Source organism: Manis javanica, chromosome 2, assembly GCF_040802235.1.
Source record: "Manis javanica isolate MJ-LG chromosome 2, MJ_LKY, whole genome shotgun sequence".
In the NCBI taxonomy this organism is placed as follows: Eukaryota; Metazoa; Chordata; class Mammalia; order Pholidota; family Manidae; genus Manis; species Manis javanica.
The window spans coordinates 160,776,503-160,920,681 of NC_133157.1; the positions used below are offsets into that span (position 1 = coordinate 160,776,503).

General features: G+C 40.5%; 3 protein-coding genes across 14 annotated transcripts; 1 reads left to right on the top strand and 2 right to left on the bottom strand.

Annotated features, from left to right (window-relative positions):
- Positions 1-39,553: 39,553 nt before the first annotated feature.
- Positions 39,554-81,161, bottom strand: C2H8orf89 (chromosome 2 C8orf89 homolog). Of its 12 annotated transcripts, XM_073229695.1 has the most exons (10): positions 75,857-76,100; positions 75,520-75,701; positions 63,725-63,743; positions 62,914-63,005; positions 60,017-60,183; positions 58,294-58,447; positions 55,041-55,096; positions 45,451-45,482; positions 43,680-43,841; positions 39,555-42,135 (listed from the first exon to the last, which is right to left on the bottom strand). In XM_073229695.1, exons 5-10 carry the CDS (start codon positions 60,141-60,143, stop codon positions 42,010-42,012), a joined length of 657 nt encoding a protein of 218 aa, XP_073085796.1. In that variant the 5' UTR covers positions 60,144-60,183; positions 62,914-63,005; positions 63,725-63,743; positions 75,520-75,701; positions 75,857-76,100; the 3' UTR covers positions 39,555-42,009. The 12 variants fall into 12 exon arrangements, 10 of the variants coding, with proteins under 10 accessions (XP_073085793.1, XP_073085794.1, XP_073085795.1 ...); XM_073229692.1 differs by lacking the exon at positions 75,520-75,701 and having other exon boundaries at positions 39,554-42,135; positions 62,914-62,992; positions 75,857-81,161; XM_073229693.1 differs by lacking the exon at positions 63,725-63,743 and having other exon boundaries at positions 39,554-42,135; positions 62,914-62,992; positions 75,857-81,161.
- Positions 81,162-81,398: 237 nt separating this feature from the next.
- RPL7 (ribosomal protein L7) lies at positions 81,399-84,588 on the bottom strand. Its single transcript, XM_036998025.2, has 7 exons — positions 84,475-84,588; positions 83,597-83,705; positions 83,147-83,313; positions 82,491-82,628; positions 82,230-82,339; positions 81,723-81,932; positions 81,399-81,458 (listed from the first exon to the last, which is right to left on the bottom strand). The coding sequence occupies exons 1-6, from the start codon at positions 84,525-84,527 to the stop codon at positions 81,724-81,726; spliced, it is 786 nt and encodes a 261-aa protein (XP_036853920.1). The 5' UTR covers positions 84,528-84,588; the 3' UTR covers positions 81,399-81,458; position 81,723.
- Positions 84,589-85,417: 829 nt separating this feature from the next.
- On the top strand, positions 85,418-112,389 carry RDH10 (retinol dehydrogenase 10). The gene is made up of 6 exons (XM_017649659.3): positions 85,418-86,454; positions 88,077-88,312; positions 107,770-107,868; positions 109,068-109,213; positions 110,781-110,912; positions 111,020-112,389. The coding sequence occupies exons 1-6, from the start codon at positions 86,166-86,168 to the stop codon at positions 111,141-111,143; spliced, it is 1,026 nt and encodes a 341-aa protein (XP_017505148.1). The 5' UTR covers positions 85,418-86,165; the 3' UTR covers positions 111,144-112,389.
- Positions 112,390-144,179: the final 31,790 nt, after the last annotated feature.

Below are 144,179 nucleotides of genomic sequence, written 5' to 3' on the forward strand. Positions count from 1 at the left end.
CCTACTCTGACGTAAAGATGTCTCCACATCCTGAGCCTCTGCTGAAGACATAGGATTACTTGGTCACGTTTGTACATGACCCCATCTCCAACATACACCTATCAGATAAGGAATGGATGCCTGGTCCACTGGCCAGCAGTGGGCTAATTCTCCCACAAAACTCTGAAGTTCAGTGCAGAGACCATGATCGGAAATAGGGAATATCCCTGTTTCCTAACAGTGCCCACACCTGTTCCCAGAAGGCTTGCTTACACTTTGGATCTCATGTCTAAGTTATGTTCTGTTATATGTGTATAAACTAGTTCGAGTGGAACTCTGCCTCTCAACCAAATGCTCCAAATGAGAGGAGGAGGCAAGTAGATGCACCGTAGGCAGGAGCTGCAAGATGACAGCCTGCAGGATGGACGCAGCATTTGCACTGGGCCCTGTGGTGTCCTTGTTTTGATTAGAATTTGGCTGCCTTTAGACTGAGCACATTCCCTTCAGTGTCCTGCCACCCTTCTGCTACCCAATGTAGGACCAGAGCACCTGCCCCTGCTCATTCATTTGGTATTGCCTGCTTCACCCCTATAGTTATGTGAGTCTGAAATCTTTGATCAAGACTTGATACGTGTGGTGTTACTGTGCATGTGTGTGTGTCATGGGCGTGAGTGTGTGTGTGTATGTGTGTATGGGTGTGTGTGGGTATGAAGGCACTGATCACTGCAGCAGAAAAGTAGAGCTAACACTGGCTAGGACCAGAGCAACTTTTCCTCTTTTCAGGAGTTCAAAAGCAAACATATATTCTGAGCAAAACTTTTGGAAACAGAGCGAAGTATAGCGTCATAATCAGATAAAAGGCGGAGACTCATTTCTCAACCGTTTGCGCAGGGGCCACTGTATACTTTGGTGAATGGGCTCAACTGCTGCGTTAGGTGGGGATGTTTTGGGTTGCAGGTGTCAGAAACCTTACCTGAGCTGGATTAAAGAACAGAGAGCTGGAATGTACCTCACAGTATTGAAGGAAGAGTCTGTGTAGGAGTGGACTTCAGGGGCAGATGACTGAGCACCACCAGGCCGCTCTCTGCTTCTCATCAGCACCTGCCTCCTCTGTCTCTGCTCTTGCCTTTATTCTGAAGAAAGATTTTTCTCTCTCTCTTTCTGTGGAAAGGAAAGTGATACTGGCCTCTCCAGACCTATACAGTCCAAACAGCTATTCCTTTGAAAGGAGAGCTTCTCTCCCCCACCATCTTGAGAACATGACTGATCCTCCCAGGAGGATTTGGGGCCAGGCTTCGGGAGACTGGAGCTCTCCAACCGGCTTGGTCCATGCTACGTGCCTACACTTTCAAGGGGGCCATGTTGCCAAAAGGAAGGTGATGGGAGAAAACTTTCCAGAAAACCAAAAATGGTAGCTATATAACCCTCTACAACTGACTAAACTTCCTTAGTTAAATGACTTTATTAAATATTACTTAGCTTCAGTGCAAGCACTTCTGCATTCAAATGGCGGCCTTTGGTCAAGTGGCTCCTTAGGCCCACTAAGGGCCCCGCGGATCTGTCAAGCAAGCAGATGTCTCCAGTCCTCAGGCAGAGGCTGCTAGGGGGTGAGTATTTCCAGAGAACAAAAACTTTCTTCCTCTCCTTTCTCTAGTCTCTGTCCCCAGATGACCAAGAGAAGGGAATGATTCACACTTGGGTGAGGGTTAATTAGTGAGAAAGCTTTTGCTGAGGGTGTGAAGTTATGAAGCAGGTTGGAAAAAAAGGGAATGAGAGACACTTTTGGAGTTTCTGAGGAAGGAGGGAGAAGTCACCTGTAGGTGGGAAGTGAGAAGGTGCCAAAGGTAAACTTCACCTTTTTGAAATTTTCCCTGAAGAGAAAGCCAAATGCTGGAGGTTCAGGGCTTCCCCGCACCTGGTGTGGGGACAGGGTGGTGTGGGGCCAGCCAACTTCAACAACACTCAGTGTGGAGAGGAGAGTCCAGGGCAACTTGCAGAGATGCCTGTGCAGCCAATACTTAGATGATTACCAGGAAGGGAGCCCAGAAAACAGAAATACAGTTTCCCTGTAAAAACAGAATGGGGAAGAATGAACACAAAACACCCATGACCAGCCAGCTGAGAAAATTGGGAGAGGTGCTCAGAGGTGACTTAGGAACACCTGGTCCACCTGGACTGAAAGCAGAACTTAAATTAACTGTATTGTATCCTGTCTGAAGAAAGAATGTGACCACAGGCAACAGCCCAGGAGGCCTGCCTGGAGTCCCAAGGGGAGGAGAAGAGGGACAGTGGGTCGGGTGTTGCCAGCTGATGGAGCAGGAGCAGGCCTGACCTCACCAGGGGGCATCAGGTGTGCAAACAGCCACACTCAGGATGCTCAACAAAGTTCACACACTGGCATGTTTTCTTCTTAGCTCTGAACCTCCGACTGCCCAAAGTATTTCATCACGTGTAAGATGCACCAGTACTTTACATACCACAAAGAAAAAACGATTATGCCAACTACACTGTAGCACAATGCTTTCTTATCACTTTGGCTTCTAGTCACTTAGAGGATTTTAGACTCACTTAGATGTAGACTTTTTATACATCAAGTCTTGTGCATACACGAAAAGTGTAAGGAAAAAAATAGCTAAAGTAATTCCTAAAACTTCTGCATCGCCTTTTGACTCAGTCTTTGATGTCTATTCTTTACCTACCTTTAATGATGTTAGTGATTGTAGCACTGCCTAAAAGAGCATAAAACTTATATAAATATATATGCATTCTACCAGAAATTTGAATATAGGCTGTATGTCAGATAATATTAGAATATCACTGTTAAGTTTCTTGGGTGTGATAATAGTATGTGGTTATCTGGAAGAATGTCCTGTTCTTAAAAGATATATGCTGAAGTATTCAGGAGTGAACTGTCACGTTATTTGCACATCACTTTCAAATGAAAGCTTTTGCAAAGGAATAAAGAAACAAAAACACCCCCAAAAAACACATCTGCAAGGCAAATATCTCAAGATGATACCAATAAGAAAATCTAGGTGAAAGAGATCTTGGTATTCACTGAACTATTATTTTAACTTTTCTGGATGTTTAAATTTTTTCAAAATAAAATATTAAGAGAAAAAAGAAGTGTTCTATTAAGAAAGCCACTCAGATTTTCTCCCAGGTTTTCTCAGGCTGCCACCACCATATCTGAGGGTTTTGATTCCGGTATTTTCTTGATCTTACCAGATGAATGTTAACAGCATTTACCAGAAAAGAATCATAACTCACGCTCCTGCCCCCAAGTGGTGCTCACTGTAGCATCAACGTTACAGTTTTCGGGCACATCACAAGAAATAACAACCAAATTCATCTCTTTGCGGGCTACAAATATGCCAGAGCGGCTGTCTGGCTGACAGAGGTTGAAAAATGAATCTCCATGTCAGGGATGTCAAAATGGGAGAAGAAGTGCATCTTAAAATTGGACAGTTGATATGCACATCTGTGCCACTTGGCATTTAATGGAGCCCGTGGTGAACTAACAAGTTGGAAATCTGGTTTACATGCAGACTCCATGAGTTTGGTGAGCAGAAGTTACTCCTCTTGGCCTGAACAGTTTCTGGACTTGCACATCTGGATCTCCTGGACCATGTGACCCCACAACACCACCAATCTGTCACTCCTCCTGAGTACCAGCTGCCTTCTCTCCCACGGACATCTGTCCACTGTCTCTGAGGACAGCAGCAATCAGTGCTGTTTAAAACAGAGAGACGGCAGGCTCACCCCGCATGCATCCCTTGTAATAGGATCATAACGAAGAACTCACCTGACTCCTGGTTACACTATTAACTTATCTGCTAGGCATAGTAATGGCTGTGTTACCTCCTCCCATCTCCAAATAATATTAAGTTCCTGCTATACTTTGTGTGATGATTGTGAACAAATGGAGAGCCCCCATCCCCGAGAAAGTATAAAGGTCTTTGAAAGAACAGATAAGAATAATGATCCCAAACATAGCTGAGGACACTATCTTCTTTAATGAAGTTACTTACTCTCATTCTTAGGAAAGATAATCTCAGTAGGTTGTTTTCCTAGCCTTTCCTTTTATTTGCCCCTTTGGATATAAATGCCTGTTCTGAATTACTCAAATATGCCTAGAACTCGAAAGCATGCTTGTGATTATGCCCTTTTACACATTTAATGTGGAAAAACTTCACTAACAAGAAAATAGCACTGCTCAGAAATAATGAGCTTCCTTCCTCCTGGGGTCTTGATGTACCTGTTGTCGCCCCGAGTTTGGCAGCACAGCTATTCCCCAGCCCCGGAGAGGTGCCCACCTTTGCAGCCAAGGGCTAGCCTGGTAGGGGTGGTCCTTCCCACACTGGCCAGCAGCCCCAGAAAGGCAACCCCTGGGTTTGTGGACCTTGACTCCACAACAGGAGGAAATGTAAGTAAACCGAGCAAATAGAAGTGACTCAACCAGCCCTAACAGCTTCTACTTTATGACTGGCCTACACAAACAGAAGACACAGGAGATGAAGCACTTTGCCCGAGGGTCCCAGCTCCTTGGACGGCCAGGCTCCCACCGAGGACACAGTACCCCACCCTGTTTTGATCGCCTCCTCTTCACCCAGTTGGTGGAGGAGGGAGACCCACCCTGGGCTCTGGGGGATGGCCAAGCAGTCCACAGCAGTGGGGACAGATGAGATGGGCAAAGCCTTTTAGTCACATGCACACACAACCCAAGGCAGGAGACCTCCTCACACCACCAGAGGCACACAGGCTGTGCACTCAGGAACAGAGAGACCAGCAGGGCCATGGAGGCAGCATCTGTGGTACCAAGAGGCTGGGGGTGCCTCGTCCCCAAGGGAGGATGTGTTTGGCTTGTTGAATAAATCCGTAGCCTGGCATGGGAGGAGCCTGCAGCCCGACACTCAGGGATAAGCAGCACTGTGCCTGGCCCTGTGCTGGGGAGGGTTGTGGGCTAAGGCGCCTCAGCCCCTGGAGCAGAGTGGGGAGGGCAACTCATGGTGAGACCATCCGAGGCCTTCTGGTTTCAGATGTCAAGCCCATAATACTGGGCTTACTTTTTACGTCTGTACCACACCACACACCCTTACCACATCTTCCTTTTCATCTGTGTGTTCAGCGTATAGATTTCTTTTCAGTCTCTTTCTACAGCCTATTGTCTTTGCTATGCCATTCTTCTTCAGTTGTATTTGTCACATTTGTACAAGGACTGTTTCCTCCCCGAATGGCGTGCTTCTGAAACCTTCAGTGCAGGGATATTTTCTGGGGGAAACTGAGACAGAGAGTACATGCAGAGAGAAATAAGTGTTTTAAGATGGAATTATGTAAGGGGGTGGCTTATAGGGGTTTTGCCATCTGACACAACAGAATCCTTACCAAATATCAGTTAGAGTCCTCTCAATCCAGAGCTACATTTAGCCTTACATGGAGGAATTGTGGACATGTTACAAAGATGCAAAACAATTGAGAATATTACTCCTACTCAATGATTAACTCTCATTCATTATGCTTTGTTAGTTACAATAAATTATACAGATACACATGTACCCAAAGACACTCACTATAATAGTAATGGTGATGATTTCTGAGGCATGGAATTACAGGATTTCTTTCTTCTTTCATTTTTGTTTGAAAATGAGTATCAACTCAGAGGAAGTTGCAAAGCAAGTACTGAGACATCCCATGTGGCCTTCACCCAGTCTCTCCCAATGGCATCCCTTTCTTTTTCTTAACTTTTCCTTCTCTTTTTCCTTTCTTCCTCCCTTCCTCCCTCCCTCCGTCTCTTCTTTTTCTCCTTCATAATCACTGTATATACTTGATAATATTATATATTGAATATATATGCACATATATGTGTGTGTGTATATATATATATGCATACATGTATTACTTGCATAAGAAGGAAAACAAATGATTAAGACCAAATTTAACAATGTAAGCTACACGCACATGGCCGGCCTTTAGCCTCCCCCACTGACATCAGTGTGGAGAGGGGCTGGCGCTGTCCACCTGGGCCCTCATGGTCTCAATCCACCCTTGGGCAGGAGGGTCCGCTACAGCTTGAGGGTAGCCGCAGCTGTCTTGGGTGCTGCTTGCACTTGGGCAGTCTCCTAAGTGCTGAGTTGAGGCTGTCTTAACCTACAAAGTGTTCTGCACTTCTCTGGCTGCATCTGCTCCTTGGTAGGATCTGCTGCTAACCAACTTCTAGAACCTGTGTGTCCAGGTCCCGAGCCCTGGGTAGTGAAGGGCTGTTCCCAGTTCCTTCCATGGGTTCACTCACTTCCAGCCTAGATACTTTCTGTGCAGCTCACTAAACAAACACTTCCTCTTGGCCTCCCAAGAGCTCAGGAGAAGCTGGGTAGCATTCCGGCTGAATCAGTGGGGGCCCCTCAGTGTATGGGTGATAAGAGACAGCAAGTGTAATTGCCATTTTCTTCCTGGATGTTACGGATATCATTTCCAGTCCCACTAGGGTTAGATTCAGGATGTTCTTCCTGTCATTCTCACATTGTTCTAAGCTTCCTGACTTTGATAGTTCTAAAGTGCTGGAATAACTTCTAAGGGTGTTGTCCAAGAATACGCTTCTAAAAGTCACTCAGAACCAGACAGATAACACATCAGAGCAGGTGGCAGTCTTGAAGAATGACACCTCAGCCTTTGCCATATAACAATGCCGTGATGACACCAACATTGGCTCCCACCGCTAAAGAATGAGCCAGAATTTTGTTCCATGAGGGCAGAGCCTTAAGAAGATGAGTCCCCCCAGGGCCTACCTCCTAGACACTAAAAATTGATTTGCAGGAAAGAATTGAGAAAAAGGGGTCCTTAATTTGTCGGTAAAATGCTATGAAGTAACTCAGTACATAATGTGATGGAATCGCTCATATTTTAGGAAGCCAACAGGTTTCGCTGTCTGAGGGTCCCACAGAGTGGCCGCACAGCCTGGTGCACTGGCATATTGGCTGAGAGAGTGCCTCCAGAAGTCTGGAGTCAGATAATCGGGGATGCAAATCCCAGCTTCGGGATTAAACAGATGTGCGGCCTTGTGAACAGCAGTCAAATCTCCACTTCCTCATGATTATAAACTGAATCTGATAAGAGGATCTAATGAGAGTGATTTATAAAAATCAGTGAGATTAAAGCATATATTGTACTTAACACAGGACCCTGGCACAGAGCACTCACTCAAAAACATCAGTTGTTATTGTCTTAATAAATACATGCTAATAATAACAGTAACAATAAAACTGTCGATAAAAAATTCTTAGTGTTTTTGGCCACTGTAGGGTTGGGAAAGAATGAGGTATTTTTAGCTGTGGGCATAAGGTAGAAACGACTCAAGGCAGAAGCAAAGTACAACATGGCATTTCAGCCTTCTAGGCTGCGTATTTTGAGCTCTTACTTGATAAAAGGCAAATTGTAATTATGCCTGCATTTTTGTTATCAATGTGTCCTGAGAGATTGCAGGGAAACCCAACTACATGCAATCATATTTCAAATGCACAAGGGAATTTTCCTTTTTAATAGACTCTTTCCAATTAGTCCTTTTAAATTATAAATTATTACAATTTTTTAAAATGCAAGTGATTGTTCAGTTTCTTTAAACAGAATATCCTGAAGGATGTTTTAAACTGCCACTACATTAAGAGCATTTTTATAAAGGTAACAGAGTGAGGAAAATGATTATCTTAATAGCTGGCCCCAGCAAGCTTAGGGAGGAAACTATTTTTGTTCAGGAAAACAAGTTCATAAGCCATTTTGGGACGGAAGAGGAGACCTTAAAGATTGAACTCAGTAAATGAAGTACCCAAACCTCACAGTGTTAGAAATAAGCAGGTGATGGGGGTGGGGGCAGGGAGACTGGGGTTGCTGAGCAACGCAGTGCCCCAGGAAGAGACTTTTGAATACTGGACAGATAGTTAATTTTTTGTGTTAACTTGGCCGGCCGTGGGTTCCCAGATATGCAGTCAAACATTACTCTGGATATTTCTGTGATGGGGTTTTGCATAGATGAACATTAAAATCAGTGGACTTTGAGTAAAGCAACATTCAGTCAGTTGAAGATCTCAATAGAGCAAAGGACCAACCTCCTCCCCACCCCGTCCCAGCAAGAGGGAATTTTGCCAGCAGGTGGCCTTTGTCTCTGAACTGCAGCAACAGCTCTTTTCTGGGTCACCAGTCTGACGCCACCAGACTTAAACTGCCAGCCTCCATAATTACATAAGCCAATCCCTCAAAATAAATCTTTCTTTCTTTATATAGATAGATAGATGCATATACATATTATATATATATATATACACATATATGCATCCTACTGGTTGTTTTCTCTGGAGAACCCTGACTAATACAACTTGGGTGTCTAATATTAAATGTGAAATTGTGTGGCTGTGAAGTGCATCTCCACTCCATTTGCTCCAGCACATTCACTCTGCAACCCACCCACAGGCCTTGTTCTAACTCCGGGGAGAGGAAATCCGAGGGCAAAATACCTCTAAAATTGAATTCAGTCAAAGGGAGAAATAAAGTTTAAAACCCCTTTGCTGCTCACAAACTGCCAGTCTGGGGCCGTTTCTCTGCTGCTCCGGCAGAAGCAAGCGAGACCTCCCCCCCGCCTCTCAGGTTCAGATAAGCCCTCGGCTGCCCAGGTAATTACCCACTGATATGGATACGAACTACTTCTCTCCACCCCTTAGGAATGCCTGTTAATATGAAAATGCACTAAAGCCAGGTGAGAGATTCTGGAAATCCTTCAATTTTACCCACACTTGTTCATGTGGTTTTATGCATATTTGTGCAGGTTTGTGTGTACGTGTGCATGTGTGTGAACCAAAGGAAGGGGCTAAGTTCCATGTCTGAGTTATCATAGCACAGAACAAAAATAACACCTGACAAATGGCAAGATGACCCTCAACCTGAACCAGTTCAGGAGAATCAGGAATGTGGAGTCAGAAGTTTCCATGAGAAAGAGCCTTTCTTCTGCCTCCCCAGGAGAATTTGCACACCTTTGGGGAGAGCATTAGGTTTCTACAGTGCTCAAGTTGCTGTTCAGGGATGGGGCAGGGAAATTACCCCTCCCCACCTCTCCCCAGCCCCAACAATTTGGAGATCTGTGTTCCATAAAAAACAAATCACTCTTTTCTTTTAAAATCATATTACCTTCATATTAATCATCTTCAGCTAACGTGCTAGAAGCAGAATCAGGTGATAATACCTTGCTAGTAATCACAGCTTGCTTCTAAATATTTATATTCTTCTCTGAGATTAAGGAAAAATAACAGAAAAGAACCCAAAAGAAATAAAATAAAACACTAAGAAAGGCAGTGCACAGAAAGAATGAGCATAGCATCTTGATTTTGTAGAAGAGGAAAAATGGAAAATGCCTCCCAGCATGGTCCCAGGACTCCACTGTGAATGCTGGGCTCCTGCGGGCCCATCAGTGGCTCCCCTTCCTGAGCAGGGAGCAGGGAGGGAAGTATGGGGTGGGCATAAGGGCCATTTTGGGATATTGCTGGTGTGGGGGCCACCAACCACGGGGTTGGCATGGTGGCCCAGTCTCTGGGGTTAGCAAAGAGAACCAAGGTTCTTAAGATGGCATGAGGTGACAGAGATCCTCAAACTAACTAAAAATAGTTATCTGAAAAAATGACATTCTAGGTGCCAAGGGGAGGGATACGATCAAGATAATTTCAAATGTACTTGTCTAAAAGGAGGACAAAAATGATCACTGAGGAACTGAGTAGTGCTTTGTAGTCCAACAGAACTCATTTCTAAAGCGCTTCTTCACAGGTGCTGGGATCAGACTGCAGTATGCTAGGTGTATGCTAAAACAGCGGCCTATTCTAGCTGCTAGGGCACAGAAGTAGAATTAATGGTGTTTGGTGCTCTCAGAAAAAACTCACCCTGCTCCATGTAGCTTGTCTCGTCATCCTGTCAGTCAGGCAGTTTGAGCGGGGCATAATATTGTTTTTAACTGCCCCAAAAAAAATCCGAAGTCACACTAATATTTTTCCCTTTCTAAACACTGTTGCATGGTGTAAGTCTGTATGTGATTCAGAGGCCAAATGAAAGAAATGTGAGATTTATGATTTATTTTTAAAACCCAAAACAGCACATTCTCAGGGTTAAGTAGAAAGGTCAAACCAATAAAAGCAGCTAATCAGTCTCATTAGTATGTTCCTTTCGCCACATTTCTGTTACTCAATAGAGCATGTCTCCTTTGAAGAACCAGAAGATTTCACAATAACACATGTAAAGAACAAAGAAGGAATCTGTGTAGTGCAGCCAGGACCCATTAGACCAGGGAGTGTCTGCCTCGCAGGGAGTGCAGGAGAGGCAAACGCTTAAAGAGAACAAGACTGCAGACCTTGATAAAGTTCCAGTAAGATACCCCTGTCTGTAACTGCAAGAAACTTTATTACTGAGTCCCCCATCCCCACCCCAGCAATGGCTGACTTTTGCTTGGCATCAGTGAAAGACCTTGGACCCAAAATTCCAGGAGCAATTAGCAGTTTTATTTATCTAAATCAAAAGAGTTAATAGAATTTTATTACCTCAAGCTTTTCTTCAATGAAATACAGTATTTTTGTGACTTGCAGATTCCTACCAAAACTAGATTAAAATCTTCCTTCTAGGGATCATTAAAATCTATCCGCTGTGTCCTTGCCCACTGTTTCTCTGTCTCCTTTAGGCTCTGTCCTCCTCCATCCTGTGTCAAATGGGTGACCTCTTCTATTTACATCCTCTTCTTAGGTAACCCTATCTAGTCCGAAGACCTTGGATGTCATTTGTACACTGTTAACTCTCACAGGTAAATTGTCAGGTCAGAATGCTCCTCTGAGCTTTGGACTTGAGTATCCAACTTCTGACTTGATACCTCCGCTTGACCTAGAACTTGAGTCTATGCTGATGTCCAACGTAGAACTTCTGACTTTGCCCCAGATTTGTTTTCCTATCACTAAGTGGCACCAACATTTATCCCCTTGTTAAACTAAGCCTAGGAGTCATCCTTGAGTCCCCCCTTTCCCTCATTCCCCTCCTCCAGTCCATCATCAAAACCTCCTAGTTAACTTCTAAAATATATTCCAAGTCTCCCTTCTCCTCTGGCACCACCCTAGTCCAGGCCACCATTACCTCCTGACTAAACTGCACAGCTAGTCTCCTCAACAGTCTACACTTCCACTCTTACACCCCTAAAATGCATCTCTGCAAAGCAGCCAAAGGGAACTTTCAAAAATGTAAATCAGATAATATCTCTCTGCTGCTTAAAACCCTCCAGGAGGTTTTTGCTTCCTCTTGGGAGGTAGAAAGCCACAGAGAACATAGCTCCCCCAACAGTGAGAAAATGGCAGATAATCTACAAAATCATAGCTTTTCTTGAATTTATCAAAGTGCTGAGGTCACAAAGCAACCAAGTAAACTAAATTTCAGAGTGACAGGCCGTGTGAGGAGAAATGGGATACAAATATTGTTTTACCTTTGATAGAGCAAGGAAGGAAGAAATGGCTATCATACAAGTGGGTGGAAAGAAATTATCTAAAATTTTGACACATTCTTAAAAGCCAATGTGGGCCAGCATGCCAGTCTGGAATAGGTAGGATCACCAGACACAAGGGAAGCTGTAGTCACTTGCAAGCTCTTTACCACTGGCTTCTAGCCAGTGCACATGAGAATGACTGGGGAATGAGCAATAGACCAGAGAGATCCTTTTAGTGATACATGTATAGCTGAAGTTAAACTAAAAGGCTCAGATTGTCAGATTGGATTAAAAAACAAGACCCAGTTATACACCATCTGTAGGAAACCCACTTTAAAAATAGAGGAACACAAACTGTTTAAAAGAGAAAGGATGGGGGAAAAAAGATATACCATGAAATTACTATTCAACGTAAAGCAGAAGTTGTTACATTAATATCAGACAAACTGGATTTCTAGAGGAAAAAAAGAGTACTACCAGGGACAAAGGGAGACATTACATAATGACCAAAGAAGGAATCTGTGTAGTGCAGCCAGGACCCATCAGACCAGGAGACCAGGAAGTGTCTGCCTCCCAGGGAGTGCAGGAGAGGCAAACGCTTAAAGAGGACAAGACTGCAGACCTTGATAAAGTTCCAGTAAGATACCCCTGTCTGTAACTGCAAGAAACTTTTCCCTATCCCCACCCCAGCAATGGCTGACTTCTGCTTGGCATCAGTGAAAGACCCTGAACCCAATTGCAAGTGGTCAATTCATCAAAAAGACATAAAGGTCCTACACATGCATGCCTCTAACAGAGCCTCAAAATACATGAAGCATAAATTGATTGAACAAAAATAAAAAGTTAAAGACAAATTACAATTGGAGATTTTGACACTCCTTTCTCAACAATTGACAGAACAAGTAGACAGAAAATCAGTAAGACTATAGTGACCAGTACATTAAACAAACTGACCTACATGACATTTACAGAGAACTTTAGCCAACAGCTGAATACAGTTGACATGCTTATGAAACATTTGCCAAAATAGACCATATTCTGAGTCATTAAAAGAAAACCTCAACAAGTTTTTAAAAATTAAAATCATATAAAAGTTTGTTCTCTGACCACAATAGATTAAAACTAGAGAAAACAATATCACAAACATATCTAGAAAAATCACTAAATACATTAAGCAATATCCCTCTAAATAATCCCTGGTTAAAAGAGGAATTCACGAGAGATATTAGAAAGTATTTTTAATTAGATGAAAAAGAAAACATACCAAAATTAGTGGATGCAGCTAAAGCAGTTCTTACAAGGAAATTTATAACATTAAATTCTTATATTAGAAAATAAAAATTTCAAATCAATAATGTAAGTTTCAACTTTAAGAAACTTGAGCAAGAAAAGCAAATGAAACTCAAGCAAGCAGAAGGAAAGAATCTAAGAATAAGAGCATATGGCAAGTAAACTAAAAACCAATAGAGATCATCAGTGCAACCAACAGCTGGCTTTCTGAGATCAATAAAATTGATAAACCTTGAGCAAGTCTGATAAAGAAAAAAAAAGAGGAGGCAGAAACTATCAATATCTGAAAGGAAAGAGGGAAGATCACTACAGATCTTCCAGATATTTAAAAGATGAAAATGGAGTATTATGAACTATGTATCAAAAGGTCTGATAACTTAAAATCCTTGAAATCACAAACTACAAAACTTACACAAGAATTAGAAAACTAGAATAGTCCTACATCTATGAAATAATTGGAAATTTTAATTAAAAGCCTGCACACAAAAGAAACAACAGAATAGGGACTTCATTAGTAAAATCCACCAAACATTTAAGAAAGAAATAATACCAACTATACACAAGCTCTTGTTGAAAATGGAAGTGGAAAGAATATTTCCCAAACCATTTTATGAAACCAGAATTACCGATACCAACTTAGTCATTACAAGAAAAGAAAACTACATATCAATATCCTTCATGATTTTTAAGCAAATCAAATCCAAAAATATGTAAAAAGGATAATATGTCGTGATCAACTAAGGTTTATTCTTAAAGGTTTATTACACTCACACACACACACTCACACACAAACACAAAATATGAAATTCAGAGCATTTGACAAAATCCAACACTCATTCCTGAGAAAAACTCTCAATAATCCAGGAGTTGAAGGGAACGTCCTCATTCTGATAAAGGGTATCAATGAAAGACAAACAGCTAACATCAAAATTAATGATGAAAAACTGAATTCTTTGCCCTAAAGTTAGGAACAAAGCAAGAATGTCCCCTCTCACCATTTCTTTTCACCATTGCACTGCACCTAGTGTGATAGGAGAAGCCATAAAAGGTATAAAGATTGATAAGTAAGAAGTAAAACTCCTCATTTGCAGACAACATGGATTTTACCAAAAAAAAAAAGCTGAGTTTAGCAATGTTGCAGAGGATCAACATGTAAAAATCAACTTTATTTCTACACTCAGCAATGAATTATCAGAAATTAGAATAGGTGGAGGGGATAAAGAGGCACAAAATCTCAATCACAATATAAATTAGTCATGGGGATGAACGTACAGCATAGAGAATGTAATCAATAATTCTGTAACATCTTTATGTTGACAGATAGTAATTACATTAGTTGGGGTGAGCATTCAATAATGTAGATAACAACAACAAACATTTACACTAGCATCCAAAAAAATAAAATATTTAATGATAAATATGACAAAATGTGTAGAACATGTAACTTTAAAACTAAAAAGTATTGCTGAAATATTAAAATACATAAACAAATGGAGAGGCATATATTTATGAATTGAAGTAAAAACGCTGAAATTTCAAAATTTCAAAATTTCAAAATTCCTACCAGCAGTGTAGAAGGGTTCCCCTTTCTCCACATCCTCACAAGCATTTGTTGTTCCTAGTCTTTTTGATGTTGGCCTTCCTAACTGGTATGAGGTGATATCTCATTGCAGTTTTAATTTGCATTTCCCTGATAATTAGCGATGTGGAGCATCTTTTCATGTGGCTGTTGGCCATCTGAATTTCTTTCTTCTTTGGAGAATTGTCTGTTCATCTCCTCCACCCATTTTTTAATTGGGTTATTTGTTTTTTGTGTGTTGAGGTGTGTGAGTTCTTTATATATTTTGGATGTTAACCCCTTGTCAGATATGTCATTTACGAATATATTTTCCCGTACTGTAGGATGCCTTTTTGTTCTCTTGATGGTGTCCTTTGCTATACAGAAGCTTTTTAGGTTGATATAGTCCCATTTGTTCATTTTTGCTTTTGTTTCCTTGCCCAAGGAGATGTATTCAGGAAAAAGTTGCTCATGTTTATATTCAAGAGATATTGCCTATGTTTTCTTCCAATAGTTTTGTAGTTTCATGACTTACATTCAGGTCTTTGAGCCATTTCAAGTTTACTTTTGTGTATGGAGTTAGACAATAATGCAGTTTCATTCTCTTACATGTAACTGTCCAGTTTTGCCAACACCAGCTGTTGAAGAGGCTGTCATTTCCCCATTGTATATCCATGGCCCCTTTATCATCTATTAATTGACCATATATGCTTGAGTATATATCTGGGCTCTCTAATCTGTTCCATTGATCTATGAGTCTACTCTTGTGCCAGTACCAAATTGTCTTGATTACTGTGGCTTTGTGGTAGAGCTTGAAGTCGGGGAGCATAATCCCCCTAGCTTTATTCTTCCTTCTCAGGATTGCTTTGGCTATTCAGGGTCTTTTATGGTTTCATATGAATTTTAGAACTATTTGCTCTAGTTTGTTGAAGAATGCCATTGGTATTTTGATAGGGATTGGATTGAATCTGTAGACTGTTTTAGGCAGGATGGCCATTTTGACAATATTAATCCTTCCTATCTATGAGCACAGGATATATTTCCATTTATTGATATCTTCTTTAATTTCTCTCATGAGTGTCTTGTAGTTTTCAGGGTATAGGTCTTTCACTTCCTTGGTTAGGTTTAATCCTAGGTATTTTATTCTTTTTAATGCAATTGTGAATGGAATTGTTTTCCTAACTTCTCTTTCTGCTAGTTCATCATTAGTGTATAGGAATGCAACAGATTTCTGTGTACTAATTTTGTATCCTGCAACTTTGCTGAATTCAGATATTAGTTCTAGTAGTTTTGGGGTGGATTCTTTAGGGTTTCATGTACAATATCATGTCATCTATAAACAAACAATGACAGTTTAACTTCTCCCTTACCAATCTGGATGCCTTTTATTTCTTTGTGTTGTCTGATTTCCATGGCTAGGACCTCCAGAACTATGTTGAATAAAAGCGGGGAGAGTGGGCATCCCTGTCTTGTTCCCGATCTTAAAGGAAAAGCTTTCAGCTTCTCATTGTTAAGTATGATGTTGCCTGTGGGTTTGTCATGTATGACCTTTATTACATTGAGGTACTCACCCTCTATACCCCTTTTGTTGAAAGTTTTTATCATGAATGGATGTTGAATTTTGTCAAATGCTTTTTCAGCATCTACGGAGATGATCATGTGGTTTTTGTCCTTCTTTTTGTTGATGTGGTGTATAATGCTGATGTATTTTCAAATATTGTACCATCCTTGCATCCCTGGAATAAATGCTACTTGGTCTTGATGGATGATCTTTTTGATGTATTTTTGAATTCGGTTTGCTAATATTTTGTCAAGTATTTTTGCATGTATGTTCATCAGGGGTATTGGTCTGTAATTTTCTTTTTTTGTGTGGTGTCTTTGCCTGGTTTTGGTATTAGAGTGATGCTGGCATCATACAATGAGTTTGGAGGTGTCCCTTCCTCTTCTACTTTTTGGAAAACTTTAATGAGGATGGGTATTAAGTCTTCACCAAATGTTTGATAAAATTCAGTGGTGAAGCCATCTGGTCCAGGCATTTTGTTCTTAGGTAGTTTTTTGATTACCAATTCGATTTCATTGCTGGTAATTGGTTTGTTCAGGTTTTCCGTTTCTTCCTGGGTCAGTCTTGGAAGGTTGTACTTTTCTAGAAAGTTGTCCTTTCTTCTAGGTTATCCAATTTGTTTGCATATGATTTTTCATAGTATTTTTCTCATAATTCTTGTATTTCTGTGGTGTCCATAGGGATTTTTCCTTTCTCATTTCTGATTTTGTTTATGTGTGTAGACTCTCTTTTTCTCATGATAACTCTGGCTAGAGGTTTGTCTATTTTGTTTATTTTCTTGAAGAACCAGTTCCTGCTTTCATTGTTTCTTTGTATTATTCCTCTCAATTTTATTTATTTCTGCTCTAATCTTTATTATGTCCCTCCTACTGACTTTGGGCCTCATTTGTTCTTCTTTTTCTAGTTTCATTAATTGTGAGTTTATGCTGTTCATATGGGATTGTTCTTCTTTCCTGAGGTAAGCCTATATTGCAATATACTTACCTCTTAGCACAGCCTTCACTGCATCCCACAGATTTTGTGGTGTTGAGTTATTGCTGTCATTTGTCTCCATATATTGCTTGATCTCTGTTTTTATTTGATCATTGATCCATTGATTATTTAGGAGCATATTACTAAGCCTCCATGTGTTCGTGGACTTTTGTGTTTTCTTTGCATAATTTATTTCTAGTTTCATACCTTTGTAGTCTGAGAGGCTCACTGGCACAATTTAAATGCTTTTGAATTTACTGAGACTGTTTTTGTGGCCTAGTATATGATCTATTCTTGAAAATGTTCCATGTGCACTTGAGAAGAATGTGTATCCTGCAGCTTTTGGGTGCAGAGTTCTATAGATGTCTATTAGGTCCATGTGTTCTATTGTGTTGTTCAGTGCCTCTGTGTCCTTACTTATTTTCTGTCTGGTGGATCTGTTCTTTGGAGTGAGTGGTGTGTTGAAGTCTCCTAAAATGAATGCTTTGCATTCTATTTCCCCCTTTAATTCTGTTAGTATTTGTTTCACATATTTAGGTGCTCCCATTTTGGGTGCATAGATATTTGTAATAGTTATATCCTTTTGTTGGACTGACCCCTTTATCATTATGTAATGTTCTTTGTCTCTTGTGAGTTTCTTTGTTTTGAAGTCTATTTTGTCTGATACAAGCACTGCAACTCTTGCTTTTTTCTCCCTATTGCATGAAATATCTTTTCCCATCCCTTCACTTTCAGTCTGTGTATGTCTTTGGGTTTGAAGTGAGTCTCTTGTGGGCAGCATATAGATGGGTCTTGTTTTTTTATCCATTCAGTGACTCTATGTCTTTTGATTGACGCATTCAGACCGTTTACATTTAGGGTGATTATTGATAGGTATGTACTTATTGCCATTGCAGGCCTTAGACTCATGGTTACCAAAGGTTCAAGTTTAACTTCCTTACTATCTAAGAGTCTAACTTAACTCACTTAGTATGCTATTACAAACACAACCTAAAGGTTCTTTTTTTTCCCCTCCTTTTTCTTCCTCCACCAAAATTATATATTAGGTATCATATTCTGTACTCTTTGTCTACCTCTTGATTGACTTTGGGGGTAGTTGATTTAATTTTGCATTTGCTTAGTAATTAAATAGTCTACTTTCTTTACTGTGGCTTTATTTTCTTTTTTTGACAGCTGGCGGGAGCCATGCTACTCAAGCTGTGTAGCAAAGCTCAGGCTGGAAGAAGACCCCCACAAAGCAGGGGCCTTCACAGCTGGCTCCCCCTATTACCCACCTTGATTTTGATATTCTCCATTATACTATTGGTTTTGCTTTTGCTTTCATTTTTGCCAAAGACTAAGCTAACCTTTGATAAGCAGCATGGACAGGAGGAGAACATAAACTTCCCAAAAGCTTTTCAGGATAGTGCTCCTGAAGAATAGAATATGCAGGGGCCAGATGGTGATCTTGGCATAGAATACCAAAATCTGCAGTCAGTTAGTCAAACATTGACCACCCCATCTCCACCTAAGTAGGAATGCTCCCCTTGTTTGTAATACTAGTGAAATTAGTGATGAAGAGTTTTATAGGAAAATTAGAGAAATAAAGCTATATGGAATACTGAATGGAATAACCCTGTCTGACACTTGATCAATCTTCTCATGTTCTCTTCCCTTTGCTACTTCTATAGCTTTTCTTCTTCCTTCCTAATTACAGCCCTTTACTAGAATTTGTACCTCATATGTGAAATTACCAAGTACCATAATTCTTCCAAGTGGTAAAGATACTTCAAGACAAGTGCTGGGCATAGAAGCTACAGAGCATAAATCTGCAAAGAAGTGAAAACTAACCTTTTCAAAGAATATTACTTCTCTTTTGCTTACCAACTTTACATTTCCCTGTATGGCCCCAGAAGATGGCTGGTTAGCCAGAGACGGGTAAGATTCCTCAAGGAAGGAACAACCTAAGACAGGCACAGTCGCAGGGGGGCCATCAGGTGAGAAAATGAGGGCCAACAGAGGTAAGGCTTAGAACCTCACCCCCCCCCGAGTTTTGAGAGAAATTGTCTACACCTGTGGATGTTTTGTTGCCCTTGTTTGGCTTGGATTAATACCTAGTCTATAGGCACAAACCTGATAATCTACACTTGCCTTCTTACAGTTCTAAATCATGCTTTCCATCTTTATCTTGCATCTACCTATGATAGAATAAATATTATAAGGGGATAAAATGTACCCATTGCATTAGAAATATAGATGATGATACCTGCCTAGCTAACTGTGGTAGTGAGTGACCTGTATTTCACCCTAAGCTGATAGACTCCATAGTTACTGCTACATGCTGCACGTTTCTGTGGTCACATGCATTACTTAGAAACCGCTTTGCATAGAAACAAGAAACACAATAGAGTACATGTTGCTAGGAAAAGTTTTGGTCAAGGAATAGAAAAAGATCACCTGTCTAACACTTGATCAACCATGATTAGATTAGAAAGAAAAAGAAAGAAAAAAGCTTGCCTATACCTATTAATCAACTGCCTATACCAATTAATCAACAGAACAATAAAAAATAATCATATCCTTGTGCAAAATGGTATAAATAAAGCTGTCATCGGCACTTTGTCAAGAGACCACCTCCATCTGACTCTGTCCTGTCTCTCTGTGCACTGACTCCATCTCATCCTTTTGGGCTTCACACCCTCCTGCTGGAACTGGACTCCAGCAGACAGCCAGTTAGTCTTAGGAACACTTCCATCTATTGCAGTCCCTCCAAAATACACTGTAGAGATGGTTTGTAGAAGGTTAATTCTTTCAACTTTTGCTTATCTGGAAATTGTTTAATCCTTCCTTCAAATTTAAATGATAATCTTGCTGGGTATAGTGTTCTTCATTCGATGCCCTTCTGTTTCATTGCATTAAATATATCATGCCACTCCCTTCTGGCCTGTAAGGTTTCTGTTGAGAAGCTTGAGGATAGCCTGATGGGTTTTCCTTTGTATGTGATCTTTTTTCTCTCTTGGGATGCTTTTAGTACTCTGTCCTTATCCTTGTTCTTTGCCATTTTAATAACTATACATCTTGGTGTTGTCTTCCTTGGGTCCCTTGTGTTAGGAGATCTGCTCACCTCCATGACCTGAGAGATGATCTCCTTCCCCAGACTGGAGACGTTCTCAGCAATTACCTCTTCAAAGACACTTTCTACCCCTTTTTCTCTCTCTTCTTCTTCTGGTACCCCTATAATGTGAATATTGTTCCATTTGGATTGGTCACACAGTTCTTAATATTCTTTCATTCCTATTGATCCTTTTTTCTCTCTGTGCCTCAGATTCCTTGTATTCCTGTCCTCTAAATTCTATTTCATTTACCGTGTCCTCTACTTCATCTAATCTGCTTTTAAATCCCTCCACTGTATGTTTCATTTTGGTTACTGTATTTTTCAAAGTTTGTATCTCATTCTTGAATTCCTCCTTGAGTTCTTGAATATTTTTCTGTAGATCCATGAGCATGTTTACGATTTTTATTTTGTAATCTCTTTCATGAAGATTGATGAGTTCAGTTTTGTGGGATTTTGGTTTGAACCAGGTTCCTTTGATGTTTCATATTTGTGGGTGGCACCCTCTAGTGCCCAGAAGCTCTACTCTCTGGAGCTGCTTGGCCCCTGGAGCAATGGCAGGAGTCCCAGGTGAGTGGTGCTGGTTCCTGTCAGGAGAAAAGAGCTCTTTCCTGCTTCCTGGCTGCAGTGCCTGCCTCCACTGCCAGGACCAGTGGGCCGAGCACACAGGGAGAAGCCTCTATGCTATGCACTTGTCGATGCTGTAGACGTGGCTGCCCTCTGGCTGGCCTAGCAGAATGGCCAGGGCAGCTGGTTTGTGAGCTGGTGCCAGCTGGGAGGAAGGAGCAAAAGGCCATGTATTGCGGTGGGGGGCCTTGGAGCTGCTTTGCCAGTTATGGGGATGGAGCACCTAAGCTCCTGAAAGTTCTCAACCTGCTGGGCAGAGTGTGCCCAGACAATTTTGTACACCTGGGTCACTCATTCACTCCCAATGTTTCTGTCCTTTCTCCTGAGGAGGAAGCTCTGTGCAATCCTTGCCCCTTTAGCAGCCCTCTCACTGTTAGGAAGTCTCTCAGACTGCCCACCTTTCTTTTTTCCTAGAGTGGCCAGTTATGGGTACTTGTTTTCCACAAGTGGCTGGATCTCAGTCTCTCCAAGTATTCCACCTGTCTTATTTTCCCAACCCCACTAATCTCTAGAGCACCATGTATGTAGGCTCATGCTCCAGGGCAGATCTCAAGGGCTGGGTGTTCAGAAGTCCTAAGCCTCCACCCACCCCCAGCTCTGTTTCTCTTCCTCCCGCTGGTAAGCTGGGGTGGGGGAAGAGCTTGCATTGCATCCCTCTGGATCACAGCTTTGGTACTTTAGCCTTTTCCTTGAGGTCTGCTTTTTTCCCCAGGTGTAGGCAGTCTGCCACAGCCTTCTTCCCTCTTGCTCTTTCAGGATTAGTTCTATATTTTCATATTATATGCGGTTTTGGGAGGAGGTTTCTATGTCATCTCTCACACCGCCATCTTTAAGCCTCTCAAAGTTAAAACATTCTTATAGTGTACATAGGTAATCCCAGTACTATTTATCCAAGACAAATGAGACCATAAGTTCACACAAAAACGTGTTATGGTAGCTTTAGTCATACATAATAAACAAGACTTGAAAACAACCCAAATGTCCAATAATTGGTGAATAACAAACTCTGTCCTATCCACACAATACCACTCAGCCACCAAAATGAGCAAATATGCAAGCATATGGATGAAAAACATTATGCTAGGTGGAAAAAACTAGACACAAAGGGTGACAGACTGTAGGATTCCATTTATATGACTTTCTGGAAAAGGTAAAACTAAGAAATCAGATCACAATGGTGGCCAAGGTGAGTTTGGAAAAGGTGACTACAAAAGGTCACAGGGGAACTTCTGTAGCAATGGAAATACATATCTTGGTTGTGGTGATATATTACATGACATATGTACATTTGTTAAACTCATCAAAGTATTCACCACAAAAACAGACAATTAGAAAAGCCCCCCAGGGAATTTCCACTGTTCTTAGGATACACATTTAAGCTCCTTACCATTGTAGGCCTACCAGAATCTATTCTCTATACATTCTCTAACTTCATGTTATTGAAGAACATATAATGACATGATATAAAATTCTCATAATAGAGTATCAAGTAGAAAACAATATATGGAAGTCAGTTTTACAGCATGGTACCAAATTGTCTTAGATATACATACATGTATGGGGAAAACACTACTGATGGAAACATATAAAAACATTAACAGTTTTCTCTGAGAAGGAAACAGTGATTTCTGTTATCCTCTGGGCTCTTGCTATTGTGTATTTTTCACATTCTACAAGGGATAGATATTAATTTTGTTTATTCATGTATTATTTTTATTACAACTCCTGTTAGTATTCATTTTTGGTCATGGCCTTGCCTTTTAATAAAAAAGGTCCATAATTTTTGGCTCATTCACTCCTGATGTTTCTGTTTCTTCTCCTTCTCTCTAGTCCTTCCCCACCATCCCCTGATCCTTACCTTCATATCCCAGTCAAAAGCTTCTGTAACCTCAGGGCAGAGTCTGCTCCCTCAAGGCTCTCCTATGAGATATCTTTGTGTTTCAGCTGATATGCTTTTGGGGTCAAGATTTCTAATATCTGCATGGGAGGCAGGCAGAGAGTAGGCACGGATATGGTTCTGGCCTGGCAGAGGCAACTGCAATCTCCATCTCTGAAATAATAGTTTGTGGAATAACTGGGCTGAAGTCCTAATCAGACTGGTATCTCGGAAGCTTTGTTTCTGTGTTTCCATGAACTCACCTGCAAACTCAAAGATATCTCAGACCAAAGGAGGGAGGATTGTCCAGTGATGGTGAGAATCACATTACTTCCCCTTGGTTTTTGGTTCATCACAGTTAAATTTAATCCCAATGCTTCAATAATATTGCTTACAAATATGCTGCTGTCCTATTGTCAAATATGAAGATAATACATCTGAACTTCACTTCTTGATGTACTGACAAGACAATGGGGCAGCAGTGAATCAATGTTACTTATAATAAGCATTTGTTAGCTCTAAGTATAAAGGATGAGATGATCTGAAAAATACCTCATCATAGCTTATGAAGTTATTAATGTCTAAAAGACTACTTCTTAAAATGAATAACAACTGAGAGATGGTTTGGTGTAAAAAGAAAACAGCATTAAGAATCAGACAACTTGGGTATTAGATTCAGTTCTATAATTAACAGGTTGCATGACCTGAACTAACTCCCTGATGTACAGAGCAAAAGGATCAGGCAAGATGCTGGTTAAAATTCCTTCCAATATTATACATTTATACTTTTGAGGATTTGTAACAAATTTCAGGCCCATCTTAGTACATGACTTTAACAAGCACTTCATAAATGGTATTGAGTTCAAATTGAAGTGAACATTACAAAACCAAGCAGAAAACATAGTTATCCTTGAAAGAAGTCATGGGTCACACCTGTGTGCACATGTGGTGCTGCGGATTATCTCAGACAGAGGTCATCACTAGACTCAGTCTCATTCTCTGCCCTTCCTCTAGTGAAGACCTCTCTTTACAGGCCTGCAAACTGATTAAGTCAGGCCACCCAGAATAATCTCTCTTCTAACTGCTTATGTCAGATGTACCCAAGATTCTCTAACTTAAAGTCAGATGATTAGGCACTTTAATTACATCTTCAAAATCCCTTCATAGTAGCTTCCAGATTAGGTTTCACTGAACAATTGGGAGAATGTGTGTGTGTGTGTGTGTGTGTGTGTGTGTGTGTTACAAGAGGCTACTGGTTCCCTTCTGTTCTCCAACTCTCAATGAGAATATCTCGTGTAGCCCACTCTGTCTAGAAACAAACTAGAAAAGGAATTTTGGATATGACTGTACTTTAGCCTAGTCAGTTTCACACACCACAGAACCACTGCAATGGCAAAAAAAAATTATGGAAGGAAAGCAAAAAGATAGAGAACTAGTATTTATAGACACACACACACACAGCAACCCAAAAAATGCAGCATAGTGTAGTTGTTAAGATACTAGCACTTGATACCAAATGATTTCACTCATTTGTGGAGTATAACAAGGCAAAAACTGAAGGAACAAAACAGCGGTTTTGGGGGACTAGCAGTTATCAAAAGGAAAGGAAGTGGGGGGGAGTGGGGAGGGAAGGAGAATGGGATTAAGGGGTATTATGATTAGCACACATAATGTAGGGCGGGGCACCAGGAAGGAAGTATAGCACAGAGAAGACAAATAGTGACTCTATAGCATCTTACTATGCTGATGGACAGTGACTGCAATGGGGTATGTGGGGGGGACTTGATAATATGGGTGAATGTAGTAACCACAATGTTGCTCATGTGAAACCTTCATAAGATCGTATATCAATGATACCTTAATAATAATAAAAAAGATACTAGCACTTGAAACCAGGTTGCCTGGGTTCAAAGCTCAGCTTGCTGATAATTATTACTCTTGGCAAATTATATAAACTCTTTTTGTCTCAGTTTCTTCTTCAGTAAAATGTAGGTGATAAATTAGCACCTTAACTCGAGTTGCTGGGAGAATTAGAAAGATTGTGTGGATTAGGATTAAATTGTATGCCTGGTATAAAATAAGCAGCCACTATTGTTACTGTGTGCTAGATATTTTGCATATTTTTCCTCACTTAAACAGTTCACTTCATCATTCAACAAATATTAATCAAACATCTGTGCAGCCGCTGGGAACAGAACAAAGGACAACAGCCGTGGGCCCTGGGCCACTTAGTTCACAGTGAACAGGAAGTGGAGAACAAATAAGGAGTCCCTCAAACACAGTGGGATAAGCACCTTTCATCTCTCCATGACCCAGAGGGGTGGGTAGGAGTATCCGCCTACAGATGAGTGAGCCAAAACTTACTGAAATGAAGCAACTACCTCAGAATCATATAATGTATTAGTTTGCTGGGCGGCTGTGACAAAGCACCACAAACTAGGTGGTGGAAACAAAAGCAATTTATTGTCTCACACTTTGGGAAGCTAGAAGCCCAAGTCAAGGTGTCAGGAGGGGGTTCCTTCTGAGGGCTGTGAGGGGCGCCTATTCCATATCTTTCTCTGAGCTTCTGGTTTGCTGAACCTTGGCTTATAGAAGCATCACCCGGATGTTTGCCGTCATCTTTCCCTGGTGTTCTCCCTGTATACATTTCTATGTCGAAACTTCCTCCCTTTTAGAAGGACACCAGTTGTATTGGATTAGGGGCCCACTCTGCCAGTATGGCCTCATCTTACATAATTATACCTGCAATGACCCTATTTCCAAATAAGAGCACATTCTTATGGGGTATGGGGGTTAGGTCTTTAACCCATGAATTTGGTGGGGGTCACAATTCAGCCATATCAAATAGACACTAGATGACAAAGTCAGGAGTCAAACCCAAGTCTGTCTGGATCAGAGACCATGAATTGTACCTTCCATTCTGGGAAACAGATGTATAATGGGTTATTGAAAGAAAAGTAGGGATTTGGGGGGATCCTTCCTTGACCTATGACAAAGCCTTCTGAACAGCAGCCTATCCAGTTTCCCAAGCACATCATTTGCTGCATGTGTGCCAGACTGAATAGCACGCCCCTTGTAGTTTTAACTTGTACTTTAATTTGTGAAGCAAAATGTCATTTCTCATTTGGTGAAACACTGAAGACCACGTCCACTAGAAATTTAAAAGACCCATAAACATATCAGTGCCTACAATTTTAAATGTAAAGCATCAGGCTTTGTTCAGTAACTTCTTGCCCAGATAAAATTAACCTGCTCCTTTGCAAGAAAGGTTGGTCAGTTAGGACGTGGAGGAAATCTAATCTTCAGTTTAGACAAATCCAAAGGTGTTAGCTGAGGTTACTTGAATGAAATTTCAAGTACACTATTGGTGTTTGAATTGGGCCATGGCTTCTCTCTTGAAAGTGCTTCATGATTTTATTATTACTCTTCAACTGCTTGTAGCAAATATTGGTGTGTTAGTGCTTAGGCCAATGAGACGTAATGTTCATAACCATCATCTTAAACCTCAACTTTAGGCTCATTGCATGCATGTATGCCTGACTTGCTACCTATGACTCCCTAAAGAAAAGTGTCTCCAAAAAATCTAACTCAGAGAATGGCATATGTAGGTTATCAATAAATATGGGAGAACAGAATTAAATTTCCAGTATCTTTATATATGGAATGTACCTGAAGACTAAAGAATGGATTAAAATCTATTAAAATCCATTTACCAGGATCTGCCATCTGAAACCTTTTTCAGAAAGTTTAGATTCTTTTACTTTGAAAGTACTGAAGTGTACATCTTTAAAAATGAATCAATAAGATGTTTGCACTTTTGTTTTCAACATTAAATGCCATTTTAATTAAAGTCTTTTGACTAATGAACAACTAACTGCTAAGTCTTTTGGTCAGTATTTCACAGCCCAAAAAAAGCAAGCAGTATCTGGAGTTTTGTTTGATGTAAGAATACCAAAATCAGATTCATGAACTTGTTAGCAAGTCTTTCTTGTTGTAGATAGTACCTTTTGTTTTGCCTTTAACCTTGACTCTTCACTCATTCTAAAATGTCCATGAGGGCAGGGCAAGTGTTTGCTAAATGACTACATGGAGGCCAAGCCTTGAAGGGCATAGACATGGCCAGTAAAAATCCTACCCACTCAGACACATGGGAGATGAGTCTAATCATGCCATCAATGCAGGACATTATAGTGGTTACAAGTCCTGGGTTTGGAACAAGAGGATTTGAGTGTGAACCCCAGCTCTGCCACACACTTGCTGAGTGAGATGGGGGCAGGTTACTTGATCTCTCTGAATCTCATCTGTAATATTAATATCATATTTACACTGATCTCATAGGGCTGGTGAAAAATAAGATAATGAAAATAAACATTTAGCATCCTAATAAAATAAAGGTCTAATAAATTATAGCTAATTAAATACTTAATGAAGTGAAAAGTTTGAATTGTAGAATTTTTATTAATGGTTTATTACTTTAATATACATTTAGTAACTAAAGTATATTTGATGGCTAATTATCATTAATTTTCAACACAATTATCAACAGATATTTCTGGAATCTATTTAATTAAGGGCACTCAATACTATAGGCTAGGGAAAAGAAGGTGGTAAATAATTAGCTGAAGAAACAGATCTTAATATAATTTGTTCCCAGTAAAGGTTTTGAAGGGACCTCCTTAAATGGCTGGGTAAAAATGACTTGAATTAGCATTTCTGTTGTTTGTATGTCAGCTAGAGCTTGTAAGTACTCGGAAATAATGTTTTCCTGAGTATTTTACTTACAATCTCCTTTACACTACTAAAGGTCTATGAAAACTAATTTTATTATAGATAGTACAACATTAAATTCAGACTAGTAACTGCATGAGTGGCACAAAACTTAAAACTAGCAGAGTCTGACTTGATGTGGGTATTCTCCTACATGTGTTTGTAGGTGTACAGCATGACATTTGTATGTAGCACATGAACACACATGAACAGAATACTCATAAGAGAGCCAACCATCCTGGGGTCAGTCATTTTTAATCAGATTAGTGTAAATTTAACACAGCTAAACCTCCACTAGGTCAAAGTATGTGCTCAAGGCTGGTGGGCCTGTGGGCTACTTGGATTAAAAACATCCTTTTTAATCCATTTTACAACTGGCAACTTCTAAATTCTTTGTTACTTAGTGTTTAGAAGTATAGAACTATGTTTTTGTTCCCCTCCTGACAATTCTTGTCATACCTCTGGCAAAGGAGATGATTCTCACATAGTGTTTTCTGGTTGACAGGTTGGAGCAGAGCCCTCGAGACACATCTCTTATTTAGGGTTCAAGACACGGATCTTCAAAATCTGGGTTATCATTGACTGTGGACTGCCCAGGGGTGAATAATGTACTGCTGGGCATGATGTGGTTTATTTTATCAATCCCCTGACCTGATGCTTTCCTTTGGGTGTAGTCAGTAATTAGGAATCCAAGTCAGTGAAGAATCTGGTATTCATGAGGATTTGAGCAGGCCATGGTAGGGAGGGGATTCCAACATATTCTCACGACTAAGATACTTTGAGGGAGGCTGGCTGACTAATAGAGAACAGCCTTGACCTTTCAACCCTACAAATTCAAATGCAATTTGTCATCCAATGTAAAATGAATTTAGCTATGTGTAATCCTGCACGATGGAGAGACCTTGTCCCAGAAAACCTCCACAACATGAAAGAGGGGCATTGAAAAATAAAATACACAAAATGGTTGAGAACATACATCGATATGCTAATAACAAATTCCTTTTTCAAAATAATGAGAAGCCCTGTGATTTCTTGGACAGTATAGAGCCCATTAACATACAAGGGGTCAGAGTGGGAAATTGTTGCTAATTTTCTTCTCTCCATAGAAATTGAATTACATGTTTATGTTTATTTTTCACTATTTCTTTTCATAATTTAAAATTAAGCCATCCTGTCATGATTATTGTGCTCTACCTTTCTTTGTGATCACTGAAGAAGAAAGGTTGAATTGCAAGTCTTTTTCTTGTTCCAGAAACTTCTTTGTCTGAGGATGTCTCTGAAAGATCAGGAGCTAGGACTGCACGTAACCCATCCTCTGGGAGAGGTTCAGAGAACCACACCTGAAATTAAAGCACCAAATTGTTCTGTGAGGAGGTGTCTTGGGGTTCCCAGAACCTCCATTGTTTTTTCCAGCCAGGGAGTTTTCAACTGCCTTAGTGTTATCCCAAAGAGCATTCTCAGAGTAAATCTCCTTTTTCACCATAGTTTCTCACTTGCTTAAACGTGAGATAACATTAATTGGGTAGCAGGTAGAAAGATCGGAATGTCCTGGAAACTTTATGAATTATGACATACATTAAGTTGTTTTATTTAACATTGGAAGTTTCCAATTATGAAATAGAGCAACCTTATAAATAGCTACAAATAATTCTCCAGCGGACTGCTGGCATAGCACACACTTATTCATGGAAGTTACTCGGATGATCAGAGCAAGGAAACAAAAAGTCTATGGATTAATCTTTGTCTTATCTATTTTATATTGAGTTTTTATATTTCGTACCTTGCAATATCAAGAAAATATTCAAAAGCCCCACCCCAGTCTGTAGAGACATCTCTTAGGTCACAATAAAGTTATCACCAGTCTTGTCTTCTCCAGTCATAAAGGAGTAGCTCTCCTTTCTGGAGTTCTTATGGGGAACTCAGTGGCTCAAAACTCACTGTGACTGAAGGAACTGTTATGCTCTTAAATATTTGGAAATGTGAACCTTTCTCAAAAAACAGTGGTTGTGAAAATCATACTGCAGTACTCTCCTTCCCACTTTGGGATTAAGTTTGGTTTAGAATATAACAGGAAGATATTTGCACCGTATCTTTGCTAAAAGCTCTATTTATGGGGACTCCACCTTCCTCAGTTCCCCACACTTATCTTATGCTCCAGTCACCAATTTCTCTCTATCGTGCATTAACAATGTACATGTTCATACCTCCAAGCCACTGAACATACTGTTCTCTTGACTTGAAATTACCTTCTTTTCTCTTCCCCGCCTAGCAAAACCTCCTTCAAATGATGCGAATCTGCTGTCAGTGTCCCAAGCAGAATGAGTCCCTCTGACTTCTGTGCTCACACAGACCCTCACACATGCTTCCAATTCTCCACTTGGACCCCAATAGTAGAACCTGTGCCTTGTGGGTCTGTCTTTGCCTCAAGGAAGAACCAAAGAGACAAATCATCTTTGCATTCCTAATTTCTAGCACAGTGTCCCTGTTCCTTCCATTACACTGCTACTGGTAAATCCCCAAGGCAACTAATTAGCAGTAATTAGGAGAGCCCATCCTTCTGTCATGCTAAGGGACCTGCAACTCTGCTACTGCGGGAGAAAACTGGACTCGTCATTCAATAAAAACATGGGAATTTGTTGGCAACATCTCACAAGCCAAATCATTCCCTCATACTCAGCCCACCCTATCATCTCCAGGCCTCCTCAGTGAGTAGTACAGGGCTGAAATTGTCATTTGTGTTTACTGGGTAAATACTCACGTCTCCATATAGTTGCCTTTGGGGAAAGTGAGTCTAAATCATGCACTGGGATGTGAATCTACCAGTAGGACTCTTCCTTCACCTGGCAAAATCAGATGCTACGTATGTTCTTTTGGTAAAGAAATACTGAAGATAAGGTACAGCATCAAGATACAATGACATACATTCCAGTTCATTCTAGCCTATAAACTGCTCGAGGAAAGCAGCCTCTCTTTTCTATAATCCCACAAAGGGTCCATGTCCATGCAGCACAGTGGCTAAAGGTGTGGCCTTTGGTGTAAGATAGACACGTTCAAATCTCAGTTCTTCCATTAACTAGATGTGGGACCTCAAGAAAGTTCCCTAAATCTTTCTGAGCCTCACCAAAGAATGGGGATAGTAATGATAACAATAACACCTGGCTCACTGGGCTGGTGTGAGGAATAAATGAAATAATATGAATAAATACTTAGTACAGTGTCTGACATAGATTGGGTGGACAATGATGGTAGTTACTGATCTGCACATCCTCTAAATATTAACTGCTTTGGCTCTATCCATATCTCATAGGTCTCTATGGAGATGTCACTTCCCTTCTTAGCCATCTAACAACTCCTACGGTTTAGTTTCTCAGGCTTTTAGTATGACTGCAAGGCAGGTTTGGGGAGGGGAGAAGACAATGAAAGTTGCTGTTTCCAAGACAGAGGCAGAATATATAAAAGTCACCCACTGATTGATAATTTAAAGTCTACTATATGTCTTCCTGCATCAGTGTAAAGTATTGGGCAATAGGACTGTGAATAAAGAAAAAAAAAACATGAGCAGGGAGAAGAAAACCATTACAGGGCTCGCAGGGGTGGGGCACTGTGTGAGGGAGGGAATCCTAGATTCTGTGCTGTTTCCTTGAGCCAAGTAAGTACAAGAGCTTGATATTGTTGTCTCTTACTTCCAAAGTTAAGGGGAAGAGAAGGGGCCAGTGCAAAAGTTTATTTAAAAGAATATGTATCAACATTTAAACGCCCATATGAGTGTTTACATATTATCTTTCAAAAACATACTCGTTCTCCCCTGAGTCAAAATCATAAACTGTCACCAAGTAATTTGAGAGATCAGAGCAGCTGCCCTGGCAGGACAGACAGGAATGATTATAAAAGTCTTTTTAAATACGCTTGCACCCTCACCCCATCTTAACATCAGCAATTATTGAAAGAGAACTTGAATTGGGTTCCTCTCCTGCCCCATGCCCCCCAGAGCGAGAGTCAGATCTCAGGGGAGTGCATTAGCATCACCCATCTGCACTGCAGGCTCCTTAATCTGATGCCTTGGCATGAGGCAAAGTGGGGACACACAGCGGTGGCCTGTGATTATCTTTGTTGTCAGGAGCCTGCAAGCCTTCTTTCATCTTATGAAAATTATACCTTTTCTGCTAAGATTGAAAAGAAAACCAGGAACTGGTAATTGTATCCCACTCAACCCCTTCCATAGGGGAGATAGGCGGTGGAGGCGGGCGGCTGATCAATTCTTCTTGCATTACAGTCCTATTCACATAGTGCTTCTCTTTCCCACACCACCCATGACACTTATGAGTGGTCTGCCCAACCCTGGAGAAGTGGGAACCATCCTGAAGGATTAAAATAACATAATGAAACACCATGTGACAGACACTGTGTTAAAAGCTTTACATACTTAACTCATACATAAAAGCTTTAATTTTCTTACCTCTCCCAATACCCGTAAGAAAAAGTGGTATTATTATTTTAGTTTTTTTACAGATAATACTTGGGGAGGCAAAGAAACCTGACTAGAGTTAAACAGCTAACAAGTTTCAGAGTGGGAATCTGACCCCAGGCAGCCTGGCATCAGAGCCCTTGTGGTTAACCTGTATTCTAATATGTATCTCAAACTCCATCCTGCTGGTTAAAAACTGTGATACACTTGCAGTGAAATAGGAAGATTCTGATTAGTTCAACTGTAGGGTTGGCAAATGTTCCCAGGCCACTTAGAAAATCACAGCTTTACCTGTTCCATCTTTGAGAGGTAGCTGCAAGCTTCAGCCACAGCAGAGCCACCAGTGAGACACCTGGCAGCTACGTGCCCAGACTCTTGGGGGATCATCTTTCTTTCTCTGCCCTTCCTTGCACTTTCCTTCCTTCCCCTCCCACCTGCTTCCCTCTCCTGCCTGCCCCCAACCCCCACCCCACCCCCACCCACCTGCAGGACTGTGCCTTTCACTCCTCCACTGACTTCAGTGAGCAGGGTGCTCCTGTCCCAGTGGTCCTGAGAAATCCCACCCAAGAAAGGGGTGCAGAGCTGCAAGGATCCGATGCCGCTACTCATGTTGTGTTGTGGTGGCCATCAGTTTCCCTTTCCTGTCCTGATATCAGGCCCTCCAGAACAGTGAACTGTGCTCATTTTCCTCTGGATTTCCAGTGATGAGTCTAGGGCCTGGTGTCTGTGACATCTACATATATTGAAATAAATTAACTAGTAATTTTCCATACAGATTTCCTTAAAACTGCATTTTACTTACTGGCTTTGTATACCCTCCACAGCAGAAGTAATTCAGTGCTGTGCATTTACATTAGCTTACAATATTTATGCCATCCTGTCATACACGCCACCCATCCACACTAGTGTGAAAATTGCTGAAGGCAAAAACTGTATCCTACTCACCACTAAATGTCCCCTGCCAGGCCTTCATGTGGTTGGCCCAGTGGTGGCTGTTGAGTTCCTCTGAATAATCTCACTATAAGCAGAAACTGTATGCTTAGATGGCAATGCTCACCCAAGGCCATCTACAACTTCTACTAATGAATTTGGAAGTAGATTTCTTTCTTATATTGCCAAATTATAAGAAAGTTTCCATGAGCTACCATAGCTTTCCCAGGAATTCATGGGTTCAAACTATACTGTACTAGGAGTCTCCTTTGTTCTCCATTGGGGGGGCTCAAGTCACATAGGCTTGCCACACCTTGCCACTGCATGTTGAGTTTTTGCATCAGTACATGACTAGGAGTCTGTTTGCCTTCAGTCCTTCCCAGTCTATGTAAGCCGTGCCAGAGTCCTTACATTTCCCCGAGAGCTGCAACTCCTCTAAAACTACTTCCATCATTGTTGAAGTCTTGATAACTACTCTTTCCTTGAGCTCCAGGGCTGGATCTTCTGGTACGACCACACTTTCTAGGCACTGGCACGAGCATTCATGAGCCCCAAATGTCTCGGGCTCTGTGCTGACTCTCAGACTGGTGTCATGTTGGGACTCAGCTGATCCTCAGGACACAGAGACCACTCTTTACTCCCTTCCCACCTCTTTGGATCAGGGTCCTCCAACCCAAAAGAGCTTGTTTCTTTCCTTTTCTGTCATTGTAGAAACTGACGCCCATCAGTTAGAGTTTGGAAGGGTCCTGATGCATGAACTATTCTGTCTGGCCTCCCTAGGGTTAAAGAAGACCTGACCTTGGAAACAGAAAAGCCTTCTACTGTGTCCTGGAAGTTACTATCTTCCCTCCTCCCTACTGCCAGCCATTCATGCACACCCCAGCCCAGAAGCCCTCTTGGCTCTGCAAAAGGAAACACAAGGAAGGCCCCCACAGCCCACGCCTTAGAAGTGTGTGATCAGAGATCCTGCCACAGATTCCAAGTGGATCATTTTTTCCCCCTTTTGTACAAAACTTCAGAATATTTTGCCTATGTTGGGATGGCAGTGGTCAAGCTAGAAAAGTAAAATAGGAAAGAAGAAACAAAGCCAGCCCTAAACAAAGCACCAAGGGAACTCAAGATCATTGATGCGAATGTCCTTAAGGCCAGGGGATTATACACTTACAAATGGTTAAGATGGTAAATTTTATGTTATGTGTATTTGAACACATACATAAAAAGACTATATAAATAAGACTTTGTTTTGAGGGGGGGAGATAGTTGTCAGAAACGGTTACAAGTATATGTGCCAAATCTTCTAATGGGTAAACCAATTTCTGAATATATTTAATCTGCTAAAATACATTTACACTAAATGAAATTGAGTTGTCATAAGACAGTGGTGTCTTTTCTTCCATCCTTTTTATTGTTTTTGCCAAAACAACACACTATAAGAAGAGATTTTAAGCTTGTCAGCTACTTCAGAAATCATCAATTTTAGGATAAGGTCCCTGATGGCATCATTTCACCAGACCCAGTTTTTGGAAGATGGGTTTTTGGTCTCTCTTCCTGTACACATTACCTCAGATTATATTCAGGTTGTAGAACAGTTACAGACATGATATCTCTTAAGTTACAGATAAAAACATAACACAAGTAAAACACTCTCAGTGACTTAAGTGCATTCTTCTCCTCACGTGTCCATTTTGTGTGGATATCAACTTGCATTCCCAGGAAAGTAAATCATGCTCGTAACTGTGAACTCATACATCTTCTGTGTTTAGTTGAACATTTTAGTGGAATTACCAGGCACTGGTGGCCATTTCTATACTTCTTTAAACATAGGCATCCATCAGGGTACAGATCGTAAGCATTTTGAAAAAGCCATACATTAAGAGGCAAGAACTGCTTGAGGAATCACAAATATTTATTCTAAAGGTCTTCAGCTTTCCTCTGACTTGGGCTGTCTGCTGATATTTGTCATTTATTCAACACCTCAAACTCATTCAAATAGGATCCAGACCTTCATAATTCCACTTGGATGACCCCTTTATTTTGAATGAGAAAAATTCAGATAGAAAAATCAAATAAATGTTAAGCACTTGAAATTATATGGCTGATTATATCAGTCTATGATGGAACTAAAGGAGGTTTATAAAGTGTCCCTGATGACAGGGTGCTGTGGCCAGCTGCTTCAGATTATTTGGCACTTGGTGGCACTGAGAGAGCCACTTGACTTGGAGACCCTCTGCCATGTCACGCATGACATCTCCACATGTAACGTTCCAGTGTAACCTCATCTTCCAAGCCTCTAATAAAGCCAAGTAAGTGAAAGGACTTTGTAATCTACAAATCACTGTACCAATGCCAGTAATTACTAAAATTTTAAGTTATTACTTAGGGTTCTACAATAAATCTGTTAATTTTCTGAGATGGGGGAGCCAGACTTCCCTTCCTCTGAAGCATCAAGCCCTAAATGGGGTGAGGAAGGAGGCATTAGTGACAATCAACTTTGTATCCACAGCTCTAATCTAGTGGCCAACACAGATGACCCATGGATTAAATGCTGTTGATGGATGAGTCTGAGTGGAGGCTGCAGGGACCTGCCCACAAGCCAGGAACACCGGAGAGCACCTTTTGAACCAGAAGGACATTAGAGACACTATTCCAAGAGGATTGTGCTGGGGTGGAGTGGGCAGGGACTCAGGATTTAGGTAAAGCCAGGTGCAAACCTTGGCCCTGCAACTTAGGAGCTGTGGGAACTTGAGTAAGTTATTAAATCACAATTTCTTTGTCTACAAAATGGGCAAATAAATTCACCTTGCCAGTCTGAGTAGGGATTAGAAATAATGCAAGGAAAGCATTTGTTTAGATTCCTAGGGCCAAGGAAGCAAATTATCACAAACTTGATGGCTTAAAACAGCAGGAATTTATTCCTTCACAGTTTCAGAGGCTATAAAAATGAAATCTAGGGGTGGGCAAGGCTTTCCCCAACTCCAGAGAGGCTCTAGGGGAGAATCACTCCTTGCCTTTTACACCCAGTGGCTCCAGGCCATCCTTGGCTTGTGGCTGCATAATTCCAATCTCTGCTCCTATCTTCACATGGTCTCCTCATCTTCTCCTGTGTCTCATGTATCTTTTATAAGGACACTTATTATTGGATTTTGGGTTCACCTGGATAAGCCAGGTTGATCTCATCTCCAAATCCTTAATAGCATCTGCAAAGACCGTTTTTCCAAATAAGGTCATATTCACAGGTTCCAGGGATTAGGACATGGGCACACCTTTGAGCAGGGTTGGGCTGGGAGTGGACACCATTTAACCCACCACAGCATCTAACATATACCCGGCATAGAGAATCCACTCAATATAGGAGCCACTGCTCAATATCTAGCCACTAGGATAATAGTTATTATTACTGTTTTCAGTGTGGAAGGACAGGGCTTCTTGTCTCCCTCACCCCTTCCTTCCTTCCCGGCCTCACTCTTGGTGGGAAGGGGGCTTTACCTGAGTAACACATCAAAGCAGTGCTCTGGAGAGGTCCCATCTCCCAAGAAGGACGTGTGTGTCCTGCAGGTGCTCCACTGTGAAAATCTAAAAGACCATGTTCACCTCTAAAAGGAGGACTGTTTACAAGCTGCCGCCTTCTCATCTTCTCAGGAAACATGTCTCCAGAGCTGTGACTTCCCACAACAAAGAGGGAGCCAAGACAGGGATGGGGAAGAGACAGGCTAGATGGGTTAAAAACAAAGGGAGAAGCTGCCCTGGATGTCTGATTCAAGCTGACTGTATGGGAAGAGGACACTATATCAGCCCCTCTCATTTGGACTCCATGTGTGTTCACTGGCAGATGCTGGCTTTTTTTTAGCGATGGACTACAGCTCACACCCCAGCACTGTCCCACCCAGACCGGCTCCCTCACTTGTGCTCTCACCTTCCCCCTTCTTGCAGCTCACAGGTTCTCCAGGCTGCACAGCATATTCAAGCTGCCCTCCTCAAGCGCACTCGTTCAGATGCCTCTGCAAGGGGAGCATCTGGTCCTCCGCCTGATCCCTGTGCTGGACACAGCCAGAATCAAACAAAACAGCGAGATCCATCTCAGATAGGTCAGTAAAAAGTCTGGAAGGAGGGACAGAGCAGCACCCCAACCTTTGCCCTTAGTTCCTATCCCTGGGCTGTTTCCAACTTGTGGACTTTGCTGGTTGTTTTCCATTTGCTTACCCCCAATCCACTCTCTGTTCACCGGCTCTGTGCTAAGATGCTCACTCTTGTGGAATGCCTCACCCAGGCTCCATTACCAACTGACTTTCAACTGGGGTTGGCCAATGGGAGGCTCTGGCAGGAGGCAGAGAATTGTGGTGAACACAGTCTGGGCCCTTCTCTGCCCCCGGCATACTTCTGGCAGCCCTAAGAATCACAGCTCCTACCACACAGTCTCTTCCCAGCTCCTGCTCCCACTGGGCTCAGGTGATTCTATTTTGCTCCTTCAGCCCTTCAGCTCCAAGGCAGTTAACACCTTCTGCGGTTGGTCATCTCTGGGCACCTCAGCATCTGCTGTGACCCTTCCTGTGAAGTCTCTTTATTTGAACAGTTTCCTAGAAGGATCCTTGCCGGTGCATGGTGGAACCATCTTCTTCCTCCACTCTGAGGTGCTTTGGAGGGCAGTGCCATGCAGACCTCTCTTTTAGGACTGCAGTACTCGTTTCCCACTTGCTTGGGTTGCTTAGCCCTCATTCAGGAGTCTCGCTCAGCAGAGAAGGGCCACTGTCCCAGGGTCACACTCTTCCCCAAATGCAGTGCATGTCTAGTGATCCAGTGACTGATCAGCAGGGAGAGGAAATGACCTCTCCACCTCATGCTGCTTAGCCTTTGAAGGCAGTACATGCCAGACTAGACCCAGTTTCCTTCTGTCAGGTCTTAACCAAAGTTTACTACTTACCTGTCTAGATCTCCTACCTGTTTCCCACTCCCTGCAATTCCATTAGTTGGTTCCGTATTCCTCTCATGACTACAGAGTCCAGTTTCTCTTGTCTGAACTGCCTCATTACTGGCTGACCTCTAACTGATATGCTTTCAAACAAAATAATAAAGATGCGTCTCAGTTCATGCTACGTGCTGGACACAGTGCAAGTTACTAGGATTATAGAAATGGGTAAGAAGTAATTCCTGTCTTTGAGTTTTCAAATCTCAGATTTACTCCCCTTATTAGCTGCATGACTTCGTTAAGGAGACTGAGAAGTGGCTAGAAAGGCAGGAGGAGAACCCAAAGAGAATGATGCTTTGCAAGCCTCCTCCGGCAGAAGGCAGACACCAACTGCGTCAAATGCAGCTTGGGAGGCTGTATAAGATAAGGACTCGGAATTTTCAATGGCTGTGGCCACATGGTGAAATTTAGTGGATTGGTAGGCACAGCAGCCTAACTGGGGAGGGTTCAAGAGAGAAAGAAGGTCAAGGATGTGGAGACTGACTGAAGATCACTCTTTAAAGGAGTTTTGCTGTAAGGGGAAACAAATGGAGTGGCAGATCATAAGAGGTTTATTTGTATTTTGTTTAAACATACAAATATTGGTATGTTAAACAGGAGATTTAAAAAAAAACAGCAAGTTTTTACTGATAGAATGATCAAGTCAGGAGGGAAAATTTGAATGATTTAGGGATGGGGTGAGAGGAGATAGAGATGGATCTGGTGCACAAAGGAGAAGCCTGCGCTAAGGAGCAGGGATAGTAAATAGAGGAGCTAGCAGATTCCTAGTGCAAGAATGGAAGTTCTCTTCTGATTGCTTCTATTTCTCCTGTCGAAATTCCTGAAAACATATGTTATTTTGCAAACATTCTAAAGTGATTTTTCTATTAAAAAAAGCTCTCTCATTTCATTAACTTAGCCAGGATGATCAGGATCTGTGTACCAGTTCATGCTAATAAAATTCATAGAGACTATGAATCAGAATTATAATACATAATCAACATCCCCTTCCCTAGATCTAAGACATGTCATCCGGAGAAGGCATCTGCTTTTTGGTCACTCTATTTTCTCAGGAATCTAAATTACATAGTAGAGGGTTGCTTGATGAGCATAGAATTGGAGAAAAGGCAGTAAATCTTTGGAAATTTCTTTGAAAATTGACTGTAGTTGACTAATGATTTGTCCTTCACTGAAGTAATTATTCTTTGTAGAGAACTGTTTTCTCATCCTAAAATCAAGCTCTCCTTCCCATCCTAAATATTTATCATAAGGTACAGTTTCCCAAGATCATGATTGATAATGCTTACATGAGAGGAATTTCCAAATCACAAATGCAAAAGTGCTATTTCTGGCAAGACTGTCTTCAATTCGAAACATAAATTTAACATTTATGGTAGCTACCGTATCAAAAGTTGGTATCTCACCCTTATCTCTAAATCTTGGCTTTTTCTTACTTGGGGGTGATTTGAGCTTTCTGTGTACTAAATACATGCTAGTTTTCCTAAAAAGTTCATGAGGAATAAAAGAATAAGTACAGTGTAAGGAAGTAGAGCCTGTGGATTTTTTAAAAAGATCTAATGCAAAACATAAATTAAATTCAATCCAAGGCTAAAAAGGTGATTAATTACAGCCATCATATCTCATTCATTAAGAAGAAATAAACATTCTACTCCTTCCTTGAATTGGTTTAACTTGAACTTTTTCACAGGGGACATGAGAGTAGGGGCCTTTCCACTCTGCTAGCATAAATGCTCCAAGATGTGTTAGTGTAATAACTTAGGAACTCAACTCAATTATTAGGAGATATTTTTTTCTATGCAAGTACTATCCTCCCCTAAACTTTAAGTAACAAAGCCATAACTTACTATCTAAAGCATAACTAAACCTAGTATCAAGTTTGAATTTTTAAATAATTATTATTACATTATATTTATGTACATGGGCTTTAAATCCTAGTAGGTTAGAATTCTAGTTGTCCTATTTTATAGGTAGAGATGCAGTGTAATATAAAGATCCTTCATTTATTTCATTTATAAAGCAGGAATAATATCACCTACCTATTTCTTAAGAGTTTTTGTAGGGTTTGCAAATGATAGTAAATGTTTACAGTACATTGTAGGAGCTTAATGAATGAAATCCACTTGACAGTCAAAGGTGTTTAGAAGGGCTCATGTAAAAAAGTTTGAATTTATGCTTGAGAATAACTTTTCTCCTGTTTCTCATTTCTTAAATCATTGACCACACTTGGACTGGGTGATCAGGAGATAGAAAATGTATGTTTTATCTATATCAATGTCAATTGAAATTCAGATGAAAGCACAAATATATCCATTTACATTTATTCATTTAGTTATTCCTCTAGGAAACAATGTATTGTGATTATGCATGCAAACACACACATATTAGTAGTATGTCTTACACACTGATAAAGTGGCAAGAACATAGAATATGCTCATTCTCCTACATCTGTGACCGTTTCATTTTTTCTTCTGTTTTTGTCTTCTCCCTACTTCCTCCCATCCCTTATGAATTTGGGCTCTCTTCTCTTTCTGCTTTTTTATCTTGGAAAACACAGCCTTTGCCATACATAGATGTTTCTCCGCGTTGTAACTCTAGTCAGTATCTTTTGCTGGAACTACGTATCTGCTTTCAGCTCCCTGTTTGGCATCTCTAGGTGGATGGCATGATGGCAACTTTAAATAAACATACCCAAAGTTGCCTACATCCTCTCACTCCCAAAACTAGCATCATCTCCTGAGAATCTTATGCCTAAAATTGGAAACATGCTGGTTTTGAGTCTTCCTCCCTTGCACACTGTATCTAATCAGTTGACCTAAGTCCTTTGCCTTGATGCCCTTATTACCAATTTCTCATTCCTGTTTCTACCTTTTACTGAGATTCTTATTCAATTTTTATAAAACCTTCTAACCAGTTTCCTTACCTCATCTCTTCTCATTACAATCTAGCCTATAAATTATATCTAGATAAATCTTCCTAAACTACAAAAGCAGTAATTTGCTTTCATTCTCAAAATCTGTTGCCAAAGAGAGGAAATAAAAACTCACGCTTGGTCCCTGAACTTTCCTACCAGATATTATTCAAGCTATCTTTTGAGTCCTATTCCCTTTTGTTCCTTTGACCTTGAGGTTGCATAAATAAGTGGCCCCACAAAGCCAGATCTATCTTGCACATGTAATTTTCATTGGCCTACACAATGACTTTATAAATTTGAATTAATTGCTTATTTCAAGTTAGTCACTAACATGAACTTTGGACCCACATTCCTACATGATACAAAGGGCTGAAGCTGGGCAGTGAGTGCCTTTTATATGGAGAAATATGACCCAGTTCATCACAGCCTTCGTTGATTGGTGTCAGTCTGCTACTGGCTTGGTGCCTGTAGTCATTGAATTTATGGTGGTTGTACTACACTTGCTGGTGCTCTGACCAACTGTATCATTCATAAATGTATGGTATGTCTTTGCTTATGTTATTCCATCTTTCTAGAAATGCCCTCTCCCTCCATCTTTCCTGTCTTTAATAAAGGCCCATTTCAAACACTGCATCTTCCATGAAGCTTTCCCTGACTCTGCCCCACTGGGTATTACTACCCTGTTTCTGAACCTCCATAATACTCTGTGGTTCCATGCCCTGCCCTGCTCTCCACTGGATCATAGTCGCTGGTATCCTCGATTCTGCCCTGTTTCTCAAGGAGGTGCATTGACAATACTTCTTCCCAACTCCTTGGGCTTTCTTTCCCCTTGACCTGGTGGACCTTCCTCCTCTTCTCCACAGAGATGGAGCAGTGAGTCTCTCCCCCCACCTCTGCCCTCAGATCTGCCTGTCCACACAGCAGATGCCATGTTCTACTGGTCAGGAAAAGCCCTGATTTGGCAGGGGAGCCTGAGGGTGTTGGCAATGCCTGAGTATGTACAGTCGCCCAATTCTGAAGCTCAGGGTGAAGAGGCTGACCGTTGCTACACATCCAAACCAGGATTTCCCTTCCAGGTTTTATTAGCAAACAAAGCTAGATTCTTCATCAGTTTGAATACCTATGTCACAACTGTTTTCAACCTCAAGCACAGAAAAAGAGGGGTTCTTACTGGCATCTTCTAACTCCAACCATAAGGACATACTCTTTCTAGAGTCTTCTGCAGCTCTTAGCAAAGTTCATTCATTGTATAGACAGGCACTTAAAAACATTATTGAATAAAAAGACATAATCAATGTTCATAAAATTTGTGGAATATAATTTTTCCTATACTTATGTCCTCAAAAACCACAACTTAAATGTCTCTTTTTAGATCAAAACAAATGCAAATCACTCCATCTATAACATATTTATTTCCTATTTACATTTCCATTTTTATGTAAATCATTGCACATCATATCACATATCAGGAAAAAAAAAAAGAAAAAGAAAGGAAAAAAATATAAACTTCCAACATCAACATCCTCTGGAAGAGTCATCCCAGAAGATGAACATCAAAAAACTTCAACAAAGATCCTGGCGCTGCTGCAGTTGTAGCGGCATTCGTCCCACTGGTTCCTGGACTTGCCATTGGAATGAAGAAGGAGATATCTAAGCTGGCCTGTGCATACAGTAAAACAACAAATTTGACTGGATCTATACTGTCGGAACTCAACCAAAAATTAGGAGAAGTGCAAGTTGCAGGGCTCCAAAATTGTGCGACTATAGACTATCTACTGTTAAAAGAACACATGGGATGTGAACAGTTCCCAGGAATGTGTTGTTTTAATTTGTCTGATTTTTCTCAAACTATTCAAATTTAGTTAGACAATATCCATCATATCATTGATAAGTTTCCACAAATGCCTAGGGTACCTAACTGGTTTTCTTGGTTTCACTGGATATGTCTGGTAATTGTAGGTCTGCTTTTGTTATGTAGCTGTATTCCTATTATGTTAATGTATGTGCATAATTCAATTAGTAGTTTAAAACCTATACATGCTTATGTTACTCTACAAGAAGATATGTCAAAGAAATAATCAATTTTTCCATGTTTTCTTCCGTCTGCTACTTCTATAGCTTTTCTTCTTCCTTCCTAATTACAACCCTTTAGTAGAATTAGTGCCTCATATTGAAAATTACCAAGTATCATAATTCTTCCAAGTGGTAAAGATACCTCAAGACAAATGCTGGGCATAGAAACCACAGGGCATAAATCTGCAAAGAAGTAAAAAGCTAACCTTTTCAAAGAATATTGCTTCTCTCTCACTTACCAACTTTACATTTCCCTGTATGGCCTCGGAAGATGACTGGTTAGCCAGAGACGGGTAAGATTCCTCAAGGGAGGAACAACCTAAGACAGGCACAGTCGCAGGGGGGCCATCAGGAGAGAAATTGGGGATCAACAGAGGTGAGGCTTAGAACCTCACCCCACCTGTTTTGAGAGAAATCTTCTGCATCCGTGGATGTTTTGTTGCCCTTGTCTAGCTTGGATTAATACTTAGTCTATAGGCACAGACCCGATCATCTACATTTGGCCTCTTACAGCACTAAATTATGTTTTCTACCTTTATCTTGCATCTACCTACCACTTCAGCATTTTATTAAAAAAATAATAATAATAATAATAAGGGAGAAATGTGGGATTCACATATAAATCAAGTATAAAAATCAAACAAATAATTATATCTGACTTGATTGTTTATACTTCATGATGCGTGATCAAAATCGAAAGTTTCTGTGATATGACTGCCCTTGCACTGTTCACCATGTAAGAACTTATTCACTATGTAAGACCTTGTTCACCATGTAAGAACTTGTTTGTTATGCTTCAGAAGATTGGAGACTGTTGAGATATAGGCTTGGGGTTGATTAATGACTGTGCATTGACTCCCCTATACAGAATTTTATTGTTGTTAACAACCATTTGATCAATAAATATGAGAGATGCCCTCTCAAAAAAGAAAAAAAAAAGTGCTCCAAAAGGTGTTAGCTATTTCTTGGTGAAGGGGGGACCCTAGTAAACATAGTGTTCTTCATGTAATTGTAGATTAATGATAACAAAATTTTTTTAAAAAAGGTGTTAGCTATTCTTATTAAAAAATACATATATATATATATATATGTATATATATATAAACCTTAAAAGTGAAGAAGGCATCCCACCATATGATGTTTATAAGCAGTCTTGTAGCTCTCGTTTCTTGCCCTTCTTTGATTTTCTGGTTGTTTCTTGACGAATGGTGTCATATTCCAGTATGGCCATTTTGGAAAGTCTCTGTAAATATTGAGATGATGCCCCAGCGAGAGAATTGCTGAAGCCAGAGCCTGTGAAGAAAATATCAGCTATTAAAGTTCAGTTGAGCACACTTAAATTATATATATTCTCTAAAATAGGATGCTGGCAAAATCTCTGTTCTTTAAATAGCCATTAAACATATAAATTCTTGATTTATCACCTTCTTGGAAATAAAAAGTATTTACTCTCTCAAGTGAAGGTGATGGCAAGCCATCTCAGAAAACATTTAATTAAAAAATCATGTAATGCTTGTATTTAATTAGGTAAAACTGAATCAAAGTCTGTAATGCACTCCTTAAAACATGGGATGGCTGTAGAATTTATTCCAAAGTAAAAGGTACAATCTCTATAAATAATTAATTTGTTTTATACCTGAGCACAGACCAAGATTTTTTTCTCCAAATGAACTGTTTCTCATAAATGCTAGGTGAAGTAAAATTATAAAACTGTAAAGTAAAATGAGCCATGTACTAGCTCAAACAGCATTCATTAAGATTCTATAATAGAGTGGTAGTGATGATAATAATGGATAACATTTACTGAATGATCTCTGTGCATCAAGAACTTTACATCTATTCTATCCATACAACATGATATAAAATAGGTATGTAGTACTATTTGGATTACAGATTAAAAAAGAAAACAAGACTTAGTGAGGCTAAAAAACATGCCTAAGGGCAACACCTAGTAACCATTAGCAGCAAGATTTGAACCCAGATACATCAAAGTTCCCATGTAATCACTACATATTGCCTTCAATATGTAAATATGTAAAAATACTTCCATTAAAAAAAAAAGGCTTTGAAAGTAATACCCTTAACCACATTGCTTTAAGATACTATCATTTGATTTCAAATAGTCAAGTGCCAAAAAGCTGTCTGCAATTTTCCAGTATGGTTGTTAGTTTTTGTTTGTTTTGTTATTTGAGCATGTAACATGAGTGGGAAGTTCAGAGACAGAGAGGAGAAGGGAAGAATATGATCAGGATTCCTGCTCTTAACAGTACAATGGACCTGACACTTAGAAAGACTGTCTGGCTACAAATTAAATAGATTCTAGGCATTAAGCAAACCTCGACAAACTTCAAAGACTTGGTATCCTACAGACCAATGCAATTAAGTTGAAAATTGTTAACAATTAGATTAAAAATTTATAAAAATATTCTCATTCACCAGTCAAAACAAGAAATCATAATATACATTAACTTATAACTAAATGATAAATAAAATATTATAAAACTTGTACAATGCAGCAAAAGTTGTACATAGAGAGGCTTATACCCTAAAATTCCAATGTTAGAAAAGGCTGAATATTAATAAGCTAGGTATAAGCTATACCTTAGGAAAAGAATAAACCCAAAGAACATAGAAGAAAAAAGATAATACAGGAAAGAGGGGAAATCAATGAACTAGAAACAAATTTATAAGAAAGATTTTTAAAAAGAGTTCTTCATTGAAGAGACTAATTAATAAAGAAAAGAAGCCTCTGCTGAAATTAATCAAGGAAAAAGACAGAGGGTACAAATAAATAATATTTGAAGGAGGACAGAAATACAGATAGAGCAAACCTAAACTTTTATGCCAATAAATTCAAAAATGTGGACAAAATGTAAACAATTCTAGAAAATATATAACTTACCAAACATGAAGAATTAGAATGCCTTAAGAATCCTAAAATTAAAGTGATGAATCAAGATTAAAAGATTCCTCCAAACAAGTGACCCAAATGATTTTACAACTAAATTCTATCAGCCTTTCAAGAGAGATCACTCCAATTTTAGGTCATTTCCTTTAGAAAATAGAAAGGGCCCGAATATTCCCCAATTCATTCCATGGGGCCATTATAATCTTGATACTGAATCCAGACAAGGGTAGGTCAAAAAGGAAAATTAGTGGCAATCTCATTCATTAAGGCATATTTTTAAAAAAAGTTTTAATTGTTTAATATTTAACATCAATTTTTAAAGACAAATTAAATGATTAGGCAAACAGAAATGTTGCAGGTAAAATGTTCAAAAGTTCCATTGAAAACTTCTTTTTTGAAAAGAAACATTAACAAATACCAGCTGATTGTTCATAAGGTCTCTAATGATATTATCCAACTTCTTGAATGTTAAGATATATCTTGCTATCCTTTCAAACATACCACCCATTCCCCGGTTTTCTTCCTATAATTATTCATTACTTCAACACTATTTTTAACATAAACTGTTCCAGGTGCTTTTTAAAAAATTTTGTTAAAGTATCATTGATGTATAATCTTATGTTGGTTTCAAATGTACAACAGAGTGGTTCAACAGTTACCCGTATTATTAAATCCTCACCCCCTAGTGTGGTTACTATCTATCTACGTAGCAAGATGTTACAGAATCATTGGCCATATTCTCCATGCTGTACTACCTTCCCTGTGACCAACTTATATTGTGATTGTGTATTATTGTGCTCCTTTACCCCCTTCACCCTCCCCCTACACCCATGCCAACCCACCTTGGTAACCATTAGTCCCTTCTCAGTGTCTAAGAGTCTGCTACTATTATGTTCCTTCTGTTTTGCTTTATTCTTATACTCCACAAATAAGTGAAATCATATGGTATTTGTCTTTCTCTGCCTGGCTTATTTCACTGAGCATAATACCCTCTAGATCCATCCATATTGTGCAGGTGTGAGGATTTCTTTTTATGGTTGAATTATATTTCATTGTGTATATGTACCACTTCTTTATCCAATCATCTATTGATGGACTTAGGTTGCTTCCATATCTTGGCTACTGCAAATAGTACAGCGATAAAACATAGGGGTGCATATGTCTTTTTGAATCATGGTTTTGTTTTCTTTGGGTAAATTCCTAGGAGTAGAATTCCTGGGTCAAATTGTATTTCTATTTTTAGTTTTTTGAGGAACCTCCATATTGCCTTCCACAGTGGCTGCACCAATTTACATTCCCACCAACAGCGTAGGAGGGTTTCCCTTTCTCCGCATTCTTGCTACCATTTGTTATTTCTTGTCTTTTGGATAGTGGCCATCCTAACGGGTGTGAGGTGATATCTCATTGTGGCTTTAATTTGCATTCCTCTGATGATTAGCGATGTGGAGCATCTTTTCATGTGCCTGTTGACCATTTGTATTTCTTCTTTGGAGAAGTGTCTGTTCAGGTCCTCTGCCCAATTTTTAATTGGGTTATTTGTATTATATATGTTGAGGTATATGAATTCTTTATATATTTTGGATGTTAACCCTTTATCAGATGAGTCATTTATGATAATATTCTCCCATACTGTGTGATGTCTTTTTGTTTTGCTGATGGTGTCCTTTGCTGTACAGAAGCTATTTAGTTTCATGTAGCCCTACTTGCTCATTTATTTTGTTTTCCTTGCCCAAGGAGATGTGTCCAGGAAAAAGATTGTTCATGCTTATATTCAGATTTTCGCCTATGTTTTCTTCTAAAAGTCTATGGTTTTAGGTCTTTGATCCATTTTAAGTTTACTTTTGTGTATGGAGTTAGACAATAACCCAGTTTCATTCTCTTACATGTAGCTGTCCAGTTCTCCCAGCACCAATTGTTGAAGAGGCTGTCTTTTGTCCACTGTATATTCATGGCTCCTTTATCGTCTATTAATTGACCATATATGCTTGGGTTTATATCTGGGCTCTCTATTCTGTTCCATTGATCTATGGATCTGTTCTTCTGCCAGTACCAAATTGTTCTGATTGCTGTAGCTTTATAGTAGAGCTTGAAGTCAGGGAGCATAATCTCCCTAGGTTTGTTCTTCTTTCTCAGGATTGCTTTGGCTATTCAGGGTCTTTTGTGGTTCCATATGAATTTTAGAACTATTTGTTCTATTTCATTAAAGAATGCTATTGGTATTTTTTATAGGGATTGCACTGAATCTGTAAATTGCTTTGGGCAGGATGGTTATTTTGACAATATTAATTTTTCTTATCCATGATCAGAGGACAGATTTCCATTTATTGGTGCCTTCTTTAATTTCTCTCATGAGTGTCTTACAGTTTTCAGAGTAAAGGTCTTTCACCTCCTTGGTTAGGTTTATTCGTGGGTATTTTATTCTTTATGATGCAATTGTAAATAGACTTGTTTTCCTGATTTCTCTTTCTGCTAGTTCATTGTTAGTATATAGGAGTGGGACAGATTTTTGTGTATTAATTTTGTATCCTGCAATGTTGCTGAATTCAGTTATTAGTTTTAATAGTTTTTGATGAAGTCTTTAGGGTTTTCTATGTATAATATCACGTCATCTGCAAATAGTGACAGTTTAATTTCTTTCTAACCAATTTGGATTTGTTTTATCTCTGTGTTGTCTGATTGCTGTGGCCAGGACCTCCAGTACTATGTTGAATAAAAGTGGGAGAGTGGGCATCCTTGTCTTGTTCCCAATCTTAGCAGAAAAGCTTTTAACTTTTGCTATTAAGCACAATGTTGGCTGTGGGTTTGTCATATATGGCCTTTATTATGTTGAGGTACATACCCTCTATATCTCTTTTGTTGAGAGTTATCATGAATGAATGTTGAATTTTGTCAAATGCTTTTCAGCATCTATTGAGATGATCATGTGATATTTATCCTTTTTGTTAATGTGGTGTTCCACATAGATTGATTTATGAATATTGTACCATCCTTGCATCACTGGAATAAATCCAATTTGGTCATCATGGATAATCCGTTCCATTTATTTTTAATTCAGTTTGCTAATATTTTGTTGAGTATTTTTGCATCTATGTTCATTAGGGATACTGGTCTGTAATTTTCTTTTTTTGTTGTGTCTTTGTCTGGTTTTGGTAATAGAGTGATGCTGGCCTCACAGAATGAGTTTGGAAGTAGTCCCTCCTCTTCTTGAGAAGAATGTGTATCCTGCTGCTTTTGGGTGGACTGTTCTGTAGATGTCTGTTAGGTCCATCTGCTCTAATGTTGTTCAGTGCCTCTGTCTCCTTATTTTCTGTCTGGGTGATCTGTCCTTTGGAGTAAGTGGTGTGTTGAAGTCTCCTAAAATGAATGCGTTGCATTCTATTTCCCCCTTTAATTCTGTTAGTATTTGTTTCACATATTTAGGTGCTCCTATATCAGGTGCATAGATATTTATAATGGTTATATCTTGTTCAACTGACCTCTTTATCATTATGTAATGTCCTTCTTTGTCTCTTGCTACTTTGTTTTGAAATCTATTTTGTCTGAAGTACTGATACAAGTACTTCAACTCCTGCTTTTTCCTCCCTATTATTTGCATGAAATGTCTTTGTCCATCCATTCACTTTTAGTCTATGTATGTCTTTGGGCCTGAAATGAGTCTCTTGTAGGCAGCAAAAGAGTCTCCTTATCTATTCTGCCACTCTCTGTCTTTTGATTGGTGCATTCAGTCCATTTATATTTAAGGTGATTATTGATAGATATGTACTTACTGCGATTTTATTAATTGTTTTCTGGTTGCTTTTATGGCTCCTCTCTGTTCCTCTTTTTCTCTTATAATCTTCACTTATTATTTTATGTATTTCTTTAGTGGTGTGATTGGATTTCTCTTCCTCCCTCCCTCCTTCCCTCCCTCTCTCTCTCTCTTTCTTTATTTTTATGTCTGTTTATTTATTGTTGGCTTTAGTTTGTGATTACCAAAGGTTCAAGGATAGCTTTCTTACTATATAACAGTCTATCTTAAATTGCTCATTACTCTATTTCAAACACAATCTAAAGATACTTTTTCTTCTTCTTCTTTGTCCTCCACACTTTATGTATTAGATGTCATAATCTGCACTTTTTATGTATCCTTTGACTGATTTTGGGAATAGTTGATTCTGCTTCTTCTGTTTTGTTTTAATTTCATACTTGCTTGGTAATTAATTGTTCTACTACCTTTACTGTGGGTTTATTTTCATTGGTGAAAGCTATTTAGCCTTAGGAACATTTCCATCTACAGCAGTCCCTTTAACATATTCTGTGGGACTGGCTTAGTGGTGATGAATTCCTTCAATTTTTGTTTATCTGAAAATTGTTTAATACCTGCTTCAAATTTAAATGATAATCCTTCCAGGTAGAGGATTCTTGGTTGGAGGTCCTTCTGTTTCATTACATTAAATAAATCATGCCACTCCCTTCTAGCCTGTAAAGTTCCTTCTGAGAAGTTTGCTGATAGCCTGATGGGATATCCTTTATAAGAAATCTTTTTTCTCTCTCTGGTTGCTTTCAGTACTCTCTCCTTATCCTTGATCTTTGCTATTTTATTATATGTCTTGGTGTTGTCTTCCTGGGGTTCCTTTTTTAGGAGCTCTCTGCACTTCCATGACTTGCGTGTCTATTTCCTTCCCCAGCTGGGGAAATTTTCAACAATTATTTCCTCAAAGAGACTTTCTATCCCTTTGTTACCTATTATGTGAATATTGTTCCATTTGGATTGGTCACACAGCTCTTACTATTCTTTCATTCCTAGCGATCATTTTTTCTGTTTTTCAGCTTCATTGTTTTCTAGTTCCCTGATTTCCATTTCAGTTAACACTTCTTCAACTTGCAATAATCTGCTTTTATATCCCTCCATTGTATGTTTCATTTCAGATACTGTATTCTTCTGCTCTGAGTGGCTCTTTCTCAGGTCTTCTCTTGTTGAAGTTCTCCCTGAGATCTTGAATTTTTCTGTAGATCTGTGAGCATGTTTATGACTTTTACTTTGAAATCTTTATCAAGATGATTAGGGATTTGTTTCACTTAGCTCTCTTTCTGGTGTCTTGTCTTGAACTTTTGTTTGGAACACAGTCCTCTGCCTCATTCTGTCAGGGTTTCTGTGTTTCTCCCTTTGTATTAGATGGTTCTGCTGCTTCCTGAGCTATCGAGCAATAGCTTTCTGAAGGTGTCCTCTAATGCCCAGAAGCTCAACTCTACTCTCCAGTGTGGGAGCCCAAGATGTTGGTGTGCAGTTTCTGTAGTGGTCTTGGTCTAGGTGGGTGGTTTGCTTTGGCTGCACCTCTGTAATCAGTGCAGAAGTCTCTGCTGGAGTCACATGGGTTAGGCTGCCTTCTGCCTGGCCTTCAGCAAGGGAGGGGCTGCAGGGTTAATGGGGTGGGAAGACTGATATGTGGCTCTGCCCAGGCCTGACAAGCAGCACGGTTGTGTTGGACACCAATGGGGAGGAAGGACCTCTTGGGGCTGGCTCCTGCAGGCACCTCCCTGGTTGGGCTGAAAGAGAGCTGATAAAGTTGGGAGGGTCTCCCTCTGCCTACCAGGCAGCAAAGTCTCATACTACTGCTGGGCCAAGTGGGTTTTCTGCCAGCAGCACACATGGGGAGGAGCCTTGGGGCTGCGCTGCCAGTGAGGGGGATTGAGCGTCTGGAGCTCCTGAGAGTTCCTGATCTGCTGGACTGAGGGCAGGCTGGGAGGTACTGCCCATCTGCCCTTTCTCCTAAGAAGAGAGCTCCATTCAACACTTGCCCCTCTGGTACCCCTCCTGCTACTGGGAAGTCTTTCAAACTGCCTGCTTTGCTTTTTTTCTCAGGGGGACCAGTGGAGCATGCCTGTTCTCCACATGTATACTCAGAACACTTGGGAAGGCTGGATCTCAGCCTACCTGAATGTTCCAGCTGTCCTTGGTGTCCAGTCCTGCTAATCACTGAACCCCACGTAAAGTGGGCAGATGTCCAGGGCCAGTGTTCTATGATCCTGGGCTCCTACTGCCTCTCTATTCCTTTGCTCTTTCTCTCACCTGTGGACTGGGGTTGGGTGAGGACTGGGGTACTGTTCACTAGTGGTTTTGCCACTTTACCCTTTTCTGTGTGGTCTTCTCTTCTTCCCAGATGTAGGCAGTCTGTTCGGTAGTCTTCAGGTTGTTTCCAGGTTTAGTTATATTTACTGTATTTTCATGTTTTGTGTTTTGGGGAGGAGGTTTCCACCTTGTCTTCCTACTCTGCAATCTTTTTCTCCCAGAACTGATAGATTTTTAAAATCTCAAGTAAATTAGTAAATTTTAAGTGGCAGTACATAAAAAAGATAAATAAATCATGCCTAAATTGAGAAGAATACAACAATAGAAAAAAATCAATGAAACCAAGAGCTGGTTCTTTGAGAAAATAAACAAAATAGATAAGCTTCTAGCCAGACTTATTAAGAGAAAAAGAGAGTCAACACATATCAACAGAATCAGACACGAGAAAGGAAAAATCACAATGGACCCCACAGAAATACAAAGAATTATTAGAGAATACTATGAAAACCTATATGCTAACAAGCTGGAAAACCTAGGAGAAATGGACAACTTCCTAGAAAAATACAACCTTCCAAGACTGACCCAGAAAGAAACAGAAAATCTAAACAGACCAATTACCAGCAACGAACTTGAAGCGGCAATCCAAAAACTACCCAAGAACAAAACCCCTGGACCAGATGGATTTACCTCAGAATTTTATCAGACATACAGAGAAGACATAATACCCATTCTCCTTAAAGTTTTCCAAAAAATAGAAGAGGAGTGAATACTCCCAAACTCATTCTATGAAGCCAACATCACCCTAATACCAAAACCAGGAAAAGACCCCACGAAAAAAGAAAACTACAGACCAATATCCCTGATGAACATAGATGCAAAAATACTCAACAAAATATTAGCAAACCAAATTCAAAAATACATCAAAAGGATCATACACCATGACCAAGTGGGATTCATTCCAGGGATGCAAGGATGGTACAACATTCAAAAATCCATCAACATCATCCACCACATCAACAAAAAGAAGGACAAAAACCACATGATCATCTCCATAGATGCTGAAAAAGCATTCGACAAAATTCAACATTCATTCATAATAAAAACTCTCAGCAAATGGGCATAGAGGGCAAGTACCACAACATAATAAAGGCCATATATGATAAACCCACAGCCAACATCATACTGAACAGCGAGAAGCTGAAAGCATTTCCTCTGAGATTGGGAACAAGACAGGGATGCCCATTCTCCCCACTGTTATTCAACATAGTACTGGAGGTCCTAGCCATGGCAATTAGACAAAACAAAGAAATACAAGGAATCCAGATGGGTAAAGAAGAAGTTAAACTGTCACTATTTGCAGACATGATACTGTACATAAAAAACCCTAAAGACTCCACTCCAAAACTACTAGAACTAATATCAGAATTCAGCAAAGTTGCAGGATACAAAATTAACACACAGAAATCTGTGGCTTTCCTATACACTAACAATGAACTAATAGAAAGAGAAATCAGGAAAACAATTCCATTCACAATAGCATCAAAAAGAATAAAATACCTAGGAATAAACCTAACCAAGGAAATGAAAGACCTATACCCTGAAAACTATAAGAAACTCTTAAGAGAAATTAAAGAGGACACTAACAAATGGAAACTCATCCCATGCTCCTGGATAGGAAGACTTAATATCGTCAAAATGGCAGTCCTGCCCAAAGCAATATACAGATTCGATGCAATCCCTATCAAATTACCAACAGCATTCTTCAATGAACTGGAACAAATAGTTCAAAAATTTATATGGAAACACCAAAGACCCTGAATAGCCAAAGCAATCCTGAGAAGGAAGAATAAAGTGGATGGGGGGATCTCGCTCCCTAACTTCAAGCTCTACTACAAAGCCACAGTAATGAAGACAATTTGGTACTGTCACAAGAACAGAGCCACAGACCAATGGAACAGAATAGAGACTCCAGACATTAACGCAAACATATATGGTCAATTAATATTTGATAAAGGAGCCATGGACATACAATGGGGAAATGACAGTCTCTTCAACAGGTGGTGCTGGCAAAACTGGACAGCTACATGTAAGAGAATGAAACTGGATCACTGTCTAACCCCATACACAAAAGTAAATTTGAAATGGATCAAAGACTTGAACGTAAGTCATGAAACCATAAAACTCTTAGAAAAAAACATAGGAAAAACCTTTTAGACATAAACATGAGTGACTTCTTCATGAACATATCTCCCCGGGCAAGGGAAACAAAAGCAAAAATGAACAAGTGGGACTATATTAAGCTGAAAACCTTCTGTACAGCAAAGGACACCATCAATAGAACAAAAAGGTACCCTACAGTATGGGAGAATATATTCATAAATGACAGATCCGATAAAAGGTTGACATCCAAAATATATAAAGAGCTCACACACCTCAACAAACAAAAAGCAAATAATCCAATTAAAAAATGGGCAGAGGAGCGGAATAGACAGTTCTCTAAAGAAGAAATTCAGATGGCCAACAGACACATGAAAAGATGCTCCACATCGCTTGCCATCAGAGAAATGCAAATTAAAACCACAATGAGATATCACCTCACACCAGTAAGGATGGCTACCATCCAAAAGACAAACAACAACAAATGTTGGCAAGGTTATGGAGAAAGGGGAACCCTCCTACACTGCTGGTGAGAATGTAAATTAGTTCAACCATTGTGGAAAGCAGTATGGAGGTTCCTCAGAATGCTCAAAATAGAAATACCATTTGACCCAGGAATTCCACTTCTAGGAATTTACCCTAAGAATGCAGCACTCCAGTTTGAAAAAGATAGATGCACCCCTATGTTTATCGCAGCACTATTTACAATAGTCAAGAAATGGAAGCAACCTAAGTGTCCATCAGTAGATGAATGGATAAAGAACATGTGGTACATATACACAATGGAATATTATTCAACCATAAGAAGAAAACAAATCCTACTATTTGCAACAACATGGATGGAGCTAGAGGGTATTATGCTCAGTGAAATAAGCCAGACAGAGAAAGACAAGTACCAAATGATTTCATTCATATGTGGAGTATAAGAACAAAGAAAAACTGAAGGAACAAAACAGCAGCAGAATCACAAAACCCAAGAATGGACTGACAGTTACCAAAGGGAAAGGGACTGAGGATGATGGGTGGGAAGGGAGGGATAAGGATGGGGAAAAAGAAAGGGGGCATTACGATTAGCATGTATAGTGTTGGGGGGGTTACAGGGAGGGCTGTACAACACAGAGAAGACAGGTGGTGATTATACAGCATCTTGCTATGCTGACAGACAGTGACTGTAGTGGGGTGTGTGGGGGGTACTTGGTGAGGGGGGGAGCCTGGTAAACATAGTGTTCTTCATGTAATTGTAGATTAATGATAGCAAAAAATAAAAGAAAATAAATAAAAAAACAGCTAGAACATTAAAAAATAAAATAAAATAAAATAATAGGTTTTCAACACCCTAGTAAAACATATGGCAGGAGAAAAAGATGAGCCAGCTCACCTTTTGATTTCTCCTTTAGTGGTACCACAGTAAAGATCTCCTTGGTCTTCTTTATTCTAAAATTATATATATATATATAATTATTTTTTATATAAACACAGGGTACATTAACTTTTAAAAATACAGTAAAAGACAAGAAGTATGCTTCAGTGAATTCACTTGTTGAAGACATCAAGTGGAAATTAAATAAAAGTAAGGAAAGGAAACTCCTTCCATCGTAACCAATTCAATCAGAAGCAGATATGAGCCAACTCATTACCTTGGTTTTTGCTAATAAATTTTATCAGTGGATGAGTGTTATGTCTAACTTTTCCTATGTTTATATTAGCTTTATCTTAACTGTTACCCATTATGATTCAGGGGAATGCTAAGTGCAAGGGGATGAAGAGTAGATAATCACTTATTTGTACACTTTTTAACTATTAATCACTACAATCTGAATTTTTTCATAATTAAGTTTTTTCCTACTGGAACAGACCTAGATAGTAAGTATGTTTTTAGAGGAAATATGATTGAAATTATTGTGGCTGAGGTAATCCATAACAATTAAAATTTTCTTATAACTATATTAAACTTCAGAAGTCAGCCACCACTTTTAAATGCTCTTCTCTAGGATTATCTATTATCAGTCATATTACCAGAGTGCACCTTGAGGTTCACTGAAAAGTTATGACTATCATTAAAGAAATTTGAAAACATATTAGACTTTTTTCAGCACTTAAAAATCAAATGCAGTTGACTCATGAAAAAAGTGAGGGATTAGGGGTACTGATTACTGTCCCCCCTCCCTACCTTGTCAGAAGTTCACATATAACTTTTAATTTCCCCAGAACTTAACTACTATTAGCCTGCTGTTGACTGGAAACCTTAATGATAACATAAACAGTTGATTAAGATATATTTTGTATATTACATGTAATTTATACCATATTCTTACAATAATGTTAGCTAGAGAAAATAAAACATCTTTTCAAATTCCAGAAATCTCTACAAAATTTTCCAAATAATATTTATTGAAAAAATAATCCATGTATAAGTGGATCTGCACAGTTCAAACCCATGTTTAAGGGTGAACTATAATCACATGCAGAGTGATAAAAGAGAGAATGGGGTTGTAAATAATAAACAAAAAGGAGCACTTCCCTGCTTTGCCAGGGTTGTTCTTTCATAGGGTGCTGTGCAATATGCAGAGGCGAATAAAGTACTTGAAGGCAACTAGGTATGTTCTTACTAGAATGGCTAAAATAAAAACATTTGTTTCAAAGACAGGGAAAAGAACTAACATTTACATTTGCCAAGCACTTCATAAACATGGCACATAGCCACCACTCTTCCACTTTGCATATGAAAAACACTTGTCATAACAGTGATATAATGTATTCAAATTATCCTTCGTCAACTTAAGTAAATTCACACTGTAAGTCAGTGTAAAATATTGAGGAATCATTTACAAACAGCTAAAATCACAAATGAAAAAAAAGCTGAAATAGAGTGAAAACAGTAGGAAGCAAAATGAAGACTTCAACTTAAAAGGCAGAATAGGCTAGTTCAGTGTGTGCTTTCTGGGTTATCAGTTTCTTAAAGATGATCATGCACATTGAAAGGATAACAAGACTGGTCTATACTGAGGCAAGTCCTTGCCAGAGAGAGCCCTACACTCTCCTCAAAGGGCACTGTGACTCCAATGAAAATGACAAAAGCAAGCTGAGTGTCAGGAATACAGGTGTATTGGTTATGGTGGAAACTCACTGTCCTTAAGTAGGATTTATATTCCTCTTGTTTCCAATGGTGTTTCTCTACTCCCTGCTATCCCTCCTCTTTAACTGTTACCGTCAACTACTAGTGACTCTTTCACCAACTCTGACTCTGTCTTATTTCATTATAATTTCAATTGAGAAAGAGTAATTTTGCTTTTTTATATTTTTATAGCTTGGCAATATTCCTCAGATAAGATCTAAAATGATGGGAAAGGCCTTATGCTTTGCTTACTGTGGTATTATTTACAAAACCAAAACAGTTAACACAGCTTAGAAGTCCAACTATAGGAAATGGCTAAATAAACTAGGGATCCATCAATGAAATGCAATGTAACCAGTAAAGACTGTTGGAAGATTACATAATGACATGAAAAATGTGTACATGCAGCATTAAGTAAAAAAAGCAGAATAAAAAATTGCAGGTCTAAAATCACAACTAAAATGAAAATCCATGAAAATGAAGAAGGAAAGAAAAGAATGCTCAAAAATTAAAATGGACATGTTAAGATGGGTAAATTATCAATAATTATTTTTATTTTTTCCCCAAATTTCCTGCAAAGTTCTTATTTTCTTAAGTATAAATCATGTATAACTTTTCATTTTTATTTACTTTCTAGTTCTCTGTTTATATTACCAGAACTTATCTTCAAGACTAATTAACAAAAACAGTAACATGGAAAACTCAAGAAATATATTCTGAAATTCCAATACTTGGTGTGCTATGTATGAACTAGATGACTTCAAAGTTCATTACAGTAAAAGCTAATATAAAAATATAAATCCTCCTCTACAGAAAGCTGCAACTCAGACTGCTATAAATGCTTCAACTTTTTTTTTTAGGCTGGGAAAGTGAACAAGTACTAGATATTCAATAAATACTTGATGAATAAATAAATAAACCAGAGCAGAAACCAAACAGAATATAAAACTGTCTTAGTAACTAATTTATAGATACGTTTTGTGAAAGGGGTTTTCTTTTAATGATATGTGAGCTGGTCTGACTTACAACAATGTTCTTAAATGCCAGTATTCAGTTAGTGGGGCTTTTCTGGCTGACAAACTCATTACCAATAGTCAATTCAGGGTCTTCACTAGGCTGACAGCTTATTCAGAATCTCCCCTCACACTACTTCAGGCAAACTAAAAACACGAGGTTCTGCATTCAGGGTATAGAAACCTATTAATATTGCAGAGTTCATTTATTTTTATTGCTAAAAATTCCAATATTCTCACAGTTAATCTACACCAGGATAATAAATATCTTTAAAAGGAAGCCCTTAAATCCTTTGTGGCAATGTCACTTGAAAACTAAGGAAAGTGCCCGATGGTCAAACTGAATAAGGCCACTACCTTAGTTTAAAAAAATTAAATCCTTTATGGGAAAAACATTAGTAGGCAACAAAGAATTAAATTCACTAGTGAGGAAAACCTCTGCATTTGGCAGTTTTACTACAAATAAATATTCAATAAAGGATAATTGAATAGAAGTGAGCTACCTGATGGGAGGCATCTGGGTATCAGCTCTCAGCAGTCTTCTATGAACCTCTAGTGGAGCTGATCTTACACTTTTCTGGCAACTTTGCAATCCTCGTAAATATGGCATTTTGACACATTCTTTGAATTCTTCTAGACCAAATGCTGTGGTGTATTCTAATTAAAAGTAGTATAATCATCTGTATTATTTCTTGGTTAAATGTATATAGCTTCTTTTACTGCTTACTAAAATACATGATGAAAGATACTAAGTCAGTCATTAAGTAATGAAAATTAAGTTACTGTACTTTATCACACATCTTTCCCAAGGGAATACCTTTCAATTCCTAGTATAGGGACTATAGGAAAGAGTCAATGAAGGGACTGATTAAGGAGAATAAGGAAAAAGGACAGTTCCACAGATTCCCCCCAGTCATCACTGTCCTCTGCCTTCATTATTTTATGTAATTAGAGTTTCCAGGATATTAGATAAATTCACACTGAAATACTTTCAGTCACTTTCAAGAGTCTTGTATTATTGGTTACTTTAAATTTTCCCACCTTCCTGTTTTTATGGAAATAATCCAGAAGTATAAATACATGATCATCTGAAAAAGCAATGAGAGATAAAAGAATTCTATTTCAAGCATTGATTTTTATTCTCTCTCTGCAAAATTCCACACCAAATCTGTAAACAGCTACATTGAAGCATCAAGATTGTTTCTTCTACTGACCCCACACATCTTTAGACAAAGAGATTGCCAAATTATTAAAAAAAAACAGAAACAAAAAAACTTCAAAACAAAGGCAGTCAATAGAAAAGGCAGATTAAGAGATTAAAGGTTTGGATGATCCTTAAAATAAGCATAGAGAATTGTTTTTTAAGCTCTCTCTAACTAAGCTAGTCTAGGACAGCAAGAAAAATAGTATTTAATGAGACTGGAGTTAAAAGCTCAATGTGATTTCATAACCTTTGATTTTTCCTCTTTTGGAAGAAAGACTTTCCTCTTGTAAAAACCATTCCTCTAAAAACAGATTTTGTTTTCAGCAATTAGATTTGTGGATAGGAGGGAAGGTAAACTGATATCTTCTATGTACCTTTAATGGAATCTAGTGAAAAAGTTGAAAAAATACAGCACCACACTCAAATAAGGAGTGATAAAATGGTGTTAATTTTGCTATTTTCAAGAATTTTATTTTATCTCCACTAAAAAAGCTGAAGGCAGAATTTAGGAAAAACAAGAAATACAATTATAATTTGAAATTAAAGGAGGAAAGCTTTTCATACACTCTTATACAAGACGAAATTCTCAAATTAGTCTTTACTGACCAACTATAGGATATAAGATACTTTCCATTTAACTCTCTAAAAAATAAAGTTTTGGTTAGAATTATTACGACAAAAAGGTGCTGTTAAAACTTTAGTTTCCTTAAAACATAAAAACCAACTTAAGGCATTAAAAATAAACACTATTTGCTTATGTAGTATGATCCAACAGAGACAGTATTGCATTGATACCAAGAGAACTAATTCTTTAAAATTTGATCCTATCACGAGTAAGAGAATTACATTAAGTAGATTAATTTTCATTTGCTTCCACTTTTCTTTTTCATAAGTCTAAGATATAATCCTTACAAAAATGTTACAGGAATTATAAATGTCTCTTGACTACTTAAAAAAACACATGTCAATTCAAGGTATTATTTCTATACTTTTTGAGCAAATAAAAGTAAAAATGAAGTTACCTCTATTCATCTTTTGTGTTTCTAAAACAGCTTTCCTCCAACTACTCTCAGAAAGAAAACATCTGTCAAGGGAATTTCTGGCAACATTAGAAGCCTCAAATTTGATTTCAGGAGATAGCACTGGCATTTTTTCTTCTTCTTTCAACAGTGCTGATGAAAGTGAGATGCTGCTCCAGATTCAGGATAGAAAATAGAAAAGAAAAAAAGTATTTAAGAGATAAATATTTTTTCTAATTTATTTTCCATCATACAGATTAAATACTAGTAAACCTAAATGAAAAGTTTATCAATCATGATGTAAAAATGAATTTGGGGGAGTTTTAAAGCAACAGGCCTTAATAGCTAAAATATGTAGGAAGAGTTTTTTTTCTTTAAATATTTTAATGAATTTTTTCAAAATTACAGATCACAGGTATTTGGCTATATAAGAAAATATAAAGTCCAACAGCAAGTTATCATGCATAAAACAATAAAATGCTTAGGATTCTTTCAAAAATATTACCATCATACAGTATGACCAAGGAGGGTCTTTGGGACACAGAATGGTTCAACATACAAAAATTAAATGAAGGATTGAAAGATCACATGATCATCTCAATATATGCAAAAAAGGCATTTATAAAATTCAACATCCTTTCATAAAAAAAACTTTTAAAAACTTGGAACAGAAAGAAATTCTCTCAACATAATAAAGGCTATATATATGAAAAGCCCACAGCTAACATCACACTCAATGGTGAAAAGCTGAAAGCTTTTCCTCTAAGATCAAGAACAAGGTAAGGATGTCCATTCCTCATTTCTATTTAACATAGTACTGGAAGCCCTAGCCACAGCAATTAGGAAAGAGAAGGCATCCAGATTGAAAAGGAAGAAATATATATATGAAACCCTAAAGACCCCACCAAAAAATGTTAGAATAAGGAAATTCAGTAAAGTTGCATAATACAAAATCAACAAACAAAAATCTCTCTCATTTCTATACCCTAACAACAAACTATCTGAAAAGGAAATTGGGAAAACAATCCAATTTATGGTAACATCAAAAAGAATAAAATATTTAGGAATAAACTTAACTAAGGAGTGAAAGACTTGTATGCTAAAAAAAATATAAGCATTGAAAACAAATTAAGGAAGAGATTAACAGTAGAAAGACAGCCCATGCTAACAGATTTGAAAACGTCATTTTGTCAAAATATCCATACTATCCTAAGTGATCTACAGACTCAATGCAATCCTTATCAAAACCCCAATGCCATTTTTACAGATATAGTAAAAACCATAATAATTAAAACAATATGATACTGGCAAAAGACATATAGGCCAATAGAACAAAATAGAGAGTCCAGAGATAAATCCACATATCTAGAGTCAACTGATCTCTGACAAGGATGTCAAGAATACACACTAGGGACAGATAGTCTCTTCAATAAACAGTGCTGGGAAAACTGGACATCCATATGCAAAAGAATGAACTGAACCCTTATCTTACACCATACACAAACAACTCAAAATGGATTGAAGACTTAAACCTAAGACCTGAAACTGACACCCCTAGACAAAAACATAGGGGGAAAGCTTTATGACACTGGTCTTACAATGGTTTTATGGATATGATACCAAAGCACAGGAAAGGAAAGCAAAAATAGGCAAGTGAGACCTATATCAAACTAAAATGCCTCTGCATAGCAAATGAAACAATCAAAGAAGTAAAAAGGATACCTACAGAAAGAGAAAAAATATTTGTAAATATTTGATATATATTTGATAAGAGGCTATGATCCAAAATATAAAAAGAACACCTACAACTCCATAGCAAAAAAATAAATAAATAAATAAAATCTGATAATCCAATTAAAAAATGGGTTAAGGACTTGAATAGTCATTTCTCCAAAGAAAACATACAAATGGCCAACAGTATTGAAAAGATCCTCAAAATCACATTAATTATCAGGGATATGCAAATCAAAACCACACTGAGATATTATCTCACACATTTTAGGATGGTTAATATAAAAAACAGAAAACAAAAAGGTAAGTGCTGGTGAGGGTATAGAGAAATTGGAACCCTTGTATGGTATTTGTGGAAATTCAGAATGGTGTAGCCACAGTGGAAAATAGTATGAAGACTGTTCAAAAAGTTAAAAATAGAACTATCATGTGATCCAGAAATCCCACTTCTGGGTATTTACTCAAAAGAATTGAAATCAGAATCTCAAAGAGATACTAACATTCCCATGTTCACTGTGGCACTATTCACAATGGTCAAAATGTAGAAACAACATAAATGTCCGTCAGCAGATGAATGGATAAAGAAATTTTGGTATAGATATACAATGGAATATTGTTCAGCTACAAAAAAGAAGGAAATCCTGAAATATGCTACAACATGGATGAACCTTGTGGGTATTATATTAAATAAAATAAGCCAGTCACAGGACAAATACTAGAATTCTACTTACAGGAAGTATCTAACAGTCAATGCATAGAAGCATTGAATAGTGTTTGTCAGGGGATAGGGGAGAAGGAAATGGGGATTTGCTAATTAGCTTCCCTAATGCCCCAGTCTGGGTTAGGTGTCCCTCCTGGATGCAGTCTAGCACCCTGTACTGAATTCCCTTTAGAGAACTTAACTGCACTGTATTACCTGTTTCCTTTCTGTGTTTCCTTTACTGAACTCTTAAACTCCTCAAGAGCAGAGACTGATTTTGTTTTGTCATGTTTCTCCAGTGCCTTGTGAGATTCTTGGCATAGAATCAACCATCAGTTAATATTTTTTGTGAGTGAATGAGCACAGCTGAATCTGGATAACTAGAATTCTTTTGCTCTGAAGACTGCAGAAAATGAATATAAAATGCCCAGCAAGGAACATAGAATAATGGGCATTCAATTTAATTTACCTGGGGTGGCTGTCGTTCTCCTGAGAGGGCTGCGTCTTGCTCTGGGTTGTTCTCTCTTCAGAGTTTAGTAATGCCTTGCCTGTAGTAGACACCTAATATGTATGATTGAATTGAATACATAGTAAATAAGCAAGATACATGACTGATTATTCTTCTGTGCCCATAGGTTAGAATAAAAGTAAAGGCTATTATGAAAACATGTTTAATTTCCACAGATCATAGAAATCATCTTTTTATCAGGCCTAAAAAGGGATGGTTAAAAAAAAAACACACATAGAAAGAGATAATAAATAGAACAAAGTACATATGTTGTAGGGCAGGCCAAAAAGAACTCACTTAAAACAAATGCTTTCTCAAATTAACAGTAACGAGAGACTCAGGATTGAGATAAAATAATTGTTTAAAACTAATAGCTGTAAAATAACTAATATTTTCAGGGCATACCAAAATAAGTGCACACTTAAACATTTTTTACATGAAAATATAATGGAACAATTTAAAAGTTTTTTATTTTATTGTGGCATAAACACTTAACATGAAGTTTACCTACTTAATAGATTTTAAAGTACAATATGGTATCTACAGGTACAATGTTGAAGAGTAGATCTCTAGAATTTACTAATCTTACATAACTATTGTAAGTATTTTTAAATTAAGATTACCTTTTTATCACCTAGTTTACAACTAGAAGGAAATGTTAATTAAATGTTTTGTTCACTATTCATCCATCCATTCATTCACTTAATAAAAATGTCTTGATGACAATCATATGTGAGGCACTAAGGATCTAAGGGTGCATGTCGCCACATACCGTGTCTGTTGTCCTGAAGCTTAGTTGGGGAGACAGATATAAAGGAAGCAAATAAATGAACAAAGTTTATTTCAGATAAAACACAATGAAAGTAAAGCCAATCCTCATTATTTGAGATAGCTAGGTTCTTTAAAGTTGTTGTGAACACCGAATTGGTGAATACTGAACTAATGTTCCTAGGGAAAATATTAAATTAGGTTCCTGTGAGAATCTGGGCACAACATTTTTGTCAACTGATCAATACATATTCTTGTTTTCAGTGTGTTTTTGTTTAAAGACCCTTTATTTATTATATATTGTTGATTCATTAACATTGACCTCACGGCCAACAGCACTGTAACTCATGCCTGAAGAAAGCTTATCTTATATATTTTCTCCAGAAGACACTGCACAGTCTTTTTGCTCTTAAGAACATTAGACAGGAGTTTAGCACTACACTTACAGTTAAATCACCAAAAAAAAAAAAGCACAAACATGAAAAACATGGTACTAAAGAGATGGTGAAAAGGACATTTGCTTATAATATAAGACCTCAAACAAGAAGGCAAAGCATCCCCTTGTTTGACCTGAGCTGGAAACTGTGTGTCAGGCAACTCAAATTTTCCTTTCTGCACATGTCTGCAAATAACCTGGAATGTACCATAAGTATTGATTTCAGGGTTACAAATAAATTTTAATGATAGGTGAATTAGCAAATAGAGAATCCATGAGAAATGAGGATTGACTGTAATTTACCATGGCAATGTGCCAAGGAGCAGGAAAGATTTCAGACTGAGTGGTTAAGAAGGCCCCTTAGATAACATAATCTTGAACAAAGATCTGAATGGACCAGAAGTGGCCAGAGATATCTGAGGAAAATGTAAGGCGGGAGAGCATTCTTCACAAAGAGAACAGTGAGGGGAAAGGCCCCAAAGCCAGAATGAGGTTAGCATGTTCCAAAGCAGAAAAACTTCTGTGTATTAACATCTATGCCATCCAATAGAATAGCCACTAGACATACATGACTACTGGGCACTTGAAATGTGGCTATAGTCAGAATTGAGATGTTCTGTAAGTGTAAAATACACATCAGATTTCAAAGACTTTGTGTAGAAAAAAAGAATGTGAAATAGCTAAATAATAAGCTTTATATTGATTTTATACTGAAATATTTTGAATAAGTTGAATTAATAAAATACATTATTTAAATTTCACTTGTCTATTTTTACCTTTTTAATGAGGCCTCTAGAAAATTTTAAATTATATATGTGGCTTACAAACATGGGGAGGGAAGTAAGATTGGAAAGATAGCAGGTATCCCAATACATTAGGGCTTTATAACCCATAATAAAGAGTGGATTTTATTCTAAGTACATTGAAAATCTATTGAAAAATTCTGAGTAGGAAAGAAACATATTAGAGTTGGGTAAAAAAATAAATCTCAAATAAAAAGATGCATACAGGACACTGTGGAAATACAAAGAGAGTAGTTAATTCCCAGGAAAAACTTTGAGGAGATGACCCTTAAGCTAAATCCAGATCAGGGAGGGGGGTCAGGCCACTCTGCAGAGTGTCATTGCTGGGCAGTGACAGGATAGAATGAACTGCTCTATTCAAGGAACACAAGTAGTTAAGTATGACTAAAGTGACAGTCTCTTACATGATATTTTTCAAGGAATCCTAAATCTGTATCTTCAGGTCTCTCTTCTGAGCAATAGCCATATATACACATCTACTTATTCGACAGCTTTTCTTGGAAAGCTCATTTACCTATCAAAGTCTGTTCCCTTCAGTATTCCCTAACACAGTACATGTCATTGCCATCTCCAATCATATAAGGTAGAAACCTGGTAGCCAACACTAACAACCTCTCTTTTCTCCAAAATGTAGTCATTTAACAAGGCCTATTGATCTTACTGCCTAAGTATCTCCTAATCTGTCCACGTCTCTGCATCTCCACCGTAGTTCAAACTATCCTCATCTCCTGCCCTGGATTAGTGCATTAGGTTTTTAACTGCTCTCCTTATATCTACTCAAATTCTCCTAGCCTAAAATCTGAATTTCCAAATCCTAATGAAGGTACCTTAACTGTTTTATTTTTTTAATGATTCTTTCCTCTTCTCATATCTCCATTCACCTGGAGAACAGAAAGTACATAGAGGAAGGGGGAAGCAGAAGAGCTAACACCTTTCAGCTCAGTTAGTATTACTACAGAGTTGGCAAGCAGCCTTTTGGGCTTTTTGACAGATGGATAGACATGCTCCCTGGTTCCTCTCATAATTCTAAGATGGAAGCAACCCATGAAGATCTTCTTCCTTAGGATACCTTGCTCAAAGTTCTTACACAGTCAACTGGGGAGTCACTGAAACATAGAAAAAGAGAGTCAGAATACTAGAGTTTTTACTTCAGTTCTTGGATCCTTTGCTCTGGTAAGAGAATCGATCTTCTGCTTGAGTCATCACCAATGGGTATTCTAATTTGAGACTCCCAGATATGCACTCCAGGACCTACAGATGTTCTTATTTGATAATTTGGACAATATTCACTATGTTTAAAATGTTACATGGAACATTTTAAACTGATGTTATTCTCAGCAATCACTTTAGGCAGTTTATGGAGGCGAATTTATGGAAATACATATTACATTTGGTTCTAATGAATACTGATAACATCTAACTTTAAGAAGTTAACACAATGATGAAACATATGTAAGAAATTCCAACACTCCTGAACCAGTGAAGCCATTAAAGCTCCCCCACCCTTCTACCTTACCTTTTCTCATTAATCCATTCTCCATACAATAGTCTCTTTGTGGAAATAAGAGTAAAGTAAATCAACAAAGTAAATCTCATAATGTCACCTAGCTGCTCAAACTTTCAACAGCTTTCCATTGTTTTGGGTCAAAAGACAAAAATCCTTAATGTCATACAAGATAGTGGCCAGTTTGGCTTCCACGCTTCTATCTTCTTCTCATTCTAGTCTCCTGGCCACAGTAGCCTTCTTTATTTTCATGTGAGACTTGGGAGGTAGGGCAAGCTCTTTTCAACCTCAGGGCCTTTGGACATACAGAACTTCATTTATCCTGTGTCTAATTAAATTGTCCTTTAAATATCTGCTCAAATGATACTTCCCTAGGGAATCCTTTCCTAATCCCCAAAAACAAATCAAGGCTTTCTGTTATTTGTTAATAGCAATCTGTCATTTCCTTCATAGCATTAATCATAGTTTATAATCATCTATTTATACGTGATTATTTAATATCTGTCTCTGAAACTGGTGTTTGAATCGAACTCCAAAATCTATTTTGCTAACTCTAGTTTTCATACAGAATCCTCCAAGAACTGTTCCCAACTTACCTCTGTAATCTTATCACTGGATAGTTCCCCCTCCCCCATATTCCAATTCAGGAGTCAGCGAACTATGGTCCCCAGGTCAAATCCAGCCTGCCATCTGTTTTTAGTAAATAAATTTGCATTGGAACACAGAAACAAATGCCCATTTGTTTACATATTTTCTATAGCTTCCTTTGGCCACAAGAACAGAGTTGAGTAGTTACAACAGAAACTGTATGGCTCACAAAGCCTAAAATACTTACTAATTTTACCAAAGTTTGCCAGCCCCTGCTCTAAATTGTTCAACAATGACCTATTGTGTACTTCGTGTTATTCTAGTTTAAATTCTTAAATTTAAAATATATATGTAATAGGAATTCAACTTACTTTCCCAAGCATCCTATCTTGAAGTTCATCCACCCTATTTTGGAGACAACAGCTATAAACAGTGGAAGTTGTTGAAGGATTAGACCTAAGGGTTAAACATATTGCTCTAACTTTAACAATATTGGAAAAGAGAACAGGGCAAGGAAGCCAACAGGGAGACTACTACAATGATCTAGGTGAAGGGTAGTGAAGCCCTAAGCCAAGGAAAAAAGCAGATTGAAAGACAAGGTAGAGGTTAATGAGGTAGCATCTAGAGGACCTGGGAACTCTGCATGACTGGTATTGCTCCCAATGCTAGGAAGAGGGAATGCGCAACCAGTTTGAGTGAAAAGAGAAATTCAGCTGTGAATAAAATGGATTCAAAGTTCCAGTGTGACATTCACAGAAGGAGATGTCCAGAGGTGGGAGTGGGTTTAGCCAAGCGATACCTATTTGGTAGTCATCAGCATAGTTAAAACCCTGAGAATACACAGGCCATCTAGGGGGAGTGGAGAGTACAAGCGAAGAGTGGAGAGTAAGAGCAAGTCCAACGGCACCAATATTTGAGGGACAGGCAGAGAATACGTTGGCTACATAAAAGACTGAAGAGGAATGTTGTTTTCATGCCTCCTACTGCATCATTCTGCATCCTGTGGACCAAGGAGTTATTTCGACTTTTGAATCCTATTATTTAAGAAATACATTTGTAAGGCTATGGCTGCCATAGATAGTGATTGCTCTAATGGATCTGGACAAAGTCAATTTAAAGTCTTCTGGAAAGGGTTCGCCATTCTAAATGCCATTAAGAGCATTCACGATTCGTGGGAGGTCAAAATATCAACATTAACAGAAATTGGGAAATTGATTCCAACCCTCACAGATGACTTTGAAGGGTTTAAGACTTCCATGGAGGAAGTAACTGCAGATGTGGTAGAAATAGCAAGAGAACTAGAATTACAAGTGGTGCCTGAAGGTGTAACTGAATTGATAAAACTAGAATGGATGGAGTTGCTTCTTATGCATGAGTAAAAAAAGTGGTTTCTTAAGAGGAAGCTACTCCTGGTAAAGATGCTCTTAAGACTGTTAAAATGGCAACAAAGGCTTTAGAACATTACATAAATTTGATAAAGCAGTGGCAGAGCTGGAAAGGATTGACTCCAATTTTGAAAGCAGTTCTACTGTGGCTAAAATGCTGTCAAACAGCATCACACACTACAAAGAAACCATTCATGAAAGAAGAGTCGATTGATGTGGCCAAGTATGTGTTAGAGACAATTAAAAAAATTTTTTTTAAAAACAATGCCACTTACACAAGCAGACATAAAAATTATTCTCTCTCTCAAAACCAATTTCTAAATTACAAAAAAAGAGGGTAAGAAAGTGTTGTCTTAAGAAATTGCCACAGCCACCCCAACCTTCAATAACTATCACCCTGGTCAGCAGCCAACAGCATTAAGACCCACCACCAACAAACAGATTACAGCTCTCTGAGAGCTCAGATGATGGTTAGCATTTTTTAGCAATAAAGTATTTTTTAATTAAGGTATGTACTTTTTAGGGGACCTATTGCTATTGCACACTTAATAGACAACAGTATAGTATAAACATACTTTTATATGCACTGGAAACAAAAAAATGCATTTGGTTTGCTTTATTGAGATAATCACTTTATTGCAATGGTCTGGAACCAAATCCAATCTCACCAAGGTATGCCTGTATTATGATACTTTAAAAAAACATCTCACCAATCATCTTTGGAAGGTAATAAAGAATCAACCTGATTTGAAACTTGTATATATAAGGGAACAATCAAGCATTGATAAGAATGAATCCAAGTGGATGATGATAGGGAAGTATCTCAGGTAATAAATGAAGGAATGATAGCTTTAAAATACCACACCATTTTGCAATTCTTAATTAATTAATTAATCCTGGCAATTATGCTGGTTAATTTTATATGTCAACACGGTTTCGCTGTAGTACCCAGCTATTCAATTTAAACACCAATCTAGGTGTTGCTGTGAAGGTATTTTGTAGATGCAGTGAACATCTATAATCAGTTGATTTTAAATAAAGGAGATTGCCCTAAAAAATCTGGGTGGACTTTATCTTAAGGCCTAATCAGACCTCTGAGTTTCCAGGAGGAAAGAAATTCTACCTCAAGACTACAGCATCAACTCCTGACTGAGAGTTTCCGGCCTGCTGGCCTAATGTGCAAATTTACAACCGAATAAGTTAACTCCTTGGGATAAATCTCTTTACATATACACATATATACCCAGATTCATATATATGCATACACACACATACTGGTTCTGTTTCTTTGGAGAACCCTCATGCAGCAATCCTCATCAAATGGCAGCTCTGATCATAAAAGGAGATGCAACACAATCTACCTCCTGATGGAGCAACACCTATTAAGTGTTCTTGCCAAAAACAAAACAAACCTGACTCTGATCAAGACTTTAGATTTAACTGTGAATTTAGAGGAAATACAGGTGACAAAGGAATATATTTAATGACATCACAAGGATGTGATAGGCAAAATCAGATTGTGGAGTTTGACCCAGGACAATTAATCAGTTTCTTTCAATAAATTGTTAAGTTCCTCCAGACTGTACTCAGGTACTGCTTTCTGCCTCCTTCAGTGCTGAAACATCAACAACCCAGCTCATTAAGGGGATCACATGACACAATCACTCAAATAAGAATCTTCAGACTGCAGTAAAGTATCTTTATATACAGAAACAAATGACAGCTGCTGTTATTATCATATGATCAAGATTATTATAGGCCAAGAATCAACTAATAGCTGGGGTGGGGGAGGTACAGCTTGACTCATTGCCTCTTCTCTTCCTTTCATGGTGAATATGTAACTCTAGACCTCTCCTGTTCTTTTTCATACTTCCTGTTCTTGTCTTATGGTTCCCATGCCTTCATCTCCTTTAATACTATAAATTTAAGTATGTTGCCATGATGTTCATTACTTTTAGTTTGTGGTACAAATCTTCCATTTGCTGCCTGTGCCAAGTCTCTGTCTTTGTGGTTCATTTCTTTATATAATTTGTAATCTTTGACTGTGAGCTCATCTTTAGAGAGATTGCTATCTACAGGAGTTCCGTGTCTACAGAACTGTTCCTGAGCTAGGAAACTGCTATGCAGAGGCTTTCCATTCTTCTCTGCCTGGGCCTAGGTTTCATAGGTGCCAGCCCAGTCAATATGTCAACTTCTTGGATTGTGGCTTCTGAAGAATGTAGGAATATGAATTCCGTTCCCAGACTTGAGCTGTGCAGGGTATGAAGCTCTAATGTCTAGCAGCTGACTCTCCTCATGCCATAGTTCAAGTGGATCGCTGGTTTCCTCGCAACCTCCTCAGGCCAATGGGGGTTATTTTTCTAGTTATCATGTCAGTGTCAAGGCACTTGTGGCAGGATGTACTTTTCAAAGAATGATGCACTAATACATATCCATTCCCACATGTTCTTCCTTCAATGTGATGCTGACACTCCTCCTTCACAAGGTCAATCAATAAAATGTAGAAGTGACAATGTGTTATTTCCAAGTCTAGATCATAAAAGGTGTCACTGAACTTTGAAACCCAGCTCCCTTCTGTGAGGAAGCCAGGTGACAGGAAGAGTCCATAGCTGGCATCAACCACCAGACATGGGAGCAAATAAGCCTGTAGGTGATTGCAACCCTAAGCCTTCCAATCATCCACCTGAGGTCCCAAACATCACAAAACAGGGCCAAGCTGTCCCTGCTATGCACTGTCTGAATTCCTGACCCACGGAATTCATGAGCACAATAAATGCTGTTTTCCACAACTAAGTTTTGGAGAAATTTGCAATGCAGTCATAGGAACTGGAACAGTACTCCTTTGTGACTTCCAGCTTTCGGCAGACATTCAACAGTGGCTTCCTATGTGAACATTTCTTCATTTCTGGCACCTGGGGACTTCTTGGTTCCTAGCTCAGTTACACATCCATAATTATTAGACTATATTTTACCCAGCATTTGAAATATACTGAAGCAGAATGGAGTCCCTTCCATGTCAACTCACTCTGCCACACTGCCCAGAAGTTCCCAGAGTAACTTTTCAAATGATGACATTAAAAATGTGAAGAATTTAATTTCTTTTATATGTAAAGATGCTTAAAAATCAAAAAGAAAATTAACCATACAGAGTATATTAAAAAAGATAATTCATTACAGAAAAAGTACAAATAAAAGTTCATTCTCACAAGTACTCAAATAAAAGCAAAATAATATAATGAGCTATGACTTTACCAGTTAAAATGGCAAGGATTTTTTTTTTAATACTAGGAAGTGTAAGATGGGATTCAAGAAATGGCACTCATAAGGTTTCAGTATACGTATCATTCTATTTCCAGACAGCACTCGTGCATAAATATGTCCTCATAATTTTATATACTTTTGACCCAGCAATTCCACTACCAGGAAATTATCCTAAAGTAATAACCATTGATAAATACAAATATTTATCTTCAAGATGTCAAATCCTAGTATGTTTATGATACGATAGAAAAGACAAAACATCAAACACCAGATGGTAAGATTTTCTTTATTTTTAGCTTTGTTTAAACCAAAATAATTATCATGTGAACATATAGACAACTTGTAGACTCATTGAGAAAGCTAATTATTTATCCACAATGCCAATCATTATGTTAGGAGCTGAAATGCAAAAATGCTTAAGCTGTAAAAGCATACAGTCTATTGGAGGGAATGGAGTAAACAAATAACTACAATTCATTATGGTAAATATTAATTATAAAGCTGTGTTTAAATTCTGCAGTAAAACAGAGCCTTTGCTAATGTAACCAGATTGGGGAAGTAATAGCATTTTGCTTTTGATTTTGAGAAAAGGATGCTCAAACTGAGTCCCACAAGCTTTGGTTAAGTAGAAATTACACATGCCAGAGAGAGCTGCATGTCTACTAAAATTCTTGCTCCTTCAAAAAATAGGTTTGTTCCTAGGAAATGGGTACCTCCCTATGTTTGGAATATGAGTGAATGCAATGTGTAATACTTTCTACAGAAGGTTTTAAGAAGCAAGTCTGCTTTCTCCACACTTTCTCCTTCCCCTTGTGCTTGCTGTAGTTAGATCACTAAAGTGCTAATGGATGGCAGGGCCTGGTCCTACAACCAAATGGAAGAAAGCTGCCTGATAACCAGAACACCTGCTCTGGAATTGCTAGTGAGCAAGAAATAGAACTCCTATATGTTGAGTCATTAAAATGTTGAGGTCTGTTTGTCATTATAGATAGCAATAGACTATTACATGTAATTTTTTATTCTCAAGTATGTATATATTAGCTCACTTACTCAAATATACTGAGTATGTACTATGTGCAAGTCAATGTGCCATGTGCATGACAGACAGAAAGATGAATTAAGTAGAGATTCTGCCTTCTCAGAATTTCTGGTCCAAAAGAAAAACAGTACTACTCATACAACTATAAGAAAAAGAGTGACATTAAAGTCTTAGAAGAGATATATATTAGAGGAGTTAAAAGGAGAGAGAGCTATTACTTTCACATGGAGGTTCAAAAGAGACTTGAAGGACACATTTAAACAGAATTTAAACAGGCAGAAAAGTGGGTAAAGGCATTCCACAAAAATATGTAGATGTCCTACCTACCACTTCAGCATTTTATTAAAAATAATAATAATAATAATAAGGGAGAAATGTGGGATTCACATATAAATCAAGTATAAAAATCAAATGAATATTCATATTTGACCTGTTTATAGTTCATAATGCGTGATCAAAACCGAAAGTTTCTGTGATGACTGCCCTTGTACTGTTCACCATGTAAGAACTTATTCACTATGTAAGAATTTGTTCACCATGTAAGACCTTGTTCGCTATGCTTCAGAAGATTGGAGACTGACGAAAATTAGGCTTGGGGTGGATTAATGATTGTGCATTGAGCATTGAGTTCCCTATACAGAATTTTATTGTTGTTAACAACCATTTGATCAATAAATATGAGAGATGCACTCTCAAAAAAAAAAATATGTAGATGTGAAAGAAGCCATGGAGAATGGGGAGAGAGTTTCAGACAAGGGCACTGTGAGAAATAATGAAATGATAGATTGGGGCAAGGTCACAGACAAATTTGAATGTGGCCAAAGTGGTTTATAGTGTCTTCTTTGAGCAATGGGAAGACACTGATGGTTTTTGAACAAAGGTGTGGCAGATTACAGCTAGGCTTTAGGAAGGTTAATCTGGCAGAAACTGGAGCCAAGTTAAGAAGCTATTATAATAGTCTTGAGTGCTGAAGTTAAGAGTAGCAGTAGTAAGAATGCAAGATTGACAACTGAAGGAATTTAGGAGGTTCAGCAAGAAAAATGAATCAAAGGTCCCTGAGGTTGTGAACTAGGGTGACAGGGAATTATGGAACCATGAATTAAATTCAAAGCAAAAGTGTTAATCTGGGGTTAGAGGGCATAAAGGAGCTCAGTTTTCGATAAAATGAGTATAGAACATCCAGATGGAGATATATAATCTGGATCTAAATTGTAGGAATTAAGAACTATAGGTTTGGTTGGGAGATGCAAGTTTTAAGAGTTGTGTATTTACTGATGAGAATTAAGGCCAGAGACTAGATTAAAGTAGCCAAAGGAGATTTGAGAGAGAGAGAAGAAAGCCAGGTTCCCTTAAAAGGTAGGGAAGTGATTAGAGAGGCGGGTGATCCAAAGGAAACAGAATCATAGAAAGCATTGGAACATGTCCTATTCTACAGGAGTTAGGAGAGGAAGGAACTACTAATACTGTAACACCAAATACACAATCTCATTTACTCCTCAACAACCCAATGAAACAATTCCCAGTTACTAACCAAGAATTCACACCTGACAAAGAATACAAGCATTGGAGTACATGAACCTGGATTCTAATATGGGCTGCCCTTCAAGAGCTGCATAACCATAGGGTCATGAGATTAATAGTGCCTCTGACTCTCATAGTTAGTGAGGATAACATTTTGAAATGCATGTAAAGTGTTTAGGACAGTGCTGGACATGTAATACTCAATAAGTGGAAGATACTGGGTTTTTTTTCAATAATAATAAACACAGGTTGTTTTCAACACAGCCTATTGATGGGAATGTAAATCAGTAAAGACTTTTTGGAAGGCAAGGTTCTACCAAAATTTTTAACATACATACATACATCTGACAGAGCAATTCTGCTTCAAGAAATTCATTTTAAAGAACTGTTTCCAAATGTAGGAATGTTTGTTGTTTCTTCATTTGTAATAAGGAAAAACTGGAACCTATCTTAATGAGGAATGGTTACATTAATCATGATACATCTATACTATGATTATAAATCTCTATGATACATCTCTGAAATACTCAGTGCAGACCTAAATAGATATAAAAGGTATTTGCTGTATCTTCATAAATGAAAGACAATTAAGACCCCTTATATGATTCCACTGATGATCAAAAAAAAAAGTAAAAAAGTTAAAGAAAATGGAGGAATAAACATTAAATTAAGAAGTGTTCAAAAGAAAGGAAAAGGAAGTAGAGGGCTTTCACCTTTGACTCTATATACTTCTGTGCTGTTTGAATGAGAAGTATAATTTCAAAAATATAAGAACTTAAGGCAATGTCGAAAGTATTTTGAAGAAATGACATTGTAATGGGATATTTAAACTCATCATAAGCAAGTAGATTAAAAAGCCAATAAAGATGAAGAGCAGGGATTCTTGTGTTTTCGAGGACAATACCCTGAAAATAGTTGTAAAACTGCATTTGTTTAGGGAGAAGCTCCACAGTTTTCACGGTTTTCACGTCTATGACCCCAAAATGTTGTAGGGGTAAAAATGGTACTAGCATAAAAAAACACTACCAGCGTTACTCAAATCTTTTCTAGTATTTTTAACCCTCATGAAACAAAAATTATAGGAAAATCAGAAATGGTACAAAGCAAAGTTGGCAATGAACACGGGACCAGTGCGATCTAATTAAAAGTCAGGGACCCAAGTCCTAGTCCGCAAGTGTGGGAGAAAGGGAGACACAATGGTAGTCAAAGAAGAGAGTAACACATTCTCCCTCCTCTTCAGTTTAAGTCCTGGGAGGACGAACCTGTTAAGGATGAGTCCACTTGAGGGAAGGATGTGTGCGTGCCGGTACCAGGGGAGGAGCGCGGAGATACAGATCTGGCAGGCAGGCCATCTTCCCCGGGTTTCACTCCCACCTCTCTCGTTCCCCCGACCCTGCCCGGCAGCCTTGGTCAGGTCCTCGGCCCCGGCCTTCCTACCAGCTCCCTTTAAAGTGCGTCAAGAGCATCCTTAGAGTGGCTCACATGCCTCACTAGGCTAGTTGCCTTCCTTGGGAGGCCGCACCTCCCTCTCGACCCTGACCCGGCAAGGTCCCTGGCCCTCCCGGGCCCCCCTCTCCTTGGTCGGCTTCCCGGACTCACTGTCCCCGCAACTCCACCTAGGACGGGAGGGGCTTCTGGGCGCGCCTGGCCCGTGGCGGCGGCGGCGTCCCGGTCTGAGGCTCGGACAGAGGGGTCAGCGGGAGCAGCGGACAGCGCGTGAGCAGGCGGCGACTGGGAGCCGAGCTGAGGCCCCCGCCCAGCCTGGCCCTGTCGCGAGATTGGCCGCGGCGGCGGGGCGGAACAGCCGGCTGCGTGCTCGCACGGGCGCCGCCGCCGTGGCGAACACGCTCAGCGTCCGGCATCCCGGCAACCCTCGGGAGCGCGGCGCGCCCGCCGTTCAGCCCCGCCAAGCCCGGCGAGCCGCTCCGTCGGCTGCAGCCCCGCCCTCCCGACGCGCGCCTGTTGCTAGGCGCCCCCAGCTTCCAGGCTGCCTTCCGGGAGAGAGCCGGCCAGGTCCTGCGAAGAGACCACAAGCTAGGATGCGCGCCAGGAGGATACCTGGGCAACTGGGAGACCGCTAGGGCTCACTCGACAGTTACTATGGGGTGCCGCCGGCTATGCACAGGCAGCAACAGGCAGGGGCGATGGGAGGAGGGAGCTGAAACAAGGCGGCGTGAACAGGGGTCCGGGATACAAGATCGGTGGGGCACGAAAAGTTGCGCCACGCCCTACAGGATGGTTAGTGGGCACTTGGACAAGGTTGATGATATTCAGTTCTCTGGGTTGCATTTTTTAAGATTCAAGCTAACCAGTCTCTCCCAAGTACTGATGAGTCTGGAACTTTGAAAGAGCCCAGCAATACTTTTTTGAGTAGCCCAGTCTCAGGTCTATCAGTTATCCCCCCATATTCTCTCACCTTGCACACCCGAATTCCGTATTCCATGCCTCTTTTGTCTAGGTTCTTAAGTGAAAGTTAGGTGTCCCTTCTGCTAGCTAGAAAGCCTAGAAACCGACTTGCACAGTAGGACCTTAGCATCTATACTTATGCCAAACTGTCTTCTATACCCTCTGCCTTCATTTCTTGACCTCTACTATTGCTTCAACTTTAGCCCTGGTAATACAGGGATTCAGATCCCACAGAACTCCCGAAACTGCCCTCAAGCGCACGTTTGGTTTTCATTAAGCTTGATACTAACATTTTCCTAGATCCTCTGGTTAAGAAAACCAGCTCAATATTAGACCTGGAACCTAATGCTAGCCCCACCACTTAGTTATGTATTTCTTGGGGAGGGAAGTTTTTCCCTCATCTGAAAAATGAAGATAGTGGTATAGTTAATAGAATAAGTTTGTATTATTAAAAACCACACTGACAACTTAAGTCTGGGGCCCATCCCAAAACCAATTAAGAACTCAGTTCTGGGGTTACACTCAAAGTGGAGAACCACTGACCTAATATTATATGGACTAAGTATATACTAGCACTCAATATGCGATCAAATGTTTATTAAATGGTCTTCTGTATTTCTCTCACATCTTCTTGGCTATCACAGCCACCACTGACATCTTCCCAACTCCAGGCCTCAGCCCCTGCTGTTTTACCACCAGGTGTATAAATTCTACCTCCTTTGAGAAACTTCCTGATCCTCACAGCAGGAACTATCTCCTCCCATATTCCCCTAACATGTTCTATTTTCACATACTACTCTCTTCACAATGAAACTTAATCTTAGTCCTTCAGAGTAATATATATATATATATCCATATAAACCCACATTTCAGCCTCCCACTCCTATCACCATGCTCCATCCAAACACCCAAGGATTACAATGTGCCATCAACCAGAGATTAAATTTTAAACGGCTACTGCTGTTAAGAGGCCAGACTCACTCCATCAAAAATACAGCGTCAGCAATGTACGAGGCGTTGTTTTAATTGCTAGAAAAGACTAGTAAGACTCAAACTTGATAGTGGTTTGAGTACATATATTCAAACCCTGAGGAATGGCTGGGAAAAGCAACTGATAAAAGTGTATGTAAAAAGCATTTCAGGTAGTTAAGAGATGCCATGAAAAAACGGCTATATGAAAAGAGATGTCAGAGAAGACCTCTTTTTACAGATTGAAAATGAAGCCAAGTACACAGACCTGAGGGCTGTGTGTTCCAGACACACGATTTTAAGTGCTAAGACCCTGCATTTCATTATAAGCTTGTATTCTTAAGAAAATATAGTAGTTAACTGCGAGTCAGAAAACCGAATGGCCCTCCCCAGTTATTTCCCTAGCTCTGGAAATAACCCAAGTTCCTGGAAACTGTATGTTACCTGGTATACAAACTTTGCAGATGTATTTAAGTTAAGGAATTTGAAATGGGGAGTTATCCTGGATTATTGGGTGCCTCAATGTCTTTACAGGAGGGAAGCAGACAGATTGGAGCCAGGGAGAGATGATGGGAGGATGGAAGCTGAGCTGCATTTTTAAGATGGAAGAAGGCGCCACAAACTACGAAATGCCAGTGGCTTCTAGAAACCGGAAAAGGCAAAAGGCTTCTACCCTTGAGCTCTCAGAAGAGCAAGTCGGCTGACACCTTGATTTAGCCCAGTGAGACTGATTTGAGTCTGACCTCCAAAACTGCTAATACAAAAAAATCTGGCCACTGCAACATGGATGGATCAAAGGGTACTATACTAAGTGAAGTAAGCCAAGACAGAGAAAAACAAACACCACGTAATTCCACTTTTATGTGGAATCTAAAAACAAAACATAAATACACTCAGACAAGAGAACAAACTGGTGGTTGCCACAGGAAAGGCAGCGGAAGGGTATGGGCAAAATAGATAAAGGGGATAGAGACACAAATTACCAATTATAAATTAATCATGAGGATGAGAATATAGCAAGGGGAATATAGTCAATATTGCATGACAAGACAGTAAGTACACCACTCATAATTGTCAAGTCACTATGTTGTACACCTGAAACCAGTATGTGTATCAACAATACTTCAGCTGAAAAAAAAAAGTCTTTAGGTTTGTGGTAATTTTTTATAGCAGCAATAGGAAACAAATACTAGGAGCCTACTGTGTTTTATGTCAGGTAAAAAAGACCAGCCTTAAAAAATTTACCCAAGAAAAGGGAGGCACATTTACAAGCAATGTTTTGGCTGGTCTGGTACTAAATCTCTGTTAACAGAAAACAGTGGAGGCAGAAAGTCACCAGTCTTCCCCTGGAGCTGTCCCCAAAGACACACCAAGAAGCTGTCACATCCTAGACATGCCTGTACCACTTAGTTCACGGTATCTGTGTTATGTCTATCTTGCCCATTAGACTGACACATGAAAGCTGAGGTTATTTTCATTTGTCTGCCTCTGCTAAGTGCTCGTTACCATACATAGTAAACAGTAATTACTTAGCACTTTGAGCAAGGCACTGTTCTAGGCATTTTATATGACCTGACACATTTAATCATTAAAATCATATGAAATCAAGTACAACTACTTTCCCCATTTTAAGGAAACAAATTCAGCCCAAGCCAGTAAGTGTGGGCAGGATATGAACTCAAACGGTTTGGCTCCAGAGCCAGCTCTCTTAATCCAGCCTACAAGGGAACCATCGAAGATAAGGAATACTAGGTAACACCAGCTAAAAGCCAGTAAATACAACAGACAACCAAACTTTTAGAAGACTGAGACAGCTAGAAGACCTAATAAAGCTGGAACTTTGAAAGATACAAAAGGAAATGTATTGTGGGAGGTTCTGTAGTAGAACCTACTGAGCAGGCCCAGACTTTCAGGAAGGTTTGTTAGCCTTCTAATGGAAGGTCTGCTGTTGGTGAAACTCTTTCAGGAGACGTGGATTTTCTTAATTAAAAAAAAGGTGTTAATGTGCATTTCCATAGGTTCTAACAGTCCATAAAATACTTTTATACCAGTTTTAGTCCTCACAATCCTGTGAGAGCAAATGAGTATTCCACTACTCCCTAGGAAACTGATAGTTGGAATTGTCACCTGACAGCACTTTTTTCTACTTATCCCCTCTCTGAAATTGCTTAATTCTGAAGCAAACTGCTTTAGATTTCTCGAGGGCAATCCTAAGTGTAATTCCTCCCATACATTTTCCCACCCTCTCTGGTCCTGGGCCCCACAGTAATTTATATGGAGAGTTCGATTTCCAAGACTGAAAAACAGGTCTGCAGGTGTACGAACGGCCAATACACCTTGCCTGTTTATTTATCCTAGGCATTCCTACACAATCCTTCACCAGCTAAAAAGGCTTTTGCTACTCTGGGTGATGATTGTTAATGTGTATGGTTCTTAACAAATAACCATTCAATGTCCATAAGAAGGGAGACTGGGTGTTTGAAGAAAGGGACTACATGGGAACCCTGTACTTTCTACTCAACTCTACGAGCTCTTTTAAATTTATAAAAATGCTTTGTTAAAAACCACCACCTCATATATGAAATGCCACTTTTACTGATTACTATCCCAACTCCTACATTTAGTCTTCTGCATTTACCCATGCGCAGGTAGTTAGCAATAAGCCATGCCACATGTACAATCTTATTACAAACTAGGTAACTCTTCTGAGCCACTTCTACTTTCAGGATACTAGATGCACAAAGACTGGAGGCTGTACTGTTAATCTCTCAAAACAGCAAAATATAATTTCAAAACTTACTCTTAGGCTTCACCTTGAAATCAATATATAATTTTTTGTACACTGATCCAACTGCTAGTACTAAGACACTAAATTTCTTGCAAAAAAAATGGGCAAACTCGGACATATAACACTGGTACTATAAACTAGAGTTTTCTTAATTTCTCTCTGGGATTCGTTGAACCTGAACACACTAATCCAGAAAAATAGCTTCAAAACCAAATAATTTCAAGGAATTCTTAAACATACTTGTGCTGCAACTTACCAATAAGTGGTAATGACTCTGGTGCAAGTGTCAAAAGAATTAACAAGTCACCTGTTTCATACTGGGTCACAACACCTTGGCATATTCAATGAGAACTACAAAAATTTTTATTTAATAATTGCCACTTCATGTTACACCAAACACTTAAAACGTTTCAGTTCACTAGTTGACATAAGATTTTGTCACTCTAGTTTCAATGAGTGCTTATTTAGGCACTCCAAAATAACACACATCCATAAGCACAAATGTCATTATCTTCTTTCACAACATACAAAGTAATGGATTATTAAAATTTCACCTTCATATGGCAGAAGATGTAAAACAAGAAAAAAAAGGCATGTAAAAGGAAAACAACACATTTACATGGTACTTTATTGGCAAGCTAAAGCCTGATAAAATGGAATCTCAGGAACAGAATTTATTTTTATTTGTAAATTCAACTTTTATTACCTTGCCTATAAATCATTCACAAAAGCCTATGAAATAGGCTTTCTTAGAACAGACCCATTTTGGCTAACTCAATGGCACAATATTAAGATTTCTTTTTGTACACTGAAGTATTTAATAAGCCCAACCAATGTTTTCCACTGATACAAACTGACCCTAGTTTTGCATGCAACAGGCCAATGATCTGGCTTAACTTTATCACACACCAAGATTTGCCACAATAATTACCAGACAGCAGAGGCCAGCTAACAAAAAGTCACCAAGACAACAATACATTTCAATTTGAAAGCACTCACTGTTTATTAACTGACCAGATAACAAAAATAGGTAGATACCTGAAAGAAAAAAAATAAGCCTGTTAAAGAAACCAGCTTAATAGCTAAGAATTCAAATTTTAAGGAAGCTATCAATTTTTATTTTTAAGTAGAAACAAAACACAAGCCTTTTCTTTCCTCCATAAATATACTCAAAAGAAAGGAATAACCAAACCAATTATACAAATAATAGTTTATCTTATCAATATTTACTAGAAAAAGTATTTTAGATAACCACTTTTATTATAGTATTTAGTAAATTTTTCCCAGGACATAGCCGCTCACCTTAATTCATCCTTCTAATAAGCCTGTTGATCTGGTCTTCCCTGTTGCCAGCATCTCCACCCTCTACAAAATGGGTGGTCTTTTTCTTCATTCCACCTCGTGGAGAAGATAACTTGAAGGGCCACAGGAAATTGTTTGCTTCTTTGAAACGTTTTCCAACAGTATAGATCTCATGAATCAGATCCTCCATGCAGATAATGCCATATTTACCTGAACATTTTAAGACCATTTAAGATTATTAAAATTGTTAATGGTTTTTTAAGATTAAATCTTAAGACTTTCAAAAAGCACTAACAGGTTAATCAAGAATAAAGCAACCAAGAAGAAAATACATGGCTGTATTTTACAAAAGTTCAAGAAAGCCAATGAAATCATACCCTTACATTTTCTAGAGACTTAAGTATTGTAGGGAATATGGGAAAGTTCATGATAGTGAGAAATGCTGGGCCACAAGATGCCAGAAAATATCAACTTTGTCTAACTTTTCCCTAAAAAGGCAGAACCTACCAAGAGATCGAGCAATCAATGTGTTATCCGTCAGAGCAATTCGTTTCTTGTTGATTTTGCCATAACCACGCTTATAGATGAGTTCATTTACTGACTTTAGGTTTGGGTACCTGAAATATGAAATACAAAAAACCTATTAAAATAAAGGTTGAATCAAAAACCTTTTCTTGGCTGAACAGGTTATCACTCAAAACTCCCAGAGTTCATCTTGTTGATGTAGCCACTTTACCAAACAGAAACCAAAGGAAAAGACAGACTTACCCCCATGCAATGTATGGTTCCACAATCCTCAGCATGTTAATGGAGGCCTTGTTGAGCTTAACAAAGGTGCCATTGAAGATCTGGCGAAGGCGAAGAAGTTGCAACACCTTTCGAACCTTTGGGCTCACGCCATTGATACTGCAATGAAAAAAAGACCAGAAATTGAATTTGGGTTTTGTCAGAATTTTTATTAATAAAGGACAGAAAATCCTATTTTGGGCAAAGTCCTACCTAGAGAGACAGAATTCCTCTGTCAGAAAGACCACTGGCATTTTTCTTTTAGTCAGCTGTTCTGCCACCCCTCCCAACTTGCCCCATCCCAAAGTAAACTGGTGTTTAGACACATACCTGATATTTAAAAGTTCCCCCTGGCCCTTTTACTCCTTCCTCGTTTTGTACACCTTTATTACAGGCACTTATAAGCCTATTTAACGACTTTTGAAGTTAATCTCAAGTTCACCAAACTCAAGACCTCAGTTAAAAAACAGGTAAGGGTTTTGGGCACAGGACTAGCAACTAAACCATGAAAATAACTCCCCCTTGTTCTAGTTACTCCCAAAACATTTTTATTCCAATGTTTCAGAACCAAAGCCTCCAGAAGTTGGGATTGCATAGCTTTCCCTTTAAAGCTAGAATGCAGTATAAACTGAACTTACCCTCTGATTCTGATGACAAATGCCAATTTGGGTTCTGCAGGTACATAGAAGTTGCCAGCTTTTCTTGCCATCCTAGCCATTCGAATCTCAGTTCTGTACATCTGCCTATATTCCTTGTGATAGTGCTTAGCTTTTTCATAGATAAGCTTCCTTCTTGCCTTTCGAAGCTGAAAATCATTATTGGTTATTCATCTGATTTTTACCTCCAAAACATAATTAGCATTAAACAGCTCTTTCAAAGAAAAAAACTTTCCCTCGAAACTTTTCTCGCCCCAGTATGCATTAACATTCTACGAGCTAAACAGCTACCTTTATTTCAGAATGCCATTTTAAGGAGCTAAGCCAAACTCTCTGGTACAATACATAAACATGTCTTGCTAATAAAGAACAAACTTTTCAATCCCGACTGCAAAGCCTCTTCTTATATTAAGTGCCAAAAAGTTTACTTACCATCTTTTGCGCAAACTTCTTTCTCAGGCGCTTGATCTTCAACTCTGCGAAATTCCTTCGCTTTTTCTTCAGGGTTTCTGGCACAGCAGGAACCTTTTTTTTCTTCTCTCTGGCAACAGCAAACAAAACGGTATTAATATAAGTTCCCAGCGCTTCATTACTCCCATTCTACACTAAGCATACACTTTGTCGTTTTACAGAACTATGTCATTAACTCTCAACACCTATATTTTTTGCTACTCTAACATATTTTAGTGCCTAAGATACAGATTCTAGGAAATTTCTGACAATAATCTTCACCTTTAAAATGGGCTACTTTAATTAAACGTCCATCACAAAGACAACAATTCACCTAATCCACGAACTGTCCTGGCCTCCCACAACAAAATTATATACAGCAAAAATTAGCAAAGCGTACAAACTGATGGACCGCCACAAGACTCTTGATCCCTAGACTCTCAAGGAGTCTAAGAGGGCTCGGGATTGTCATTTTAAAAAACCAAAACCCCCAACTACTACCCTGGTTCGAGTCTCAACCTACACAGGCGGAAAAGAAAAGCATGACAGCAGGGCCAGCTGAGCCACGGACCAGTTGAGAACGAATCCAATTCAGAGGCTCTGTTCCTCCTCTAAATAACGGAGGGCTGGAACAACCCACCGATTCCGAACACAACTCAGCTCCCACACCTTGTTCCCGGTATCGCCAAAACCTCCGCCCCAAGGCCGCCTGCATCCCAGCTTAGCCTGGAGCCACCACTAACGTCACACACAGATAATTGGGCAAAGATGCAGCTACAGCTGGAGCGGAGAAAAACGAGACAAAAGATCTCTGATTTCACGGATGGATTAGGATTCTCGAGAAAACGAAGTTCACTTACTTTGCAGTCTCCATGGCTCCAGCCGGAAAAAGAGGAGGTTTGCGCATGCGCATGGCTCACTTAAAGACGACGAGCGTGAAGCCCCATGACTCATGGGTGTCCCTGGATAAGCCAGAAAAGAACTCAGAACTGAGAACTCGCCTTGCAGACGCAAAATTAAGAACTTCCTGATTCAGTCTCTTAACGATCAGTTTCCGGATAAATCTGTATTGAAAAATGCATGCACTGATTAGACTCTTTAATCATTATGACAAGACCACAGCGCTAATACTTTGATCGCTTGGGGTCCTAGTCTCTAGGCAGCGTTGGCAAGGTACGGCTCAAATTCCATCCAGCAATGCACGCAAACGAGACGCTGCACGGGTGTGAACTACAAGTCCCGGCATGCAGCTCTTCCACTGCCCGCCAAACGGGAGGGCAATGCCTGACCGGGACCGTAGGCAACCACCGCGGAGATTATTCCAGCCAGGAAAAATGAGCGTCTTCTGGCCCACGTTACAAAAGGCTAGCTGCGATTCTAAGTCGCTCCCGAGACTCAACTTTTGCCCGCCTTCTCGGCTCTCTGCCAGCCCTAGTCTGACCGGCAACCCCTCTGCCGCGCTGCTGAGGTCCTTCTCTTCGTTCCTCCAGACTGTCGGGCTGTCTTCCGCAGCGCCTGACCGCAGGCGGGGCTGTCCTGAATACCCTAGTTAACGAAAGTAACGAGATAGGGGCAAGCAAGGACCGTCGGCTGGAGAAGGATGGCCGAGGCACTGCCGACTGCTGGGCTTGGCAGGCGGAGGCTGGGACATACCACGGCAGGGGGCGTGAGCAGCGAAGGGAAGTGCGACGGAGGCTGGAGGCTGCGGCCACGGCCATGTGAGAGGGGCTGCCCCGCCGCGGTTCGGCGGACGGCGGGCGGGGGGCTGGGCGGGGGGCTGGGCGGGGGGCGGGGTGCGCCCGGGGGCGGGGAGGGCCGAGCGGAGGGAGGGCCGATGCCGCCGCCGGCTCTTCCCGGTCTAGGGTTATATAGTGCGGAGCTTGGAACCCGCTCAGAGGCGGCCGAGAGCGCTCCGGCTTGCAAGCGGCATTTCGCTGAGGAGCCCGGTACCCGAGTGACAGCCGCGGGCAGAGCAGGGCAGGGGACACGAGACCACAGGAGCAGCCGCAAGCCGTTGGGCAGTGCTCGACTGCGCCGAGCGAGTCGCCCCTTTTTGGCACTCCTGCTGCCCCGCACCCCACTCTCCCACCCTCTGGCAACTTGGGTCAAGTTGACAACTGTCCCGGCGGCCGGCAGGCCAGTGCTGTCTCCGCTGCGCGCTCCTCCCCAAGGGTGAAAGGGAGTCGCGGCGGTGGCTTGGCCATGAGGGCAGCGCGCGCCGCCTAACTCGCGGCTGTCACCGCCGCTGCTGCGGGACCCACCGGCCAGGCGAGCGCTCCGGGACGTGCGGGCGGCTGCCGACAGGAGGCGCCGAGCTGAGCGGCTGCCGGCGCGGGCACAGCCCGGGACCTCCGCGCCTAGCCCAAGAGGGAGCGGCCCCGCGCAAGCAGGGAGCGTCGCCTCACACTCCAGCCCGGGCAAGCACCTCGGGGGCGGTGCGGGGCGCAGCCTTCTTGCCCCGGCCGCTGACAAGTGCCCCGGGGTGGGCTACGTGGCTCGGGGTGGGCGCGGACGAGGGCACTGGACTCGTGCAGGGTTCCCAGGCGTCGCGATGAACATCGTGGTGGAGTTCTTCGTGGTCACTTTCAAAGTGCTCTGGGCGTTCGTGTTGGCTGCGGCGCGCTGGCTGGTGCGGCCCAAGGAGAAGAGCGTGGCGGGCCAGGTGTGCCTCATCACCGGCGCCGGCAGCGGCCTGGGCCGCCTCTTTGCGCTCGAGTTCGCCCGGCGCAGGGCGCTGCTGGTGCTCTGGGACATTAACACTCAGAGCAACGAGGAGACGGCGGGCATGGTGCGCCACATCTACCGCGACCTGGAGGCGGCCGACGCTGCGGCGCTGCAAGGTAATTGTGACCTGCGCCCGAGCATAGTCGGGTCAAGCCTCTGCCCACCCCTGCACTCTTCCCCGGAGCGCCCTTAACCTCCGCTGTCGCGGTAAGCCCGGCTCGGGGGGAAGAGAACACCCCGCCTCCACCACCACTTCTGCTAGTGGAATTTGCCCCTTGATAAAGAAACATGATCACCTCTGTATGAGAAGGTGGGAAAGTGTGCCGAACCCTGTCTTAACGGAGGTCCTCTTTGGGGACGAATGTAGGGTGTCCTTAATCTTCTGTGGATAGGGAAGGCCGAGGGAACTTGTTACCACAGGTTTGAATCCTAAAGAAAAGCTTCACTCGCATTTGAGATGGGAAACTAGTGTCCTGTTTTCAGACTGGACTGATGGCAGGTATATATGTTACTGCGATTTTGAACCGCTTAGACTGGGGCAGCTTTGATGATTTCACTATTAACTTTAACCACCAGAAAAGAATTTCATTGTTTCACCAGAGATAAGTGTTTTGGTTACATACTCAGTCTGACTGAAAGATGCCCTGCCTCTTAAGGGACAGCTCTTGAAGAATTTAAGCCTCATTGTAAATTTATTTCATGTTTTTGATAACATTGGGAAATCTGTATTTCTGTATATTTATTAACTAACCTGTTCGGAGACTTCTCTTTTAAAAAGCCAAAGCGGAGACCGTGACGAACTATAAACATAGGTCCAGGAAATTTGATAGTGGCCCTTGCTCTTTTGACAAAATTTTTCATTTCTAGGGGAAACATTGACCTTTCCCGAAATTAACTTGGATAGCACCCACCTCTCCCCTACATTGATTTTTTTGTCGCCAAAACTATTGGCACCTGCCTTTTAGGTCAGAAAATCAAAGGTCAGAAACATTTTCAGCAATGGTATGGAGAGGTAGCAAATAATTGATTCTTGTGCTCCCTGCAAAAACCTGGAAGGTAAAGGTATTCAAACACCAGGAAAGAGATTTTGGGTTTTAAATGGAAATCTTCTGTGCTAAAATTGCATGTTTACCTGTTAACTTGGTTTTACCTGAGGGTGCTTCTTAGGGAGAGTTAAGCTACTCCAGTTAGAACAAACCAGTGATCTCCACTTTTTCATAAGGAGCTTTAGGTTCGTTTCTTGGCTTTGGATAAATTCAAATCATTAGTTTTGATTTGTGAGCCTTGAGGAGAGTTTCCATTTTGAGGGTGCATGTACTAGAAAATAAGCAGCTCTGGCAACTGTTCCCCAAAAGGAGTGTGCAGTGTGTCTTTGGAAATGGGCGGGTGTTGCTCTCTGGGCTGAGATCAGTTCTTTCCAGGTGTCTTTAGCTCCAGGAAGCTGATCCCATGAGGTCTGACTTGTATTGGGCTTGTCACAATTACATGATTTTCCCCTAAGCAAAGTTATCCAGTAAATTGCTATAATTCCCAAAGACTTTTGGGGGAGGGAAGGCAGCTGTAAGTTCAGTCATTGGCAAGCCTTACGGTGTTAGAAATTTGAAGCTCACTGTAGTATTTTTGTTTTGTGTGATCTTTGGCCTACTGATTGTCCTGTGACTCACGTTTTGCACCACCCCCCTCCCCCGTCTCACCCATCCCCGAACCCTTCTCTGTTCCATTTTTTTTCTGAGGACAGCTGGGAATGGTGAGGAAGAAATTCTGCCCCACTGTAACTTGCAGGTTTTTACCTACACCTGTGATGTGGGAAAAAGAGAGAATGTCTACCTGACGGCAGAAAGGGTCCGCAAGGAGGTTGGCGAGGTCTCAGTCCTGGTCAATAATGCCGGTGTGGTCTCAGGGCATCACCTTCTGGAATGTCCTGATGAGCTCATTGAAAGAACCATGATGGTCAATTGCCACGCACACTTCTGGGTAAATATAAACATCCTTGTTTTTATTACTGGGCCCTCCTCAATGAGAAGGTTGGGCAGGAGGGAGACTTCAGCACCAGCCTGGAAGTTACCTGTACTGTTTCACCACACAGTTTCCTTCTAATTTGCTCTTACCCCATGGTGAATTGTAATATGTACTGGTTACTATAAAATAGATGTTTTCTTCTTCTCCCCCAATTCAGTGTTTCTTGAGAGGTTAGGGGACTGAACATTTTGAACTAGTTTGAAAGATTGCCATAAAAATAACAAGAGGGAGTATATAACCCAGGGTTTGTTTATTTTACTTTCTGTTGAGTTTGTAAAACATTGGTTGTTCTTATGAATTCCTAAAGTCAGAGTTTAGACTCTCTAAATTACTGCTCAGCCACATTTCGGTAAGTGCCAAAGATTCTGAGATCAGCATTTGTGGTCAGTTGGGAGTGGTCAGGCCACCCTGGCAGTCACTTACCATCCATTGGCCATCCATGGGATCTATGGCATTGTCCTGTTGGAATACATTTAGAATTTTCTCAGCTTAAGAGAACTGAAGTCACCCTGATAGGATCACAGAGTCACTCTATAGAGGGCAAGGGGATTGTGAGACCTGGTGACCACAGATTTAAACTATATCAGCTTCTAATCATCAGAGCTATTACAGCATCTGAGAAGGAGAAGGGAGGGCGTTCTGCCACTGGGAACAAAGCTAACCCCAGTTTTTCAGCCGAACTTACCTTCAGTAATGGGAGTTGTAACACTCTCCCCTATATATAACTATATACTGTTGACCCATGTTATGCTTTTTCCTCCTCTGTAGTATTTCCCCTTTTCTTTGTAGACAGGATAGGATCCAATAAAAAGAAAGGGTAAGGAGATAGGGTTTGTTGTTTTTTTTTTTCCATAGGCGGATTAGCCTTCTAATAGACACTAACAAAGAACTGTTTCTTCTAAATAGGTCATATTAAACCTCATTAATTTTTAGCAACTACTTAAAAACTTAATCTGGCTTTAGAAGTACTTATTCAGATGTTGCTCCTTTAACATCGAACTATTTCTCTGATCCTGTAAGAAGCTTATTTTAATGTTTTCATTTTTAAGCATGAGCTTTATTTAATTCATTTCTAAACCTCTAAAAGTGAACACATAAATGATGTGAACTAATTCATACTTACGTTTTAAATAAGTAAGGAGATTACCAAATAAAGTTGGGGAGGATTTAAGTATGCTGTGTACGGGTGTAGAAGTGTGTGTGTGTGTGTGTGTGTGTGTGTGTGTGTGTGTGTGTGTGTGTGTGTGTGTGTGTGTGTGTGTATTATGCAGTGGGGGTGGGCAACTGAATGAAAGGCTTTGCTGCTGCAGGGTCCACAAGAACAGGAGGCAAGTAACAAAGGGGTAGATCAGGTGAGTAAAGGCCAGCACAACTGAATAAGCTTGGCAGTACAGTTTATCAAGAATCTTGTATGTTTATAGTTCTGAGTTAAACAACCACTGTTTGAAATACAAGGCATTCATAAATTGCAGGTGGAATGTAGCTTTCATATTTAAAGAATGGTAAGGGTGAAGCTGCCATAGTAACTCCAGTTGATTTCTATAAACTCGTCATCCTTAAACACACATACATTCATCAGTAAGCTAGGTGTGAACCACAGACACCAGGATTTTTTCCCAGTAACCTTCAACTGCGATGATGTACGGTTTCCAAGCTGTAAACTTTACCTACGCAAGATACTGTTAAGGTTTAGTCAGCCATCTTGCCTACTTTCTCTGCATGATTCTTTTGCTGAGTTGTTAAATTTTAAATGTAATCAGATTTTTAAAGAAACCCCATACAGTCTGCAGTTAAATATTTATAAGAAGAAAGCAGCTTCTCTTCTCTAGACATCCTATAAAATAAGAGCTAATTTAGTGTTAAGCACAGAAAATTCATAGCTTTAGCTTTGAAATTGCATATCAATTAATATACTATACCTCTAATATTAGGCTACTTTCTAACATTAGGATAAAATTGAATCAAATCTCCAATAGAAAAATTATTGTGGAGCTGACTCTATACACCAAGAAGGAACATACCACCTTCCCAGAGCCCATCCTTTGCTTCAAGATGTTGCTTAACTATACAGTTTTGGGAGTTCTTGGAAGCCTTGACAGTAATGACGTCACTTCATATTAAAATATGGGAGGCTCCTGAATTTTCCAGCTGTTTTTCCCCTAAGCATCTAAACTTAAGAGTTTATTTTCAATATTGAGTCAGAAAATTCATTTTAGAGTTGGAATTTCTGACTTCTTGCCGAGACTCACAAACCTTTTAAGAAGTTGAAATCTAGCAACTAATGTTTAAAAGAGACTATAATTTTTACAGTTAACTTTTTTTTCTGGGAGGAGGGAGGCATGATTCCATCACAGTTTAAAAGCTGTAAGAGCCACCTGGATTCAGCTTCCTTTTCAGTACTCCTCTTAGGTGAAAATGTTCATGGTAAGTATTCAAAGATGTATTGGCATGTGCTGTTTTCCTTCCAAGAAAAAAGAAAGTGTGTCTTTTTACTGTATCCGGGTAGGGAAAAGAAGTTATTCCATACATTTTAAAAAGTAGATCAGCTGAGCAAAGATTTGTTCAGTTATTTGAACAGACCATCTTGAGCCCAACTTAAGTGGCAGTTGATGTCTCTTTTCATAAAAGAATAAATGATATGTGGGTCCTGAGTTAAAGTCACACACAGCAAGGTAGAAAACCATGTGGCCTTCCACTGAAAAACAGTGGGTGCTTCTACTTCCAAACCATTCCTCATACTATCCCACCTGCCCGGAAGGCCCTTTTTCACTACTCCGTGTACATTGTCAGGCCTAGCTCAAGTCCCTCCTGACTTGAACCCTTTTCTGTCATTTGCATATTAGAACCAGAGATCCTTAGAGGTCTTCTTGTTCAACCCCTTGTTTTCTAATGAAATTGCAGCCAAATGACTTGTCATTCAATCTCTGGCAGCATTTGCTGTCATTCACATCCTTTGGTGCACAGTATGTGCTTTTTGGTGTAACTTTTTATACATTGTGCCCTGAAATCCCAAAGTGGATTTCAAGCTGTCTATTGACAGTTTGTTACATGCATCTGTTTTCCCCTGCCTGGAACAGAACTGTACTCATAAGTCACTCAATAAATGTTTGACAATATAGGCTAGGCTTCTGCTTAAATACTCAAAAGTAAACTTACTCGAAGAATGCTCACATGAGTCTATCTTTTGAAGTTTCAGAAGGTAAGCATTATGTTGGACTAATTCAAGCTGTGGTTGATAAGATTTGAAAAATGGGGCTGGCTCACACTCACTATTATTTGCATCTCTTGTCTTCCTACACAACTTTTCCATTCTCCCTGTCCCACTCTATGCTCATATTTATATAGTATGTTAACTCTACTCATTGGTGCAGAGCTAGCAGCTTGTTGATGTTCCAGTTTAAGTCACACTGAAATTGAATGTATGGCAACCATTCGTATTTCCCAATGACTGGGTCTCAAGGCAAGGATTTCTACTGCAATTCATTCCTTTCTCCTTAACCTCGTACTATTTCCATACGTGCTGGATGTTTTTACAGTACTTGGCATTATTCTGCACAACCCTCCAGTCTGCTATGATACTTCATCTTCCAGTATTCTATCACCAGCAGCTATCTTGGGAACCTTCTCTTGGTCACCAGGCAAGAAGTGATAGATTTGGAGTAGGTTCTAGTCAACCTAATCTGTTGCACAACATTCGTGGTTAGGACAAGACCACGGAGCATATATGCAATACACTGCACTTTACATTTAGCAGAGTCATGGAAACCCTTAACTTAGGCTCTGCTTCAGTGAGATGCAAACACTTGAAAATACCTGTCTAGTCTCTTTGAAATACAGAAAGCTGGCCTCCATACAGGAACTGTAAACTCATATTTTCCCCAAAACATTAGTACTGCTTCACTTGTAATTTTTTAAGAGGAGTAGAATCTTAGCGTGCCATTTCTAAAAGCCAAAGTTTATCTGTAGATCCTTTTCAACCAAAGAGCTGCATTTGGCCTTTTCTATGTGAGCAGCAAATTGATCCCTGATTAACCAAAAGGGGGAAGCAAAAGCATTTAACTCCAGGCCTTTTATGTTCTGAAGAAATTTTGCATGGTAAAGGACTAAATCTGTCAAATAGCTAGTCAGTAATTTACTTCTATTGATATGGTAGTCAGACAAGATAATTGGTAGTTAATTAATAGGCCACTTAACTTAAAAGGTTTCACAGTTTTAAAATACTAATTACTGAATTAGGCATTTATCTATATCCAAATGTCTAAAGTCTATTTAGTTAAAATCCATCCAGCAAAAGTAAAAGCCCACCAGCTAGATCTGAGTAATGTAGCACTTAAAGACATTAGTGCTGTGGTTGTACCTAATATCTCATGAATGGTCCCTAATCGTTAATGTTTAAGTTCTTAAGTGATTTACTGGTTTTTAATCTCAAATACTGTATTCCTCTGTTCTCTAGTTAGAGAAACCTAGTTTTGTTAAAGGCCTGTTAGATTTTAGAATTTGAAAAAAAAATCATTTCTAAAGTATTCATGTGAAACTATTTGGCCAATATGTCCTCCTCTAAACTATAATATTAAGAATTGTAGACTAACTATTTCATAGAGTATTGCTTTCCTGTCTTAAGGTAGCTAGTAAAAACTTGGAATTTAAGATCTGTTTTTAGTTGGCTTCTGTTATTTAATATCAAATGCATAAAAATCAAATCTTTGAGTTTTAGAAATAAAAACTTTATGCTTTGACCCGAACTGGAAATTGACATGGAACACACCTGCTTTATCTTTGTTAATTCTTGTGATCACAGTTAAAAACTAAGTAAAACATCTCTTTAGATAACTCCTTGGAAACCTGGGAGTATATACCTAACTCCAGGCCATTTCATAGCTTATTTTCCTAACACAAAATAAGATCACATGCTCATTGAAACTTGTGGTTCTGTATTTGATACAAATTTCATGCTGGGCCCAAATCTCTTGCTACTAGAAATCAACGTCTGTGACATGATTAAATGTTCTAATCTGTGTCTGGTTATCTCAGTTTTTTAGAAAATTTTGCTAAGTGACTGATGTCATATGGAAACATAACAGTCCTTCTCTAATTACCAAATCCAATATGCAACTTGATTTTTCTACAAAATGTGACCTTGTTGGCCACCTTTGGAAACTCCAGTACTTTAGCTTCCATGATAAACCCACTTTCTTTGTCTTTTTCTGTCTTCCCAATCCTCTTAGCCTCCTTAGCACCAGAATGTAATGACTCTAGTATATATGCTCAGATCTCTTCTCACTGTGCACCTTTACCTGGGTAATCTTTTTATTTCAGTGGCTTAAACTGTGCTTCCTGAGACAGTTCCCTAGTTCATACAACTGTCTTTTTGCTGTTTCACGCATTCCCTAAAATCAGGGAGTCTCAAAACTGAACTAACTTGTTGTCCCTTCTTGAGTTCACTGATGTGGCCAGTACCAGGGTTGGACACAGAGTAGTATCTTTAATTCTCCACCCCACACACTCATGAGTCACCAAATCCTGATTGTTCTGTTGCTACCAAGTACTCCTATCCCCTCCTTTCCATTCTTATCTTCTCCTGTGTGCTTCTGTCACCTCTTGCCTGACTCTGGAATGTCTCTGAACTCTTTCCCCATTTCCAGCTTTTGCTCTCCAACCTAGGGTTATCTAGGCAGACCTGAGTTTGTTATATGCCTGCCTAAAGATTATGTTGACTAGAACTACCCTAAACTCTTGTATGACTGTATGTCATAGCATGAAGTCCAGGCTCAGTAGCATGGCAGCTTAGGCCTTCCAAACTGATTTCCTCCTGCCTTCCAAGCTCATCACCTATTATATTCCCTGGTGCACCCCAAACCGCAGTCAGGCTGGACACTTCACTGCACTGTGCGCCAAAGGACCCCTGACCCTCGGCTCTTCTGCCATTTGAGCCCTGTCTTATTGGGAGGCAAAAGAAGTTGAGTAGTTCAGACAAAATGTATCCCTGCTCCTGAGAAAGAAAACAAACACATACAAAATATTTTCATGTTGACTTTCTAGTATCTTTATACATTAAGAGGGCAGTCCATGTAGAATAGTTTAAAATTCCTGGTTCAGGGAATGACCTTCTCTTGTTTGACTGTGCTACTTAACGCAATTCCTAGAAGTAAAGTTAGTATGTATTCCTTTCTCCCTTGTTATTTCTACATCCAGGGCTTTATCCATTATCTGCCCAAGTAGAAATCAAACTATGGGACATGTCAACATGGAAGCATTTCTTTAACCTGTGTTAATGCTAACACTGATTGAATAGCTTTTATGAAAAGACTGAGTGGAGTTTGCCCTAGCAAGAGCCCTTATCCATTCATTGCAGGATTGGGTCACTGGGGCCCAGAGAAGAGCTATCAACCCTGTGTGTAAATGCTTAACCGCATATGGTCTGTCAGTTTATTCTCTCCCTTACATTTGTTTTCGCCCTAATCGTTTTTCAGCTTTTCAAGATCTCTGGCAAAATCTAGTGAATTGATTTGAGTAACTTGAATATATCAAAGATGTGGCAATCAGACAATTCCTTTCAAGCAGTTTAATGACCTCACTTGGGAGTTAGAACAATTTTGTAAAGTAGGAAACTCTGTTTTAAGTTTTCTTCTTGAGTTAAGGAATATTAATAGTCGACTCATCTAAATTTTCTGTTCCAATTCTTTTCAGAAACTAAAGCTTGTTTCAATTTGTTAAGTAGCCAATTTGTCTCTTGTCTAATCCAGGTATCTGTCTACATGGATAGATGTATAATGATATGTTTTGTCTGTTTGTTTGCTTTGGAATGCTCAGTGAATGGTAAGTAGAAAGCTCATGACTGTGGCGTAGCTTATTGCTACTAGACTTGGAAAAGTCCATTGCAGCCTTTAAGTACTAAATACCCAGGACATTTTGGACCCCCAAATTGTACTATGCTGAAATTCCACTAGGGGGTGTACTGGCAGGGTGGATTTGTATCTTCTGCACACGCCACCAGTAATTTTCCCAAGATAAAGGGCCTTTTGTAGCTAATCTTTGGAGTATGACAAACTCTGATGGTCCTTAAGAAGTAGGGAACTTATTCCCTGCCTCACTGAATGGGTAAAATGTAATGTTTTGAGCCTGTAACTCTGGGGATCAGATTAAAATGTGTTAATCTTTCTTGGTGTAATGAATGATTTCTTATCTCAAAAGTTACTATGGTAGTTAGCTATTCAAAGAACTAACCTCTTCTTATTAACTAACCTAAAAGCTCCTTTTAGGCTGAGACCCCTTGTAAGCATAACTGGAAAATAATACTGAGGATGGAGTCTTTTACTTCTTTGAAAATACATAGACAGGTAAAGCATACAGCTGGTCCCCATAATAGGGCAGCCTTAGAGAACTTCGCTGCATTGTGACCTAACCCTCTGTTAAGAGACCATTGTTCAGAATAAAGGTTGTCAGTGTGGCCTTAGGATTTAATCATGCTTACCCTGACTCACTTGGCCAGCGAGTGCCAGTCACCTGGATCTCTGGGTTTATGAAGGTTTACACATCTCAGCACTGGAGGGAACGTATGCCTTTCAACAGAAGGAATGCTAACCTCTTTTACTTGATCTTACCCAGCATGGCGCATTCTTGAATTCCTTTTTTTCCCTCACTTTATTTGTCAATTCTCTTAAAACTCAAGTTCACACCTGTCAGAGACCATTTTCCTAAATGCTCTGAAACTAAAATTAAGTGAACCATGGGGAAAAAATTGAATATCCTCTCATAATGATCATAAAACTTTCAACACTGCAGCAAATGCTGCTAGAATATTTAACAAGTAAGGGCAATTACTGCCACAACCTTGAGTGCTGTCAAATTAGTCCAACTGACAAGCCCCTTACAATGAATTCACATTTGGAAACAAAACATGACTCGGTATGAAACTTCCAGAGATCACACAAAGATGAAAATGTGCGAAAGGTGGCAATGGTGTTAACATTGTGAACATTGTCATTTTTGATTTTGGGGAAACTGGTGTTCTATTTCATTTGTTGCTTGCATAAAATGTGTATTTCTTGCCTTTCCGTCAAATAGCTCAGCACTGTATTCTTTTTTTATATATATATTAATATGGTTCAGCTTCTTGGTGTTATTCTAAACAGTGGGGATCAAAATAACACTTCCCAATCAGTGTCACTGGGAAAATATTTGTGGTGTAACTTATGTAAGCACATGGGTATTTTGAGGACAAGTGAAACTTAAAATTCAAAGCCTGCATTTTCCCACCTGCAAATTGTAATTAACATACTGCCCCCTACTGATTCCTCAAGGATTTTTTTTTTTTTTTTTTGGTGGGCTAAGTCTATAATCTCATGGGAAGAAGAAACATCAAGTATAAAAATTATTTTGAAATAGTTCTCTACTAAGTTTTAGTATTTGTATGTTTGTTGGACTCGTCTCCATCAAGCATTGTGATTTATATATTTATATTTTAAAACTGTTCTTTTATACTCCTAAGGGCTAAAGTAGAAATTAGAAAAGAAGTGTTACTGGAAAGTGCTTTTGTTGTTGTTTCAAAATATCATTTAGGATTCCTACTGTAAGGGGGAGGCGCCTGAAGCAGCTGCTTAGCAAGGTGTTTCTGAGGTTGCTTCCAGTGGTCAGGTACTGGGTTTTTTGCCGGAAGTATGGTCTGGCCCACATGGAGGCAGGGAGGCCTGGGAGTTAAACACAGTAAGAACGGGAACTTGAAGAAACAACATAACCAAAAATAGATAGTACTTATAATCTGAATAGTCTGTAAATATATGCTTAATGAGCCTTGTGTGCATTTATTCCACTTAAATTTTACAAAGCCCTTTCATAAACACTCTTTTCTCATTTGAGCTTCAGAGCAACTCGGAGATCCATTGCCCCATTTTTATTTTATGGCACTTACCTAAGGTCACGGCTGGGGAAGAAAGGAACTCAGGCCCAGACCCTCATCCTAGTGCTTTAGTTTAGAACCTCTGCAAATACTGACCTGGGCTACAGTTCAAAGCTCCTCGTAGATTTTCCTACGAGTCCTTTATGCTTTTGCCCTGTGGTATAATGTAAGAATCTACCTTCAAATGTTGACATTTTTTATTACCATGGTTAGTTTAGCAATGACTAATTCACCCTAGCTTATTATCTCCAGAAAGTCTGTTCCATTAATTAGACAAGGAAGTAAAATTCTAGACTAATGAACCAATACCACAGTAGAATGTTATTACCCAATTCATGTGTTTTTCTGTAATTTTCCATGGTCTCTTTCTGAGGTGGTTGCTTCATTGACAATAGTGTAGTACATCCTTGGTCACTCAGCTCCCTCCTTTCTCCTCCCTGTTTACATGCCTCCATTGACCCATTGAACATAAAAACTAGTAAATAAAAAGGGCTCTTCTACAAGGACTGGCTGAACAAAGGTCTCTAAATACTTGGTACCAAAATGTCAGTAATAGCGTAGTTCTGATTTAGTTTTTTTTTTAAGCTTTTCTCCTAAAAAATGTAAAACCTTTATTCTGTTGCCTAATAATCTTATGGGCTCAGAATTCCAGATAACCCCATAAGCTAATCACGGATTTTCAAGATAATGCAGTTTTGGCCAGCTAATGGTGTCCAAACTTCTGGCCCAAGCACCTGATATTTAAAGTATTTCCCAGGTAGAGTTTTCTGACAGGCTTACTGAAGCATGAAAGTTACAGAAGGATAAATGTGGTAAATGAAAAAGGTACATTTTGCTGAGGCAAAAATGGTGTAAATTCCTTGCCTTATGAACTAAACCTTGTAAGCCTCTGTGGATAAGGGGAAAGGATTTTGAAGCCTTCTAGGTCCCTTTTTGAGAGCTGCTTCTAATGAGGACCATGTATGTCTTAGTCCATCCAGGCTGTTGTAACAGTACCATAGACTTGGTGGCTTATAAACAACAGAATTTACTTCTCACAGTTCTGGAAGCTGGAAGTCCAAGCTCAAGGCATCAGCAGATTTGGTGTCTGGTGATGACCCACTTCCTGGTTTGGAAAAAGCTGTCTTGGCTGTAACCTCACACGGTAGAAGGGGTAAAGGAACTCTGGAGCCTCTGTTATTAAGGGCACTAATCCCATTCATGAGGGTTTCATCTAGAGGCCCCTAATAGCACATTGGGCATTAAGTTTCAACATGAGTTTTGGGGGCACCAAACATTCAAACCGCAGCAGAGGGTCTTGCTAGTGGTGCTAAAAATGGATTGAAGGCAAATACACAGGCAGTAAACTCCAATAGTCATCCACAAAACTCTGGTTGCCCTTAATGTTGATTTGAACCAGCCCTTATCTGAAACATTGTTGGAGAAAGGGGGTGGAAAGTGGGACTTCCCAGCCCCTGATATTCTGGTGCAAAGAACATGGATGGAATAAAAGGCAGAGAAATTATTCTATTTTCCTGAGTTTCTAGGAGAAATTGACCTGCAGCCCCTTGAGATTTAAAGTAGACAGATTCCCTGGCTCATGCTAGAACCTGTTCTTAGCCTGTGGTCCAGGGCTGCAACAGCATCGCTGACCAGGTGGGACCCTCTGGCCCCCTTCCAGAGCTACTGGATCAGAATCTGCTTTGATTCGGATTGCCTGTGATTCTTACGCACATGGAAGTTTGAAGAGGAACTGCTCTTGAATACTTAGTTTCCTTCCCACTTTCTCAATATTCTCTATTCCCCTGCCCTTTTTTTTTTCCCTGAGTTAATCAGCCTTTTCAGAATCTTGTAGACTAGGGCAATGCCAGACCACACATTCTGTGGTTCACCTAATCTAGGTTTATCTTTTGATTTACGTTCTGGTCCAGTGCCTAAAAGGAAGAGATGCTTTCTAGTTCACTATTCCCCTTGGTCACTGTGCCCAGGAGAGTTTTCAAAGCCATAGCATCATGGCACAAAGTCAAGATCATGCATCCAGGTGCTACATTCTTCCTGCCCAGGAAATAAGTTCCAGGAGGGCAGAGACCATACCCATTGTGCACCTCCTTCCTCTGCTCCTGGCCCTTGGCATATTGTCGACATTCAGTATTGGATAGTAGAAGGAACGATGTCTCACATACACTTACTATGTCTAAGAGAAAGTTTTTCTTTTTTAGTTTTCACAGTTTTGTAATGTTTTAGGTGATTTAGCCAGAGTTGAGACTAATAAGTGATTAGTACTATCTTCTATTACACTCTACAACTGTTTTGTGAGGCCACAACAATATACCAAGCCAGCTACTGGATCACTATGATTGTCTTTCAGAGATATTTCTTAATTTAGTAGTGGAGTGGTAGTTTGAAGTTACTGACATTTAAGCCAAAAGTGATGGGCTTTTGAGTACAAATTTAAGTTGTGATTTTTTTCTTTAAGCCCAGGATATCTTCTAAACCTAGAAAGACATCATTACAATATGAGAATTAGCTTTGGAAAAATTGTCACTGGACTGTATGGAACTTGACTTGTTAATGTGCATAGTTCTACGGTCCGTTTCCCCCTGGGGGCATTTAGAATCTGGAAGACATTTTCACCTGTCAGAACTGGTGGGGTTGTTACTGGCATCTAGTTGGTAGAGACCAATGACCCACTAAACACCCTGCAGTGCTCAGGACATGCTGCAAAATTACCCAGCTTCAAGCATCAGTGGTGCTGAGGAGACTGAGATACTCTGTTCCAGAAGCCTGGTTTGCAGACTTGGCTGCATACTGGAATCTCCAGGAATATCGTCTCCTGGTGCCCAGTCCCTGCCTGGGATGATTGGCATGGATTGCAGCATGTGGTCAGGAGTAAAAGGTGATTCTAATGTGTAGCAAAGTTTGAGCACCCCTGATTAAACAAAAATGTGGCTTCTTCTATAGTCCTTAAATTTCTTTAAGAGGCTCAAGAGTTGTTTTTCTTTTTTAACAATGTCTAATACAATATAGGTACTTCATGGACTCTTAGATATAATGAGTTAATTCTAAGTTGTTATAATGCACACTTTAGAATAAAAATAAGTTTTCAGGACTAATCTCTTGATTATATTATCTTTCACTTAAAGATTTTAGTTTTTTTTAAAGACTCCACAGTAAATTAGAAGGCAGAGAGTTTGAACTGTTTACACATATGAAGTAAAAGGGATGGTGGAAGGCGATGGTGGGGACATTGCTGAGCCGTGCTGTCGGAAGCGGCAAGGGGCAAAGGAGTCCTGCCACTTCAGACAGCCTGAGCAGCGGCTGAGCTTGGGGGAGCATGTTTATGCCTCATGGAAGTGGTTACTAGTCACTAGAGCAGAACCAAAGTCTCTGCCTTTTGGATAATCTGTCTTTATTTCAGCTTCTGAGATGTGATTTTAAATTTAGGGCAAAACTAAGGGATAATGACAGCGTGTTGTTTAGTGGACTATTTGACTGCAATTTTGTGGGTTATTTTCATTATTCTATAAAGAGTTTTTAAATAGGGGAAGGGGCCTGAGCTTGAGAGAGATCATGGAACACTCCTTTGATCATCTGGGACTCAGCTAGGGGGAGGGTCAAAGAAAACAGCATTTCAGAAACAGCATTTAGCATTCATCATTTCTTTTAACACACTGAGCATCCAGGGACTCAAGTAAAGCAGAAAACTGATGATTGTTTTGCAGATAATTTGTAATTTTTTTAATATATAAGAGACATGAATTCAAGTTACATTATTTTAAAAGGCACAGCCATGGCAGCATATAAATGTTTAATGAATAGATATTTTTACTGCTCATCAGATGCTAGCAACTGCCTTAATGGAGCTGATGCCTTCCTGAGTCATTTATGAGAGTTATGCTAGGAATACCTCAGTGTTACAACTTGTATTTTGAATGTATGGTGGGAATCAAAGAAAAAATTATTGGATATAAGTTGTCATAAGATTTTTGAACTAAAAGCCATGGAGACCTCCTTTTGTCTCACAATTGAGTTAAATCAAGATTCAGAGAGCTCAGGTAACAAGGATAGCTTAAACCATTGGCAGTTGGGACCTTGTGGTTTCTGGACTCCAAAGGCCAGTATACTTTCCAGGCAGATTGAATTTTAAGTCACCTCCTTTCTGATATTTCTCATAGCAAACCCCAAAATGTAAGGGCATGTTGCTGAGTCGCAGCCTTGGGGTAGATTCATCCCATTCTTTAACAGTGGGAAGGCAGGTTAATGAAGCACTTGTTTTTGCTGAATATCTAATGGTGTCATCATCTAGGTGTTCATTTGAAAAGCCTTGCTCTTTTATTAGCTTCTTGGTTACAGGGCAACTGTGGGAGTAAATTAGGTCATTTGTGTTAAGTATTAATTGCTGATGCCTTCAGATGTGAAAACTAATCCCTGTACCCTCAAACTAACAATAAAAAGGTAGTCGATGTAACATTGGTACCAATTTTACAATCGTGACATATTTTTTAGTCTTCCCTCTATAGCTACTCAGTGAACATTCTGTGTCAATCTGAGATTTTAAAGAACATTTTGTTAAGTACAGAAGAGTATTTACAGGCTTTAATATCTCGGGGCTCTATTGCATGACCTGTCAGGAAACTCTTTTTTCTTTACAAACACACCCAAATAGGAAAGAAAGGGGGAAAAGAAAAAGCTCTCAATTCAGTTACATGATTATCAGGATTTGTGTTGTCAAATGCAACTAAAATATTTAAAGTCAGTGTATTACTAGAAAGTATAGATATAGGTTTTATTTCCCAATTAAAGATAATTTTATAATGGGAAATTTCAGGCAACACATTTTATGGGCAAGGTAAAATTTCTAAAGTTTGGTAGTCGGTATATTTATTAAGCAGATACCTTTAAATCTACAAAATTAAGAGTATTTATTTAGCCATATGTTCCCTTCCCACATGAGCTTGGTGATGTGTCACCATTTTTGAATCTTTGGAGACCCTAATAATTTATCTTTTTAGCCTTTTTAACACAATTCAATGTATTTTCATTGCCTTCAGTAGTTTATACTGTTGAATCACAGTTTTCCAGGAGCAGTGACTGAGTTCTCAAAGTGCCACCAGATGTCATTTTAGCCTTGTAAGTAAACAATATGTTCCTTCCTGATTCTGCTGATGAGAAGTTCCTCAGGTAGGCACCCCGGCAGAGGGAGCAGAGCACCCGAGAGAGTTGCTGAGCCACTTGGAGGGATACTAAAAGGATGTCCAGTAGAGGTTCTTTGTGAAATGGAATCTTGAGTATATTTTTTTTTCCAAATTGTATATATTATTTGAAAACCCTTAAATGTACATGAGAAAACTATTATATATGTGCTGGTGGTGTTCATCTTTTCCCCATCATAATATGATTTGTGGTCCTCTTTAAAAATTTAAGTTTACTTTGTTTCTGGGACATTCAAATGAGAGATACACACTTCAAAATGATTTTCTTAAAAAAAGATGCCTTTTCTTAAATTGACCGTAGGAAGTTATGCAAATGTACAAAAATACAGTATGAGGCCTTTTCTTACTGTTGGAAATTAACTTTGCTTTCCTGCTTACAAATATGGAAAACACATTCTGGATGTTTTACCTCCACCTTTAAGATGTCATCAATCTTAAAATTTCAAAAGCCAGACTTTGCCGGATACCACATTTCTTCCCATTCTCTTTTGTTTACCTTGAGGCTAATTTGCCCTGACAGTGCAGCTGCAGGCTCTGTAGTGCCGTCTGTCATTATGAGCACCGAGAATGATCGGGAAGGTTGGAACTGCTGGAAGTTAATTTGGCATGAACCTAACTTTCAAAGATGTCTCCAGATACGACATGTCCTGTCTATGTCCAGTGACACTTCTGTTTAAGAAGTTCTTGTTTATATTATAAATATGACCTTTACAGTTATCTTTCAAAATGCCCAGTGCTTTGAGGAGAAACCCTGAGGAGCTACAGCAGTATTAAACTTGTTAAGTAGGTTTCATAGGAATGTCAGTATCCATTTAAATGTCCTTTTCCCAGGTTTGGTTTGGTTTTTAAGTCACATAGTAACCCTGTCAACTGGTGGCAGATTATAGTATTGTGAGTTGTGTGATAAAATTACTTATGGGTAATCAAAGGTCTGTCTACACACTTTTGATCCAGAGTCTATTAAGAGTTTCCTCTTTTGCAGATAAAATAATCCCTAGGACCATTCCAACTCGAAATTCTCTCACTGAACATACCAATTAGTGTATATTGATTATTGACCTTGAGACACTGTCCCTCCTTCATTAAGAGTCAACCATATTTTCCTGATGAGGAGCTAGATGTTCTCCTGTTTCTTAGACCCCTGCATGAGAGGGGACATGGTGATGGAGCATAATTCTCTGACTTAAGTTTAAGTGTCTACTGCCCCATTGGCACCAACTAATCTGTACTTCTCTTTAGAGATCCCTTTACTAGGTGGTAACACCTGATCTAGTAGTCAGTCCTTACAGTGGCGATAACACTGGCTTTGGGCAAGTTCTTTGGGCGGCCCCTCTCAGTCACTGACGGCAGCACACACGTGAATTTATACGTAAAGGCGTTTGGTTGTGCACTCAGATTTGCCCTTTGTGTTCATCTAACAACTCTTTGAGACAGAGTTAAAGATCACAAACCTTAGCGTGAACTGACTGGTGTCATGGCAACTAGCACTTCACCTTTTGCTGGTCCCCATCTCATACATGCTACAATATTTGTGCACATTAATAATTCATTGCAAAGTGCCAGGTTTCTTTGTGCTGTCAAACTGTGTCAGGGACAGACTATTCTGTGCTATCTCAGATGTCATCTACCAGACTGTTGAGGGCAAGCGTAATTAGAAAAGAAAACTAGTCAGGTTACTTGAGAAAATTCCTGAAAATGTGATGCTTTCTAGTCACCCATTTATAGCATTTTTCTTGTAAAGTAAGGGGTAGAATTAGTGTTGATCAAAGTTTATTTGGTAATGTGCCCCAGATATAAGGCAGGAGTTTGCTTGTGGAAATAATGCACATGCAGTAATTGCTTGCCTCCATTCAAGCAGCAAAGGAAATGATTAACAGCCTCCATGCTTAGTCACATGGATAGGGCTCCAATGTGAACCCTGAAAACTCCAGTTTAAGGAGACCTGAGTGATCCTGGTGTACATGCTCTTTTAGGCTTGCCTTTGCCCAGCACACCGTAGGAGCTGAGTGTTTGACACCAGCTTTGCAAGACAGCTGCTCTGGGTTCCAAGGCTGACTGTGGCCTGGCATAGCTTACTTCACCTCCTGGGTTCCTCAGTACTTCGTTTGTTACTCTTACATTGTTAGCAGTTGTAGTAGCTGTAGGATTAGACCCATGATTGGTGAGCCTTCCTAAATAAAGAATATAGGCCTTTGCCTTGGAATGTAGAAAATGCAGTGACACACTGGATTTCATGTATTCAGAAGGCCAGATTTGTTCCTGATTTAACAAAGAAATCACGTATCTTAAATATTGACCTGCCACTACCTTTAAAAAACAAAACAAAACTAACCCCTCCCTCTCAACAGAAAGCTTCATATTAAAACAAACTTGTTTCATATTTTACCGCCTAAAGTGAAGCATATCTCCCTGAAAAATATGTATACAACCCACGATTGGAAAAGATTTTGAGTCATTAGCTGTATTTGGATTCTTTTGTTTTTCTTTTTTCTTTTTTCCTTTAAATACAAAACCAGGAGCTTGAATGTCCCTCCGAAACTACTTGGGGGCAAGTAGGGAAGCAGGCCCAAATCCCATTTTTTAGAATATGTAGCCATAGTACCCTGCTTTTGTGAGGATAAGCTAGAATTGTTTCATATTTGATGTACTAATTTAACACAATTAAGTTCTGGGAAGTATAAATTCTGCTTAGAGACAGAAATAGAATCAGTTCCCATTCACACGTCATGGTTTGGCAAGATCATAATATAGTACCTGCATGTAAGAGATGCTCAGGACATACTGGGCAAATAAGTTAAAACCACCAGACTAGTATCAAGGGAGGAGGTGTGGAAGTAATCAATATCAGAACCTTGGAACAAATTAAAGTAAAAAAAAACCCCGAAAAAACAGGAACTTGTTAATCTTCTGTCACCTGCGTTTGTATGGTGCTGGGGATCTGGATTAGTCATTTAACACCTGCAGGCAACAATATTGCACACGATTATGGGGATGTCACTAGAGCCAACTCACTCACCACCCATGTGTTTCTAGTCAGGGCCAGTCACCAGCGGGAGTTAGCGCGGACGCTGCCACATGAACGAGCCCAGTTAGTGATCCGAATTTGTCAGGTAACCAAGGAACAGAATTCGACTGGTGTTGTGTAGTGTGTGATTTCTTAGAGTTTAAATTGAGACCTTCCACTTAAGAACTTAAAAATAAGACCATTCACACTAAACCTATCCCTGTCTTCCAAGACTAGGAAAATTTTTAGTCTCTAGGCATGATCTCTGGATAACATCAAGAATAAATTTTATACTTTTTAGCTAATCTAGGAACAATTAAGCATAACCAGATACTTAAAAGAGGACCTCTAGACTTGATTACTTAAGGGTATGTTTTCTACTTTGTGTTGGAATATATCAGCTTCTTTGTGATATTACTTTATTGCAATTGTGTGATATAATGTCTTTTATACAGTAAGGAGCCTAAAGTTGAACCTGTAATGACCTCAAGTACCAGGTTGTGCCTTTTTTGTCTATCAAGCAGACCAGAATAATGATTACTATTGTAGTTACCCTAACCATTCTCACTTACTACCACAGAGAAATCAGATCAAACTGAACAGTGTCTGTCTTGCATCCAGCAGCATGCCAGGTCTCCCGAGTGCATGAGAAGTATTGTTCACATTCTTTCACCGTAGTGCCTAAAGTCTCTCTCCTTTAGTATTTGAGAGAATAATCTGTACCTTTCAGCTTAATCTGGGCATCCAGGCAAATAAATATAAAACAAAATCAAAACACCGTAAACATAAAATTATATGTTATGGTGGTGGTACCTACTGTATGTCTTAAAGAAATAATATATAGGATTATATTAGGTAAAGGCTTAACACCTTCAGCAGAATTATTGGGAGGCTCCAGTGACACAGCACTTTGAAAAGCTTAAGGAGCTACGTAAATATGGGGTGAATGTTATACTTTGTATTATATAGGCAGCATGGGATGGGGGTAGATTGGCAGAGAAGAGTTAGTTCACAGGTAAAAGCTTACAGGTGAGAAGTGTGACATGGATCACAACAATGAGGAGACCCAGACGAGTAGGGTATGAGTTGGGGGTGGGGGTTGTGTGACAATTAGGAGTCAGACTGGGGGAGACTTTGGGACATTTTTCAAAGATTCATCTTGGAACTGTGTGCAGCATGGATTGAAATTGAAAAACACCTACACAATGGAGTGCCCACTTTTGATCTTGTACATGCAAAAATTATAACAAATTAGATATTTATGCAAAAATGCTGTGGTCCATTAGCCAGGAATGTTCTGAGAAGGGAATGCAACTCTTCTCTAAACTGAAGGGGTAGTATTTGGGGTTTTTGATGTCATAAATCATGGGAAACTGTTGGCAGTGGGATGTAACTCAAGAGTAGACAGATTGCTCTTCACTGCTTTCTTCTAAGAAGCAGGTCATAAAACTATGGGGAGCCTAGTAGTTAATAGATTATCTTAAGCAATTTGAAACCTTTTTTTTTTTTTTAAGTACAGCCTTGTGTCTTCTTGAAGGCAAGAGCAGAAAAGAGAGTTTAGTGAATAAGAAATCCACGCCACCTCTGGGTCTGTGCCCTGGAACTTCTGTCTCAGGCTCTGTAGCACTGAGCAGCCAGTCACCTGCCTCCATGGGAAGGACACTCCCTACTGAGCCCCGCCTCGGAGAGTGATGTTCAGAAGGCTAAATTCCTGTCATTGCAGAGTTAAGATTATGGCACATTTTTCATTAAAATGATTTGGTACACCTACCCTTTTTTTTTTACATTCTGTAATGCTTATGTTTGTACATTTTGGTAATAAAGATTTGGATGCTGGAAGATGATACTGGACTGTCTCTTCATTCATTGGTCTATTACTGTTCAGACATAGCCATAAGGTAAATGTAAGTACGAGGCATCCATTTTTTGGGTCCCTGAAGTTGCCTCCGTCCCTGAAGTTGCAGCACTAAAGTGTCAGGATAAACAACCTCTGACCTAGGGTAGTTTAGATTAACAGGTAACTGTCACTCGAAAGGTGATAAAGAGCCTTCTCATGGCATCCTTTTCATCTCTGGAACATCAAGTTCCTGTGTTACAGTCCTGTCGGTCACAGCTTACACCAGGCCTGCCCTGCCAATGATATAGTGCTAGTTTGCCAGACACTTAAGGGATCTTCCCTTTTTGATAAATGTAAAATATTTTTAAATGAATTAGGAAATGTCACACTATGAGGGAAAAACTTTGTTTTGTGATCTTGGGTTGGGTTTTAGGTGAAACTCACAATGTCAGTTCTAAAACCTGAATCTTACTTTTCTTTCAGACCACTAAGGCTTTTCTTCCTACAATGCTGGAGATCAATCACGGCCATATTGTGACAGTTGCAAGTTCCTTGGGCTTGTTCAGTACTGCTGGAGTTGAGGTTTGTCAGATACAAGATGTTTCCTTTGTTGAGTCAGTTTATCTTGTGACAAATACACCAAAGTCTTCAGGGAACCCGCTGCCCAAAGGTTCGGGAAGCCTGGGAGAATGCGTCCTGGGGGCTGTGTGGCGCGCTCTGCGGTGACCCAGGCCCAGCTGCTGAGAGGCAGCTCTGTCTCCTGCCTTCCTCTCACACTAGGCTAACAAAGCAGGAGCGACAGGAGGAGGAAGTGGGCCAGTCCCCAGGTCGCCCCATTTTCATTAGCAGTTGTGCTCCATGATAGTAGGAAGGCACAGGGTTAAGAATGAAACCACGGAGAGCAGTGGCAGTGCCACGGGGAACAGATAAATGAGGCCAAAGGTTGACATTCTGTTTTGGTCAGCTTGCTAAAGTGAGCTATCTTTGTTGGTCATCAGATGAGATGGTCATGGCAGATGGGAAGTGTCTTGCACTGTAAATTTGTAGAACTAGACTTAATCAAACCCAGTTCTTCACCATATTCAAATTATAAAGCTTGTGTATGTATATTTTTTGTACTCTCTGTCTTAGGGGTGCTTGTAGTGTAAAATTGAAAACATCACCCCATGCAGATACACAGGAGGACACAGAATAGGTGACTTTACATTCTACATTTCCATTCCTAATATAAAGTTGGGTAATGGAGAAGAACTTTCTTTCTGTACCATGTGTCCTTGGATTAAGTTCTAGTTTAAGTTTACAAGGTATAGTTATCATGTACCTAGAAAGAAAATCGGATCATAATAACTTTCAACCTAAGCTAGACTTGCGTTTGTTCTCTGAGCATTAATTTAAAAAACTGATTTTTCAGTCTCTTTTACTGAACAAAAAACCATTTGTAAATTTTCCAGACACTTTAAAGTGAACCTCTGTCCATTTTTAACTTCAGCTTGTTAGCTTTCATAGAATCCTTTGTGGTAACTTCTCCAAAGTAATTTGATACTTTGTTGATGTGGCAAAAAGTGTTCATCTGTTTCTGCTGTTGCTTTGAAAACATTATTTCTGCACTGAACCACATCAGATATATCTGCCTTCTAAAATGCTTTTCTTTTCTTCACTTACTCACCTGTAACCTTTTGTATTAAACATGTAACAAGAGCAATAAGATCTGGGAAGCTTTCTTTGGTCAGGGATCTGTGCGCATACTTAGTATTTTCTGTTCTCTCTCCCTTCTAACCCAGGATTACTGTGCCAGTAAATTTGGAGTGGTGGGCTTTCATGAATCCCTGAGTCATGAGTTAAAGGCTGCTGAAAAGGATGGAATTAAAACAACATTGGTCTGCCCTTACCTTGTGGACACTGGCATGTTCAGAGGCTGCCGAATCAGGTGAGAACCTATCATATTACTGATACAAAGCTGTTTTTAAAAAATCATCTTTCCATTTGGGGACAATACGTGGAATTGGATCTTCAAACATTGCCATCCTTATACTTCACCTCTCATTTGACAGTCAACTTGTAGTTTCATCGGTCAAGTTTTGTAAAATTGAGATGAATAAGATTAACAAGCAAGGGTCTGGTGCCACACTAATTAATATTAACTGGCAGAAGTCAGTCTAGAAGCATCAGAGAGGAAATGGCTTCTCTACACCTTAAAGGAGGAAACCTGAATATCCAAGATTTTCCTTAGAAGCTACTTATTCAGGAGTTATTTTGTTTCTCTAATATTTAAGTTGGTAGGTAAATGTGACTTTGATCTGGATATGAAACAATGTCACTCTCACAGAAGAGTAACAGCCTTCCTTCTAAAAAAGACTTCTGAATATTACACTCCAGATTTGGGAACTCCCTTTCTGTAGAGTGTATGTAGCTAGATTCACTGTGACAGAATGAGAAGAACCATTTAGGTGTAGTAAAAATGAAATAAAATACCCACACACTTCAAAAGGAGGCATAAGGAAATATAAATGTCAAGTCACATCTGACTTGGGCTAAGTGGAATAAATAAAACCATGAACCATTAAGAGGATTACTTGTGAGGATATGCTTGCTTTGAGGTCTTTGCTCAGATGAATTTGAAGGGCAAAGGAAGACACCTGAACCAGGTCCCCGTTGGTCAGGCTGTCCTTTGCCCATCCTGAGCCTGACCAAGTGCTGAGGTAGTTGGAGGGTGATTTGAGTCATTCCAGGCTCAGGCTGACTCCAGGTCTGGACTGGGAACAGACAAGCTCTGCCTCTTTTCCCGAGTGTGTGTGTCCGGTTTTTTTCCTCTTACGTACTTAGGAACCAATTGCTGAGGGTCTGAGGAGTCCTGTGTCCTATTTAGCATCATGGCAGGTGTCCAAAGCTGTGGCGGGACAATGAAAAGTGACAAGAATAAATTATATTATTAGGTTATTTCAACATGCAACTTAATGAATTCAGCTGAAGGTAGGATGTCTATAGGCACTTCATTTCAGAGACCCTTAGAGAAAATATTTTGGCTTTCCCTATTTAGGCATCCAGGAAGTATATAGCTGACTTTTATTTCACTCAAAAAAGTTATGCCAATGTCCATACACTGTCATTTTAACTATGCTTAATAGTAAAAGTTTGGCATCTTGCTTGGGTTTTGTGTTTGTTTTGCCAAACACCCTCTCTTTTTTCTTTTGAAAGAAAAAAAGTAGAAAAATAATTTTAAATACATTATTAAGGCACCTTAAAAATATGACTTCTTACTTTACAGAAAAGCAGACTGATTCTTCCTTTTTAAAAACTTGTTCCCTAGACTATGCAAATAAAATGTATTCATAGTTGGAAAATTTGGAAAATACAAAACACGATGAAGGAAACAAAATGGACCCCAAATCCTGTTACTCAGATAGCGTCACTATTAATGTTTTGATGTGCGTTTCTAGTCTTCCCTATTTTGTGTTAAATTCTTAATTTCATTATTTTTAATATATGACTTTCAGAAAAGAAATCGAGCCTTTTCTGCCCCCTCTGAAGCCTGATTACTGTGTGAAGCAGGCCATGAAGGCCATCCTCACTGACCAGCCCATGATCTGTACCCCCCGCCTCATGTACATTGTGACCTTCATGAAGAGGTAATTGTGAGGGGTTCCCTCACAGGTTGGGTCTTTCCAGGCCTGCCCCTATGACTTAATTAACACGAGATGTCTCACATTTGCTAACAACTGGCTTTCCTTTTCAGCATCCTCCCTTTTGAAGCAGTTGTGTGCATGTATCGATTCCTAGGAGCGGACAAGTGTATGTACCCCTTTATTGCTCAAAGAAAACAAGCCACAAACAATAATGAAGCAAAAAATGGAATCTAAGAATCTTCTTTGTATGGAGTATCATATCTACCAGAAGACGATCAAGATGTTTCAGTCCGACCCACATCAGCATTACTGACATTTTCTGGATTCTAAATCCATGTTGACTTTTTTTTTTTAATCAACTTAAAAAAATAAAATAAAATGTAGATTAACCAACTAGAATACTTGGAAAATGTGACCAGCAAAAGTGAGCTTAGGTTGTTGCCTATGGGGACCACTTAGGCAGAACCCTAAAACCAGTCAAATCTTTTAGACAAGCACTGTGTGACCTCTCCAGGCTACCGTTATTTTTTTTAATGAGCAGAAAGTCTAGAGATGATAACTACAGTGTGTTTTACCTGTGTGATTTTCTTAATTCCCATAGAGTTTATTAATAATTGTAATTAAACTCTAGCCAACTGACACCCTTGCAACTTCAAGGACTGATAGTGCTATATTTTATCACGTTTTGTAAGTTTCAGTTTTGCAAAGCCTGTATGGCTTTTCATGGTGTTTGTATGTACAGCTCTTTTAAAAAGGAATTTTGAAATCTCCATCAATTTGAAGCAATGATGTTTGATTGTTACAGAAAAGATGATCAGGTTTCCTTAAAGTTGTAACAACTAAATTATTAGCTGAATTTTTTATTTTATCTCTGAAATCTTTCCTTAAATAGCTATTACTCTGGAAACCTAGTTATCCAAAAAAGTCACACATTTTCTACCTGTGAATTTTGCTGCACACAGAAAGTGCCCTTGCCTCAGGAAGTTGTTATGCTCCATTTCTTTGGATGGACTTTTATCTAGAATACATAGCAGCTTAGTAAAGAAACAGTTTCTAAAAATGGGAACTTATGCATTAAAAAGAGTTCCATTTTTGTGCCAACTGAGTAGTGAGGGGGGATGAATCTGATGCCATGGCTTATGTGTGCAAGGGTATAAAGATTCTTTTGAAAGTTTTATTCACATTGTAGAATGGCAAATGACATTTTTACAGTATTTTTTTGTAAAGCAAACTATTTGTGCCTTGAATTTGGTAAATGTGTATTAGTGAAATGTTGTAAAAGTGAACTTCTACCTCTGTATCTAAATGTATACCATCCACTTGTAAATTACTATAAACGATTATGTGATTGCTTTTTTTTAGAATGTCTTGTTTAAATAGCAACCAATGTTTAAGGCTGTTAAAATAAGCCATCTTTTACTAATTAATTGGGAAGTTTTATAAAGGACTGATTAAATTTAAAAAATTAACTTACATATAACTGACTGTGTGATTATTAGTTATCAGGAATGTAGAGGAAGTTGTGTGTAGTTCTTTTTTTCCATGCCATATCACATCTTAGTTAAAGAAAAATGTTTGCATGGGATAGTGTTCAGGAACAGACAGCAACAGCTTAGGGCGTCATATACTCAAATGTTGAATGTTCCCATCTACTTAGATTAGATCCTTTGTCAGGGGCTTGTTTATACCCAAGATGGGAATAGAGAAAGAATCCCATTACCTGTATGTATTTGGCTGCAGCACAGATCAGTCTCCACTGTAGCCACATTGCTAATGTTCCAGACACTTAAGGATCTTCATTCTATGTTTGAATTTCTCTAAAAAGAACTGATAACCAAGCTTGATGCCATTAGAACAGCCAAGGCACTAGCTGCCTCGTAATTTTTGATTTGAGATTTAAAGGACTTTGAAGGAGTACTTCATAGCAGTGTGAGGTGGATAGATATTTTCAGTTTATCCAGCCCTGCCTCCTCGTGAGCCCAGAGCACACTCAAACCGTCCTAGAGAAATCTGTTCTACTTCAGAGACCCATCTATCACTGTTAGGACTAAGAAAAGGCTTCTTTACATATAATTTTACTTTCATGTGCTTTAATTTAAACCCATTTCTACTTTTGTTTGTAACTGCCCTTTTAAGACTGCCCATCTCTAAATTCAATAACCAAATTCAACTTTTTTGTAGAAGTCTTCAATTCCCATATCCCCAGCCAAGTTTAATTACATCTGTGGCTCTCCCCTGAATGCTGTCCAAATTTTCTGTCCTATCTTTAGCTGTGGAGTTTGGGAGGAGATAGAGTTAATGAAAGTTTAGGGCCACAGGATTCATCCCAGTATCACAGTCTTAGGATAATACTACACCAATGATTGTTATTTTCCCTAAACATGAACTCTCTTCTAGTCAAGCCTACATACTTGTGTTGATCACTTAAGTAATTGCCAAAGTTACTGTTCTTGCTCATTATTCATCTACATCCCCCACCTTGACATTAATGGTGGCTTTGAATATGTTCTCTTTTCTGTCATCTGACCCGTTCAGGCAAATGTTCAGGGCCACTGGGCTCAAGTCTGACCCCCTCAGGAGCACCACTGCTATCCCCCAGCTAGGACTGGCTGCTGCCTCTCTCTCTCTCTCTCTCTCTCTCACCTTTTAACCACTTTAATGATAATCATATTGAGTGGGACCCAGGAATCAAAAGTTTGGAAGCCAGCAAAGATAAATTCCAGCTCTTGTTTTCCCCCTTGATCTACCAGGTCTGTTGCTCTGTCACAAAAGATTAGATTAGCTTGACAGGATTGAACTACATAAAGCCAGGCTGGGGTTTTTTGTTGTTTTTTTTTCTTTTTTCTTTTTTTTTAAGTATCCTGTTTCCTTGAAAGACTATAGCTTTCAAATTTTCCCAAGTTTACAAAAAATTAAGTCAAATGTCTTTCTCAAAGTTTTCTTTTCTAACTGGCAGAAATAATCAAAATTGATGTTGACCTGAATCTTGGAAATTTGCTTTTGCCTCTAACAAAATTTAAAATCAGTGGGGGTTGGGAGAGGAGGGTAGTTCTTTCCATGCCAAATGTATTGCCTGTGTCTAATTTAAAAGAGTAGGGAAAGCAAGGCTGTGATGGGCCAGAAGGGCTGGCACTGCAGGTCAGGGAGCAAGCATGTAGTCAGTACTCACCCACAGTCAGTTCAGTGAATACACCAGCCATCTACTAAGGGACTTGAGTGGTTTGCGGTTGACTCACAAGTTCAAACACCAGTATCTTTATGTGCATATGCCACGTATGAGCCTCTGAATGCAATGAGGTCTGAGCAAGGTGGGGAGGTGAGAGGTGGCAACTGAGATAAGCCCTTGAAGGTTGGTGATACTAAAGATAGAGATGAGAATGGGAGGGGCTTTCCAGGGAACTGATTATCAGGAAAGGCCCAGAGGTTGAAAAGGATTATTATCATTGTCCCTGAAGCATGCCATGCATTCTCTACAAAGGTTCCAAGATGGGACAACAGCCTTCATTCCAGAATGAGGATAAAGAAGGAAGCCCTAGGAAGCATTTTAGCAGGAAAGGACATGAGCAGAATTGTGGAATAAATAGACTCAATTAAGCTGCCATAAAGAACACTGAGGTACAGGAAGCCAGGAGACCAGTTAGCGGGAAAGCTGTTGCAGACATCCTGATGATGGGGCCTGAAAGAGAGCTTGGCAGTGAGAATGGAAAGGGGTGACTACAGAGTTTGTGGAGGGAGAACTTGAGGGCTTAACAACTAATTGTAGAGGCGATGTGACTTTTAAGCTTGAATGAAAAGGATGGCTCACCATGAGCCAGGTTGTTTTTCAGTGGGAGCAGCAGAACAAGTGAATCTTTTTTTAGAAATGTCACATTTGAAGTGGTAAGTGACAGTTACTAGCACATAAGTGAACATCTAGATCTGGTCCTCCAGAAGGAGGTAGGTGCTAGGATTCTGGCATCGTCGGCACCAAAGCAGTGACGGGAAGGAAACTGGGAGGTGTAAAGCAGACTGAGAAGGTCCAGTGACCAAAACTTAAAGAATGTGAAGAAGCAGCTGAGGGAAAAGACATAAAAGGTAACACTGGAGCAAAGTTAGGAGGTTAACTTCCTCCTCCCAAAGAGAAACCAGACTAGAAACAATTACCTCCTCTGCCTGGACCTAATCTCCAGTCTGAGTCACATTTAAGAAACCCCAGTCTGGCCCAAGAAAAAGAGTCTGTGTGGCCAGCCCTGGGGCACAAGCCCAAAAGGTGAAGGGCAGTGTTAACAGATAGCACATGGAGCCTCTAACTGTGCACTCGGGTTTCTAGTAACTGAATACATTGTTAAAACGACCAAAGGAAAATTTCTTCCTAAGTGAAACCTGGAAACTGTTGTTTGGCAATTTTGTTTGCTTGGCCTTAAGCATAACTGGCTTAAATGTGCAGGCAGTTTCATAAGAACCCTGGGGAAAAACAAATGCATTTCAAGTATCACCAAATGGATGCATATTAGTTCAAATGAACCATTTTTACGAGCCAAAAAGATGGGACAGGACCAACTTCTATCAGTCTGCTCAGCGAGACAGGCTTCTATGGAGTTCCCTCAAGTACTGAACTCCCAGCAGGTCACAAGCTGCTCCCGACAGGTCCCTAGGGCAGGATGGACATCCACTGAGCTCCCCAGCCCTTCCAGGGAATGTCAAGGCAGAGCCCGAAGCCCTGGCTCCCAGTGCTATTCATTATGACCCTCCTGTAGGCTTGCAGTCCCCACCTTACAAAAGCTATTTCCAACAAAGCACGAAACACTTTTCATGACTATCTCTTCCGGAAAGTGTTGAGAAAGTAGTCAGATAGCCCAGCACCCTACTCGCTGGGAGAGTATTTCTCATTTATATTACTCCATTTCTGTAGAGCACTTACCTGTCTTCCAGGAGCTTCTAACAAGCTTTTTAGCTGTAATTGTTGAAACTTTTCTAACCACTAGCCAAAAACAAGAGAAGTGATTAGCAAGAAAAACAAAGCATCTTAGCCCAGATTCTAAGTTTGAGGCGTTTCCATCAAGGTGATTTAAACTGTGTTGCAGGGAGAGATGTGTGTCCATAGCAGCCATGAAAAATGCCCCATTGTCCTGCCCGCATGACCTGGGTGGTCCGCCTGGACACCAGGCTGCAGGCTCTCCTCCCCTGCAGCCAACGACCCTGGCTCCTCCCTCCTGGCCCTCTGCCCCAGGTGCTGTCACCCCGGCCACCTTGGCTCTGTGTAAGGCCTGTGTGGTCAGGAGGCCAAGGGGCAGGTGGGGACCTGGCCCAGACACAGGCCCACAGTGTCCTACCCCAGAAAATCCCCATTTAAGGGCTCAGTGTTGAGGATTGAAACGTGTCCTCCAAAAAGATAATGCCAAGTCCTAAGCCCCAGTTCCTGTAAATGTGACCATGTTTGTAAATAGGGTCTTTGCAGATGCCTTCAGAATGAGATCACCCTGGATCAGCGTGAAGAGCACGGTGGCGTCAGAAGAGAGACATCGGGAGGGGACCATGTGACAGAAAGCAGAGACCTGATGCAGTTTATGAGCCAATGAGAGCCTGCAGAGATAGCAGTGGGAAGAGGCAGAGCAGACTCTCCCTCAGTGCCTCTGAAAAGGAATCAACCCTGTGGACACCTTGATTTTGGATTTCTAGCCTCTGGAACTGTGAGAGAATAGATTTCTGTTGTTTTAGCCACCTAGTTTGTGACACTTGGCTAAGGCAGCTCCAGGAAACCAACATACTGAGGGTATGCAGTCTATTGCCTAAGCTCCCATCTGGCTCTGCCCTTCCCTTTCCATGTGGCCTGTGCCTTTTTTTTTAAACCTCCGTAAGCCTCCTTTGCTCATGGGTAAATGGGGAATAATAGCAGTTGCCGTCTCGAGTATTCTGAGGGAAGGAACGAGAGGACACACATAAAGCCCATGGTATGGTGCCTCCTAAGAATTGTCAATGTTGAAGAGATTGCATTAGGTTGAATCATAGGAACCTGCTGGTACACAACTGTTTCTGACCTACAAAAAAAGGCAGTTTTATAGGTTCAGCTAAGAGTAATGATGGTGATGGTGGTGGAGGTGGCACCAATATCAGAGACATCGTGGGGTCCCAGGTTACCTGCACATCTGCCCAGCTACCTACAAACTTGGGGATTCCCACAACCCCTCACCTCAGGTTTGATAATTCACTAGAACAACTCAGACCTCAGGTAAGCACTATACTTTATTACAGAAGATGCTAATGAACAGCCAGATGAAGAGGTAAAGAGGTGAGTGTGTGGGAAAGGGGAGCTTCCCTGCCCTCTCCAGGCACATCACCCTCCAGACACCTCAGTCCAGTCACCTGTCTGGAGGCTTTCTGAATTTCGTAGTTCAAGCATTTTTATGGTGGCCTTATTACATAGGCATGATTGATTAAACCAATGGCCAATAGCAAATGAACTCAATCTCCCTTCTTCACACCCTAGAAGAATGGAGGGGGGTGGTTGAAATTTCAACTCCTAAAGCATGGGTAGCACCCACCTTGACTCTCAGTGCCCACTCTGTGTCATCTCCTTAGCATGAATTCAGGTATGGCAGAAAGAGGCTTGTTTTGAATAACAAGACACTCCCATCCTCCGGAAATTCCAAGGGTTTTAGGAACTATGTGCCAGAAACCGGGGCAAAGATCAAGTATATCTTTTTGTTGTATCACAAATACCTACTGTGTTAAGATGAATTATTTGTACATCTGAGGACAAGAGTCCTTTTCATTCATCTCTTTAGAGCCAAGCACCTCTTACAGCACCAAGCACACAACAGATGCTTAATAAATGTTGACCTGAGGGACCTTTGTGCTCTTCCAATATCACCTGGTGGTCATCTTATCTGTGAAAGAGAGAGGGACTTTCCCAAGTCTTCTGTGCATTAAAAGATTTTTTTTCCTGCTCTATTGCTTCTAAAGGAGCTACGAGGACAAAGGAGGTTTCTAATGCCCAGGTCCTTAGAGCCTTTGCTCCCATCAGCCTCACCTGAATGCAAAAGTTACTGAAGACCAGAAAAATTTGCAAGGCCCCCACAGATGCTGCTTCACCGATGCTGGTCTTCCCAGTCCTTAGAATATCTGGCCAGTCTTGGAAAGTCAAGAGAGAAAAACAAAATCAAGTCACATTCTGGAAAGAACAAGCACTGAGGCAGACACAAAGACCTGTCACTGGGCACCTATGATGTCATTTTCTTTTGGCTTGAGGTGACAATGGGAAGCTTACTGGTCAGGAAAAGAAAAAGAATAAATAGGAGTTTCTATTGTCCAGAAGCTGCCTTTTATTATCTACCTCTTTGCTCTGACTTCTGCCACGGCACTGTCAGATATTCTGGGATGGATGCTAACAGGTCTTTGCAACATCCCTGGAAGTGGACCCAAGATGCTTTTCTCATGATGGCCTCTGGAGCCCAATCCACTGCCCTCAACATTCCTGACGCAGAGGGAGGCCCTCATGGACAGAGAGCCAGGAAATGCAGAACCTGGCCCGGGAGTGAAGAAATGAATATGCTGTCACGGAAGGAACTAGGTGGAGAAAAGCAGCAGCCCCGGGGGAGATTTCCTAACCACAGTTCCTCCAGCTGCTCCAACTTCCTGCTCCACCACCGCCTGGAGTCTGTCCCTGAAGACATTCCAGCAGCCAGCTGAAAGCCCAGGAACCATTTCTTCTTACCTGCTACAGAGGCAGTAGAGTGCATTCTGGAGAAGAGGGACTGGCCAGATTTCCCTCTCTGGGTCAGAGCCTTTGGAAATGAGTTCCATTTACACCTCTAGGTTTTAGCTCTGTGAGCCACAGAATAGGATTGCACGGTTTGGGTACTTCCTCCCTGTTCTCAGTGAAGAGACATCAGTTTGAAATGATTTATTGTAGAAGGAAAGAAATAGTATTTTATGTATGGGAGAAAAAAATCAAGTAATTTCAAAGACCAGTTAAGTATATCAGCTAAAAAGAAGGATGACTGTAGAAAAATGTGCAAAATCACAGGATTCAGGAGACCAGTCTACTTCGCTGTCTCTGGCAGTGGAGACTTCTAGGCTAAAGTAGATTTCTTAATCAGCCTTATGGTTTCTAGAATTTTCTCATTGTATCAAACCACTAAAATCATGTGCAATCAACCCAGCTGCACACTGGAAAATCTGTGAGGCAGGAAGATGAAAAAGTAAAAGGTTCTTTATTTCTGTCTTCAAGTGGGATGAGTTTAGAGAACACATTCGTCTTCGAACAGCCGCTATTTGAAAGACTAGAACCCTTGAGCTTTGTTGATGGGACTACAAAATGGCACAGCCACTATGGAAAAGAATATGGTGGGCCCACAAAAAATTAAAAATAGAACTGCCATATGATCCAGCAATTCCATTTCTAAGTATTCATTCCAAAGAGCTGAAAGCAGGATCTCAAAGAGATATCTATACACCCATGTTCATAGCAGCATTATTCATAATAGTCAAAAGGTAGAAACAACCCAAATGCCCATCAACAGATGAATGGTAAATAAAATGTGATACACACATATAATTGACTATTATTCAGCCTTAAAAAGGAAGGAAATTTTGAGACATGCTACAACAGGGATGAATCTTGAGGACATTATGCTAAGTGAAATAGGCCAGCCAAGAAAGGGTAAATCCTGTATGATTCCACTCATATGAGGTACCTAGTGCAGTCAAATTCATAGAGACAGAAAATAGAAGGGTGGTTGCAGGGTGAGGGGTAAGGGAATAGGGAGTTAATGTTTACAGGGTACAGAGTTTCAGTTTTGCAAGATGAAAAAGTTGTAGAGATTGGTTATGCAACAATGTGAATATACTTAACATTATTGAACTGTATACTTAAAAATGGTCAAGATGGTGAATTTTATGTTCTGTTTATTTTATCACAATTAAAAAAAAAAGAGCTGAAAGAGCCTGCCTTTGGGGCCACTATTAAGAAGGCAGCATTCCATCCATAAATAGTCATAGCAGACCGTCTCCTTACCCAGTGTCATTCTTGCCTGCGACCAGAGAGGAAGACATCACAGGACAAACTGTATGAGCTGACGCTGCAGGCTGAGCACTGAGGATGCAGAGGTGACCAGGACATACACCCTTTCTCAGGGGACCGAAGGCTGAACATTGGGATGGAATGATTTCTCTATGAACACTACGAAGACTGTTGCCACACGTACCTTCTGAGTGACTAGCAGTGTGTGCTCTGGCTTCTCCAGATCCCAGGCTGTACCCTGTACATAATGTCGAGCGTGCACACAAGGAAATACAGCACCATTTCCCCTGGTGTGTCCCTTGGAACACTAGTCTCGTGAAATGCTGCTAGAAAAATACTCCACAAGCCAGAATGATCCCGGCACACTGTTAATGCACTTCAGCCCTGAGGGGCACTTGGTTCTGAGCAACCCTGGGAATGCCGCTACTCTTTGCTCCTCACAGTGTGTTCAATCCTGGCTAAACTAGGTGCTGTCCTTGAATCAGAGCTGAATCTTGGTTTTCTTCCCCACCCTGGAGTGCTTGGCACCCAGTAGGCCTACAGGGCATGTGAGTTACTGCATTGCACACTTGTCTTCCTGCCAGAGCTAAGGAAGGAGACTACACAGGTGGGAACAAGCTCTGTGAGTGGCATGAGGTGGAAAGTCATGGAAGCCAGAATGATTTATGTCAAGAGTCCCCACCTCAGTTACAAATGGCCTGAGGCATGACAAGAACCCCCGAGGCTGAGGCCCTGGCAGGGAACTGACAACCCCCAGGCAGCCTGTGGAGCTGGCAGGACTCAGACAAAACAAGTGGGGACTCTGAGGGCAGGGCCCAGGTTGCTAGGGGTCCCAGGCCCTAGACACCAGCCAGGTGTTAACAGAGGTCACCTAGTAGGACACAGGACGCCTCTTGGTGCCAAGGCCTTCAGGCTTCCCTTTCTCAACCACACTCACACACCTGAGTAAAAGCAGCCCAACCACAAATTGGAAGAAGTATCTAGTAACAGTTCTTGCCAGATCACTAGAGGTTCCTGGCACTTAGAATCCTCCGGTGAAGCATCTCATTCATATGGTAACAATGATGATGTCACTTTGCCTGATCAATTTTTGGGTTTCATCTCATTCAGGCATTTCCTTCTGCTGACATACCTTCCCCCACTTCCATTACCAGCATTCTCCTGGATGTACTGCACCCCTGGGATCTTTACTGTCCCCCATGCTTCCTGTTGCTCCACCTCCAACATCAGCTCCCAAGCTCACTCAGCCCCCATTTCCCTGGGCCCATCTCACGTCTTACTCCCTCCAAGGGGGCCCCAAAAATGCCCCACTAGAAGTGTGCCTCCGTCGCTGCACTGACCTCTGAGTGCTAGGTCCCAGTTCAGGCCACGCACCATTCACACCACTGCTGAAAGCAACTGGAAGGCAAGGATCTTACCTAACTCATCTTTACATTTCTCCAAAGTGTCCTGGTACATAATTTGTGCTCAGAAAATGTTTACTGAAGAATACATATAACTCAACAATGAAAGAATACATACAACCCAATTAAAAATGAGCAAAGAACTTGAATAGACATTTCTCCAAAGAAGAAGCACCAGCAACTGGCCAAAAGGATGCTCAACATCAGAAGCACAAATCAAACCCATAAGATACTTCTTCACATTCCCTCGGATGGCTGCAGTAACTTTTTAAAACAGAAAATAAATGCTAGCAACATATGGCACTGATGACTGGATTCTCCTGCTAGCACAGGCAACCACTATATATTTACAGAATAGCAAAATAAGGATTAATTCTTGGTATGGTGCTTGAAGCTACGAGTTCCTTTCCACCTTTTTGTCAGTCTACCACTCCCATGCATACACACACCTTAAAACAGCTGGACTGCTCCCAATTGCAGGGGAAAGAGGCCACAGACTAAAAAATCTTGCAGCAAAGTGTCTGAAAACAAAGGATCAATCTCACTGGAAATCAGGGACCTGCAATTTAATCCACAAAGAGATACCATTTCACGCCTATCAGATGAGCAAAAAGGAACCAATCCGACAATATATGAATGGCTGTCCTGGGTGTGGAGCAACCAAGCTCTCATAATTGAAGAGGGAGTGTACAACCTCTGACATACCCAGCAAAACTGAGGCTGCAGACTCTGCATTGCCCAATCGCCCTCCCCTGATAGAAGGCCCAGTGAAATCCTCACACATGCTGACAAGAGAAGGAGAACAAGAGTGTCTGTGGTAGTATTTGTATGAACAAAATAGATGTGACCAAAATGTATATCAAGAGGAGAATGGATATGCTGTGATTTGTTCATTCAGTGGATTTTTACAAAGGAGTGAAAAAAGGAGTGAACTCTTGCTATATTCATCAACACTGATAAATCTCAAAGCACATTGTTGAATACAAAAAGTAAATTGTGAGAAGATGCATTACATGATGTCATTTATTTACAGTTCAAAAACTTATACACAAAACTCATAGGAGAGGGGCACGGGGGATGGGTAAAATTGGTGAAGGGGAAAAATTAGTGAGAATGTTTGATATCTTGATCTGGGCAATGGTTACATGAGTATATACACATGTCAAAATTCATTGAGCTGTATGCTAAGATTTATCCATTTTATTGATGTACCTCAACAAAAATAATAAAAACCAAAAATTATACAAAACTATTTTATGTTTATCTATCTACAGATGCACATATTAAGTAAAAACATACTCAAAATGTCGATCCCAAATCCCAGATGTCCTCATTCAGGGAAGTGAAAGAATAGGAGAAGTTGGGGTTGAGTATACAGGGGCCTCAACTGTATGCTTTTTTCTTTTTTCTAAATCGATGTATCTGAAGGAAGTTTGGAAAAGTGCTGAGTGCTACAGACTATGTGGTAGATAACTGGATGCTCTCTATATTATTCTTTATTATTTTTCTTGAAGTATGCTTGAAATACTTCACAGTCTTTTGAAAGTCAAAAGGTAAATTTAGACAAAAGAAAACAAATGTATGAATCTTTGTGTTTGCCTTCCAAAACCCTACAAACTTAAAACATTCCTTAGAGGAAAGGAAAGATATAGACAAAGTATTTGGGCTTTGGGGGCTTAAGAGGGTAAAGTGATCCCACTCACCTTTACACCATGAAAATCCTCCTGGTGCTGGGGTCCCCATGGAGGAAGATGGAGAAGAAGCCACAAAGGAGAATATAGATTCTGTGGCCCCTGGATAGAGTATGAGCTCTCTCATGCAGAGTTCTGGGAAGGGAGCAACAGCCAAGACAGTTTTTTAGGATTTGAGTGTAGAAGAGCCCTGTGCCCCTCTCCCAGGGACATTGTTGGGCTACCTGTGGCCTTAGCACAACACGGGGGCCATAGTGGGTTCAGGGTCCCAGTCATTCTCCAGCATGACTTTTGTGATCCGAATGTAGAGCCAGATAAAGCCTGTAGAGAAACAGACTCCAACTGGGTGACATTAAATAGCTGTAAGAGTTGTGGTACTACTAGACAGGAAGAATATATAGGGGTGGGGGATTATGAACAGAATCGGGCAATAAATAAATAAAATGAAGCAACCTGAGCATAGGGAGTTGCAGATGCAGACCAGATGGGAGATGTGGATGATGGTGCACCTTGAACTCCAGACACTCCAGTGCCCTCAGTAAGCATGGAATTCCTGTTAGGATAGTTCAACTTGTCTCTGACTATCGCAGAGAAAACTGTGTCCTTGTCCACAGTAAAATCTCTGTTTTTGCTATATCACTTCAATCCAGAGATGGAAACTACAACTTGCTTAGTTCGACTTTACTGTTTCCTCCATGAGTAAGTGTCTTTTGACCTTGGGAAGGGTTAAAATTAAGTATTAATATTTCTCTATTAGGTTTTGCAACAATTTGTGTATATTGGGCATTTTGAGTGTTTGTAATGTTTAAGAGGAGTCGGCCTTAAAGAATTTAATATATTAGCTTCATGATTCCAATTTAAAATGCGTAATTGAGTAATTGTTTAGGTTTGTTATTTAACTAGGTTTGTAAACAATATTGGAATGTTTATGAGAACTTGAGATGTATTATATTCTTAAGCTTAATTTATTATATTTACTTGAGTTGTGTTAGTGTTTTGGAATGTTCTGATTGTTAGGTATTTGAAGTGCTTATAAATAAAACCAAGTATATTGAATTTATAAATCCAATTTAAAATATATAAAGGGATTTCATTAACAAAACGTAAAAAGCCCCTTTAAAAGTGATTATTAAAATTTACTAGATTTATAAATAAAATAATGAGAGTTGTCAGTTGAATTTAAAAACTTAAGGAAAATTAGGGGTTTTTTTCAATCTATTACTTAAATAAATTGAATATAATTGTTTAAATGTAATCATAAGTAGTATCTCTTCTAAATACAAAGATCCCCTCAAGGCCATTATAAAAATCAACCCACACAGGCTGTAACACTTTACAGAAGCAGCAGAGGGGCTGCCCAGGCCCACGCAGGTCAGAAGGGGCATATACAGCAGCACCAGGTATGGATATCAGGGGCTAAGTGTTCCTCTCCCAAGCCTTCGACTCTGCATAACTCAGAAGCTCCACAGAATCTTTTTTCCACCTTTTTATTATGAACTTTTCAAACATACAGAAAGATGAAAAACATATAGTACAATAAACACCCATTCACCCACCATCTAGATTCAGTAGCTGTAAAGCTTTTGTCTTACTGGTTTTCTTTATATCCATCCATCTAGCTGTCTGTCTGACTGTCTTACAGAATCATTTCAAAGCAGTTTGCTGATATTGTGACATTTTATCTTACAATGCTTAAGTATAAATCTCCTAAAAATAAGGATATTCTCTTAAATAACTGTTGCTCCAGGAGGCAGGGGTTCCCTACCCAGGGCAACAATGAATTCAGTGAGAATGAAGAAAGGCAAGGGCAAAAAGCTGAAGGGGAGGAGGGTTACCACATTTATTCTCCCTGTGGTCACAGGCAGCTTGGTACACGCGGCTGGCTCGAACGAGCTCCCTGCCCTGCAAGCTCCCTGCTCCGATGCTTGGGCTTGATTCTCCAGGAGCACTGGGTCTCCACAGCTCTCTCTCCACTCTCCTGGCCATGGACACCTGCCCCTCTGCTTCCCTCTCCAGGAGAAACTCTGGGTGGATCCCTGGTGACTGGAGGACACCTGACTAATTATGCAACAGGAAAACAGGCAGAGGAGAGAATGGGTGTCTCCTTTCTATCCCTCCCCTGGGCAGGTACTTCCATGACTGACCAGCGGCTCTGTGGCTGGTAAACATCCCATAAATGTGCAAACAGGCTCTTACACAATGAGCACTCTTAAGGCCAGGTGGGAATACTGGTCAGAAAGATCCATTTTCCCCACAATAACCGTATACCATATCACACCAGACAATGTGAACAATGATTTCCTAATGAAATCGTCCCTCTGAGTTTCTCTAGTTTTTCTTTATGACATTATTCTAATCTGTTTCTTTATCTCTATCTCTACTTTTCTGGTAAACTAGAAGTTATGCCAAAAGGCTTGTTTATATTCAGGTTAAATACTATTGGCAAATGCTTCATACGTGGTGCTGTGTACTGAATATTGTGTCACATCAGGAGACTCGTAAGGCTTGTCCCACTATATCTTGGTGAGGGTGGCAATGAGTTTGGTAACTGCCTGGAACACAGCAAACCCAAAATAAATATTGTCTCTTATTAACTCCATTTTAGATTAAATCCATTTAAGATTAGGATGTTAAAAGACCCACAATTAAAGCTAACTTTCTTCAGCTAACCTAGCTTCCAGGTAACAAAGCTGGGGTTGGTGGGGGGAGGCAGGCCCTCTGATTCCAAGTCCAATCTTCTTTCCCTTAACCACCCAAATTCTCAGCTTCTTAGGGCTAAAAGTTATCTTACAAGTCATTCATTGACTTATTAGTTCACTTAGCAAGTAATGAAAGCTTACTATGAGGTGTTCAGGTACTATCCCAGGCACTGGGGATACTTCAGTGACAAAACAGGTCCTCAATGAGCTTATATTGTAGTGGAGTGAGATGGGCAATAAACACAAACAATGAGTAAAATCATAGAAGGTATTATATGATTTGGAGGGAAATTAGAGCAGTATCAGGGGCATGGAGTGGGTCTCACTGCAAAGGTGACTTTCAAACAAAAACTTGCAGAAGGTGACAGGGTGAGCCATGTAAAAATCTGGGGGGAGAGTGTTGTAAGCAAAGGACACAGCCAGTGCAAAGGCCATGTGGCAGAAGTATGGCAAGCACACATGAGGAATATTGAGGAGCAGTCCCTCTAGCCTCCAACTTTCAGCCTATTCACGTTTCTACCATGGATTAAATGGATATATGGGCACATTCCTTTGTTTCTTTAATAGTCCATTGATGGGTCCCCACTCGAACACCTGCAGATGATTTGTGTGTCCCTCCTGCCAACCTGTCCAAAGGGCCCACTGAGGCCCCATTGCAGAATGTGATTGTCTCACAGGAATGGAAGGAAAGGAGAACCCCATGTCACAGAAGGGCAAAGAAGATGGGCATAAATTTGGAGGCTGACAGGTCAAAGTTTTGTGGCCAACATGCATAGGGGCTGGGCTGCCATCCCCTTTCTGAGGTTTTCAGGCCTCCCTGCAGTCCCCCAGTCTAGGCAGTGGTGTCCATTTGCCCCAGCCTGCAGCCTCTCATTGGTAATTCTTATAGACAACATGAGAAGAGCAGCAACTACACCCACTAGTTGAAATCAGGAAGTAGTTTGAGGGACAGACTACTAGAGAAACTTGCATTGGAAGCTGTAGGAAGCTTGAATTTCAGGTTTTTGGAATCCCACCCCTGATTTACCAAGCCAGAGGTCAGCAGTCACTGCTGAGTATCTGGGGGAGAAGTCTGCAACTCCACGAGTGTGCCAAGCCTCATTTGAGTCTTGGGCATGCCCTGGAAATGCAAGGAATCTTCCTACTGTATGCTCGGATTCACCAGGCTGCATTTCCATACACATCCTTTGAATTGAGAGCATGCACTGGTCTCTGTTGGGTCATTCATTGGAAGACTCTGCTTAAAGATCTCATGAAGATGATCAAGTCTGTGTGGCACCATGCTGACCACAGAAAGCATTCATTTCTCCATTGCCCAGAGGACAGCTATAAGCATGCAGCCAGGCTCTGGACTGGAGCCCTTGCTCCCAGTAACTTCCCACAGCGGGATGGAAGGTTATCCCTAAGTGGGTAAGCTACCCGCCACAAGCACAAATGGCTCCTACTGAGCCTCCCAGATGTGCCCTTTAGACCATAACTGGTGACAGCGCCATGAGCAGCTCCCCCACCCTCCTCCTCACACTCCATTCAGTGCAGGCTTCCTCTCCCTGCCTAACCCGTTTTCCACCATCTAAACGTTTTATTTTCCAGTAGGGCCTGGAAAGAAGGCTATAAAATGGATAAAGTAGAAGTTCAAGGAGACTTTCTTCTCATTCCCAAAGTAAGAGATTTTCTGCCAAGATTTCAAGATTTTTAAGACTTGAAGAAAGGGCATGAGAAAATCACTGGAGCTGAAGAACCCCAGATATGGTGGAGGGAGCTGTGGTTAGGAAAGTTTCAAGGTGTAATTCCCTGGAAGGATTTGGTGGTGTGTTGCAGTGAGGTGGACCAAGGCTCTCACCAAAAGGACTGAGGTCCAACACGGGATGGGGCAGGATGCAGAGACAGTGCGCTGAGGCCCAAGGCAGAAGGAGAGGCAGGTTTTCCTTCCTGCCCATGGTGCTCAGCCGGCTGTGATCAGGGAAACTAAACCATGCCTTTCAAATTCTCCCGTCCTGTGTTCCTGTGTCTGATGATCAGAGATGCACAGTTTTTAAAGAGTTTCATCAAAGTGTTGCTTGGACACAAGAGGAGCTGTTAACTGAGACCACACTCCTTTTGCTTTGAAGGCTGATGCAGACAAACAGCAAAAGAGAGTTCTTATGGACTTCAAATGGAAGATGGTCCATAAAGAACTCTGAGGAAGCTGGTGAGCAGCACAGAACAAACATGAGCTGGATGGTGTCCACCGGAAGCCGAGGTGCGCACTGCCAAGGATAATAATAGCAGAGCATGACTGCGTGCTGGCTTTCATATATTAACACACCTAATCTTCACAACAACCCCGTGAGGCAGTTACTATTATTAACCTCAGTTATAGACAAGAAAGGGAGGCACAGAGACACTGACTCATTGAGCCCAAGGCCACACAGAGGCACAGAGCCAGAACTGGAACCCCCAGAATCTGGTTTCAGAGTCTGCACTCTAGCTATTCCCCTTTCTTCCTTGCCCCCACTCTGAGTCAGGACTCGGGACAGAGGTGTCCCTGTTTAACAGAGGAGGGTGGGGTCCAATCCCTCTGCCACACATGGAAGGGAAGCAGGACCCAGGAAGCCAATCCCACGCCCAGCCATGAAGGGAAGACCAAGGGGGAGGAAGCACTTCTCCAGATGCACTTTCCTATGAAACAAACTCAGACAAGGCAATCAGAGCAGCTCCTGCCTCTGGTTCAACAAAACACAGTGAATGAAAAGAAGCTCAGTATCATTAGTCATTAGGGACATACAAATCTAACCACAAAGAGATACCATTTCACACCCACAAGGATGGCTATAATCAAAAAGACAGAGAATAAGTACTGGTGAGGATGGGGAGAAATTTGAACCTTCATACATTGCTAGAGGGAACATAAAATGGTGCAGCCACATTGAAAAACAGTCTAGCAGTCCCTCGAAAAGTTAAATATAGAGTTACCATGTGACCCAGCATTTTCACTCCAAAGCATACACCCCAAAGAATTGAAAACAGGGACTCAAACAGATCCTTGTACACAAGTGTTCACAGAGGCTCTATTCATGCCAGCCAAAAGGTGATGTTAATCAACAGATCAGTGGATCAATAAAAGGCGGTATATTCTTACAATGGGATATTAGCCATAGAAAGGAATACATTTTTGATACGTGCTACAATGAGGATGAACCTTGAAAACACTATGCTAAGTGAAGGAGCCAGACCCAAAAGGTTACATTTTCTGTTTCCATTTATATGCTACATCCAGAATAGAGAAATCCACAGAAATGGAACACAGATCAATGGTTTCCAGGGACTGGAGAGGGATTACTACAGGCACACAGGGTTTCCTTTTGGGGTGATGAGAACATTTTGAAACGATAGAGGTGCTGGTTGCATGACATTGTGACTGTAGCAAATGCCACTGAATTGTTCACTTTACAATAGTTAATTTTATGTTATCTAAGTTTTGCCCTATTTTTAAAAAAAAATCGAAAATGGAACATATAGTGTAGAAGAGGGGAGAAAGTTGATTTGATGTCCGTTCTTCTGAAAACCTGAGTGCTTTTGCTGAGTGTGGCTGAGTGTGAGCCAAGGCTGACATCCTAAGGACAAGGACAACCCACATGCAGTGGGCCTCCGCTGCCCAGGCCTGTGCTAGGCTCTACTTGGACTGGCACATTTATTCCTCCCAGCAGGGGAAGGTGATGCCCAGAGGCTGTACAGGGCACTACCCAGGCAGAAAGGTGGCACTGGGATTCGAATCTAGGCACTCTATTCTATATTCACGCCCTAACCCAAATAACTCTGCTTTTCTACAGCAATAATGACAATGTTGACGGTCATGATAACCAATATTTAGTGGGTCATGTATGTGATAAGAAATCTATTTATTCACACACTTGTTCCATAAATATCATTAATGGAGTGCCTGCTGTGTGCTTGATGCTTTTCTAGGCACTAGGCCACATCTGTGAATGAGACAGACAAGGGCCCTGTGCTCATGAAGCTTACATTCTAGGAGGGAGAGATAACACACAAATAAATAAGAATATTACATCAGGTAAGGGCTAATCAAGAAAATTAAGTAAGGGATAGGGAGTGACAGGGTGGGCTGGAGGGAAGTCGCTTTAGCAGGGAGATCTTGGGAGACTGCTCTGAGGAGGTGACATTGAACAGACCTGAATAGAGTGAAGGAGAAAGATCGGCAAAGATTTAGTGGGAGAACACCTCTGGTCAGGTCCCAGCAATGCCCAGGCCCCAAGATGAAAGCAGCTGTGTGCTTAAGCTGGGGTGCAGGGGTGGCCATCAGATCCATGCCCAGAAGTCAGAGCACGCGAAGACTCCCAGGCTGTGATGAGAAGTTTGAAAGTGACCACGTCTAAGAAGAGCCATATGCTATCTCAATTAACGCTCACAAAAAACCCTACCATTATCTCTGTTTCACAGGAGAAGACTCGGAAGGGCAGAGAGGTTAGGGCAGGTCCCAGATTGGCGCTGCCACAGCTAGTAAATTTGGAGCTAGGATGTGACCCAGAGCCCAAGACCTTAAACAAACAAACAAAAAAAAAAACGTGCTTCAGGTCTTTTAGCAATGCTCCAGCTCCCAGCGGACGTACACTCGCTCTGTCTACACTCTGCATTTCAGGCAGAGCCTGGAGACACAGGTGATGCCGAGAGAAAGGAAGGCTGTGACGTTAGCCCTGGGCACACAGGATCTCCACTTCATCCTCTAACAGCCTTTGAGCTTGGCTGGACTCACAGCCCCATTTTACCAGGAAGGAAAACCCAGGCGCAGTTTTTCCAGTGCCACGGGCCCTTAGGGGGTCAGGAGGTGGAGCCAGAATTTGAACCCACACAGTCTCAGACCACAGCCTAGGTGTTACCCACAGCCCATGTTACCTTTGTCATGGGCTCTGCCGGCACCAGGCTCCACAGACTCAGCAGTTCCTCTGTCCTCTCTGTCCCCTGCCTGCCTCCTGCTGTGGAAGGGACGCAACCATCCAACCACCCCGCGTCTCCTCCTGCACCCCCATGCTCTAAGTTGGGCCCTCCCTCTTCCCAGTCAGGCCAAATCCTTGGTGCTTTCTTTCCTCTCTGCTCTCAGCCCATCACTTCTTGCCAAACCCCACTAGGCTGCCTGGGACCTATCAATTCCTTCTCCACACCCAGTTACCAGAGACTCTCATTCTCTCACTCACATACTGGGAAAGCAAAGACAATGAGACTCAACCCTGCCCATGGGGAGCTTTCTGTCCAGAAGCTGATGAGTAGACAGTTCACACAGTGTAGACAGTGAATAAGTCCATGGGAGAGGAGGGCACAGGGTCACACCTACCAGTGGGGATGGGGGAGTGATGGTAGACATAGGTAACCTGAGGAAGTCAGGGAAGGCTCCCAAGAGGAGGTGGTGCCTGGATTGAGCCCTGTAGGATGGAAGGGACAACAGGTGCTGAGCAGCTCATTCACAGCTCTCTGAAATTTGGCCCGGTATACCAGTCATACCGCCGACTCCAATCTCCCAAAAACCCTGTGCTCTACAACTTTTGCTCAAACAGTAATTGGAAGAGCACAAAGCATATGTCGACAGATGTGGGTTCAAATCCCCATTCTAACAACCCAGCAGCCTGTGGCTGGTTGTTTAGCCTCCCTAAGCCTTCCTTTCCTCAGCTATGAAATAGTGTTGGGAGAATTAGCAATAACATACGTTAACCTGGCACATGGCAGTTACTTAATAAGTGGTTGCTGTTAATATTGTACTGTTTGTTATGTGGCAAATACCTGTCCCCCTCAAACCTCAATTTCTCTAAGAAATCCTCTGAGATCCAAGAGTTGAAATGAATTAACTCCTCCTCCGGACCCGTTCCACTTCTATTAGCACTCATCTCAGAGCTGGCCCTGCGTTAGTGACATATGGTAGGTCTGAGTCTCCCACTAGATGCTCAGCTCTAGGGAACAGTAATTGTGTTTGATTCATTTTTAACCCCTCGGTGCTCAGCCCAGGCCCTGGCTCATTGCCAGTATTTGTAAGATCGAAATAGGGACCAAATTCTGTTCTGAGAAATGTCTTGGGCAATTGGGGCTGGGGGTGGGGCTGTCATACTGGCCAAAGGCCACAGCAGGGACAGACCAGAAAACTGGGACCTATGGCTGAATGTGCAGTTGGGGCAAGGGGACCTAAGTTCAGATCCAAAAACAGTGGAAAAGACACACAAATGGAAATTAAAAACTAATGTGCTTCAAGTTGTTGAAGCAAAATGACTCCAATTTACAAGTTCCATGTTAAAAACTCTCCCATAAGTAGGCAATTCCCGAAACAAAGAAATTTAAGACATCATATATATGAAAAACTGGCCAGACTCCCTAAAAGTCAAAAATTAAGATAAGACCTGAGATTTCAGAATGGCAAAGATCAACAAAGTGTATGCCTCGGTGGTGGCCTTCCTGTCCACATCTGGCAGGATGTAAACTGATCTAACTTTAAGATGTGCATACCCTTTGATTCTATAATCTTCTTAGAACTTCTCAGAAGAAATTACCAAATTACCATATGATAGTATATATAAGTTTTATTCTGTCATCGCCTATAAAATAGCAGAAAAGTGGCAAACAACTAAATGCCCAAATGATAGGATATTAAATAAACTATGGCACAATATTATGTGAAAATGAATGTGAACGTGATAAATCTTAACGTGTATTTCTTAACAGTGAAAGATGTTCATGATACAGTAAAAGTGAGAAAAGCAGGTTACAAAATGGTAGCATGATCCTATTTTTGATTAGTGTGTATATACTACAGATACCTAGAGAATTTTAAGCCTGGAAGAACATCTCCTGTGTATGGTGATTAGTAATACATACTATGTAATTTTTCTGCAGTAAAATAAAGTGCATTTTGTATTCTGCATGAGCTGTAAGTGGAATACCAGGTAGTTACCTCCCTCTATGCTTTGAACCCCTGGCTGCCCTGCCACTCACCAGCGATTCCAGTTACACGGTCCCCCTCAGAACATGAGTCTCTAGCCACCAGCAGAGAAACTTCCCAGAACAGAGCAGGTCAGACAGGGTGGAGGGTCCTTATTCTCTCTCTTGCCTGTGAGAGCAAAAGAGGAAATCTCTCCTCAGATCAACAGGTTTGTGAAAATAGAGGTGGGACTGGCCCCAAGCTCTGCTTTGGAATTAGGGGTCACACATTCAAATGAGCAGCTGGGGCAGCCCATGGTCCTACTCCACAAGGCAGGGATGGGCAGTGGGGGAAGAAGGAACATAAGGCCCTTTCCCCCTGGAGGTTTTCAAGTCATTACCATGCCAAGGTTCCCTAAGATCAGATAAGACAAGCCTTATAAAAGCTTTGGTATTAACTGATGATCATCAGCCAGTGTTGAATTCCTCCCTGCACTAGGCACGCCTCTGAACAAAGGACCCTAGCAAGCTGGCTCCGGTCAGCAACATATACTTGAAATAAATCCTTGCTCTTGAGCGTGTTCCAGGCTGCAGGAAAGCAGAGACCTCTCTGGATGAATGGAGAAGCAAAATGGATGGAGTTTAGAGGAAAAGACAGGAGGCTGTCCCTGGAGATGGTCCTACTTCCTCTTAAAGTCCACCAGAACTCTGTCTTCTATTATTCTTTGATAGTTAACACTTCCTGCTTGGTATTACCCTTACATGTACTTTCAGTCATTTCATAGCTTACCACCCTTATTAGATTGCCCATGTCCTAGGGAGGAACCAGTTTCACCCGCCTCCTTATCTCAACCCCTCAGTACCAAGCATGGTGTCTTATGCAATGAAATCATTCCCCAACACACTGTGGGTGTATTATGTGCCAAGCATGGTCCTAGGCACTGGACAGTCTGTAATGAGCAAGGTAGACAGGCTTTCTAACTCAGATACACATTTTCATAGATGAACACCAGACAATATAAAATAAATAAACAAGGATATGACACTAAATAGCCATTTGAATTACATAATTTCAACTACATGTGTTCAGCAATTCTTAGTAAGGGAAAAACAACAATTTTTTAAAAAGGTAAGCAATTCCACCAGCTGTTCCACTCAGAGTTCACCTCCAGAGAGAACTAAGATGGGAGCCGTGGATTTGCTGTTTTCTCCTGAGCATCTCATGATTCTGAATGTTCGTGTAGTTTTTCATAAAGCATCCCTCTTAAATAAAAGCCAACAGCTTCGTCTGGTGTCTGACCAAAGGAAACAGTGATCCCTTCCAACGTGGAGGAAAAATGATTCTGTCAAACTTACTGAGAGATGGTATGTGTTTCTCAACATGTTGTCTCTCTGGGAAGGTTTCAAGGGTCATATTAATCACATGTGATTTCCACTGTACGTGTGGACCTTAGGCCTAATCACTGAAAAAGTTTGACTCCCCTGTATGTATGCTATGTGCTAACTATTCACTAACCCAAAGCTGTCATCTACTAACTCAGTACCATTTTTTATGAATTCCCTACTATGTGTCAGTAACTGTTCTATCCACTGAAACTAGGGAGATGAATCTAAAGAAGATCCACAGTTAAAGAGTGAATGTAACATGTTATATTTGAATGATGTTTCACATCTATGAAGTATTTTGTAATGCTGATCTAATGTTTTCTCTCCCCAGCATCCCTACTCTTTTTCTGGGAATTAACCCCTTCCACCCACCCTTTTAGAAAATGCTCTTTCCCACATTACAACTCTGTTTTGAATGGGAGTGACCTCCAGCCGCTGCCTCCCTGCTCACATTTAATAGGCTGAAGAGGGCCATCAGACCCATACTGAACCAATCACAGTATCTCATCCCCTGTCCCTGGGCTAGTTGATGGAAGAGCCCGCTGCTCCAGCCTGATCAAAGTTCCAGGATTTGTCCAACTGAAACTCAAGAGATGTTGAAGGTTCCCGTGGGTAAGTGCTCAGATCTGAGATGTGAGAGCACAGCTGGCTAGGCTTCCGTGGCTGTGTAGAGGAAGGCAACCTGAAGGAGTGTGCCTGTGCGCAGAAGGGAGGGGGAGTGAGAGAGATGGAGAGACAGCCTCCCAGCAGCAGGTGTTCCGGCCCCCCTGAGCATGCCCACCTCAACTGGAGAGTTCCTGCAAATCCTTCCTCTTGCCTGAGTTAGTTCAAAATGGCTTTCAATCACTTGCAGCCAGTGTCTGAGATACCCTCTCGGGGATATCTTATGTGTTCCTCACCCCGAAGGAGCTGAGAGAGGTTAAGCGAGCTGCACAATATATAAATACAGCTTCCTAGCACTCCAAAATCTTACGACTATAGACTATCTACGGTTAAAAGAACATATGGGATGTGAACAGATCCCAGAAATGGGTTGCTTTGTCTGATTTCTCTCAGACTGTTCAAGTACAGTTGGACAATATCCATCATATCATAGACAAATTTTCACAAATGCCTAGGGTGCCTAAAAGGTTTTCTTGGCTTCACTGGAGATGGCTGGTAATTATAGATTTGCTTTGTTTATGTTACCGTATTCCTATTATGTTAATATGTGTGCGCAAGTTAGTTAGTAGTTTAAAACCTATACATGCTTAAGGTACTCTACAAGAAGATATGTCAAAGAAATAATCAGTCTTCCCATGTTTTCTTCCATATGCTATCTCTACAGCTTTTCTTCTTCCTTCCTAATTATAACCCTTAAATAGAATTCGTGCCTCATATCGAATTTACCGAGTATCATAATTCCTCCAGGTGGTAAAGATACCTCGAGACAAGTGCTGGGCATAGAAGCCACAGGGCATAAATCTGCAAAGAAGTAAAAAGCTAACCTTTTCAAACAATATGGCTTCTCTCTCACTTACAACTTGACATTTCCCTGTATGGCCCCGGAAGATGACTGGTAAGATTCCTCAAGAGAGGAACAACCTAAGACAGGCACAGTCGCAGGGGGGCCATCAGGTGAGAAATCGGGGAACAATAGTGGTGAAGCTCAGAACCTCACCCCCACCCCGTTTTGAGAGAAAGCTTCTGCATCCGTGGATGTTTTATTGCCCTTGTCTAGCTCGGATTAGCACATAGTCTACAGGCACACACCTGATCATCTACAATTGCTCTCTTACAACACTAAACTATGTTTTCTAACTTTATCTCGCATCTACCTACCACTTCAGCATTTTATTAAAAAAAAAATAATAATAATAATAATAAAGGGAGAAATGTGGGATCCACATATAAATCAAGTATAAAAATCAAATGAATATTCATATTTGACCTGATTGTTTATAGTTCATAGTGCGTGATCAAAACCAAAAGTTTCTGTGATGAATGCCCTTGTACTGTTAACCATGTAAGAACTTATTCACTATGTAAGAATTCGTTCACCATGTAAGAACTTGTTCGTTATGCTTCAGAAGATTGGAGACTGACGAGAATTAGGCTTGAGATGGATTAATGATTGTGCATTGAGCATTGACCCCCCTATACAGAATTTTATTGTTGTTAACAACCATTTGATCAATAAATATGAGAGATGCCCTCTCAAAAAAAAAATAAATAAATAAATAAATACAGCTTCCAACTCTGATTCATATCTTTGACCCTTAAAAGAGGTTTCCCTGCTTCTGACCTCATCCCCTTTCACTGGGGTTTGCTCACTCTGGTCTGCGTCTTTATCACAACACAAAGCCATGCACACCACGTCTGTGTTCCAGTCCTCCCCTGACCATCTTGTCAGCCCCCCACTCCCTCCCTCATGCTCAGGGGCGCTTCCTACAGCTCCCTGTGTATGTCACACGCTCTCTGGCTCTGTGAGCACTCTACTCCCTCTGCCAGGAGCCCCTGCCCACCTGCCTGCCCACCTTGGAGGCCGGGCTCATTCCCCCAGTCCCCATACAACTGCAGCCGGGAAGTCTGGTTACCATCCACCACCCCATGCAGTCATGCCTCCTCTTTCTTGCTCCTTTCTAGGATCTGCCTCTAACAAGACACCGGTCTCATTGCTTCTGTCATCCTCTGCCTTCAGAAGATTTAATGGGACAGGGACTAACATCATGTATCTCTGTAGCCCCTGGCACAATGCCTGGCACATAGTAGGTACTCTATGTTTGCTGAGGAGATGAACAAGAGGATTGGGAGATGAAGGCTGAGGCTAATATGGAGCATTCATACTTTGTTAATAATCAGCACCGGTTTGGAGCCAACTGATGTAATGTTTTGAACGGGCAAATCTGAGCTACCTTTTCAGAGATTCATCTTCACTCTCTGTACCCAATTAATGCTGAGCCATTAGTCCTTTCTGAAGCTGCCAGGATCTATTAAGCCATTTAACTTATCCTCAGGCACTTCAGGATCAGTCCCAAGGGCATTTTTTCAGGCCTGGGCAGTCAAAGCTTAAATGACTACAGTGGTAAGCTTTCTGTCACTCCCACTGGGAACCCATCCACTGAAGGTAAGTTTAATTGATCTAAAGCCCTGTGAAGGGAGAAGGCTCCTACAGCTCAGACTGGAATCAGACTTGGTCCTTAAAGACATACTGGTCTGGTGCCCTTCCTAAGGGCTGACCTTCTGAGTAACCAGACAGGAAATCACCCTCTGTGTGGTGATTGGAATGGTCCCAGGAAAGTCCCCAGGCCTAAAGGATGCCTCTTAGCAATTCACTACCATGTCTGAAATTCCCTCCATTAATCACTTAACAAATAGTTATTGAGCACCTACTAGGTGCCAGGCACTTGGAGATTCTGACTCCGAATCATTACAACTTTGGTGTTTTGAGCTAAATTAGGCTTTATGGTGAGCTCAAAAGCAAATGCCCTTTTGAGGTTAATTCACTAAGCATTATCAGAGACAAACACCCTCCTTCCAAGGAGACGGCTGAGGCAGAAGACAACTGCATGGGTGGAGTCTTAGGCCAGATATGGGTGCAGGAGACTGGTGGGGAAGGAGAACCCTGTGGAATACAGGCTAACCCTGTGTGTACGGAGTCACCACCTGTATGAGGTTACCATCTCCATTTCCCCACCCCTGCAGTCTCATGGAGTTACTAGAGCAGAGATACAGTAGAGTGGGTTTGTCAAATACACCTTGTTTATGGCATTAGCCTACTATATTCCACCGCCTGGTCCCACTTTCAATTCTATCATAAAATGCCCCAGTTAGGCATTTGGGAGCATGAAGCAAATCTAAGCTTCCTGGATTTCACATTTAGTTTAGTTGCCAGGGGTCAAGCTCATTTAGTTAGGGCCAACTCTAAGCTGCAACAATAATAACACAATGACTAAAGTTATCATTTATCAAGCACCTAAGAGAGGCCAGGCATTGTACCAGGTGCTCTCTATAATCAGTTTTTCACAATGATGTCAAGGGCATGCATTTTTAAGAAACCAAGGTTTAGAGAGGCTAGTTGCTCAATGTCACACAGGTGGTCAACAGCTGAAACAGAGTTGCAATGCAGTCCCTGGGCAACTCCAGAGCCCTTATTTATCCCAGCTAGGCTACACAAATCATGAGCCGGGTAGTCAATTTTTAGTACCATTCTTGTCCAGACCCTGAAGGAGCAACATGGTTGATCCCATCTGACTAGGGAAACAGAAATAGGTTTGCCCTCTGAGAGCTGATTTATAAAATGATATAACAATGAAGAGTTATTCTAAAGAGATGGGATGGCTCAACTATAACCTGATTAAAAGTATGAAGAGAGGAGGAGGATTAGATGGTCCGTCAGGCCCTCCTACAACAGGTGAAATCAGTCGCATACTTGTCTGCTTTTGGCCCTGTCCTCTCAGGACAAAAAAGGAAAGTCATCTGAAGCCAATGGGTGGTTTTTGCTCTGGTGGTGACAGAGGTATCAGGAAGTACCACAGCCTGATAAAGCCAGCACAGCATCTTCTAAATGTGCCTCCTCCCCTGGGTGTTGGTTGCCCACAGTCTGCTGCTCAGTGGCCATGGACATCTGATTCTTGATGGTGGTTACACCTCATTGTAAATGAACAAACTGGAACTTTGATTATTCATCTCCTCTCATGAACTTAGGGCCTGGTGCCTTCAGATATGCCAATAACAGGCCAGCCCCTGGCTCACAGGGCCCACCTGTGAGATCTGTCTAGACGCTGACCAGGCAGACCTCTCACTGGTCTCAGGCCTTCTTTAGATGGCCACAGGCCTGCTGAGCCCCTCCCTCCTTAGGAATCCAGTGCCTCAGAGCTGGCCCTGGTCCACCTGTGCTCCTCATGGGAAACCCAGGGACAACCTGTTACCCACAGGAGTGGAGGGTGTCTTGTTTTGTCAGACTTCTCTCCTGTTCCCTTCGGCCTCCGCCTTCTAGGGTTTCATGCTCCTTCACCTGATAAACCAATCTGTGTTTTACCTTTCCCAGGCATTAAAATTTAAAAATGTTTCTGTGGCATTAAAAAATCATGTTAATTTGTAATATATGTATATATATCATATAATTATAACTATATTATTAAATATAGTATTGCATATTATTTATAAATATATTATTGTCTTCCCAGTGGGTTTCAGCCCAAGGCAAGTTCACTATGGATTTAATGTGACCAAAGAAATGGCAGTAAAATGTTCTTGGGGTGAAAGAGTTATACCCAACTTTATTTCCATGGTGGCAGGTCAGTCACTAAAATCCCATTCACTCAGAGCAAGTTTGCATGCAGCAAACCAGTCTCTGCCTCTGGGCCCCTCTGCCCACACAGCCATCCTCCGGGCATCTGTCATCAGCACTGCCACCACTCCAGCGTCTGCTCTGCTCTCCTGCAGCCTTGCAGCCATGCCATCTTGTTGCCCAGAGCACTGGGCAGAGCTCTTTATATAAAGTCAATAGCAACATATTGCCCACACATGTGTAGTGTGCCAGCCAACGAGGGCCAGGTGAGAATCCTGGCCACAGGAACCTTCACTTTATCCACACTCCACCCGTCCAGGATTCTCTCCTCTCAATCTATGTGCCCTCAGTCCCCTGCAATGGTCCCTGTGTAAAAAAGCTGGAGCATTGTAACCAAATTCCATAATAACAACAGAGGCTACGGCAATATACAAATAACAAAAGTTACAACAAATTATAGTGACCCTCAAGCCTGAGGAGATCCATTGCCACCAAGTGGTCATCCTGGCTGTATTCAAACCCGTTCTACTCAAAGGAGTTAACCAAAAGGACCACGGGTGGGCCTTACAACACCCACCTTCTCCAGCCTCTCCAGCAGAGAGTCTTGCAGACACACAGGCTGGTCCTGTTGCTTTGTCTCTGCCTTCGGCTTCGTCCTCAGAAGCCGGAACCGCCACTCTGGTCCCAATCGCTGCCACAGCTCCAGTCATCCAATTTCTGTCTGCTCCTGCCTTTTCAAACCAACCTGGATATAGGTCCTCATGACCTTCACGGGGCCTTTTAAATTCTTCCTTAAAGAAGCCACATCTCTTTCTGTGCTTGAGCCTGAGGGCAGAAGCAGAGCATGGAGTGCTCCACAACCTGAGGAGGGGGCTGTACCACTCCTGGAAGAACCCGCGGTTGCTGAGTCCTTCTGGCTTTCCACCAGCTTTCAACCAGGTGGGGTCTCAACCAACGAGGGGCTGATGCCTCCGGCACCAGCAGGGCCTCCACCCCCACCTCTGCTTGTCTTTATATAGAGTCAGTAACAACATATTGCCCACACCTGTGTAGTCAAACCTCCGCTCCTCCATTTCTGGGGCTGACGGCTCCACTACATCCTTCCCCTGCCCCACAGCACCTGGCAGCCAGAGCTCCCACACTGCTCCTTCACGCGCTGCTTCCTCTAGGGCTGCCATGACATCTTTTACTATTTTCACAGCACTTCATAGTGACGCCATTTCAATCACCAACAAATTTTCTTTCTCTTGGTGTGGACCTCAGTCTTCCACACCTTGACAGTACCTCAGGTTCACAGGGGACACTTGAATGTCTCCCCGCCCATAGGCGCAGCCTGCTGAAACACTCCTTCCATGACAGCAGCCTGTTCCTTTGCTTGGTCACCAATGAACCCTGCCGACTGTCACCAATTGTCTTGCCAATAGGTTTCAGCCCTAGACAAGTTCACTATGGATTCAACGTGACCAAAGAAATGACAGTAAAATGTTCTTGGGGTGTCCAACTTTATTTCTACGGTGGCAGGTCAATCACTAAAATCCCGTTCACTCAGAGTGAGTCTGCATGCAGCAAGCCAGTCTCTGCCTCTGGGCCTCTGTCCTCGGCCCTGCCACCACTCCAGTCTCTGTTCTGCTCTCCTGCAGCCTTGCAGCCATGCCACTAGGTCGCCCAGAGCACTGGGCAGAACTCTTTATACAGAGTCAATAACAACATATTGCCCACACGTGTGTAGTGAGCTAGCCAACCAGGGCCAGGTGAGAATCCCGGCCACAGGAACTTTCATTTTATCCACAATTATAAATATTATAGAGTTACAGTTAAACTCTAAAACTTTTAAACATATACGAAATAGAAAAATGTAATGATCTTCCACATCCTTATGACCTAGTTTCAACAATAATCAACATCTTGTCCATCAGGTTTCATCTATCTCTGAGACTTTTTTACTATGAGCACTTTTAAGGCAAAAATCAGAGGACATGTGATTTCACCCACAAACACTGGGGTATCTGTCCCTAATAGATAAGCACCTTTTACAAGACATAACCATAATGCCATTATTATTTTTAACAAAATAAACAATAAATTCTTAATATGATCTGATACTCAGCCCCGATGTTCAAATTTCCCAGATTGTTTCAAAAATGTCTTATTAAAACTGGTTTTTCAGGAAGTAAAACAAGGTTCACACACTGCACTTGGTTGTCATATCTGTTTTCATCTAAAGCCATCCCTCCTCCCTATTTGATCTAAAACCATTTATTTGTAGAAGAAAGTAAATCATTTGTCTAGTAGAATTTCCCCACATTCTGGACTTGGCCGATTGTTTCCTCTTGGTATTAACTAATTTCACTATTGCCAGTAGTTTCTAAGCTGTTAAGTAAGATTTAGAACAACAATATCCAATGGAAATAAAATACAAACCATACGTGTGATTTCATGTGTTCTAGAAACCATATTTAAAAAGTTAAAAGAAATAGGTGAAATTATTTTTAATAATATATTTTACTTAATGTGAAATAGCCAAAGTATTATTTCAAAATGTGATTAACATAAAAAATTGTAAATGAGATATTTTATATTCTATTTTATACTACATCTTCAAAACTGGGTGTGTATTATAACTTAAAGCACATCTCAGTTCAGAACACCTAATTGCAAGTGTTCAAGGGCCATGTGTGGTTACCATATTGGGTACGGCAAATCTACAGCTTGTTTAGATTCAGTTTTAAATCTTTTATATGAGAAGAATACTTTATAGGTGTTGCTGTAGATTTCCTATTTTAAAATTCCCTGTCAGATAGTTTTTTTACCAAGTAGTTTTAGCATCCATAGGTGATTGTTTCCAAGTCTATTATTTTATTAGGAGTTGCAAAAATCATGATTTTCTAATTCTGTTATTCCTCCTGCATTTATTAGGAAGAAATCTTACATAAAGATGAACTTGACCTTAACAGCTTGTTGGAGAAGAAATTTCCTCTACCGTTCAAGATTCTTCTAGCTGGTCTAAGAATCAAGATGACAAGAGACAGATAAACTGGAGGAAAAACAAAGTTTAATTATGTACATACAAGAAGGCAATTGACATGGGCTCCAAAGACAGGGAGAATGAGCTACATATAGTTCATCCTGAACCAAGAAGGGCATAGGGGTCTGAGACTTCAAAGGCAAAGGGAAGTAATTCATAGGCATATGAACGAAGTAAATGTCTGATAGACAAAATCCTTGAGTCGGCAACAGGAACACAGGGGGCACAGAGAGAACTTTAAACAGACTGTCACATTCCTTCCTATCACCCCTAGTTTACATTATAATATAGCTATCCTCCATCTAAATTCTATTTTTGGAGTTAGAGGAATGGAGGAAAGAGGCCAAAGTATCTTTCTGAGTCTTTTTGGCCTTGATGGTGTTCAGCTCAAAAGAATCTGTGTATCACAATGGCACACCTTAGGGTGGCCTGCCCTTGGTCCCTACAAGCTCTGAAATACAGTTCACTCAGGAAAGTGGGAAACATGCTTATTCTTTCTATCAGTTTTCAGAGAAAATGAGTTGATACCCAAACACCTCTAATGCTGACCAGTAAAGGGTCTCTTTTTGTCATTATGAAGTACAGTTTTATATATTTGCTTCCTTTTAATATATTGCGGTCATTATTCTTTTTGATGCTAAACATTTCTCATCTTTGGCCAGTAGGACTCTACAGCTGGCTCCTGGGCCAGTTTTTGATAGCTTCTCTGCTTTCTGGCCCAATTGTGTGGGCTCATCTTGAACTTTTCCTGCCCTAATCAGACATCAGCTATTTCTCCAAGGAGCCCTGGTTCCTTTCATGGATCCAGGCATCTTTCAAGGATTCCCCTTAGGGTGGTAGCCATAACCTAGAAGAATTGAATAAAATTGGGAATTGACACACCAAAATGAGTCAATAGGACAAAACTTTCTTCTTTCTGGATGGACAAGAGTAGGATAGGGGGAGAAAGGAAGATTTCAGGTGTCTTTACACAGCTCTCCTTGCCCTGTTCATCCTTTTCTCTGAATCTCTATTCTCTTTCTTTACTCTTAGAACTAGAACTTTCTATTGGCATTAAGTGCAGATGAAAGTTCAGTCAACTCAGAACCCAGGGGCCCCACCTGACCTCCTTTTTCAAAAAGCCCAGAGCCTTTGTCCGAAGTTGCATCACTTCCCACCCAGCCTTTCCTGAGTAAACTCCCTTGTTGTCTCCAGGAGAACACAGTCGGCCTCATCCCAGTGACATAAGGGCAACTCCGATTTCCAGCAGTTTCTCCTCAGCTGCGAAAATGTGCAGCAGTAGACAGGGTGTGGGCTTTTGAAGTCTCTGCAGGAAGCAGAGTTGTTTTCCCAGCACCACATCTGAGTGCATCTTCTGTGAGAGCTGTAGTTACGCAGCTGGTGTGGAGCCCTGCCTGCCCCTCACCCCGTCCCCCACCACACCCTGGACAGCCGGGGGAGCACAGACCCCACACCAAATGACAGAGATTAAGGAGGACCAGCACGGAGGAGCAAAACACAGTGGAGGCTTGTGGATGGGGTGATGCTTGATACTACCCCTAGTTTTTCTGAGTGTTGGTTGTTTCAGCCACCCCCTGCTCAAAAAGGCAATAAATATCATTGTATTTAAACTTACATTAGCTTGCAAGAGCCCCTCACCACCTGCCATACTCCACCAGTGTGTTCATGAGTCTAGAATGGCCATTTCATATCATTTCCCTAGTGTCCTGGCACTACTGACCAAAAATGTCCTTTATCATCAAAACTTCCTCACTGTGCCCCCTAATCCCAGAAGACAAGGAGAGAAGTCCCAGCTTAATGACACTCAGACACCTGCTAATCCTGGCACACAGCTCACGGGACAGTCACATGTGGGGTGGGGTGGGGCCTCCTGGGTGCCTGGGGTGCTTCCCCACATGC

What these genes read in the sequence shown, in the direction of transcription:
- C2H8orf89 (XM_073229694.1), bottom strand. Translation starts at nt 60,143, where the DNA reads ATGCCAGTGCTATCTCCTGAAATCAAATTTGAGGCTTCTAATGTTGCC. An exon ending in ACCCAGATGCCTCCCATCAG is followed by an intron (nt 55,097 to 58,293) that starts GTAGCTCACTTC and finishes ATATAATTTTAG; the next exon opens with AATAAAGAAGACCAAGGAGA. An exon ending in ACTAAAGGAGAAATCAAAAG is followed by an intron (nt 45,483 to 55,040) that starts GTGAGCTGGCTC and finishes CTTTAATTTTAG; the next exon opens with GATTCTTAAGGCATTCTAAT.
- RPL7 (XM_036998025.2), bottom strand. Translation starts at nt 84,527, where the DNA reads ATGCGCATGCGCAAACCTCCTCTTTTTCCGGCTGGAGCCATGGAGACT. An exon ending in GGAGCCATGGAGACTGCAAA is followed by an intron (nt 83,706 to 84,474) that starts GTAAGTGAACTT and finishes TGCTGTTGCCAG; the next exon opens with AGAGAAGAAAAAAAAGGTTC. An exon ending in GAACCATACATTGCATGGGG is followed by an intron (nt 82,340 to 82,490) that starts GTAAGTCTGTCT and finishes TTCATATTTCAG; the next exon opens with GTACCCAAACCTAAAGTCAG.
- RDH10 (XM_017649659.3), top strand. Translation starts at nt 86,166, where the DNA reads ATGAACATCGTGGTGGAGTTCTTCGTGGTCACTTTCAAAGTGCTCTGG. An exon ending in CGACGCTGCGGCGCTGCAAG is followed by an intron (nt 86,455 to 88,076) that starts GTAATTGTGACC and finishes TTCTGAGGACAG; the next exon opens with CTGGGAATGGTGAGGAAGAA. An exon ending in ATTGTGACCTTCATGAAGAG is followed by an intron (nt 110,913 to 111,019) that starts GTAATTGTGAGG and finishes TTTCCTTTTCAG; the next exon opens with CATCCTCCCTTTTGAAGCAG.